Here is a 140,406-nt window from a genome sequence, read left to right as displayed (position 1 = left end):
AGGACTGCATGGGGGATTCAGGAGTGTGCGTAAGCACAAATCTCAAACGGGCCCATTTACTGACTCCAACTACTGACATGGGGAAAACGCTCATTGCCCTGTGAGGTCCAACCCCTCGCCTTGCCCCGTCACGAGCAGGGAACAATGTTGTCCTCTTAGGAACGGTGCTCAGAGCTGACCTGTTGTCACAGGAGCAGCCTGCTGAAAGATGCCCAACAGGAATGTGCTTCATTAAAGCACATGTTCTAGAAATAGAAAGCCCCCATCTTTGTCCAAAGGAGGCTCTGGGTGAGGACAGATTGGCCATCGCTCATCGGCATCGTTGCCCGCTTGAATTGACAGGAATTAACCCAAAGCCTCCCTGAAAACGGTGCCAGAATACATAGCTGTGCCCTTGGACACACCTCCTGCCTTCTTCCTAGTACTTTTATGGTCTGTATAATGTTGTGGAAAATCTGCTCTGCAGCCCTGCTTCTAAAAGATTACAAGACGCTGGTCTGGCAGCAGAAATCTGGTAGGAATAACAGATCTGAGGAGTAAACGTAAACAGCTGCTGCCAGGCACACCGTCTTCCATATGGACAAGTTAAATCACGTCCAAACATTCAGGCCATTTTCTTTGGTGTTAGCATTCCAGTGAAATGCAATAAAAAACCAAGACAAATGTTGGCCGTTGAAACCCAAAGACGTTTGACAAGGCAACTGCCACCATCCTGGCACAGGGCAGGCACCTGCTTGGGCAAGCCATCCATGGCTCACCAGCAATGTCTTGGGAACTTACCGGAAACAAGACGTGGATTAGATAGCAAACACGACTGACTTGGTCGCAAGAGACCCGCTCATGTCCTCAACCAGCTTCCACCATTCTTGACTCTCAGGAACCAAGAAAAGCCTACTTGTCCCTTTTACCTAGGGCTCAACATTTCGCTGCATTTCCAGGTAGTTTCGTAGACGGTACGTGTTTTATTCTACTTCATCGTAAACTAGGAGTCCAGTCCTCTTGTTTGACAATTCTATGGTTTTCGGTTCTGCACAGACACCCTAAAGACATACGGCCCAGTCGCGCAAACCACTGGCCTCCTAAAATCAGCATCATTTAGACAGGATGTTAAGTGGTCACAACGCCAGAGAGAAGATCTCTCCCATCTTGACCTCTCCTATCCTTGCCCTAATTTCTCTGGATTAGTAATGCCCACCATCTGTGGGCACTCTCCTTCCCAGCCAGGTCCTGTGTTTATCCTCAGGGTCCCCATGCCTCTCGTGTACCATTGCTGGCCCTCAAATGGAGTTGGAATTGTTTGTGTTAGTCTGTGTCCACGTTAGATGGCGACCTCTATGGGGACAAGCTGTGGTCGGTGCCCAGCACACACTGACCTTCCAAAGAGCATTGCCGATTGAATGAGTGAGTGGACAAATGGGGCCTTCACCTGTCAGTCCCCATCCTTCCCAAGGATGTTGCATACAGGTAGGTCTTAGATGCAGGACTTAGCAGCTATAACGTGCTCACTGCTGTTGAATTTGAAGATATGACGTCCCTCAGCTCCCTCGTTCCTACTTCCAGTGACTGAACTTGGTAAAGGACGGATCGCCGCCATGTTGAAAACGCCAACTGGCATCTGTCTCTCTCCTCGGGTCATCCTGGGGCGGCGGGAACCTTTCAGCCGCTGGTGAGGTGTGCCTCCCGTCAGCCTCACGGAGGCTGGTGGCATCTTCCACATCCCAGACACTGGTGACATGATTCGTTCATTCTTCAAAAAAGAAACACTGAGTTCCTGTCAGGAGTCTGATGCCACGCCGGATGCCACGGAGATTTCTGAGATGGGTAAGATGTAGTCTGGCGCTGGAGGCATGTGCAGTGCACTAAGGGGGTAAAATGTGATCGGAGTCGGGGACACCGGCAGAGACAAGTCCAGAGGCTACAAAGCCACTCCGTCGGTACCACTGAGTCACGATAATTTCAGCTCAGCTCGCTGTGATTCGGGGCCATGTCGCCTTCACTTCCAGCCCAAGCCATGCTTGCAAGAGTGGGGGTCTTAAAAATACTGATTATTCTGTTTCAATTAAGCTTCTGTCATCTGCATTTCCATTTTGGGACAAGCTGCCACTCACTGCTTCCCTGAAATGCATGGGGATGCGCTCAGGCTAATTTAGGGGCGGCTGGATAATGAGTCACGTTGGAGAGGAGCTATTTGAGAGCTGTCTGCTTTGAGATGCTCCCGAGAAGGGATTGGCCCAGTTAGTGTTTGTCAACTTTACAACCTCCCTGCAGGGCAATCACCCAACCTTCCATGTGGTTGGTCTTCAGCCCGGATAATCCTATGCCCTGGGTTTCAGCATCCACCCAGGGTGAGCCTTTTGCAAGACAGATTCCCGGGCCCGCCCTCTGAGATTCTGGGTCCTTTGGTCTAGAGTGCGGCCCAGGCATCAGCATTTTAAAATACTCCCCAGTAGATATCCACGGGCACCCAGAGTTGAGAATCATCGCTCTTCCGGAAGACCCTACGCTGGGGACCCTGAGCCCTAACAAATTGTCTTCTCCTGGACTCAGCTTACACCCAGGTCTGGAGCACATGTCTCAAAACATCTTCGCTTGAATTAAAATATTGACTTCTTCGGAAATTCTTTTATTTTTTTAATGTTTATTTATTTTGTGAGACAGAGAGAGCAGGGAAAGGGCAGAGAGAGAGGGAGAGAGAGAGATTCCCAAGCAGGCTCTGTGCTGTCAGCACAGAGCCCTACACAGGGCTCGAACTCACGAACCGTGAGATCATGCCCTGAGTCGAAATCAAGAGTCGGAAGCTTAACCCACTGAGTCCCCCAGATGCCCCTCTTTCAAACTTCTCGAACTAATTTAGCTTATTTCCCTTGAGAAGCTATTACTTCTTTCCGGAAACAATATAGTGAAATGGCTGTTTCTCATATCGACAAACATATAAGGTGAAATTTTGTATAAAACAGATACCCGTACCACACATGAGATTAACCAAGGCCTTTGGCACCTAGTGATGTTTTCAACGTCTGCAGAACAAGGAACCTGAAACCTCTCTCTCCCACAGAGCGGGCTGCACAATAAGGAGATGTAGGAGTTGTGCCCCATGGCACCCTATCAAACCTCGTCCCGAGACCAGCCCAGCCTCAGCCACAGAGCACAGAAACCACTACGCCTTTGATGGCCAAAGCCTTCCAAACACACACGATGGGAGACCTTGAAGTGAAAAGTGGAGTTGGAAGGTCTGGATGTGGAGTCAGACTGTGGATTCCATTTGGAACGTCACTGATGTCCCCACCTTGGCCATTTTTGGTGCTAAGACTGCAGTGTGCCTTTCTGTCCCAGCATGGCTTCTCCACACCCTGAATTGATTGTTTCCATTTTTTCTTGTTTTCGCTGATGACAATCATGAATAACTGGCCGTCCTTTGTGACGAGTGTGGCCCTGGGCACAGGCTGACCCAGAGGGAGAGGAAGCCTGAGCCGCGTGGTGTCTAACAGGGTCCCCAGCACAGACACCCTGGTGTTACCCCATTTCCCAAGGTCACCCCCACCTCCCTTGTCATTAGCCTCCCCGTACAGAACACGACCTCAAAGGAAGAGAATTGATGGGGCCTTTTGATCCTGAAACAAATATCCCTCCCCTAGGTTGGCTGTCATCCTGGCATCGGGCACCAGCCCCCACTGGCTCCTGTCCCCTGGGGCCCTCAGAGAATTGTTGCCCGCTGATAGCCCCACGTGCTCCCAGATTTGATGTCTGGTTAGGGTGCCTCTGACACATGCCCTGCAGGGTGCTGGCATCCTGGTCTCTTCTGGTCACTGTTAGCGCTTTGTCTGTACCTCAACTGTCACCTGGTGCGGGAGGCCAGCCCCTAACTCCTCCTTCTTCAGGGAGCACCTATTAAGCTCCGATTTCCTACAAGTATGCACTACGAAATGCCACCTTCCTCCCCTGCTCCCGCTCTGCCATGGCAATACAGCCAGGCCTACTGCATAGACCCAGCTAGGTTGTGCCTCAAACAAGGGTGCTGACCAAATGGGCAAGGAGGGTCCTACAGACAAGCAGCTCATCTCATAGCACTGTCACCAAATCTGTGAATGGGCACCCGTTGGTCCCCATAGGGAAGGGACACCTTTTGGTCTCCACAGGGAAAGGGTACCCATTGGTCCCCATAGGGAAGGGGCACCCTTCAGTCTCCATTGGGAAGGGGCACCTTTTGGTCTCCATAGGGAAGGGGCACCCATTGGTCCCCGTAGGGAAGGGGCACACTTTAGTCTCCACAGGGAAAGGGTACCCATTGGTCCCCATAGGGAAGAGGCACCCTTCAGACTCCATTGGGAAGGGGCACCTTTTGGTCTCCATAGGGAAGGGGCACCCATTGGTCTCCATAGGGAAAAGGTACCTATTTGTCCCCATAGGGAAGGGGCACCCTTCAGTCTCCATTGGGAAGGGGCACCCATTGGTCTCCATAGGGAAGGGGCACTTTTTGGTCTCCATAGGGAAAGGGTACCCACTGGTCCCCAGAGGGAAGGGGCACCCTTTAGTCTCCATTAGGAAGGGGCACCTTTTGGTCTCCATTGGGAAGGGGCACCCATCGGTCTCCATAGGGAAAAGGTACCCATTGGTCCCCATAGGGAAGGGGCACACTTTAGTCTCCATTAGGAAGGGGCACCTTTTGGTCTCCATTGGGAAGGGGCACCCATCGGTCTCCATAGGGAAAGGGTACCCACTGGTCCCCATAGGGAAGGGGCACACTTTAGTCTCCATTGGGAAGGGGCACATTTTGGTCTCCATTGGGAAGGGGCACCCATTGGTCTCCATAGGGAAAGGGTACCCACTGGTCCCCGTAGGGAAGGGGTACCCTTTAGTCTCCATTGGGAAGGGGCACCTTTTGTTCTCCATCGGGAAGGGGCACCCATTGGTCTCCATAGGGAAGGGGCACCTTTTGGTCTCCATTGCTGAGACTAGGAACCTGAGCCTAAGTGATGTTAAATGACTCCCTGGTGCATATCTGCGTGCTGGTTCATGTCGCAGCAACATCCGGGCAAGCATGTGAACACAATCGTGAATTGACACACACACGTTTCAAGAAACAAGGGGTCCACCACACCATCTTCTCCCAATCCCGTGGGTCAGCTGGGAGGACCAGGCCCCTTCCCTTACAGCCCCACTGCCCGAGTGCAGGACGCAGGTGCCAGCTTCTTAACAGTACGGAGTGGATGGATCCTGGGCTCAGGCCCAGTGAGCAGGAAGGGCCTCTCCCGCCGGCTTCAAGGCCACTGTCAGGGCGAATGCTGTGCGTCCACTGCCGCGGGCCAGGGGGGTCTCGGAGGTATTTGGTTCAACATGGTTCTGGGTGTGTCTGCAAAGGTGTTTCTGGATGAGATATGCATTCGAACTGGTGAACTGAGTAAAGCAGGGGGACCCCTCCCCAGCGTTGGGGGGCCCGTCCAGCCTGTTGGAGCCTGAACGGAGAGCAAAGGGCGGAGAGGGCAGACTTGCCGTCTGCTTGGCTGTTGAAGCAGAGACATCGGACTTCCTGGTTTTGTACTGGGTCTCACACCACCTGGACCTCAGGCCTTTGGACTCAAACTGGATCTCACCGCCGGCCTCCTGTGTCTCCAGGCTGCAGACACAGGTTCAGGGACTTCTCATCCTCGTGATCACGTGCACGGATCCCTTATCTCAAACACATATCATCTGTCCCTCTGGAGAGCCCTGACGAATCCGCCCGCCTGCCCGGACTCCGTTCTATGTGCCTTTGACCCAGACCTGCCCCGCACCCTGTGGGGTGGGCCCCACGCAGGGCGGTGTTGGAGAAGCCTGTCTGCCTCTCTTACTCCACGAGGAAGAACACAAGAGAGCTCCCCGGGAAGCAAGTGTCAAACCGGCTTCTGCTCATGAATGTAAGAGGATTGCCAGGCCCCGGAGCGGCGGGAGCGGCTCCCTTCTCCCATCTGGTGCTCGTGTCACATTCACAGAACAAGCCAACCGCGGATGGAAATGCCCGGCAGGAGAACTGCCCATCTCGGGGGCCATCAGGACAGGAACCCCGGGGCACACGAGTGCCCCGAATTTGCATCTCTGTCACGGTTGAGGCACTTACCTCTCTGAACCGCGGGGGTTATCACGGCTGATGGAGGTCGTGGCGGCCAGAGTGTGGTTGGACAGGAGACATCCAAGGTTGGATGGGAGACAGCCCTGGGCAGTGAGGCCCTCACTGCCCTGTCCAGAAGGAACGGGTCCCCTTTTAATTTTTCCCCCTTTTGGTATGTGGGTCTTTGGGCAGTGAATTATTTTCTGCTGGGTTTTGACCTCTGCATGAAAGACTGAGAAACAGGTTTTTTAATGTCTGTGTATTTTTGTGGGAGAGAGAGAAGCAGAGCGTGAGCAGGGGAGGGGCAGAGAGAGAGGGAGACACAGAATCCGAAGCGGGCTCCGGGCTCCGAGCCGTCAGCACAGAGCCCCACGCGGGGCTCGAACCCACGAACCGTGAGATCACGGCCTGAGCCGAAGTCGGACGCTCAAGCGACTGAGCCACCCAGGCGCCCCACAACAGGTTTTTTAAATGCTGAGTTGGAGTTGGTTGGTTGGGTTTGAAGATACGGCCCTGTGTTGAGGAGGGAGATCTGTGCCAAGTGGCTCGGCCTGCTTGGGGAATGCTTTGTCTTAAACCCACCCTCCCCCTCCAGCCTGTGCTCGGATCACCTTGCTTTTCCAAGGACTTGAACGGCTGTGGTGTTCTCCCTTAACAAACGGGGCGAGGGCCCAGTTTCTGTGGATTCCAGGCACTTGCGCTCCCCTCTCTCTGAGACAGGGAACCTTGTAGACGCTTCCGTCGGGCCCCCGACAAACGTCCCCTTCCCTCTGGCACTCTGACGGCACCCCAACACGGCCACGTAACTAAAGAAGGGTCGACAACAGCACCTGACACCCTCCTAGCCCCTCACAAAGACCTTTGCACCTGCTCAGACCGTGAGATTTCCCCCGGCAGCTGGATGTTTCTACGCAACGATTGCTGCCTGATCCGGTCTCAGGCTTCTCTCCGGGTCTCTCTGGGTGAGACCTGGCCCTCTCACAGATCCTGCGGGTGTACCCTTCAAACAGCCCACCCTGAACCCGCCTGCCCTTGTGCCCTGGCGTGCCCAGAGCACCCGCAAACTCATACCTCTGCCCCCAGCCATGTCCCCTTCCAGCGCTCGTTGCCTTGGCCATCTTACAGAGCCAGGCTCCGGTAGGATCACCCAGGGGTCAGATCTCACTTCCCACATGGGAGCTGTATACCTTTGGGCAGTTCTTTAACCACCTTGGCCTCAGTTTCCCTTATTGTGAAAGAAGAGTAGGTAAGGATGATGTTTTAAAAGGTACACGACTGAGAACAAACTGAGGGTTGATGGGGGGTGGGAGGGAGGGGAGGGTGGGGGATGGGTAGTGAGGAGGGCACCTTTTGGGATGAGCACTGGGTGTTGTATGGAAACCAATTTGACAATAAACTTCATATATTGAAAAAAAATTTAAAAAAAAAAAAAAAAAAAAGGTACACGAAACCCCTAAAACTTCCAGGTATACAATAGGTACTCGATAAATGTCTTTCTTCTCCACGACCTCCCCTCTCTGCTGTGCCCGTGAATCTTCCTAAACTACCACCCGGCTGTGAACTGAATTCTGTCCCCCCAGCCCCCCACCAAACTCATAGGTTAAAGTCTTAACCGCACGGTGGGCGCATTTGGAGAAAGGAAGCAATAAGGTTAAATGGGGTCCTAAGCGTGGGGCCCTGATCCCGCAGGACTAGCGTCCTTGTGAGAGTCCAGCAGAGCGAGCTCGGTCCCTCCCCCGCCCCTACCGCAGTGCACGTGCTGAGGAAAGGCCACGTGCGGACATCTGCAAGCGGAGAGTGAGCTCTCGCCAAGAACCAACTTGCCGGCACGTTAACCTTGGACGTCCGGCCTCCGGAACAGTGAGGAAATAAACTTCTACTGTTTACGTCGCCCCATCTGTGGGACTTTGTTGTGCCTCCCCGAGCAGACTGAGACACCCCGACCACATTGGTCTCTTCCTGCCGATGGTTTCTCCCAAGTGGTGAAGTCAGGCCCTGGGCCGGCAGTGAAGGCCTTGCCTGGAGGCTGACCGAGCCCCTGTCCCCCCAGAACCTAGAATCCGACGGTGGATGTTACGGAAGAAATGCAGGAGGAGGGCGAGCCGTGAAGGACAAGCTTCAGCAAGAGGTCTTTCGGTCTCCCTTTGTTTATCAAAAGCAAGCCTGGGGTGTTGACTTTACCTTTATACAGACGGCGGCCCTGTATCATCGGGCCAGCCTGTGTCCTCTTACAGGTGGTTTCTGAAAAGCTGTCAACCCTCTCCCTGTATTTAAAAGGTCCCTGCAAGCAGTGCGACCTTTACGGTCACAGTATAGAGGCAGCTGCTACTGGGAATCTATGAAGCCCAAGCATCGTTCAGAAAGGGAGATGCATGGGGGCGCCTGGGTGGCTCAGTCGCTTGAGTGTCTGACTTCGGCTCGGGTCATGGTCTCACAGACCATGAGTTCGAGCCCCGCGCCGGGTTCTGTGCTGACAGCTCAGAGCCTGGAGCCTGTTTCGGATTCTGTGCCTCCCTCTCTCTCTGCCCCTCCCCCACTCACACTCTGTCTCTCTCTCCTTCAAAAATAAGTAAACATTAAAAAATAAATAAAATTGGGGCGCCTGGGTGGCTCAGTCGGTTGAGCGTCCGACTTCGGCTCAGGTCATGATCTCGCGGTTTGTGAGTTCGAGCCCCACGTCAGGCTCTGTGCTGACAGCTGGGAGCCTAGAGACTGCTTTGGATTCTGTGTCTCCTCCTCTCTCTGCCCCTCCCCTGCTCATGCTCTGTCTCTCTGTCCCTCAATAATAAATAAACTTAAAAAAAAATTTTTTTAATAAAAATAAAAAAATAAAAAATAAAATAAAATAAAATAAAATAAAATAAAATAAGGGATCTTTTTTACGACACCACCCCTCCTATAGACTACAAGCTCAATATGTCCAAATGCAGTGAGCATCCTTATCATCATGGAGACATGACCTTCTGTCCTCAAAGTGGTTTGGGAATATGCCACTGCTTCCTTGGTGGCCTTCTAGGGGTTCACCTCTTAGGACTTTTCACAGCTGAAATGTTTGGAGTCATGTACAGGAATTTTAAGAAACTCAAACTCATAGTCCATATGTTCACGTTAAAGAATTTACGGATATTTGGGGTTTGCTGTGTTCATAACTGCAATACAAGGGCTGCCTGGCTTATTTTGTTCAGTTAAAATAGAAGTGACTGATTTCAAGACTGGGGATGTTAGGCAGAAATTTTACTAAATTTATTCCAGCATGGGAACATTCAAGAGAACTTGAGAATCTCCGCGTCTACAAGGTTAATTTCTTACCTAATTAGATCAGTAGGGAAGTTTGGTTTGCTTGTTAATCAAATAGCTGAAGCAAGAAAAGCCACTTTGCTAAACTGACACGTGCATTCAGAGGTGTTTGACGTTAGTTCATATTAAACAAGGGCCTAGTTAAAGGAATTGCTTCCCAACCTATCAGCTGAACTTAGATATAAGGATATAAGCTAGTTATTTAAATTCCGAAAGATAGAAGCTAGTTATTCAAATTCTCCACTTTGATAAGATGAAGATTTTTTTTTCAACGAAAGCCAGTTTCTGAATTATGTTTTCTGTATAAAAGCCAGCCTCGGGAGTGCCAAGTCCCTCACATTTAACACAAGATGGAAAATGCAGGAAGGAGCCAGCCACGCACTGAACTGTGAACACGCTCGGACCGGGAGCCCTCGACAAGAGCTGATGCGGACTGGGGGGCCCGGCTGGGGGCTTTTCATCGGGACTCAGTGAGTGCGTCTGCCACCAGCCCAGCTCCCCGGGCCTCCTCAGCCCCTCCCGCTCATGGGCCCTTTCCTGGCACCCGGCCTGCCACCCACCTGCGCCCCCCCCCAGCTTGAGCACCCCCGTCTCCCCATCCTGCTGCCCCGCCCCACGCTGTACCTCTCCCCTGCCCGTGCTTGGGAATCGCACACTTTTCCTCCAGTCCTCACTGTGGTCAAACACAGAATCCGAGGCTGAGCAGGAGGAGGCCACCCATCTTCCCTGTCCACCAGGTGGCCGAGGCAAGACAGGGGAGGGGAGGGGGGTCTGAGCTGGGATCTTGCACCACGGGACATCTGCTGCACCTGCTGGAGAAGCACCGGAGGGCCCCCCACCCCCTGGGGAAAGCAGGGTCACCAGTTGCCGTCCAGGGTCCAGGCTGAGACCCGAGGGAGGGAGGCCCGAGTCAGCCAGGCCCAGGGGCCCGCAAGCAGCACTCCTCCCCCTCCTCCTCCTCCCCCTCCTCCCTCTCCTCACCCTCCTCCTTCCCCCCCTCCTCCTTCCCCCCTACTCCCCCTCCCTCTCCTCTCCTCACTCTTCCACCTCCCCCTCCCTCCTCCCCCTCTTCCTCCTTCCCCTCTTCCTTCTCCCCTCCTCCTCCTCCTCATCCTCCTCCTCTCCCTCCTCCCTCGCCTTCCTGGTGGCAGTATCGGGAACCTGAGTTCAAGCTCCAGCCACACCCAGCTCCCCGCACGCCCCCACCCATCCCCAGTTTCATGTCCTCTCTTCTTTTAACTCCTTCTTGAAGTATAACCTGCATAAAGCTAATGCACGACTCCGAAGAATCTAGTTTTATGAACTCGCCCCATGAACGCACCTGTCAACCCCGCCGCCCGCGGTGCCACGGGCTCGGTCCCTAATGCTGCGGGTCACGGGTGCCTTGGCAGCTCCCCGCTCGGGGCGAAGATGAACGTGGCCCTGTGAACGGTGTCCACGTCTTCGGCTCCCACGCGAGCGCAGCTTCCGTGGGTTTATAAGGTATCGGGGGGAGGGACGGCTGAGTCCTAGGGGCTCCCGGGCTCGCTGCGTGCCGTTGGCCCGTGTTCCAGAGCCACGTGGCAGCTTACGCGCCCCCCACCAGCCGTGCGGGAAGGTTCTGGTTGCTCCCTGCCCTCATATCCACCCTGAGGGCGCCTTCCAGACCTAGGCTGGGCGCCTCTGCTGACTAATGAAGGTGGGCATCTAGAGAATCCGGTGTGGTCCTCCCCACCAGTGACCCCGGCGCGGGGATCCCCGCTCCCAGACGTCGGGTCACCGTGGCGCTCAGCGGGGGCTTGGAGGCCCCACCCCTTCCCGAGGTCTTGGGGGCCAGAGGGACTTCCGGCTTCCGGTTTAGCGGTCCAGAAAGCAGGGGAAGCGGGAAACAACTGGATGTGTCGAAGGAGACCGCAGGCAGGGCACCAGCACGGTGTGGCGGGTGGCGCGTCCTCAGGGAGCGGCGGCTGCTGTTTCCCGCGGATCGGCCAGGCTCTGGACTCCAGCCGACCCTGGCCGAGCTGATCAGAAAAGGGGGTGTTGAAGGGATGTCGGGGGACATGCTCCGTCTGCAGGAAGGCGGCAGAACCAGGCAAGGGTCCGGCATAGAGCCGGAGCCCCACACGTGGTCGCTGCAGCGGACGCCCCCACGGGCCTGGACACGGCCCCCCAAGCTCCTGCCTCCTCCTCCAGGAAGGCTTCCCCTCGTCCCTGCTTCTGGCCTGCACTGGGCACCCAAGGTCTAGGTGAGGGCCCCTTCGCGGCCGACCTGCCGTCACGTGGCCCCAGCTTCCCTGCGAGGAAAGGGGCTCCGGGGCTGATCTTCCCGGAGGCAATAGGAGTTCCACCACCCCAACACGCGTGGAGCCCTCAGGCTTTTGCGAAATCTTTTTGCCAAAGCAGGCAACGGAACAGAACGCTACACGCAACTTTTAAAGGTGCAGTTGGCGATAACTGAAACGGGAAAGAAGCGAAGCCTTAGCTCTGTGTGTGTAATACTCCGCGGCCGGAAAAGCAGGGGCCGGACCGGCAGGTGGGGGCAGTGGGAGAGGAAGCCCTCACACCCGGCCTGCCTCTAACGGGCTTTGCCAAAAGCAGCGGGACCCGTGGTCCCGCGAACACCTCCTCAGTGCCCAGCACTCGGGGTTACGGCTCAGCCCCACCCAACGACGGTCGCCCACCCGGCCCCGCACCCCACGCACGCCCAGGCTGGGTTGTTGGGTTTTCTGTGGTTTTTTGGGGTTTTTTTTTAGTTTATTTATTTAAGAGACAGAGAGAACCAGCAGGGGAGGGGCAGAGAGAGAAGGAGAGAGAGAATCCCAAGCAGACCTGACACGGGACTCGATCCCACGAACTGGGAGATCGTGACCCCAGCCGACACCAAGAGTCATACGCTCAACTGAGGGAGCCACCCAGGTGCCCCTTCTGCTCTGTCTTCATGTGACATTCTCCCTGTGTGTCTGTGTCCCCTCCTTAGAATGACACCTGTCATGGGATTTGAGGCCCACCCTAAATCCAGGATGATCCCATGGCGAGATCTCTAACCGAATGACATCTGCAAAGACGCTTTTGCAAATAGGGTCATTGGGGTTCACGCAGAAGCTTGGCTTCCACCAGAGTCAGGGAGCCTCAGAACAGGTCACCACAGCGGGATCCCCAGGCCCACCTACGATACTTCGCTTTCTAGGATCTTTTCCTGCTGACGCCTGGAGCCCAGTTTGTGAAATCAGAAAGGAGGCATTTGCCCGCTCTTCACAAATCTGGCAGAGAAGCAGCTCAAAGTCGAAAGCTGTTCAGATTATATTCTCTCAGCGCGTTTTCATGTAAAATGGCGTATGTGTTCCTGCCCCACCGAGGACCGTGAAGTGACACGCGGTCTGTCCCAGGCGCCCTCATCTATGTGATGCTCTGAGGGAAAGACATCACTGGTCGCCCAGGAAGCCAGGCCAAAAGGATGCTTTGGGGGAAGAGCCCACACTCGGGGGCTTGGCTCTTGCCTGTCTGGGCCACCGTCAGGGCCTCGGCCGTGGTGATTTGATGTGGAACCCACCCAGCCCCACATGGGAATCAGATGGGCAGCTGGGCTGGTTTCCCACGGCCTCTGAGGCCCCTGACCGTGGTGAGATCCTGATTCCTGCCAAGCTGGGAAGCCTTCACGAGATGTGCCCGCCATGGTAAAGACACCAAAACCGGGAGAGAACCCCGAACTATGAACGGCAGCGGCCGAAGGTCTAATCCGAATGATACCTCAGTGCCGGCCCATCCCCCTTTGCCTTCATCCCTTGGGGGCCACCAGCCCGGCCACTGGCCGCCCCCCACCTGCTTTTGATACCTGAGCAGTGCTGTGCCAACCTGGAGTAGACCTGGGACAAAAGGAAGCATATGGACCCCATACGCATGTTTTTTGGAGTTGTAGCTGGTTGTTTTTCCCCAGAGTGCTAAAGCAGTCGAAAAATAATGAAAAGCTGAAAAGTAGGTGTATTAAAAATCACAACCCGACTGGTGTATTTCGATTGAAACAGAATTTGGGGCGTCTGGGGCGCCTCGGCTCAGGTCATGATCTCACAGTTTGTGAGTTCAAGCCCCGCATCGGGCTCTGTGCTGACGGCTCAGAGCCTGGAGCCTGCTTTCGATTCTGTGTCTCCCTCTCTCTCTGCCCCTCCCCCACTCATGCTTTGTCTCTCTCTGTCTCAGAAATAAGTAAACATTAAAAAAATTTTAGATTGAAACAGAATTTATTATAAGTCTATTTCAAATCAAGTTAATTAAAAATGATTTAAGATTACCGCTTAGCTAAGAGAAATCGTCAAACTGGGAAATTCTCTCCATTAAACATCAGATTAGCAAACAAGTCCACTTTGGATATATTATTGATGCGTTTGCTTCGGGAAAGCCAAGTGCAGTGCACTGAATGGTGGTCCCACCCCCCGAAAAGATAGGTCTACCTGAAGCCTATGAATATGACCTTATTTGGAAAAAGGGTCTGCGGGGGGGGGGGGGGGGGGGGGGTGGTGGTGATTAAATTACAGGTCTGGAAATGAGAGCATCCTGCATCAGGCTGGGCCCTAAATCCAAAACAAGTGTCTTAGAAGAGAAGAGAAGGGGTGGGACGCGCAGGGGGGACAGTGACGTGGAGAAGGAGGCATACATGGGAGTGACACAGCCACAAGCTGAGGGCCACCAGGAACTGCCAGCACCCAGCCAGCAGCTGGGACAGAGGTTGGAGCAGACTGTCCCTCAGAGCCCGGAGCGGGACCCAGCCCTGCTGACACCTTGATTTCGGACTCTCCCTCCAGAGCCTGGAGAGAATATATTTATCTTGTTTTAAGCCACCTAGCTTGTCACAGAAGCCCCAGGAGAGTAATACACCAGGGGTTCCGTTTTATCCCCCTCCCTCGGCTCCAATATGGTATGCTGGTACACCAGGTTTTATTTAAAACTTCAATACTTTGTTTATTATGGATTTTTGTGCATTTTAATTTTTAAAATGTCTTGGGGCACCTGGGTGGCTCGGTCGGTGAAGCGTCCAACTCTTGATTTTGGCTCAGGTCATGATCTCACGGTTCATGAGATCTGTCCCTCTCTCTCTCACCCTCTCTGACTCTCTCTCTCTCTCTCTCTCTCTCAAAATAAATAAATAAACAAACAGTTAAAAGTAAGTAAGTAAAATACATTGCCTCTTTTACATGGATCCAATGAGGAAGCACGAGGCTGGTTGAAGAAGGAGATTAAATTAGCTGATATCCATAAGATGGGTCACCCATGAGCCCTGAATATTGGGATGCCCCCACATCCCCCAGTGGATACTTATGTCGGATACAAATATCTTCACACTCTGCCCTTTCTGCAAGGTCCACACATATCTCCCCAGGACGCACTTCGTCATCAGGTTTCTATTTGTGTTCTTTCCACATCTCTGGAAGACTGGCCAACTTTTTGCTACTCCCCGTGAGCCAACAGAGACCTGTCACCTTCAGTGAGCTCTACATCTCATGAAGTAGACAACTAAATGTGTTTCATGTGTTTTGTGGTGTTGCATCCACCAGGAAGATTTCCATCATCATTGTCTTTTTTTTTTAATTTAAATGCAACTTAGTTTACATATAACATGATAATTTCAGAAATAGAATTTAGTGATTCATCACTTACCTCCAACACCCTGTGCTCATCCCAACAAGTGCCTTCCTTAAGGCCCATCATCTATTTAGCCCACCCCACCACCCAACACCCCTCCAGTAACCCTGTTTCTTCTCTGTATTTAAGAGTCTCTTATGCTTTGTCTCCCTCTCTGTTTTCATATTATTTTTGCTTCCGTACCCTTATGTTCATCTGTTTTGTATCTTAAAGTCTGAGTGAAGTCATAGGATATTTGCCTTTCTCTGACTAATTTTGCTTAGCATAATGCCCTCCAGTTCCATCCACGTAGTTGCAAATGGCAAGATTTCATTCTTTTTCAACATTGAGTGATATTCCATTCCACTGTGTGTGTGTGTGTGTGTGTGTGTGTGTGTACATATGTCCCATCTTTGATGGACATTTGATCTCTCTCCCATACTTTGGCTATTGTCAATGGTGCTGCTATTAACATTGGGGTGCATGTGCCCCTTCGAATCAGCACACCTGTATCCCTTGCATAAATACCTAGTAGTGCTATTACAGGGTTGTAGGGTAATTCTATTTTAATGTTTTGAGGAACCTCCATACTATTTTCCAGAGTGACTGCACCACTTTGTATTCCCACCAGCAGTGCAAAAGAGTTCCCCATTCTCCACCCCCTTGCCAACATCTGTTGTTGCCTGAGTGGTTTATTTTAGCCATTCTGACAGGTGTGAGGTGGTATCTCATTGTGGTTTTGATTTGTATTTTCCGGATGATGAGTGATGTGGAGCATTTTTTCATGTATCTGTTAGCCATCTGGATATCTTCTTTGGAGAAGTGTCTATTCATGTCTTTTGCCCATTTCTTCACTGGATTATTTGTTTTTTGGGTGTTGTGTTTGATAAGTTCTTTATAGATTTTGGATACTAGCCCTTTATCTGATATGTCATTTGCAAATATCTTCTCCCATTCTGGCAGTTGCCTTATAGTTTTGCTGATGGTTTCCTTCGCTGTGCAGAAGCTGTTTATCTTGAGGTCCCAATAGTTCATGTTGGCTTTTGTTTACCTTGCCTGCAGAGACATATCAAGTAAGAAGTTTCAGAGGTTGTTGCCTGTTTTCTCCTCTAGAATTTTGATGGCTTCCTATCCTATGTTTAGGTATTCCATCCATTTTGAGTTTATTTTTGTGCATGGTTTACAGAAGTGGTCCAAGCTCATTCTTCTGCACCTTCATCATTGTCTTTTAAGGCTGTGCCTTGGTTGCACCACATTGCCACTATTCCCAGCTGGTGCCAGCACCACTTGAAGACCCTCCCTTGGCCAGGCCCTTGCTGCTCCTTCTCCACTGACTGGCCATAAGAAACACCCCTGGTGGCCACAGGTGTGGGCCAAGGGAAAGGTGATGAAGGGACTCATGGATCCCATAGAGTCCGAGCTCTCTGCCATGCAGTTTCTATATGCCTTGTGGTCTACTCATGCCCAGGGTCTCCCATGAAAACTTCCATTTTGTAATGGAATTCTGTTGTGTGTATCCAATTTCACGGTTGGGCCACATGACCAGCTGGTGATCTTCTCTTTCAGGGGCAGCAGCACTTGCTGGCCACGAAATATGTTGCCGTTGGAAGCGATGTAGTACGAGTGGGTGGCTGGGACTTCCTGCAGAACAAGACTGGTAATGCTCAGAAGCACTGGGGGCGGGGCTTGGTGTAACCGGCCAGCCACCAGGTAGTCAGCTTGTCCCAGTGGGGAAAATGGGGGACACCACACTGGTCTCAGGTCAGCACTCAGCAGGTGGTAGGAACCAGGTCAGCTTTGGGGAGAGGAGAACCATGTGGCTGAGCCCCCGTGTGTGTCCCCCAATCTGCCATGTAAATGGAGACTGTTAACGATTCTCATTACTGATCAGAACACAAAAGAAGACATTTTCCAGGCAACAGAGACAAGTCTGGTGCCAGTAGCTATGCTGATTCTTCCAGTAAAGATACCTCTGAACCGTGGTCATCATCACCTCTAATCAAGTTTGTGAAAACCTACTATCATGCTCTAGGATCCATCTAACTTGTGTACCAGCTAAGCGGGTATATTAAATGGGCTCGTGGTACGAATCTTCACCCTGGAATCTCCCAAGTCTGCTGGTGCCCCAACTTTTCAGGTTCTCAGGGATACAGTTTTGGGTTTGAGTCATTATTTCCCAGGGGTATGGTGTAGAGGGTATGGTGCCCCTTCTACCAACACGGACATTTGGCCAGTTGTTAAATACTTGGACCGAATGTCTGTGCCCCACCCCCGCCACCCCAAATTCATATGTTGAAGTCCTAAGCCCCCAGTGCAATGGCATTTGGGGGTGGGGCCTTTAAGAAATAATTAGGTTTAGATGAGGACATGAAGGTGGGCCCTCATGGTGGGGCTGGTGTCTTTATAAGAGGAAGAGACACCAGAACTGTTTCTCTCTCTGCCATGTGAGGACACAGTGAGAAGGCAGCCATCTCTGCAGGCCAAGGAGAGAGGCCTCACCAGACTGAATCTGTAGGCACCCGGATCTCAGACTTCCAGCCTCCAGAACTGCGGGAAATAAATGTCCATTGTTTACGCCACCCAGTCTGTAGTATTTATTAGGGCAGCCCAAGCTAAGACATTAAGCATATTTATCCCCACTATATATTCTGGGTCTGGGGAAATAATCAGGAATGGATCTGTAAGTCCACTGGACTCCACGTGAGGTGAACTTGGACCGAGACTCCATGATCGCCGTGCCAAAATCTTCCACTTTTATTAGTGGGTCACAGCGTCCCTTGGGGATCCGTGTATGCTCCATATCAATATCTAATTACACCCAGAGGGTTGGCCGATGCCCTAGCCCCAGGACATGGGCACTGCTAGGGAAGGCTTGAGGAAAGGGCCACAATACACACCTGTGCCTCATTGCAACACACCTTCTTCAAAGGAAGACAGCCTCTCCATCAGTGCAGGCACCCGGATCTGTGAACTGGCTTTAGGTCCAGATTGGGTAATGGGTCATGCATCCCTACTCTGGTCATTTAAGTTGGATCTCTGCCAGTCAATTTAGAACTTGAATTTTCCATAAACAAATTGAGATAGATAGATAGATGATATAGATGATAGATTAGACAGACAGATAGAAAATAGATAGATGATACATATGATAGACTAGATGATAGATAATATAGATAATAGATAGATAGATAAATGATAGATAGATAGATAGATAGATAGATAATAGATAGAAGATAGAATTTCCCTCCTTAAACACATACCTCTTGAGAGAGGCTGTTCACCTGTTCCATTTCTAGTAATTCCATGATCAGTTAGCCACTGCTGCACATCCTACTTGTCCAAACACTCTAATGACTACCCTTCCTATTTGGATATGGAAGTGGAGCCCACTTGTATCTGATGGGTAAACACTTGGCCTCTGCCCCTCCAGGACCCTTCTCAGAAATGCAGAGTCACAGGCTCACCCGGCCCTTCTGTTGGCCATCACTGAGTCCAGGCTCTGATGAGCAATCCAGTAGAGCACTCGTGAAGACAATACATTTAACCACATGTAACCAGTGGTTCCAGCCCTGGCTGCCCATTAGATTCTCCTGGGGAATGTTTACAACTCCTAATGCCCTACCACTCCAGATCATTACATCAGAGGCTCTAGAGGTGGCACTCAGGCTCTGCAGATGATTGCGGCCTGCCCCTGCCCCAGATCAGTGGGTTGGGTAAGCCTTTGTAAACTCATATCCCCACTGGAGCTTACACCATCAGAGTCCCCTCACACCTGCTCCCCTGGTTCCTGCTGATCATTTGTCACAGTCCTGAACCCATTCCGTGGGTAGGCTGCCTCTTCCCTCCCCAACAGTACTGTGTTGAGCTTGCCTCTCTGCTGCTCAACCCGCTGTCCGGAGCCCAGTGGTAGCACCAGGAGCTTGTTAGGACCCGCCTCCCAGGCCCCGACCTGGACCCACTGAGTTGAATCTGCATTTGAACATGACCCCCTGAGGATTCACACACACGTTGAAGCATGAGACGGGAGAGCTGACCCCACTTTCATTTGCACCTGGTGGGAATGGAGGTGTTTGGAGTGGGGAGAAGGAACAAGGAGACTCAGCATCAGCTCAGGGGGCACCTGGCCCAGTCTAGTCCTTGAAAGGTTTTGGAGCAGAGCAGGGCTGGTGTCCTCGGACAAGGGAGGGGATTGCCTCAAGGGGGAAATGGGGTTCAGGGAACCTGGAAGTTCAACATTTTCAGCTCTTACATGTCTTCATCCCATGGGTCGGGGTCCCTCTCTTTGCCCACCAGGGCCCTTATCTCATGCGTGTCCAGTAATCTAAGTTTTTCCTTTCTCTAGGGAGGTAGGACGAAGCCAGGAGATTAAACTCTCCTCAGTCATCACTGTTGCCCTAACAGGGGCTTCTGTCCCAGTGCTTTGCCCTCCCCACGTCCTCCAGTCCATGCTGACACCAGTGATTATCAGAATCACCGAGATGCCACTGTGCCTGTGTTTACCTATGTCGTTTCCCTTGGCAAGGGGGCTGCTCCTGGGTCCCTCGAATATATGACCAACCCATTCCCAGATCCCACTTTGAGGATCTGTTTTCCAGGCCCCTTCTTGTACTAACTATATTAGCAGTCAAGATCCCAACAGGAACCAACTCCAGAATCAAGGTAATCTGTGGATTATTTGGAAAAGGACTATTTATAAAGGTGTGGGCAGGCCAGGGGGGTAACCTGGAGCTGTTACCACCCTGTCCCAAAGGGTCATAAGGAGGGGGAAAGCATTTAGCAGGAGCCTGAAAGAAGACAGCCATGTGTAGTAGGACACCTTGAGCCGAGTAGTGACCTTCAGTCATGGGAAACAGCAGCCTGATGAGAGCAATGTCACACAGACCAAGGCCCTGACTTCTTCCTCCAACTCTGAGCTTCTGGAAGGACTCCCTGTTGGCTGAACCCCACCAGAAGCCAGAAGAGAAAGGGGCCTGGTGTGTTCACATGGGTCAGCCCCAGGACAGGTGAAGAAAAGGGACAGAGAGTGGACTCAGAGGGCATTGCCCTGTAGCACCATGCTGCAGACTTGCAGGCCTTTGTGACACTCAGTATCCTCACCAGGCTGTTGTCTCCAGATTGTTACCATAGTTCTTCTCCCCGCTGGAAAGCTCTGGCTCCTGCCTGCTCCAGGCCAGCTCCATCTTCACTTGGGCTCAAGCCAGCTGCCATCTCCTCAGATGGTCTCTTGACCCTCTACAAACCACAGTGGTCCCCACTCTCTAAAAGGTAAGCCTCCTACTGGCACTGTGTCTCCCACAAAGTAAGTACTCCATGATATGTGTCCACCTATCTACAGAACTTCTGTGATTGAATGTGCTGACATTTGCCCAACCCAAACCAAACATCTGTATTTATTAATTCATCCACCCATACATCTGTGATCCATGATTCATGCATCCATGCATCCACCCATAGATATAACCAAGTACCCATCCATCCATCCATGCATTCATCCAAGGACCCATCCACATATCTAAGTGCCCATGATCTATCCGTTATCCATCCAACCATCCAAGCATCCATCCATCCATTCATCCAAGCATCCATACAGCTATCCATCCATCTCACCATCCATCCACCCATCCACCTATCCACCTATCCACCCACCCATCCATCCATCTATCCATCCATCCACTTAACCATTCACTCATCCATCCATCCATCCATTCACCTATCCACCCACCCACCCACCCATCCGCCCACCCACCCATCCATCCACCCACCTACCCATCCATCCATCGATCCATCCACCCATCCATTCATCCATCCATCCATCCATCCATCCATCCATCCACCCATCCATTCATCCATCCATCCATCCAACCATCCATTCATCCATCTATCCATCCACCCACCTAACCATTCACTCATCCATCCATCCATTCACCCATCCACCTACCCACCCACCCACCTATCCATCCATCCATCCACCCATCCACCCATGCACCCATGCACCCATCTACCCATCCAGCCACCCATCCATTCATCCATCCTTCCATCCATCCATCCATCCATCCATCCACCCACCCATTCATCCATCCACCCATCTACTCATTTAAGATATATTCTCTTATCCCTTTCAGCACCACCATCACTTTACCAGGTGCCTGTGGCTAATGACATGAACCTCATCTTTAACTTTTCTGACTTCTTTTCTCGGAGGTTGTGTGAAGAAACACACAAAGTGACACTGAGATGCAGATACCCTGGAGAAAGTTTTGCCTCTTAGGTCACCATAACCCATCTCCACACTAAGGCAAAGTAGCTCTCTCTCTGACCAAGGGTCCAGGATGAACACTTTCACACCCACCATGGGATGGGCAGGCAAGGAAGCCCTAACTGGTTGTGGCAGTTTTTCTTATTCTCCTCCCCCAGTTAAAGCAAAGAATAGAAGGCAGAGAGCTCTGGGGCATATCGTCTGGGTTTCATTTGTTCACTTAAAGATAGCTTTTTTTTTCCCTGTCTCCATGAGGCAGCTAAGTAGATTTAACAATGATTCATTAAAGTTCTGTCTACAGAACATCAAATCAGTCAGTGGAAAGGTTTACATTGTCAAATTACTAGATATTTATTCCACAGAGTAACTAACTTTTCCACTGAAGCAATGGTTTTCTTGTTCTGTAATACTCATACCTTAATAATGTGCTATTACATAACATGTTAATAACATTCTGCAAACACCATAACTCAGTTAAGGAGCATTTCTAAATAAGCCTTGCATGACTTCCCAAAGATGTTTGCCTTTTCTAGTTAGATGGCATTTCATGCACCATTTTCTTTCTCAAAGCTGGAAAATGAGCGGAAAGCCAGTATATAAGCCACCTTATGGAACAGGGCAAATGACGTCATTTGTTGGTAACGTGGGATGTGCATTATTATTACCATGCGCATTATTACATCAAACTCATGTGCCTAATAACGGCATCCCTTAAAGGAATCAATCTGGGTTACAAAACGATAAAAATGAATGTTTCCAGACTCCTGAAGGACTGTGTGTTTTCTTAAGCCACCGTTAAGAGGTTTTCATGGAGTAGGTCATGGAGGGTGTATGTGTTTTCTAGGCGGGGTGAGATTAATCAGCATGCACCAGAAGGCAGATACGTGTCGACTCCCCATTGGTGCTAAATGGGCTTGGGAATAGGATCTTCCGGTACATGCACACACGTACACACACACACACACACACACACACACACACATAGGAAAGCTGCCTCTAATGGCCCACGTCTCCTTCCCAGAACCATCCATCTCTGAGCTCTGTGATCTCACTTGCAAATTCTGTTAAGAAGCAATGTCTCATCCTCATGATGGGGAAAGGAGCTTGTGACAACAAGGGGATGCCATATTTCAGCTCTGTAACAGAGAGGTGTAGGGGAACGCAGAGGACAGCTTGCTTCACTGGGCAATCTGCAAATGACAGCTTGGGTGTCAACAGAAAACCAATACTGAGGGTTAATTTCTACAAGGATGTCCCATATGCCCTGAAGGTTAGTGTTGGGCTATTTTGGGGGGGAGGGGGAGAGAGAGAATCCCAGACAGGCTCTGCACTGTCAGCACAGAGCCCGACGTGGGGCTCGAACACATGGACTGTGAGATCATGACCTAAACTGAAATCAAGAGTCGGATGCTCAACTAAGACCCCCAGGTGTCCTGTTGGGCTATTTCTGAGCAAAGTCCTGAAGCTGGCGCTGCTGACCTACAAAGCACAGAGACTGCCTCCTGGCCGCAGCTGCCCCCCACAGAGGGCCGACCACAGCCCGCAGGGTAGCCTCCTCCAAGCTCACGGCCCAGTGGGTCCCAGGAGAACAAAGTGACAGCAAGGGCTTTAGCACCGGCCTGCGGGAGACCCGCCCCATGAGCAGACCCCGCCCCACATACTTGTATAAAGCCATCGGTTTCACCAAGTGGGCTCCAAAGGGCCCCCCTTAGGCTAGCTGGGTCTGGCCTGGGGACGCAGGAGGGGCAGGTCACTTTGGATGAAGGGCAAGGCGAAGGCTACCTTTCAACAGTGAGCTCTGACGTTGCCATTTCAACCTTGGGCCTCCCACCAAGAGGTTCGCTGCTTCGTTCGAAATCAGTGCGCGTTCCTTCTCGGCCAGCATCGTCTTCATTTTTATACGTGCCTGGGTGTGAGGCCTTCCTTGGCTGGTCTGGCAGGTCCCTTCCCAACGTGTCTATTTATTCCCTGACTAGCCTTTGATGGGAGCCACTTGCCGCCCGCACAGGAAGCTCTCACGAGAACATCCTTCCTACTGTCTCGGTCTTTCCACAGACTCCGAGTCCTGCCCTAGCTGGGGTAGGAGAAGAGCACCCATCCAGGCCCTGCATCGCACATGGTGCAGACAAAGAGCTGCACGGCCCCTGAGCTCCACAGCAGAAGGCTAACTCCCCAGACACTGCTGGGCAGGGAGCCTGGGGTGGTCCCGGAGCCGGGCAGCTCACACCATGTGCTGGGTCACCCTGGCAGCCTGCCCAGCTGGACTCTGCAGGATCAGATGTCCCCCTCCTCACCTCTGCATCCGGGTGGCCCGGCCCTGAGATCCCACCCACCCCAACAGCAGGACCCGTGGATCCCGGACTTGAACAATTAAGCAAAAGATGAAGGGCGGCGGGAGCCAGATTTCCCACCATGGCCGGTGGGGAGGGGACAGAAGCAAAAGGAGGGGCCGGAAAGATCCCTTTGTGTGGTAATGGGTTAAAGTTGAAGATGCCAGTATGGTCGCATCTGATGCAATATAGATACAGAGGCTGTGAGTCTGTGCCTACACACAGGTCAGTATATACACATATATTTTCTTGCTCTGTCGGTTGAGGCAGCCCAGAAGCAGTGAGCACACCCAGCCCAGGTGTTGGTCTCACACACCATCCTCCAGTCTGAGGCCCCAGGGTTCCTGTGGAAATGGCTGATCCAGGACTAGGGTAGGAATTATACAAGATAAGCCGAGTATCTTGCAGCTGTAGAAAGTAAGGAATTAGGAAGGAAGGAAGGAGGGAGGGAGGGGAGGGAAGGAAGGAAGGAAGGAAGGAAGGAAGGAAGGAGAGAAAGAGGGAGAAAGAAAGAAAGAAAGAAAGAAAGAGGAAGGAGGGAAGGAAGAAAGGAAGGAAGGAAGAAAAGAAGGAAGGAAGGAAGGAGAGGAAGGGAGGGAGGGGGGAAGGGAGGGAGGGAGGAAGAGCCCACATACAGGCATGTCAAAGGGACCCAGGAGCCTATTGAAGGAGCTCCCAGTGACCAAGACTGGGACAGTTGGAGAAAGAAAATAAACAGTGGGTTATAACCCAGAGAAGAAACTGAATATCCAAGAGCCCGTACAGAGAAAATAAATGGTTGAATAAACAAATACGTAGGGGGAGAGCAGACCAATTTCCCACGCAGAAGAATTCAGAACCACTTCTGTGAATGGACGGGGGCCACGCCTCACTCTCCTCCCGAGCAGACTGGGCTCAGTGACCTCCCCCCAAAGAGGACACTGTGGGAGGGCACGGTGGGTTGGCTTTGCAGGGAAGCTGCCTGACAGGCACGTCCCAGCCCGGGGATCGGGCTCGGTGCCGACAGTGACGGGGCGTGTTGACAGCGTGCGCCCCGGTCACGACACGGTCGAAATGGCTCTTAACCTCTGTGGCCTTCCTCCCCCCGCCCACACCCCAGTCTCATCATGAGAAAAACACCAGCCAGATCTCAGCGGAGGGGCGGCACAGCTGACGAGGGCTTCTTAAAACTGGCAAGGTCGTCGACAGCCGGGAAGGTCTGAGACACCGTCACAGCCAAGAGGTGCCTCAGGAGACCTGATGACCGAATGTAAGGGGACTTCCTGGGTTGGATCCCGGAACAGACCAAGGATATTAGGGAAGCAAAATAAAAGAAGACAAAAACGAAACAAGAAACCCTGACCAAGGCTTGGACTTGCCATAAGAATACAGTTATCAAGGGGGTGCCTGGCGGGGGGCTCAGTCGGTTGAGCGACCGACTTCGGCTCAGGTCAGGATCTCACGGTTCATGGGATCCAGCCCCACGCTGGGCTCTGTGCTGACAGCTCGGAGCCTGCTTGGTATTCTCTCTCTCGTCTCTCTCCAGCCCTCCCGCAGTCGTCATATCTCTCCCTCAAAATAAATAAACTTAAAAAAAAATTTTTAAAGAATACGGCATCCATAGCCGCTCACTGTGACAAGTGTAGCTCACGAAGAGAGGGCACTCCCAACGGGGACACCGGGCAGGGTATACGAGAGCTTTCTGTAGGACCTTTGCAAGTTTTCTGTAAGCCTCGAGCAGTTCCACCATAAAACCTTGGTTTTATAAACCGTCATGAACTGTTCAGCCTGTGACTCACGGGTCGTATTGCCTCGGCAGTGACCCAGTCACCTCGGCCCCTGCTGAAGTGACTCACGCTGGGCGCCGTGTGGCCCTCCGGGTTCCCTCCGGGACGCTGGTCACCCAGCACCCAGGAAGTACCCTCTGCTCGGGTCACAGGGCCGACAGGACGGGGGCTCCGGGCCGCCAGCCAGCCCTGGCACGGGCCTCAGGGGGAAGGGGCGTTGGGCGGAGGGGAGACAGACGGATAGACAGACAGACTGAGACCCGGATCAGAGCGTTCGTTGCCTTTGCTTTCGGTGGCTTGCAAATCCAAGCGTCCTGATACCCCTGGATGTAAGGAAGCCCTGCTCTGCGCCTCGGATATGACGTTTTACCCTGCGTGCCGTCCTGTGCTTTAGAACAGGGAGAAATTTGGAAAGCCGTGTCTCGCATTGTCAAAAAATTGGAATTTTTATGGGGCACGTCCAGAGGAGAAGCTCAGACTGTCTGCCGAAGCACCGAGCTTTCGTCTACACGGTGGCTGGACCCCCTTGAGTCCCCCTGCCGTATTATGCGGCTGAGGACTGGCCGGCCCTCGGAGGGCACCGCAGGGTTTGCTGCTCTGTGCGCGAGGGAAAGGAGGGGCAGTAAGTAGATTCATGTGCAGACGACGTCCACGACACCCCAGGCGTGTCCTGTGACCACAGCTACAGAACTCCTCCTGTTCAAATGCCACCGAAATGCGGACGGCTGGTCGCCAGGGAGATGGCCTTTGGGAAGGGTGGCTCTGTGCACACAGGCGTCCCAGCGGGGCTCTGGCTGATGCGTCAGCGGGATGGGCTCCTTTCCTGGAAGGCGGAAGGCGTGGGGGGGATGGGAAACCCGCGCCGGGCCCCAGGTGATTCTCATTAAGGACGGAAGTGACCCAGGGGCGGAGGGGCCACCCTCCCAGCAGCCACACATCGCTGGGCGTTAGAAATTTTCTGTCGTGTTCAACTTGCTCTCAAGGGGCCTCTTTAGCAACCCTTAAACCTCCGCTGCCCCGAGGGGGACAAAATCACCACTGCCATGGCAACCGTGATCCCGTGCACAGGGCTTCCACACAGTGGTGTCAATTCTATCCACATACATTAGAAAGCACGGGGCGCCTGGCATCCGACCTCGGCTCAGGTCACGATCTCGCGGTTCGTGGGTTCGAGCCCCGCGTCGGGCTCTGTGCTGCCAGCTCAGCCTGGAGCCCGCTTCGGATTCTGTGTCTCCCTCTCTCTCTCTCTCTCTCTCTGCCCCTCCCCTGCTTGTGCTCTTTCTCTCTTTCCCTCTCTCTCAAAAATAAATAAACACTAAAAAAATATTTGAGAGAAAAAGAAAGAAAGAAAGGAGGGAAAGAAGGAAGGAAGGAGAGGAGGAGGGAAGGAGGGAGGGAGGGAGGGAAGGAAGGAGGGAAGGAAGGAGAGAAGGAGGGAAGGAGGGAGGGAGGGAGGGAAGGAGAGAAGGAGGGAAGGAAGGAAGGAGGGGAAAAAAGGAGGGAGGGAGGGAAGGAAGGAGAGAAGGAGGGAAGGAGGGAGGGAGGGAGAGAGGGAGGGAGGGAGGGAGGGAAGGAGGGAAGGAGGGAGGGAGAAAGGAAGGAGGGAAAAAAGGAGGGAGGGAGGGAGGGAAGGAAGGAGAGAAGGAGGGAAGGAGGGAGGGAGGAGGGAAGGAGGGAGGGAGGGAGGGAGGAAGGGAAGAAGAGAATGAGGGAAGGAAGGAGGGAAGGAAGGAGGGAAAGAAGGAGGGAGGGAGGGAGGGAGGGAAGGAAGGAGGGAGGGAAGGAGAGAAGGAGGGAAGGAGGAGGAAAAGAGGGAGGGAGGGAAGGAAGCATAAAGAGTCAGGACGGGGAAGAAGAAAGGCACGGATAGTCGTGCCAGGTGCTGTATACACCTCTACCATTTAATCCTTGCAAAGGCCCCGTGGGCCCATTTTACAGAGCGGAAAACTGAGGCTTAGCAATTCAGCCAGTGGTGCCCAGCAAGGAAGAGCTGGACTCCTGGTCCCAGGACCCGCGGCCCTGGTCAGCCCGGCCTCCTCGCACACGCCGCTTGCATCCGTGTCAGTCAGCTCTCGCCGCAGCTTTTGATCCTCCGGTGGCTTTCGTCACACCTAGAATGGAGCCCCAAATCCTGCCAAGCCGGCCTCTCTGACCCCTGCCCCCTCCTCTGCCTCCCCCACCGACCCGTCTCCCCACCCCAGCGCTGGCTGCGTCTGGCTTCTCCTCGCTGCTGCTCCCTCCGTGTGCACAGCTCTCCTTTCCGACAAGTCTCCTTCACTTGACTCAGTGTCTGCTCAAATGTCACCTCCTCCGTGACGACTTCCCTGACCACAGTATCTACAATGTCAGCCTAAGAAACTCTCTATCCTCTTTCTCTGCTTTATTTGTCACGTTACGGGTCTTATCTCTGTCCTGGTGTTGTACATTTATTTATACAACGTATTGTATGGTGTTTCCTCCATTGCCTATCTCCCCGCCAGAATACAAGTCCTGGGGCAGGGGGGTGTTTGTGGTCGGTTTCCCCACCAGAATATAAGTCTCAAGTTGGTAGAACTGTGCGTGCCTTATTTACTGATAGAGCTTTCCTCCAGCCGCCCCAGAGAGAGGGGCTTACACTGTGCGTGTGTGCGGGGCGGGGCGGGGGGGGGGCGGCAACGGTGTGTCTGCTTTTGTTTTATATCCTCCTCTCTGCCTCCGAGCTCATCAGAGAGCAGAACCAGCCCCACAAATCTTTGCCCCAAGCCTGCTCCAGGCTCCCAGCTCCCTGCCCTTGGCCCCGTGCTTCACCCCGACTGATGCTCGGTGAGCTTTATTTGCTGTCGTCTGAACCGGGCTGGACCCAGAGGTCGGTAGGCCTGATGGATCCCGTCAGTTCACCTGCTTCACGCTTGGCCTTCGTGAGGTTCCGGTCAGAAACAGGCCACGAGAGACTCCGGTAAACCCTTTTGTTTCCGCCCCAGTCTCCCACCTGGCCTAATTTCGTAGTGGAAGCTTCTTGGAAAATCTCCAGGGTTATCTGGTCCACTGATCAAGGAAAATGCTCTCCTTCACTTAAGGGTGTCATGATGGTGGTAAGAATAAGCCAGGCCCAGCAGCCAGGGGCCCTCGGCCAGGGGGAGGAAGGAAGGAAGGTAAAGGAAATCCACGGGTGTGGCGGGGGGTGGGGAGGGTGGAGGGGGGCGGGAGGGCAATTTAAGGGAGCTGTAGAACAAAGCAGGGGTGGGGGGTGTCCAGGGGGTGATAAAGCTGTCCTCTGGCAGCCGTAACCCAGCCCAGCTGCAGTCTGGAGAGACAGACTGGAGGCACCTTTCTGAGGGGGGGGCGGCCCAAGGCGCACGAGCCGACGCCGGGAACTTCACCCAGTCCCGGGCTCTCAGACCCAAATGATTTAAATGAACAAATACCAGTAACAGCTCAGTTGCTAAGAAAGAAAACAAAAAAAAGGAACGGGCTTTTCCTACTGTTAAGATCTCTCTTTGCCATCACGCTACCGTTTGCAAACTCTAGTCTGGCACCTGTTGGCGGAGGGGCGCCTTGGGTTTCTGCGCTTGCGTTTGGCGGAAGCTCGAGAAGACACCGGCAGGAAGGAGCCGTGTCCCCCACCTGCTGGGAGGATTCAGAGGCCCCTCCCGTTGGCCTCATACACCTCTGGTTTGGGTCCCGTGGGAGAGAGAGGGCGGCTCTCAGGTCAGGGGACAGGGAACCTCCAGCTCCTGTGGACAGGCGGGCACTTAGGAAATTAACCACAAATGTACAAGGGGCGTGGCCAGGGCGGAACTTGGAGTTCACGGAAGAGGTTCCTGCACTGAAATGCGTACCGGCTCTGACCCCTTAGAACTCACATTGGGCGGATTTTTAAGGTACCCCGAGGCGTTGTGGAAGCCATCCAAAATCACAAGCCTCGCGCTCAAGGACCACCCAGGAGGAATCCCGTTGAGCCGGAGTGCTAGGCTCTGCAGACACACACTGTCGGTAAATAACCAAGGACAGGTCTGCATCACAATGACTCTGGGCCCTATTTCTGGAAATGACGTCATCAGCCTGCCGTGGATCCCACGCACAGCCACCGGGTCAGCCTGGGCCGGGAGGTCATTTGGGTTCTCGGACCAGCCTGGATCCTGACGTAAAATTCTGCAGCTGCCCCGCACGGTCACCGAGGGCGCTGCTGCACGCAGGGGGCGCGAAGGACCCACTCGGTGGCCCAGCACGGTCTCCAGCACCTGCCCAGGGGCCCGGATAGAAAGAAGCCAGCGTGCCGGGCGGGTGTCTGGGGCAGCCATGTCCCCACTTGCCAAAGAACCTGGGGGTGACGGGGACAGAAATGAGGGCGGGGTGGGTTGGCAAGCTGGGACCCCCCCGGGTGACCCAGGCCGGCATGTGCAAGCCCCCCACTCGGCCCACCTTCACACGCCTGGAACCTCCTCTCGTTTTCAACGACGAGCCCGGTCTGTGCCCTTCTGGCAGTTAACACAGCTCTGGGAACCAGAACGCGCTCTCCGCTCTGCCCCCGACCCGATACAGGGAACACGGTCCAGAGAGACTGGGGGTTGCCGCACAGGCCGGCAGCCCCCGACCCAGGGCACATGTCAGTCAGTTGCACTCACCTCTGACCTCGGAGCTCCTCGCAGAGAACCGGCCTGAGACACCAGCCAAGGTCCCTCGAGAGGGTTTGCAAGTCGAAAACGCACAGCGGTCCAAAAGGTGGGTGGCGGCCGCGGTCAGCACTGGTCTGTGCCACAGGTCAGGGAGCACGAACCCTCGGTGGAAAGTTGGGGGGGTCTGCCCGGCAGACGTGAGCAGGGACAGGTGAGGGTGCCCCAGAGAGCCCACTGTCAGCTGTCAGCTGACCAGGCCCCGGGGCTGCAGCGCGCGACTCCTGAGCTCCCGGTGTGCACCTGTCCAGCTCCGCGGGGCAGACGGGAACCAAGTTCACGCCGAGGCTGGAGGGCAAAAGACGCCCTTGCAGGGTCAGCACAAGGCAGCCTTTCCGTCCTCGGAAACGTCACCGTAGCCAAGGCGTCAAGGATGCACGGTTGGCTCCCAGGACCCTCTTAATGTCCATTAAGGGCAAGGCCAAAAATTCAGCACAGGCCACGTGAAGAAGGAAGGCTGGCCGCTGAATCACACACGGCCACTCGTTCCTTAACGGGGCGTGGTTTGTCCACTCAGCCCCAGGGGGAGGGCCGGCCCCCATCGGGAAGACCCCCCACAACTCGGTCTTCCCTCCTGACGTCATAATTCAGCGGAGAAGACGGTGGTAGTCACCGCGCCCAGCACAGCGCGGCTTATTCCTGACACGACAACCACACGGCCCCGTGCTCCTACTGCGCGCCAGGCCCTGGGCCGGCGGACTCCCACGCATCAGCCGGTGCTCCCGACTGGTCTCCAGAGGGCTCCGGGCCGGGTCGTCCTCCCCATTTGATCGGTGAGGACCCCGAGGCACAGGGAGGGCATGTAAATTGTCCGGGGCCACATGTGGGATCGCAGAGGTGTGCTGGGTCTCAGGGGCCCAGGGCAGGAGCTCCTTGCCTGGCTCCCGAGGTCAGGGGGTTCGGGGAAGTTGGCACCGTGTAGGTGACACCTTAATGGAACTTGAAAAAGAGGTGATCAAGGGGAGGAGACAGGGAGGGACGTTCTTCTCGATGAAATGAGGCGCAACGTCACAGATGCGACAGTGAGTTTCTGGTGTCTCCTTGGTGTGGACGGACGAGGACAGGGCAGACAGATGCCAGGGACGATACCACACTGGGAGGTGAGGAAACGTCCCCAAAGAGGCCAGTCAGGGAAGTGACAGGCCCAGACTGGCCCAGTAGGAAGGTCCTGGGGACACGTGCTCCAGAAGGATGACAGGGGCTGGGGAAGCAGGATCCCCGGGAGGAAGCCGCTAAAACGGACCAAGAGAGGGGCACCTGGGTGGCTCAGTCGGTTAAGTGTCTGACTGGATTTCGGCTCAGGCGATGATCTCAAGGTGCGTTAGATCGAGCCCCGGGTCCAGCTTTGTGCTGACAGCACAGAGCCTGCTTGGAATCCTCTGTCTCTCTCTGTCTCTGCCCCTCCTGCTCTCTCTCTCTCTCTCAAAATAAATAAACTTTTTTTAAAAAGAAGGAAAATGGACCGAGAGAGAGAAAGAAAGAGGGCCCGGGCCAGCCAGCTTCCCACGGAGGCCATCACTGTCCACAAGGAGCGGGGGAGGAGGGAGGCCCGCTGAGGGCCCAGGGAAGCAGGCTATCTCCACACCGCATGGTAAACCAAGGGTCCCACGGCCCAACTTTTGTAAATGGGATGCGTCCTCTCCTATCCAGCCACTGCTAAGACGGCGGGAGGGGACCCGTCAGTCCCGCTCAACACAGTCACCTGATGCTCCCCCTTTGCCCAATTTTATGGCAAAAATAACACCACAGAATGTAAAAGTGTTTTGAAAAAGGCAATGCCCAGGGGCACCTGGGTGGCTCAGTCGGTTAAGCATCCGGCTTCGACTCATGTCCCTGATCTCACAGTTCAGGAGTTCGAGCCCCACGGCGAATCGTCTCTCTCTCCCTCTCTCTCTGCCCCTCCCCCACTCACGATGTCTCTCTCCAAATAAATAAATAAACTTTAAAAGGAGAGAGAGAGAGAGAAAGAAAAGGAAAGAAAATGCCTAGAATCCTACCCCCTGAACACACAAGCATTTCTTACTCCCTTTCCAAACCAGTTCAGCTCTGTGGCGGTTTTCGCAGAGCAACCCCGGTGTGCCAACTGTGCAGCCCGGGATGGTCCTGTCCCCGGCAGGTGTCCAGCTTCAGCGTGTGGCTCGCGCCCCACGGACGGATGGTATGCGGGAACGAGCAGCCTGCGTGTAAACGCCTCTGAGGATCCTGCCGCGTCGCTGAAGGTTCCGCACGTGACCTTTCCCTGGGTCTCCACACGCTCGTCGTGATTTACCCTGTTGGATTCCCCTCGGCAAATGTGCCACAATTAATTAACCCATGCCAATCTTTGGAAATGCAGGTCATTTCTTTCTTTCTTCTTTTTTAAATTTTTTTATTATAAATAGTACTTCCTTTCCAAGCTGGCAGGAAACCCAGAAGTTTAGTCCCCCTGAAGACTAAGAAGGGCCTTGATTCCTTACACACATAAGAGGCACATTATAAAGACACCATGAATAAAGCTGAGAGATAAGCCAGCAACTTGGAGGAAATATTTGTAAAATACACGATGGTCGATGAGCTGCTATCCTTTGCACACAAGGAGCTGGTTAAAAAAAAAAATCAATAATAAGGGGCACCTGGGTGGCTCAATCGGTTACGCGTCTGACTTCGGCTCAGGTCATGATCTTGCAGTTCATGGGTTCGAGCCCCCCCACCGTCGGGCTCCGTGCTGACAGCTCAGAGCCTGGAGCCTGCTTCGGATTCTGTGCCTCCCTCTCTCCGCCCCTCCCCTGCTGGCGCTCTGTCTCTCTCTCTCTCTCTCAAAAATGAATAACATTAAAAAGAATGTATTTTAATCAATAATAAAAAGATTTTTTTAATAAAACAAAGGGCAAAGCAAATGGATTTGCCACAGAAACACAAACGGCCCACAGTCAGGAGAGACGTCTCCCCTCGCTCGTAAACACAGACATGCAAGTCGAAACAAGACGTCTCTTCCCTCTTCAGACTGGAAAACAAACAGGATTAAGTCGACCTTATTTTGCGGAGAGTGCGGCGGCACGGCACCCCCGCTTTCTGACGGCGGGCACGTACGTCAGCCGCACCGTCACAGACGGCAATCAAGCAAAATAAAAAACCGAGCCGTGCACACACTCCCACCCAGAAGTCTTACTTCCAAGAATCAGTCGCACAGAATAACAGCACAACTACCCAGGGATACACACGCGGGTTCGTTTTGCACCACGGGCAACCACGATGTGCTGGGAAGATCTCCAGGCCCGTCCCGTGGGGAACCGACGAACGAGGGAAGAGAAACGAACGTACGCGTGTCAGGGACCTGTGGGGCGCGGGTTCGGAAGAGGGGACGTCCCCACCTCCGGATCCGGATGGGACTTTGCCTCTTCCACTGCACCGTTTGAAGCATTTACAACCGGTCATAATTCTGCAATTACCAAAGCCATAAAAAGAAACAAGCTGATGTGGGTATAAATCAAACGCCGGGAACGCTGGCACCCGGATGGCTGCTGCCTGCACGTTTCTCCTCCCTTTGCCCCGGAGCTCGGGGCAGGCCGGTTCTCAAACTCTTGGCGCATCCTGCCGAACGGCTTTCCGCGAAGGTTAGAGCAGTTTGTGGGGTATTCGGTTCGTTATGTATGTGTGAAGCAGGCGGGTCCCTCCAAGAGGCTGGCGGTGCGGCTGTCAGAGTGTGACGTGCCTGATCTCTGGGCAGTTCATCCGTTTCCCTGCCCCACGGTGCTCCCAGAGTCCAGGGTGCCCCAATCCCCCTTCATAAGGCCTCTCAGTGCCTGGTGTGTGGGGGGCACTAATACACTCTGCTTGTTCAACGCGCTCATTCGGCGACCCCCACCCCCCGCCGGGGTTCGGAAAAAGAGTTGGCAGAGGAGGCGGTTGGATCCTTTCAGAATGGTTATTACCAACACCAAGTAGACCCAAGAAAGGACAGGCAGGCGGTGTCCTCAGGGCACAGCAGCCCGCTGACCCATTTCCCCGTCCCCCCCCCACCAGTCCCGGTCCAGGGGCCCCGCCAAGAGCCAGCGCTGGGCGCTGCCGGCCACAGGGGAAGACGCCGTGCCTGGCCTGGCCACTCCGGACACGTGTCTCCCTCTGCGGTTGGATACATCCTCTAGACTTTTCCCGAGTGCCCGAACCCCCTTCCTCATCTCTGCATCCTTGCCGGAGACTGCCCACCCTGAAGGGACAGGGCAGACCCTCTCTCCTCCCCGTGTGGCTTCGTCTCCTTGAGCCGGAGATGAACAGCCGCGGGACCCGGGGACCGGGGCCCGGCCCCTCCAGCCCCGGTCTCGGCTCAGTCCCCGACATCTTCATTTTGGCCCTGATGCCTGACTCTGGCGTCTCCTTCGGCACGGTCCTTGTGGCAGATTAAAAGAGTAGGTTCTGCGCACAGGAACGAGCTTGAGTGTGTGGTACCAGAAGAAATGTGGTCGACGTGCGGGCCAGAGACGGAGGCTGGACCCAGCCCTGGCTCTCAGATGCCGGGGGACTTCGCGCCTCCGGGGGCTCCTTCTCCTCCCCCTTCCCTGTGAGACTCGGGCAGGATCTGGCTCTCGGACCTCCCAGACAATCATAAGCTTCCTTCCCTGGGACTCCCCCTGGGACTATGCGAACGCAGCGGCCAAGTTCCTATAACGCTCTTGGGGCTCCTGCCCCCCGCCCCCAGCCCACCTGGCAGAGGCAGGCGGTTTCTTTCGTTTTTGTCTTGATTCTGGGAACTTACGTTGGCTGCATTCCTGGTGGCCAAGCCAGGGTCAGGAACACAGGTCAAGGACACCGGGGAGACGCTTGGGCTGATTTGGTGCACAGAGGGGAGAGCTGGCCCCTCCGAGCCTACCCTAGGGGCCATCCAGGATGAAGAAGTATGAATTTAGGCAGGGCCACATTATATAAAAGGGAAGGAGGGCAAAAAGCAGAAATAATGTCAACCTAAGCAATGAGCAGAAAGGAAAGATCTGAGCAACCTCCCCAGTGGTTACAGGTTCCAGCCACTTCTCACGGCCCTGGTCCAACCACCAGTGTTCTTAACAAACGTTACCGTAGGGGTGTGTTCTCGGCTCTCCCTGCCACAGCCCTGCTGGCCAGCAGCGGGATGATCCTGTCCAAACACCAACACTAGAGTAGACCACATCCCGTGGGGCTGGCCAAGGAGAGTGCCACCGGGTCACCTGCACGGTCCACATGGGGGCCTGCCGCCCCCTCGTCTCTGGGACCTCACTTCCCACTCCAGGCCCCCCCCTCCACTCCCTCCCGCCCACCGGCCGCACTGGCGTGGAGCCTCTCCACCCTTCGCTAGAAGGTTCTTTGCTCCTGGCTCCCCGACGCCTGTGTGCTGTCTATGTCAGCTCCCCACGTGCCCCAGTTTGTATCTCCTTCCCCCGTGACTTCTCTCCTTCGCACTCCTCATGACCCCACAGGCCACAGGTCACGTTTGTCTGTCCCGTCTCGTCTGTGTCCCAGAGAAACGCCAGCTCCTCCAGGCCCAAGACCGTGTTTCTTCCCTCCTGACCGCCAGCTCCTAGAGACGCAGCGACGCACAGTGAGGACAGTGCTGGCTAGATCCGCCGGCCCGCTCGGGAATAAGGTGACGGCGGGTAATCCTCTTGGGCCCCCAACGGCTGCGGGCTCCCTGAACGAGAATGTGTGCGCAGGGCCGGTCCAGGAAACACTCAGGAGAGTGATTATTATTCTGAATCCAGACCCAGCCAGCCAGTGTGAGGACGCCACCCCCCCCCCCCGCCCGGGACGCCGGGAGCAGTCACAGAGCCCCACGCTCCGATCTGGGACCCAGAGCTCCGCGGAGAGCCGCACACGGCCTTTCCGGGGCGCCAGAGGGAGATGATTGGAGAGGGTCAGACCAGATGACTGTAAGACACAGGGAATAAACAAGCACCGGGCTAATGAGCCATCTGCTGGGTGGTGAGATTCCCACACCACACGGCGCACCAGCCCCACGGACCCATCGCTGGCTCAGCCCAAACAGCATCAGAACATTCGACAACAGAACTGAACCATGACAACAGTGCTTGCTCCAATTTTCTGGGGGCACGTGATCACAACTGTGAGTCAGGTGACCGACGACAGCCACCCAAACGAGGCCACCCCCGCACCAAAGTTCCCTTGCTGCCCTCTATCTCCCCCTAGTCACTTCCGAATCAAGTCTCGTGTGCCCAGGCTCCGACGTGGCCCCTTCGCTGGGCTGGAGGCCAGGGCAACGCTACGGGGACATGAAGCCACACGTGCCCGACTGTCCAAAGGCTGAGTGAGGAAGACCACTTCGCCTAAAGACGATGAGCCCCACCTTCCCCGGGGCTCCAGCCTGGCCAGTGCTCCGTGTGGCTGGGCGGGGGGGGGGGGGGGGGGGCGGGGAGACTCTGGAAAGCCTGGGCACCAGGTGAAAACCGGGTGGCCAGAGAAGGCAAAGGCGATGACCGTTGGCAGTGGTCAGGCTGGCTCGGGCCGGCGTGGAGGGCGGGAGGAGCCTGTGTGCACCGGGCCCTCTCTCAAAAAGCAACACCCGGTTTTCACCAGCCCTCCCCCCATCGGGTTCCCACTGGGAGATCCCAGAGAACTGGGAGCCACAAAGGAGCCCCCACTGTGGTCTGCAGATCACTCGCTGCCTGAAATCCCTTCTCTTTCCCTCCTGCCTTTCCCACACTCCCTGTAGCCACGAACCAGGTGTGGGGAGGGTGGGCAGAACAGCGCGGAAACCAGCACAGAGCCGGTGGCTGGGTAATCCTCACTCTGGCTCCAGTAAGGACAGAAATAAAATTGCCATTTCAGCTCTGGGTGCAGCTGGGAGAGGCTGTCAGTCCCGAGGATGTACGGAAAACTTAGGCGAGGGACGTGCATGAATGAGAAGCAACTTTTCTCATTTCCTCGTCAAATTAGGCGAGGATAGCAATCGCAGCAGGGGGAGGCTGAACCCGGGGGAGGTGCCCGATGTGAAAGGGGGCGGGGGTTGGCTAATGACTGCAGGTAGCCTGGGGGGGGGGGTGCCCCCAGTCCCTGATGTGTTTGATTAGCCACCTGGGGCAAAGGAGTCACTATGGGCAACTGTCCGTGTGGGGAGGTGACCAGCCTGCAGCCAGAGGGGGTCGCTATGGGATTTTCTGGCCGGCAGAGGGGTGACCAGCCGGCAGCTAGAGGGGGTTACTGTGGGAATCTGGTCACATGGGGAGGTGACCAGCCTGCAGCCAGAGGGGTCACTCGCTATGGGCACCTGTCCAGAGGTCACTTGGAGATAGGCTTCTCTCTTGGCCTGGTCCCCAAGGAGGCTGGAGTCAAGCGGAAGAAGAGGGGGTGTGCCCTAATGTGGGAAGGGAGGGAAGAGGGAGGAGGGAAGAGGTGGGAGGAGGAGGGAGGGAAGGGGAGGAATCGGGAGGGAGGGGGAGGGGGAGGAGGGAGAGAGGAGGTGGGAGGGAAACGGGGGAAGGAGGAGGGGGCGGAGGGAGGAGGGGGGAGGCCGAGGCCGGAGGCGGAGCACGAGCCTAGACGCGCGCGCCAGAGGCGGCGGCAGAGCCCGCACCGGTGCGGCGCGGCGCTCTGGTTGGCTGGTCTCCTCCTCCCTCCCGCCGCCGCCCCCTCCTCCCTCCCACTCCCCGCCCTCCCCGCGGCGGCTGGCGTCGAGAAAGTACAGTAAAAAGTCCAAGTGCAGCCGCTCGGCGCACAAGATGGGGTCCGGCTCCTCCAGCTACCGGCCCAAGGCCATCTACTTGGACATCGATGGGCGCATTCAGAAGGTAGCCTCCTCCCCGCCCTTGCAGCCCCCGCTGGGTGCCCCCACCCCTGTGCTCCGTCCGCGCCCCCCACCCCCCTCCCCCCGTCAGCGCCGTGGCCCTGTGATCCCGGGCCGTGGCCCCTCCCCGGGTGAAGGGCGACGCGCGCGGGGGGGGGTCGCCGCGGCGGGTGGGGGACCGTCGTCTGTGCGTCCGCGCGTGGTGGGTCCGGGCTGCAGCCTCTGACAACTTGGGCTGGGGGACGGCGGGGCCCTGCGGAGCTGGCATCCCCACGCCTCGGCCCCGTGGAAAGGGGACGACCCACGCGGGGGTATTTTTTCCGCCTCATGGGCAGAGCTTTCTCTGTAACAGATCTCATCCGGTTGAGTTTGCATGTTCAGAGGGCTGGTACGTTAAGCCTTTCATTTCGCTCCAAACGACCCCGAAGCGGACACCGCCGAGCCAGTGGGCAGCGATGGGCAGCCCTGGGGGATGTGTCCCCGCGCAGGGATGGTGACCGTGGCACTGAGGGTGACCGAGTGTGCCGCCACCCCCCCACCCCCGGCCAGTAGCAGTGCCTCCTGCCCAGTGGGGAGCAGGTGCAGAGGGGGGATGGGGGTCTTAGAGAGAAGGGACTCTCGTACCTGCCCCCACTCCCTCCGTGTCCCCTCCCAGGCAGGCGGTCAGCTCTGACCGCAAAGGGGGCTCCCTGAGGCTGCTGATCCCCTCCCCCCCACAAAGCGACAGGCTCTGTGGTCCCTCTGCCCTTCTCTGGAGACATGAAGCCCTCCAGATGTCCAGTGACCCTAACCAACTTGAGTCTCATAGGAGAGGCTTCTGGGACAGACCCCCCCCCCTCTTTGTCCCGGGCCCCTCCCTTTCTAAACCCCTGGCCTGAGCCCAGAGAGTCCTGGACCCGTGCCTCTGATTGGCAGAGAGGGACAATAAGAAAGCTGGCTTGGAGGGGGGATTTTCAGCTCTTCCTGAAGGCCCCGGGGGAGGGGGGGAAGCCACCGTGAGGCAATGACTTCCATTCTTCAGCTGCACATTTCACAGAAGCCCCCGTAGCTGCCGTCTCTCCCCTTCTCTTCTCCAGGACCCCCCACCCCCACCCCTGCCAGGAAGCCAGGGGAGGGTGCCCCCGCCAGTCACGGAGTAGGCAGGGGGCAGGAGAGGGTCTCTCCGAGAGATCCGGAGTGCCTCTGCCAGCTTGCCAACAAGCCACCCTCACTGCCACTGTCCCCATGTCCGTCCCGGGGACGTGAGGACCCACCCTTCCCCCACCCCAGCCCGCCCTGGTCGAATCAGAGAGCAGGGAACAGGAAGCATCTGCAAGGGCAGGCTGGCAACCCTCTCGTTTCATGAGCGCTGGGCAGGTGGTCAGGACGGACCTCCGGCCCCCCGACTTCCAGGACTAGGCGTTTGCCGGACCGCTCAGGAGCCTCAACGGCCTCCTCAGAGGAAGAAACGGCCCCACTTCAGGCGCACGCACACGCAGCCCCACACACGCACTTACACGCGTGCACGCGTGGTTCCACGCACAACGTGCGCGCGAAACCATGCGTGCACACAGCACACACGCGCACAAACACAAACCCGCACACCCGCCTGCACACACACGAGCACACGCTCTCCCGCCCTGCCGGATGAGACTTCTCTGAGGCCGGCCCCCTCGATCTTTCGAAAGAGGTGAGATGAGACCCTGCCGCCGGGTCAGCACTGACAGCTTCTCCCCCAGAGTTTCCCAAAGGTCTCTCCCGAGAAGCTGGACCGGAAGCGGGTGAAAAGCGGAAGGCAGGTGTCGGAGGGTGCGAGGGGAGGGCTGAGTCTGGGGGCTCCGCCGGCGGTGCGGGCAGGCTGGCGTACAGGAGCCGACGCACCTGGGGTGGGGGCGACTTCCAGAAGGCAGCCCTTGAAGGCACACCCGCCCTCGGGAGCGGGGAGGCCGCGGCCTCCTAGGGGCCCAATCTGCTGCCCGGGGCGGCTCCACCCCTTCCCGTGGTTCTGAGCAAGTCCCCCCGCGGCGGAGCTGGCCTCCGCATCCGAAAAGTGGGACAATCGCATCTGCTTTAGAGACTGGCCTGGGAAGCAGCAAGAGCGGGCGGCCAGAGCGCCTGGGGCTGCGGGACCAGGGTGGGCATCAGGCGCCCACCCCCGGCTCCGGCCACGAACGGCCTCTGGCCGCGGCGCGCAGGGGAGGGGAAGTGCGGGCAGGCGTCTGCAGCCCCTGTTACTGTTCCTCGACCTTGCTCGGAGCGCTCTGCCTTTGCCCTTGACGCTGTCGGAGGCTCGGCTGGACTTGCAGCCCTGGGCAGAGCCGACGCATTTGGGGTTTCCAGGCACGTGCCGGAAAATGACAACGGGCCACTCACCGCACGCCCAGCAGCACCGTGGGGACGTCAGACGTCTCTGCCGAGAGCATTTCCAGCGGTGTTTTCTGTGGCTGCGCCCTCCTTCCTTAAGGTCACAGGCGCCCGGTTGATTCTGAAAGGTCCCCGCGTGCTGGCCGCGCTCTGTCTCCCTTTAACCCAGCAGAGCTCTTCTCCCCCACCGAAGGCCGTGGACACAGACCCCACGTTGCTTCCAAGGGGAAAGCGTGATGGGGGGACGGGGGAGGGTTGAGGCGCGTGTCTTCTGGCGTTTGCGCTGCTTTGCCCCCCTGGTCATCAGTCCTGGGCTCCGCCTTATTTCTGCCCTGTGCTCCGCGACTCACCCGGCTCTTGGTCACTGCACGCTCCCCCCAGAGAGGGCACAGATGCAGGGGAAGAACGCCCCCAGCAGTGACCCCCACAGATAGAACCGGGTCCAACAGAGCTTAGGGGGATGGTCCGGAGTTGTCCGAAGGGAGGCCGCCTTCCCTGTCCTGGGGTGATGAGGCTGGGGCGTCTCAGGTGCCCGGTGACACCGTTGCAGCCATCGGATAGTTGGTTCAGTGCTTTTTGACATGAAGGCAACTCCAGACGCGCCCATCACATACAGTCCCCGGGGCATACAGTGTGACAACAGCAGTGGGAACTGGGGGGATCCTCGGACCGCCTTGGGGAATCGATCTTTCGCCTGCGAGCTTCCCTTCAGAGGCTGTGCACAGTGGGCTCGGAGGGCACAGGTGCCTTCTGCTTGGGGCCCGCGCCCCTCCTGCCCCCCCCCCCCCCACACACACACACACAAAGGCAGCACACAGAGCCAGGCCGACCGCGGGCCACACTCTCAGAGCCTCACCCCTCCGTCCACATGGCCTGGGCGCGGTCCTTAACCTCTTCGTAAGGTGCACGAACCTCCAGTGCCGCTTGACGTAGAATCAACGGGACAAGGCGAGTCACTTAGCCCGCTGTCCCGACGAGCTGTTGAACAGCTACCGTGTGCTGAGCGCTGGGTCCGGTGTGACCGTGACACCCACGATGCCGTTCCCCCCAGTGATGACCTCACAAATAGGCAACCACAGCTGCCGCAGGGCGCCCCGGGACGGACAGAAGGACACGGGGGCGGAGCAGGACGTGGGGGGCTTAATGGGTACGTTCCCTTCCCCCACTCCGAGCCATTGCATTCTTGTCCCAGCCTCACCGCAGCTGGGACCCCAGCCTCACTCTGAACCTGGAGCCCAGGTCCCCAGAAGCAAACGGCCGCTTGACTTGGTGAAGCTGTGTCTGCTCTAAAACGAGGGAACAAATGAGAAAACCCGAAAGCGGAGAGCGGTGTTGGAAAGTTGTTCTAGTATCTGTGAGAGACTGTGCTGGGTTCACCGATTGCGGTCGCCCCACCCGCTGACTGCGGTCCCTCCGCCCCAGTGCACCCGGCTGTCGTCCCTTCTCACCAGGAGCCGTGGTCCCCAGAGCCTGGGCCTGCAGTGCCTGGGTCCCGTTGAGTCCCTGCGGTTTCCTCTGCGGCCAGGCCTCCAACAGCCCTGCCCGCCGTCCCTCTCCCCGCCGCCTGCCTCCCTGTGCCCGCCACCCGCCCTGCTCCAGCCCTGCACCCTCCAAGGGACTCCAGGCTCCTCTGCCTTCCTTTCTTGCCTTGGGCACAAACAGCTACTACACTTCTTTAGGGAAACCCCACCTTCTCTTTTGCGAAACGTGGAGCTGCCCCCTGGCCCCCCCCCCCCCCCGCATGTGGTCAACACAGCCAGGCCCGGAGACCCCCTTTGGGGTATCTCCCCCCTTCCTGGAAAATATGTCTGTCTTGCCACCTGGCAGAGCCTGGTGAAATTGTCCTTTGGAATCCGAGATGTGTGCCCTGCCCACGTGCAGAGCCGACGACGGAGGGGCCTCCGCTCCATTTTGCAGGACCACGTCCACTGGCCGCGCGACCCGTCGCGAGTTCTCGGGGCCTGGGCGCCGCTGTTACCCCTGCACGACCGCCAGGTGACGGCGACTCCCCGTGGCCATCCTCCAGCGCAGTCTGCTTCTCTTCCTTTAAGTGTTTGTAACTTAACGATATTTAAGTGGATACTTGAAATGGTAACATAAGCTAATCGCCAAGTTCGGAGACGCCCAGGTTCGGAGAGGGTCTCCAGCTGGAGATGGTCTGGTAGTGATGGGGGAGGAGGCGTGTTGCCTCCAGGTCTGTCCCCCTGGGCTTGCGATGACCCCTCTGTCTCCAGCTGGGTGGGAGCTGGGAGGGGGGGATGTAACAAGAACGGGGGTGTCCGGTCTCTTACTGGACAAGTAGATCGACCGGACACCTCTCGGAGAGGAGGCCTGTCCAATCCTGTCTAGCCCGAGGGCACCGACGAGTCAGGGAACCACTGGTCTCCCTCCCCCTTCCCGTTCGCCGTGGCCCGAAGGTCTCTTAAACAGAAGGACCCGGAGATCTCTCAGACGGCCTGCAGCTCACCCTGTCTTGGAGGGGTGACCGCACAGAGTGGCGAGGACCACGGGCCCCGCAGACCCGGCTCTGTCGCTTGACCGCCAGGAAGCCCGAGGGAAGTCGCCTTCTCCTTGGTACGGCGGGCACGGCAGAGGCGCCCCCATGGGGTGACCACGGATGGCACCAAGTGACAGGCAGAGTGCCCAGGGAGGAGGTGGCCCCGCAGGGAGGCTCACGTCCTGTCCTGATAGCAGCCCCCGGCCCGACACCCACCCCCCCCCCGCCACCCCCTGCCCCTCCCTCTCCCCTGGGAGACCGCGGCAGGAGCCGAAGCAGCACTCTTGTCACTTGTCCGCATCTCTGTGAGGCCACCGCGAGCCCGAACTCAGCCCCCAGGACCCCGGATGCCTGCTGGAAACACGACCCCTGGAGCCCCGAGCGGCCTGGGCCAGCGGCTTCCCCGGGGCCGCCGTGGCCTCAAAGACGTGCGGAGCACAGCTCTGGTCTTCAGGGAAGGAAAGCAAGGGCAGAGGAAGGGCTTGGTGTCCCCTCAGACAGCTCACATGACTTGCAAATGAAAGACGAATCAGGGACACGGCCAAGCCGCCGATGTCAGTGCCGTTGATGAAGAGCCCAGGGCCCGGCCCGGCGGTGGGACGGCAGGGACCGGGGGGGGGGGGGGGGGGGGGGGGGCACAGGCAGCCGTGGCTCCCTGGAGGCTGGGTCCCCACACCCTGGCTTTGCCTCCTGGGAGTGGTGGGCACGTCCCCAAGGCCCTTCCCCCAGCAAAAGGGGATAAGAGAGTCCCCAGAAGACGCGGAGGGCCCCCCAAGTATCCACCTCGACAGCAACCCGCCAGCTGATCTTGCCCCTAGGAAGGATGTCCCTGCACGTCCTAACTCCCCCCTCGGGCATGCGGACAACGAGCTGAGAGGCGGCCGCCCCGAGGCACATCCAGGTCCAACATTCCCATCCTCCGCGGAGGCACGAGCTCCAGGCCGCGGGACCGCTCGAAGCCGGCGTGGTTTGCAAGTTAGCGACCCCGGCCCCGAACTGGAGCTGGACCCACAGCCTCTTACTCGGCTCCCGGGGCCGTCTCCTCCCGCTTGGTGGTCGAGTGTCTGCGTTCCCAGGGTTCCGGATCTTTCTGAGCAAAAAATATCCTAAGCGCGCACGTCAAGAGCCACCTGCGGGAGCGCGAGGAGCACGCGGCGTCTCTCCCCGGGTGTGTTGGGCACGCGGCCACGTGGCGGGAGATGGCCCCAGACGGTTGCAACCTCAAAAAAACAAATGTCTGTAGTTGACGGTGTGGTTCGTTTGCCTTGAGCGCACCCTCCCTGTCCTCCTGTCCCCCCTCGCCCCCACCGCGGTACCACGCCTGCTCCCCGAATCCCCAAGCTAATTGCCCGAGGGGAACGTTTGCCTGAACAGAAGCAGTACCCCTAAAAACACGGTCTAGAGCGTTAAAGTAGAGCCAGAAAGTCTCATCGAGTTAGCTTTAGGTGCCCTGCGTGACTTTTTTTTTAAATTATAGCAAAATACATATAAAATTGGGAGCGCCTGGGTGGCTCAGTCGGTTAAGCGTCCGACGCTTGATCTCGGCTCAGGTCACGATCCCAGCGTTTGTGGGATCGAGCCCTGCATCAGGCTCTGCGCTCACAGCACAGAGCCTGCTTGGGACTCTCTCACACGTGCGCGCCCTCTCAAAATAAATAAGTCAACTTAAGAAAATATGTATAAAAGTTATGATCTTAACCACTCCTGGCTGTGGAGCTCTGGGGCATGAAACAGAGTCACAGTCAGGTCACCAGCATCCCCACCGACCATCCTCCCCGACCGAAACTGTGTCCCCAGTACATGCCGCTTCCCCAGCCCCCGGCGCCCACCCTCTGCTCCGTCTCCGTGGACCTGACTCTCCGGGCCCCTCGGACGAATGGAATCAGTCCTCGTCCTTCTGTGCCTGGCGCGTTTCCCTGAGCACGATGTCCTTGGGGTCCGTCCACGTTGTGGCATGGGTCCGCTTCCTGACTTCTTAAGACTGAATAACATCCCCCCGCGTGTATGGCCCACGTTCTGTCTCTCCGTTCCACTCTCGGTGAACCTGCCTGACGGTCTTTCAACCTCTGTCGTTTCCCTTCTTTCCTCAGCGTGCAAAGCGCGGGCCGTGCTGTGGTGGCACTCTTATTGTCTTTTCTGAAAAGCGGTGTCCTCCCCAAAGCCCTCCGCCGTTTCCTGGCCACAGTTGCGTTAATCGAGGACGTGGTGTGTGCTGTGGCCGTGAAGGGTGACATGTTACAGGCGGGGACGGTAAACAGTTCGGGGAGGGTGGGCGCTTCTCAGATTCAGTGACGCTCTGTCCACGTACCGACATTATGATGTCCCAGTCCAGAGCCCGGATTCTGGGGCACGCAGGCAAGTTCCTTACGTGCCTCGGTGGCTCCATCCGTGAAGGGGGGTGGAGGGAGCGTCTCCCTCGGGGGTCGTTCGGATGAGACACAGGACTGTGTGTCCAGGGCCGAAGCGGGGCCAGTCTGTGGTGAGTGCCGCATAGAGCCCTCGCCGCTTGTATTGATTTGTTGAGAGTTTATCTATTCACGCTGCGGACGGAAGGCAGTCAGATGCCCGTGTCTTGTTGGGAGGGCCTCGCCGAGACCCCCGGCTTCCCGCTGCGGGGCGGCAGGTGGCTCCCGGGCAGCTGGCCGTCAGTCCCCGCGCCCGGCCCGTGTCCAGGCGCGCTCTGTGACATGCAGAGATGCTTCCCGCCCAGGGACACCGTGCTTCCCGGGGCAGCCCTACATCCACCCTCCTGCCCCCCAGCCTTCTCACCGAAGAGAGGAGCCACACTTGCCTTTCCTTTCTCTTCTCGCCGGTCCAGAGGTGGGGCCCCGGGATTGCGGAGAGGAGGGAGGGCGGGCGGGGTGGCCGCTGACCCTGCCACGCCTGCTGCGCAGGATGAACGGGGACAGCCTGCCCACCCCCCACCGGCCGCATTAGGGCTCCAGGCTCCAGCTTCATTGATTTGCCGGAAGGGGTGTGGATGCCACAAGCACTCAACAGTAATTGTGCTGTTGAAGCGAGCAGGGCTTGGGCTCACGGTGTGTGGCTGGTCTGGCTGGTCGCTGCCCGGGCTGCCTGTGGGGGGCTGCTGGCCACACCTCCCCCCACGGGCCCCTGGCCCCCCATGTGCAGCCCGGGGGAGCACCTCAGCCCTGGGAGAGATGGGAGGTGCTTCGGGGAAACGAAGTCAGAGCCTACCCGTACAGTGGCGGGAGTTAGCGGGACCTGGTACGTTCCCCGCTCCGTTTAGCCCAGAACACGGCCGTGAGGAAAAGCTGCCACCCTGTCCTGCGATCGGCACCACCAAAGGGATGGTCAGGGTAACGGCATGGTGTCCAGATGGAGTCTGGTCACCCTGGAGGCCAGTCGCCCACTGGGCCGATTTGTTTTGTAAGCAGAACGGTTAACGGAGCCTGGAGCCCGGTGATTCAGGCTCTTTATCCTCCCAGCTTCTGCCTTCCGGGTGTTTTTTTTTTTAAACTTTTATAGTCTTACAAATGCCAGAGAGAGAGGCAGCACCCAGTACCGCTGACATTATCCTCTAGAATCTTCAATAACATTAAATTTACATTCGCAAGAGCGGCTAACCCCCTGGGTGCTTATGGAAAGGCTGGCTGTCCACCGAAGCCGCTGGGGGCTGGGCGTGGCTGGGGAGCCTGAGCCATTTCCAAAGTGCTGGGGGGAGGCCCCCAAAATGATGTCTTCGCCCAGAGTCGCGTTATATAAACTTCACACAGAGAACAGTTAAGATGTGAGCAGTGCTTAAAGGTTCGTACATCCCCTCAGATCTCTAGAAGCTTCTGAAGCCTAAGACGTCCTACCGGCCCTGCGGAGAACAGAAAATCCGGAGCTCAGAACAGACACCAGAAGGGCTGGGAAACAGGACTCCAGAGATGGCCGTGGCCTGCGGAGCCCTTAGGACTTCAGACTCCGCCCTTGAGCCGCCAGGGTGCAGGGCTGTGGTCCCATCCCGGCGTGAATTTGATCCCATTTTGTGGGTGTTGTTTGGAAGGCTGAGCCCTAAGCAGCAGAGGAGGGAGATGGCCTCTGTGCCCCCCCACCTGGCAAAGCCAGCCCAGAAAATTCCAAGGAGCCGGGGTCCAGAGAGGAGCTTCCCCTAGCAGAGGAGTGAGTAGGGAAGTGTAGGAGCAGTGAATTCCCCGCCCCCGCAAATATTTCTGGAAGCGGTGCCGGGTGGCCCGGGGCTGAGCAGGTGAAGGAGGTGGGGCATCAGCCTCGGGGCGCTGCGTGGACACGTGGGCAGGTGGGCAGGTAGTATGAAGGTCGGCGGGAGGTAGGGGGAGGCGCTGAGAAGCGACAGGTGGGTGGGGAGAGGGCTTTCTTGGAGTCAGAATCAGACCTGCCCCCCAGGTGCTGCCTGTGTTAGAGCCCTAATCAGTGTCGCCAGTGCTAACGCCGTGGCCCTGAACGAGCCTGGAGGGCTGTGGCTGGGCGCGCCGGCTCCCACGGGCTCCTGTTCTGAAGGTATAGACGCGTCACAGGCCACCCCACACCCTGCGCCCCACCTCTTGCCCGGAGCACCCTGTTTCTTCCAGCTAGCTTCCTGGCCTGCAGCTTCCCCCCGAGGGCTTCCCCTGAAGCCCGGGACCTCCCCAGGGATGGGGACCCTGGGTCTCCTGGGTGTTGGTGCGGGAGCAGCCGAGGCCGCAGGCTGGATGCAGAGCCCCTGACACCCCAGTGTGGGTTTCTGATTCGGCCTCAGCCCCTGCAGTGAGCCCTTGTGCGTCCTCCAGAGGGATCCAGGAGCAGGCAGCTTGAGAGGACGCCCTGGAGCGAGGCGGGTCCAGGCAGCAAACGGACCCCTCCTAAGGGCCAGGCTCTCCTTCTGGAAGAAAGAGTCGGGGAGCTGGCGGCTTTCACGCAGCTGCTGTGAGCCCCAGGCATCAAACTAAACGGTGAGCCGCGTGCGGGCCTTTGGCTCAGCGGGACTGCGGAGACACGGCCCCCGGCTGAGGTTCCATCGCGGTGACAGGCCACCCCCAGAGTCCCATGGCGTTGAGCAGAAACCCTGACCTTTGCAGGGACGTGTGGCAGCCACCCAGGAGGCACGGGGCGTTTCAGCCTGGCGGGTGGAGGACAAGAAGCAGGGCCGGGGGGCCACTCCAGCCACCTCGGCGGCAGGAACGCAGCCCGCTGGGACCAGCGCGAGGCCCCTGCCGCCCACACCCAGAGACACTTGTTTTCTGGCAGGAAAACCATCCTCGATTTTTCTAGTGAAATCTCAAGGTCATGAAAAGGAAAGGGAAAAGAGGAGACCCCGGACGCAGGAAGGAGGGACTCCTCCCCCGTGCAGATGAGGGCTTCTGGATGTCTCCACTCCGGTGGCCACCCAGCTGCCCACTTTCTCCCACGTCTCCGATTTCCACGCCTTGGCCTCGGCTCACCAGGGTGGCTGGGTGAGGGCGTCTGGCCCCGCCTGCCCGCGCCGTCCCCTCCCTGTGCCGCTGCCCGCGTCGTCCTCAGCTCGTGACTGATGCCGGATGAGCTGTCCCCATCCTAACCTCCAGTCCTTCTGGGAGTATTACAGTTATTTCAAAGAGGATTTAAAGTTATATTTGGAGGAGCGTCATGAAAAAGAACTTTGAATAAAAACATGCCCCTGCCTCCGTTTGCCTGCCTTCCGCGCCGGCAACAGAGTGGCCTTGTAGAGGGAGCGGTGTGGCGCAGGACGGTCCCCGTGGCGTCACTAGCGGGAGGGAGCAGGGTTTGCCCGAGGCCGGCCCCCCGGAAGGTGGACGGGAGGACAGAAAAATGTGACCCGCTTCTCCGGGTCGTCCTGGGCTGTCTCTGCTCACGGAAGCTGGGGGTTCCAGGTTCCGTGTGAGTTCGGGCCATCGTGTGTCTCGAGGCGGCCAGAGGTGGTGAGTGATTTCTGGGGTTCCGTGAAAATACTTGGATAAGGAGAGAATGATGGTGCGCGGATTCCTCTCGAGAGAAGCCGCGGTCCCCTGTGTGATGCCCGGGAAGGAGGCTGGAGCAGGAAGGGGCGTGAGCCTCCCGCCTTGACGGGTTCTCCTCAAAGGGCTGCAGGACCCGGATCCCCAGGGTTTGCGCCCCGCTCCTGACCTCAGAGCCAACACCTGCCATTCGGCCAAGGCCTCTGGGACACCGTGCAGGACCCGCTTCCCGCGAACAGCCCCTCCGCCCGCGCACTTCTGCCTCCCCCCTCCCCCGCCCCGATTTCATTCCTGCCGGGAGAGACAATGGAAGTGATGCCACTCGCTTTCCAAGGTGCCAGAGCTCGGGGTCTCCCTGGGGAGGGTTTTCCTGACTCCCAGGCTAGGTCTGGTTGCCACAGGGCTTCCTCACGTCTTTTCACCCTGCCCTGCCACCCCCTCGCCCCTCCCGGATGCGGCTGCGGGCTGCAGGCTGGGGGTCTCCCGTGGGTGGCCCTCCTCGCGGCCCCTCCCCCCAGGCACGAAGAAGCCTGGGGCCTAGGACGGTCTCGCTGGCCGCACTCAGCCTCCTGATACAGCCGAGCCCAACAGAGCCCTGGGGGACAAGGGTGCAGGTCGGGCCGGAGAGCCAGGCAGGGGCCCAGTGAGGGGACACGGGACGGTCGGGCACCCTTGAATGGGACCCCAGAAGTGAAGCAGTTGTCCACCGGAGAGACACCTTCAGAAATGTCCCCACACAAAACAGTCCTTGGAGGGGGACTCCACCCCCACACATTTCTTACCCGTTCGGCTGTCTGCTCTTTGCATTTTCCGTCCCCTGTGGTCCGTTATTTATCACGGCGGAGACTGGCCTCAGACACCAGAAGTAGAAAACAAAACAGAGCAAGCTGGAGAGTGACACGAGGGGTGAATGGATCGGCCATGACAAATGGGTTCAGCGCGGAGGGGGCCGCGGGCCCTCGCAGACACAGGCGCAGGGAGAGGGGCCCTGAAATCCTGCCGAGCCCAGGCCCGGACCCCGAGCTGGAGGGCTGTTTAGAGGGTCTGGGCGGCCGTGTCCTGCTGATGAGCATTGTCAACCAGGACAGGAGTTCCCGTGGATCCCCAGGCTGCTCTTGTCCGGCCTCCCCGCCCAGGCCCCCATCGGCCCCTCCGGGAGGGGAGGGGTGGGGGGACAAGGTGATGGGTCCCCTCTCTGGAATCCGGCCCCCCCCGGCCCCTCCTGGGGTGCGCCCCCAGTCATATCCGCACTCCGTGCCTCACACAGCCTCAAGGATTCCTATTCTCTGCAAAGAGAGTCCAGTCTTAGGATGGAGGCCAAGGACACAACGGCTCCTGGGCCGACACCAGCGCATTCCCGCTGTCAGCGTCACTGAAAACAGCACCAGTTTATCCTCTCGCGGTTCTGGAGGCCAGAGTCCAGGATCAGCACCACGGGACCTCCCTCAAGATGCTGGCAGAGCTCCCCCCCCCCCGCCCCCGGAGGCTCTAGAGGGAAGCGTTCTTGGCTGCTTCCTACTTCGGGGGGCTGTCAGCACCCTTTGGCTCGTGGCCACACACTTCAGCACCTCCCGAACTCTCTGTCTTCACACCACTCCTCCTCCTGTGTCACCTGTCCCTCTCTGCGGCCTCGCCATTCGGGGGTTTCCCGTACGGCCCATCCAGAGAATCCGGGCTCATCTCTTCCCAGGATCCCCAATCTTACCGCGTCTGCTGAGGCTTTGCCTCGGAGGGCGGAGAAGGACGCCACAGGGCTCTTAGCCGCCCAGTTGTACGTGTTTCCGGCCTCGGATTAAACCACAGGCCCTTGTCTCCAAGGCTCCTCACATAACGGCTGTTCCCCGAAGCCGGCGGGATCATCGGTCTGGAGCGCGGACGGGGCGCAGTGGGGCGGTCGCGCCTTCCCTGCACCTGCGGCCCGGTGCCTCGTGCTCCTTGTGGCCTCCTGTCCCTCAAGGCCGGCCCTCCTTCACAGATGGGTCACATCTGCCTTTATTTGTGCGTGTGATGACGTCACTGCCTCCCCTGCCTGCCGGCTGCCCGCACACTCCAAGCAGGGTCCTACATTTCTGTCTACTCTACTCCCACACCAAATTTTGCTGTTCATTTTGACGGAGTTAACTCATGCCGTGCTGAGCAAACGTGCCTCCAAACCCGTTCGCTTAACAGACGAGACGGCCCCCCGTGCGTGCACGGGAGCCGAGAGGAGATGCCTGGTGGGCCGTTGGCCGTGCGCCCGCCCCCCAGCCCCCTCCGCCACCGTGGCCCCGCTTGCTTATCCGGCAGCCCTGGGATCAGCAGACTGCAGTTTGCATCTGGCACAGACACGCGTGTAGCTGTGGGATCCTGACCCTCGGATTCCACACCTGCACCACGGGGATAGTCCCTGCCTAGCACACATTCGTCTCGCGCCCACAACGTAGCAGGGATTTGCAAGTATGTTACAAGGGTGACCAGTGTCTCGTCTTCCCCGTGTTGCAGATGAGGACAGCGTGCCCACCAACCCCAGGGCGCGTCAGAGGCAGAGCTGGGGCTGAACCAGGAAGGCTGGCTTCGGGTGCCGCGCGCCACAGCACAGACTTCAGGGAAAGGTCTACCCATGGGGTGCGAGGGTCACTCCAGCCCTCGGGCTCGGTGCGGCGACCGCCCCGTGGGGGCCTCCCGGCACCTCGAGGCACGTGGAGCTGTATTACCCCCACTGTGAGGATGAGAGGGCCCTGCAGGGGCAGGGAGGGTGGTATTTGGGGGACTCCCCTTGTGTTTGCTCCCAGCTAGCCCTCCCACCATTCCGGGAGACTTTGTGCCGCGTCCGAGGGCGGTCGTCAGTATTTCCGGGTGTCCTTCGTCACCCTGAGCCGTCGCGTCCTCACCCCTCCCCGCCGACCATCGCCCCCTGCCGGACACTCACGCACACCCTTCCCCTCCATCGCCGCTCCCTCGCTGTGTGACTCTGGAAAAGTTCCTGACGCTCTCTGAGCCTTCCTATCTACAAAACGGGAAGAAGGATACCCACCCTCAAGGGTACTTTAAGGACCAAAGGTTATGAGCTTTCTTCACCAAATCGCGCAGGGAAAGGAAAGGGGACTGTGTCTCACACACATGTTTGTTTTCAATTCGGGATCCAAACCTGGCCCACACATTGTATTTATTTGCGGTCTCCCTAAGTCTCTTCCTATCCGCGTATTTCGTGCCCTTTACGTTCCTTGCCATTTATTTGGAGATGAACGCTTGCTACTTCTGATCCTTAAAGACACAGACACGGATACAGGCCCGGATACAGACCCAGATATAGAAATACAGATGCACCTGTAGCTATGACGCCCCGAAGGATGATAAGGGAGATTGTTGTTAGTTTTCCTTCCATGTGAATATCGCCCCGTGGCTGTCTTGAACCGTAAGAAAGGATCCCGTAGGTTAGGGATCCAGGCTGAAGTCCATACAGATGAAGCCATATGTCTACCCTGGGTTTTCAGTCACCCCGCGGGGGAGATGTCGGGGTGCAGATGACTCGGGCTGGGCCTGTGCTGGTGGCCGTGGGGGTAGGGGGCCGCGGTGGGGCTCCGCTGTCGTGCACGCTCGAACGTTTCCAGAGTACAAAACTTCTCTTCTGTAGAGGAATGTATGTAATGAGTCTGGTGCATACTTATAAATGGTAGTTTCCGCTGTTATTTTATATTCTTTTCAAACGCAGTGACCAGAAAAATACCTCCTAACTTGGAAAGGGAAATGAGGCCTGATAGAGAGTTTATTTTAGCGGATTGCCTGACAGTTAACTGTAATCCACTCTGCGGCATCATCCTTAAGGGTTCGAAAACAAGGGGCAAAACATTGTGCTCACATTTATATGACTGTAAAATTTGTAATTAGAGGTGAATCGCAGACAGATTGCAGACATAGATAGATGGAGAGAGAGGTAGACGGCCCACATGCTTCCTTGGCGACACGTGTTTATTTCTTGAGTATTTAAAAACATAAAATGTGGGATTTTGGTCTTGGTCTCTTTTTAGCCTGTTCTCTATATTAAACACTTGTAATTCTTGGGCACTAAAAAGCCGGTGGAAATTCGTCTTTTAATTCCCTCAAAGATAGAAAAGTTGTGAGTCCAGGGATGGGCCGTGATTTGGCCGCTTTATGGGCGGTGCGGGTTGAGCTCTAACTCCTGAAGCTGGGGCATGGGATCCAGGAGTCAGACCGAAATACCCTGGTGTGCTTTGAAGGCAGACAAAGCCTTACGAAAGCTTCTAGAAGCAGATGTAAACCTGAATAGGTTCTAGGAACTACAGAAAATAAGTCACAGTTTGATAGACGAAAGATAAGGAATTTGAATTGGTTTATTTTCCTCTGGGAGAGGAGCCTAAGTCAATATGTCATCAGAAGTACCGATAATTGAAAACAAGGCAAACGGAGGACGGATACGCCATTACGGGCAAGTGACAGTGGCAGAGGCCAAGAGACCACTCCTGCTTCCCGTGCAGACCGCCCCTAGAGGTCTCCGTTCAGGAACAGCACGCGGCACTGGGTTCAGAGCCAGGCGGGTCCAAGTTTGCATTTGGGACCGCGCTGGCCAGGCCAGCTTCTTCTCTCTCTGTGGCTCGGAGCCCTCATCTGTGACAGGGGTGATGATGATGTCCCAGGGTCACTGGGCTCAGACTCTGGCTCAAGAATAGTCGTGATCCTGTCAGGTCGTGGTGATGGTGGTGGTGGTGAAGATGTGATGACAGAGGTCAAGGTGGAGGTGATGGCAGAGGTGACAGTCGAGGTGACGATGGTGGCTCTGGCATCATCAGGGGTGTGACACAAACCAGCGGATGCAAATTTCAGCCCCAGCTCGTTTGCACAGGCCAACCCTTGGGCGCCAGTGCTCCCGGATCTGATGGGCAGATCCTGTGCTCCGTGGGAGGCAAAGAACCGCCCACAATTCTGCCCTCGGGGACCTCATCTTCCGAAGACTTTCTTCTTGTTTAACGAAGACAAAACGAACCCGGACCAGAGTGAGGTCACGCTGATCCCTGAGCCCAGCAAAGTTTTCTCAACTCCTGCTTGGTGATTCGATGAACTAATCAATACACGTCTGCGTCGATCTGACCCCAGTTTTCATTGCACTGTGGATGTAGTTGAATGTGGTTGATGAGCAGTACAAGGATACCAGAGCGATGGAACCTGCTCTGTGACAGCTTTCCCGAGATAACACGTCCTTTCGTGCCACACTCTGCTGAAACACCCAGGAACGCCGACATGTCGAGGCCGAAGCTGTGTGCCCTTGCTGCCTCTTGCTTGTGAAAATGGCCTTTGAGGGGTCAAGGAGGAGCCTCCCCAGCCCCATCCCCAGGGAAGGGTTTCAAAGGGCCCCTCCTGTAATCACAGCGGCCACATAACTTAGCACTTGGTGCACACCAAGCTCTCTGTGTGTCATGATGAACCTTCCTGACATCCCAGAGGCGCAGGAAAACTACTTTCCTCACTCTGCCGGAGAGTCAGAGCCTCAGAGGGGTTAAGAAATCTGCCCTGGGTTGAGCCGGTAAGAGGAGAGGCTGGAAGTGAACTCACGTCTGTGGCTCCTCCCTGCTCACCCCTCTGCCCTGCATGTGCCTGGAGCAGTGCACAACACCAGCGTCCCGCCAGGGGTAATCCTAGGGATGTGAGACAGCTAAAATGGCCCACGCTCCAGGCAAACCAAGACCGGCCGGTTCAGACCAAGCCAGCTGAGAGCAGCCGCTCGCCCAGCTGACTTACTCGTGGCCAGACCCACTTACTCTGCCCTGATGGCCAAAGAGTTAGTGCTGTGATTTGCACAGTGCTAGCAACCCAACTGCTTCCCCCTCCACACACACAAAATTTTACGTGCAATCCTAATATGTGAAGCTTATATAAAGTTAAGTGACATGTGTTAGTACCCATTTGTCCTGTAAGTTCACATCTATAGCACGCAGTAAAGAACGAATGGGAACAGAGGGGGTCCCTGCGTGAGCACTGGGGTTAGAATCGGGAGCTCGGGGCGGCATCCACCGGCTAACGGCCTCAGCGTCAGTTAACGTCACTGGCCCCAGATTTACTGGCCCCCAAGACGCTCCCTGAGGAGCGCACCCTGGCCCACACTGTCCTGCGGACGTGAGCAGGGCTGTGTGGCCCCATGACTTGGGGGCCAGGACTCAGCCTTAGGACAGCGGTCAGGGGCAGCCTCGTGGGGGCCAACCCAGTGGACCTGACCCCAAAGACAATGTGTCCCCCCCTCAGATCATTGATACTTAGGTTATTACAGCCGAGGGTTTGCTTTGTAATTACATCTAAAGGAGTTTGAGGCGATCTACTGGAAGGAAGGAAATCTGAATCAGGGGCTGCCAGGACCCCGTCCTGCGCCCCTGTGCCCCAGGGCGGCTCTGGTCAACCAGAATGCGCCCTTCAGAAGTCAGCCGCTTCCCCGCCTGAGCCGGTCTCAGCCCATCTGCTGGTCTGGACTCTGCAGGGCCCCTGAGCCTGCTCATTGCAGCTTCCTCAGCAGGAGGTCCCGGGCCTCCACACCCTTCCTGGTCCCTGGTCAGCAGGGCCCTGAAGATGCATGGGTCTGAGGGGCGTTCCAGTAAGGTCTGGAGCCTAGGAATTCTTTAACAGGGAGTCCCGGCCCGTGGGGGAGCACCTGGCTGCGTCTCCAGCACTCAGAGCACCTGCTGGGGACGGGAGCGCCCCCCGGCCTCCCCCTTCCGTTTCCCCGACTCGGGTTTCCTCGGGTCCCAGTGCCCCGTGGGGTCCCTCCAGGCCCCAGTTTTCTCTCTCACCTCATTCTGCCCCAGGAGGCACCTGGCCTCGTTCTCTGCCCTGGATTCTTGCTCTGCCCTCCCCCCAACGCCTTCTCTGGGTCCCCCCACCCCCTGCCGGCTCTGCACCCTGCCCCCCATGTTCCCCTGGTGCCTCCCTCTCACGCTGGTTCCCACACTCCTTGCTGAGCGCTATTTAAATTCTGGGTTTTGTCCTCTGGTTAATTTCCTCATCTGCTTGGCGTAATGCCAAAGAATATTCTTTCCGAATAAAAAATGGTAAAGGCCGTTATTTGTCTCCTAAGAATTCTCTGTAAATGCAGCACAGCACGTGCTCTGGGGGGGGGGGGGGGGGGGGATGTTCATAAAGCTACTTCTGTTATCAGTTACTAACCTCAGCTTCCAGATCTAGATAACTCTTGCTTCTAAAAGCCCTGCAGAGTCACTGTAGAGTATTTGGGAAACGCAGAGCATATAAAAAGAAAAGAACCCATTGTGCCACCAGACATTTCGGGACCTCTCCCGAGGCTGTGTTCTCGTGTGTGTGTGCGTGTGTGGCTCTCTTTTATTTACATAATTCTTTACCCTGATCATTTCACTCAGCATTACGTCAGCCGTACTTTCCGATAGAACGTGAAGTCGTCTTCAGAAACATGATTTTAGTGCCAACATAACGTTCCGTCCTGGAGACTAGCTCAAATGGAGTCATTTCGTCGTTTATGTGATATTTCTCCTAATCCCGTTTCTCTGCAATACGTAACAGGAGAGGAGCCTCCCTGGCCGTGGCTCTTTGCTTGCAAAGCAGCCGCGCAGGTCAGGGGTTTGGCTCGCCGTAGGCGTGAGCTCACTCGTGAAAAGGGCCCGAACGGTGTTAGAAGGGCACTTTATAAATGCTCTTATTATTACGCTCCCTGTTATTGTTTCCCTAAGAGCGGTTCCTGGAAACGGCTTCCTGGGTCAGAGGGCACGCGTTTGCCAAACCACTTTCCGCCAGGGCCGTGTGGGTGCACATTCCGGACAGGGCGCCCCCTCGCGACCCCCGGCCAGAGCTACCGCACAAAACCCCTCGATAGGTAGACACACAGTTGTAGCAGAGAATACAGAGAGGGGCGCCTGGGTGGCTCAGCCCTTGGAGCATCTGACCCTTGGCTTTGGCTCAGGTCATGATCTCACGGTTCGTGGGTTCGAGCCCCGCACCGGGCTCTGTGCTGACGGTGCGGTGCCTGCTCGAGATTCTCTCTCTCCCTCTCTCTCTCTCTCTGCCGCTCCCCTGCTCCCTCTCTCTCTCTCTTTCTCAAAATAAAGAAATAAACTTAAAAAAAAACAGAGGGAAACCCAGTTTCCCTCGTGGCAACTTCTTGCAAAATTATAGGAGTGTCACAGCCAGGACGTGGACGCTGAGTTGACCCAACACCTCACTCGGGTTTCGCCCGCTTTATCGTGCTTGTTCGCGTGTGCGTATTGCGTTGTATACATGTTTGTCAAACGCACAGATTCTCATTGCCACCCCCCGATCACCCCTTTTGAGACCCCACCCCCCACTCATCCTCCCCTCTCCTGCCGCCACCCACCCAGTCCCCAGCTCCTGGCTGACGCTAATCCGTTCTCCGTGTCTAAAGTTTTGTCATCTCAGGGGTGTCATCTGAATGGAATCACACAGTATGGAACCTTCGGGGATTGGCTTTTATTCACTTGGCACGAATCCCTCCGGATTCATCCGGTCGTTGTGTGGACCGGTAATTTATTTCTGTTTCCTGCTAAGCGGTGTTCCGTGGTGTGGACGGACCCCAGCGTGCTGGCGTTCACCCGTCGAAGGGTGCGTTCGTCGCTTCCAGATTTTGGCCGTCTATCACTCTTTCGCCATCGTCAATTTGGTTATTCCCTTCTATTTTCTTGGAGGCCAATATGGCTATTTTTAGAAGTCCGTACCGTTGTTTTGGTGGAGTACAGATTTTTCATGTCAGCGGGACATTTATAATTAATGAACATCATCATCAATTACAAGAGTAAATACAAGTTAACACTGAGATTTAAAATGCCCCGGGGGGCTGAGATCAACAGCCGGTGTGAACAGAGCGAGGGGGGTTGGGGGGGCCAGAAGCGAGCGTCCCGGAAGCATCCATCCAGTTCTGATTAACCAGAGGAGGCCACACGGAACATTCCCTGTGTGGAGAAGCAGAGCTCACCCGTTGCTCCGCGGGAAGGGGGACTTGGTGGAAGAGGAAAGCGTCTTCCCTCCCTGTGCTAGGACCCCAGCAGTGTGGTGTCCGTGACTCAGTATCCTCAGCGGAAGCCCGTAACATCCCTTGGGGGGCAACACTGCAGGAGAATCATAATGAGGACAATTTTGCCTGAGATTCGTTACCCCCAGGTTCTAAGCAGCTCTGTGAAAACTGTTGCTAAGGCAATTGAGTAAAAAATTTCACAGGCGCCATACACGGGAACAGCAAGTCAATGAACGTGATTGCATGTTTTACAACAGCCAACCCCGAAAGCACGACATGTCTGACACCGAGAGGTTTTTAATGATTTTCAGGGGTTCCGGGGACGTTTTCCGTGACTTTGGAAGGTGACTAACGCCGTCTGGTTTGCCAGCTTCGTGAGACTGCGCGCGCCCCGATCAGGATGGTGGCCGGCCTCGCGGAGGAGATCCCCGGGGACGCTCAGCTCCCTCGGGAGGCCACCCCCGCCACCCCCACCCTGCCCGGCCCCTAGTCCCCTCCCGACATCCGCAGACTGAACTTTTCTTCTGCGATGGTGGCGGTCGTCGTCTTTCCCAGGCTGCAAAACTCAGCCCAAACCCACACAGCCACTTGGTTATCTTACTTGTCCGGATGGGGAGCATTTCATAATGCAAAACCACAGATATCTGCGCAGGAAACCCAGCTTCTAGTGGTCACTGACTTCGTGCCAGTCCACCCGAGAATGTGACAAGCCCAGCAAGAGTCGTTCTCAGCAGCTGCGGGGAAGCGCCTCGGCCGGGCCCCCGCCTCCCCGAGCGGGTGTGGGAGACCCGGGAGGACAGGGTGCAGGAGATCTGGAAGGACAGGGTGCAGGGCCTGGGGGGGCGCTGGGGTGCGGGAAACCCGGAAGGGCGCAGCGCGGGGCCTGGGGGGGCACCCACAGGCCTGAGCCCTCGGCGGCTCTCCTACTCCTGCCCAAGAGCCCGACGGCTCCCAAGAGGGGGTCATTTCCTCGGAGACGGTGCCAGCCACAGCTGGCAGAGCAAGGCCCGCGGGCAGGAAGCCGCAAGTCATGTGTGTGAAGGCCATGAAGACGCCGTCAGCCCGCTTCTGTGCACCTGCCCCCTCCGGAACACAAGCGCCCACCCGCCCTGCGGCCCTCCCCGGGCAGCCCGGCTGGTTCTGTGCACCGGGACCGCGGGGCCCAGCCCGGGGCTGTGCACCCCCCACGCTTTGTCATCGTCCTTCCCCGAGGGGAAAGTGGAAACAAAAGGAGAGCAGACGGTGGACATTAAGACCAGCTTTCCTCAAACATTGCTTTGTCTGTGAATCGCACGTGAATGTGTCATGAGGCATAATACATCCTTCAACGGTCCCCGGTATCTGGCCAACGTGGGATGCAGCCCCCCCCGCCCCCGCCACAGGCATCCGGCATTTCCTGAGCGTCCGCCACCCGCTGGACCCGCGCCAGGCTCTGGGCACGGCAGAGCGAGACACGGACGGTGTGGCGGCCACGGCCACCTGTGGTCAGGGCTGGGGTGGACGTGGAAGCAGGGGCCGGGCCTGCCTTGACACGGCCAGATGCGGAGCAGGGCTGGGAGCCCGGGGAGGGGTGCGGACGTGCGGGGACCGGGGCGCACACCAGCCACCGCCTTCCTCCGCTGGAGTAGGAGCTTCGTCAAGCCTGTGAGTCACAGCCTGGCTGCTGCCCGCGCCATGCACACTGCTGCCAAGTTGAAGAATTGGCCACCAAAGGTGTCTCGCCAGGCCAGTCCCTCCGTACTGTTGGGCGTAACACCACACCTCGCAGGTTCACGGAGCCAGGTGTGGTGACGCAGGAGTGGTCCGGGTGAGAGGTGACAGCCGGAAACGGGAGGGTAACACAAAGGAGCCCTGGCAGCTTGCCACTGGCCGAGGATGAGGAAGCCCAAACTCCCAGGCCCTCTGAGTAGGGGGAAGAACCTTCTGGAAAAGGTCCGGGCTGCCCCCATCTGTGGGTGAATGCCTCATCACCTCTGCTGGTCTCGCCGAAGCCTGGAGCCCCCCCCCCCGCCGTACCCCATCCCCGTGTCACTGCTGGCCCGCGTCCTGTTTCCCAGTCAGTGCACCCATCGAAATCCTGTTTCTGCTCTGGAACATCCCAGGCGGCTCATCACTGTCACTGGGGTCTCCTCTCCTCGTGGGATGCCCGCCCACATCCACACCGCGCGCTTCCTGCCGGATACACAGCTTCATCGCTCCGTGGAAGGTCCTGGTTGAATGCTCCCGGAGGGGACTTGGGAGCAGCGCTGTCCTGCGCGTGGGTTTGCAGGAAGACCACACACAGAGTGCCCTCCGGGAGCCGCGGTTCAGCCACAATCAAATCTTCACCCGCCTAGCGTTGTAGCGGGGAACTCGTTTGCCTGGAGCTGGCGCTGCGGCCCGGAGACCCCGTCCACCCCCCTGCCTTTGGCAGGCAAGCAGCACAGTGTGGCTGGAAGCCGGGACCTCGGGGGGCCCTCCCCGCACGCTCCCTCCACGAGCCTCTGAAAGAGGAGTCCGGGGAGAGCGGGGAAAACACAGACCAGGGCCCTCTGTGAACAGAATCACATTCCGGGAAGAGGCCTCTGGACCCAGAATCAGAGAGAAGCCACACCCCGTCCTCTAGAACCGGCCCATCCTGTGTCTGTAACCCGCAGACCACCCGGTCGCGGGTTTGGCGGCCGATGGCCGCCCTCTGCAGCCACCAGCCCTGCTCCTCTAAGTACGTCGGTCGAGGTCCTTTTGATACTTGGAAACAGAAGTGGGGTTATGTCAGTTCAAGAGGCTCAGGGTTCGCGGTGGACGGATGTGAGGAGGTGCGTACGGGCGCGTCCCGATCTGGGGCTGCGGGAAATGTGCTGGACAGCTAGCGGGTGGAGATGCCCTGCGCTCTGACGGGTGTGCATTGGCCACTGCCATCCCTGCGCCTTGAACCTGAGTCCCCACCTGTAAGGACAGGCCCGGAGGACGCCTGTCAGGAAGGAGCCCCGCTCAGCCAACCTGGCCAGAGCCCCGGGTCTCAGCCCTGGGCGGCCCGATAGGAATGGGTCAAGGCTGGTCCCAACTGTGAGCTGAGCCAGAAAGTCCAGTCAACCTGGGCTCCAGCGACACCTGCCTCTCTTCCTCGTCCTGACCGACTGTTGATCGGTGCCACAAAGCAGCAGGACCGTCCTGCTGTGAGCTTGGGGATCCCCCTCCCAACCCCTGCTTCCGTCTTTGCCTTTCTGGAGTCAAGCATTGCTCCCTCCCCGAGAAACAGTGAAGCAGAGAACTGGGTTAGATGTTCCTTCTTCAAGCCCTGGAAATCCCACAGGCTGTAAATTTGAAGTCCTACGAAAACAAAACTGGGTGCCGAACAAAATGGAGCGGGAGGTCATCCGGTGCGTTTGGCAACCCAGAGCCCCCGGGAGACTGGCACCCAGAAGCGCGGGATTCCAGAGCCAGCGGGAACCGTGAGGTCCGTGCGCAGTGGAGACGGCTGGCGTTGGGGTTGTGTGGAAACACGGTGTCTGAATGATGCCTTCAGCCACCCGCCCTCCCATGTCGCTCCTCACGGACCTGGGAGCAGGTCGCCTGATGCGATCGGTGCCATCTGCAGAATGGCAAACCGAGGCTCCAAGGTTCCCGTCTTCCCAGTGAGGGGTGGGGAGGGCAAGAGAGGAGCCGGTGGGCAGAGGGAGTAGCCGGTGGGGACAAGCCCTGCCCTGCCCTGCCCTGTCGCTGGAAGGAGGCTGGTGTGAGTGCAGGCACGGAATGACACCCACGACCTGGGAGTCTAGGTGCTGCGGCCAGGCGTGTGCACAGGGCGGGGCGGCCCTGGACGCGTTCCGACCGCCACTGGCTGGCGGGGCCTGAGGGGGCCTCTTTGGCTTTGATCCCGGCATGGGGCTGGGCTTGTGGCCCCCGTGCCCCTCATCGGTTATGCGGCAACAGGAAGGTTCTAGACACGGAAGCTCCCGCTGGCATCACGGGCCCCAGCCGAACAAGAAGATTAGCATCCAGCAGGCAAGAGATGGGTCCTCGTGTGTTTCTCGTGTCTTGCTCTAATATCACGGTGCTGCCAGTCAAACCGCGCGAAAGGGTCTAGGGGGACCCACGTCGCTTACTTACGAGCGTCGGGCACTGCCTCGAGCCGGATGGAAATACGAAATCTGTGTTTTTCTGCGGGCTTGCTCCCCGTATGTCTCCCGTTTACATTTCCTGTTTCCAGCACTCTTTCTTGGCTGCACAAAAGGGAAAGGATTTGCAGAATGATTCGGTGCGGGAACCAAAAGCCACGGGGCCCCCTGGCAAGGCTGCCCGGGGTGGGGGGTGGGGGTCTCCCGAGCCGAAAAAGCATCTCCCACAGCCAGGAGCACCTGACCTCAGCTGGGGAGCCTCTCCTGCCACCAGCGAAGAACCCCCGTCCCAGCCCTGCCACCATCAGGCACGCCCGTCGCTGTGCCCCAGCCTCTCACCTGCTCGCGGTGTATTCGGTCAGGGGAAAGCCTGGCTCTCACACACACGTAAGACGGCCCCACGTCCAAGACGTCATTAGCTGAAGGTGGGGGGGGGGGGGAACTAGGAAGATGTCACAACCAGCACAAAAGGGAAATCCAAGGACCATACGCCTGCGTGCGGTGATCTTTTTTTTTTAATGTTTGTTTATTTTTGAGGGAAGGACAGAGCGTGAGTTGGGGAGGGGCAGAGAGAGGGAGACCCAGAATCGGAAGCAGGCTCCAGGCTCTGAGCTGTCAGCACAGAGCCCGATGCGGGGCTCAAACTCACGAACCGTGAGATCACGGACTGAGCCGGAGTGGGACGCTTAGCCCACTGAGGCGCCCAGGCGCCCCTTGCGTGCGGTAATCTTGAAGCAGAATCACAAGGGGACGCGGCGTGACCTTCCAGTGGAGACACCCAGCGTCATCTGTTTTGTTTACCCCGGATTTCCTTCCGGCCTCCTGGTCTGTTGTCAAAAATCACCTCGACGGGGGGTTATTCTGGGTCTGGAGCGAGGCTGGCGTCGCTCGGTGTGGCTGGGTAGCTTCCACGGGGCAGCAGGCGGGCCGGGGCGCCCCGTGAGCCTGCCTGACCTCGTCTCAGCGGGAGACCCCATACGTGCATTTTTTCAAGCTTCTGTGATTAGCTGTCCTGAGGCTGGGCGGGCGAGCAGGACAGTGTCTCTCTTCCAGCGGCCACAGGCGGCACTTAGATGCCGGTGAAGCCTCTGCGGACAAGCACAGGACACGCCCCCCTGGACCGCGTTCCCGTCCACCGATTGCGGGCTGAGTGAGCCCATGAAGCTGTCTGTGTTCCAGCTAAAAAGAGTCACGGTCTGAACGCTGTCTGAGCGAGGCCGTCAGAAGCCCGTCCCCGGGAGTCTGCCCCTTGGCGTGGAGGTAGTTTTCGTCCCGTTCTCTGGGGCTCCGAGGTGGCCCTTCCGGGCGGAATCACAGCCTGGCCTCTGGCTGATGCAGAGACACGGCATAGACGTGACTCTGCCCAGTTCTGCCCGTTCCCACAGAAGAGAAATTTGAAGTGCAGAGAAGCTTGCCCGGGGTCGGAGGGGTCAGAGGCAGCGCGTCAGCGTCCCCCAGGCGCCCCGGTTCCCACGCTGTCACCCCAACCGCTGCAACAGGAAATCCCCGCCCGCGGGCCGGCTGCGCTGGGCAGAGTCAGAGGAGCCCTCCCCGTCTCAACGGGCTGCGTTCATGCATCTTCGGGGACGCTGCTGTCCACGCCCCTCCTCAGTCCAGCCTCCAGGAGCCCACGGCGGAAGCTGGCTTTCCAGAAGAAGCTGGAGAGAAAGAATCTCGGAGACCGCCCCTGCCTGTGAACGCTGCAGGCTGGCACAGGGCCCCGACCCGCCGTGGGGAGCCTCTGTGCACATGAGCCGCGTGGGCGGCAACCTCTATGAAGGTGTCGCGTCTGCCCTGACGACGACACGGGTGCCCCTTCTCCTGGTCTGAGGCAGCCCACCCAGCCCACCCAGGCCCCGGGAGGGACCTTGCTGTGGTCAGTCAGGGAGGGAGGAGCGCGGGGCTCACGGCAGCCAGGAGACCCCCGGCTCCTAACCCGAAGTTCCCGGGGCCCAGCCCACACCCTCTGCCCCAGAATCCTCGTGCCGGGGCCCAGACATCGGCATTCTTCCACCGAATACACCCTTGGAGGAACATCTCGTCAGCAGGGCCAGGGGGAGAAGTGACTCTCTGTTCCCCTCTGCGAACGCCCTCGCCTGCCTCCTTTGTGCACCCCTGCCCTTCACCGGGGCCTGGAAGAAAGCCCCCAGTCAACCTCACAGAGGTTCAGGACGAGAACGTCAGAAGTGGTGCTGTGCCGGTGGGCGAATCGCCAGGACCCCAGACCCAGCCCTGCCGGCCCTGCCCGCTCACGGCGCGGCCAGAAAAGCCGAGGCATAGACTGTGGCGCTCGGGCCTGCGCTGGGGTCACTGGGGATGCGCCGTCGTGAAAATGCAGGCCTGGCATAAAGGCGAGGCTCCTCTCCAGGGGGCGGGGAGGCTTCGTAATGCAGCCAGCAGTGGGGGGAGGGGCATTCAGAAAGCAGGGGTGGCGCCGATCGGAGGGCCCGGGGAGGGGCACCACGGCCTGGAGCGAAGCGGGGGCGGCCCCCGGCGAGGCCCCAGGCCGGAACCCCCCCCCCGCAGCCAGCTAGGACGCGGCCACACGGGCAGCCACAGTCCCTGCTGCACAGGAGAGTGGCACGGCCATGTCCGAGTCCCAAGGCTGGGAGCTGGGGCAGGACCAGGAGCGGGGACAGTGCAGGGGCCACTGCAGGTCGCCAGGCTGAGCCAGGGCGGCGGCCACCAGCGCGGGGTGGGCCACCAGCGCCGTGACTGCGGGTGCAGATAGGCCGGCGGGGAGAGGGCGCGCTGGCTGGGCCTCAGCGTGGCCAGGCCAGCAGCGCACGGCGGGTGGCATTGGTCTCAGAAAGGCGAGGTGCACGGGGGAGAGTATTCACTGCGTCCTGTAAAGAGAGACCCAGAGGGTCTTAGAAGAGAAAGTAGTGCTCTAGGCACCGGAAGATGCCCACCCATCACAGGGCTGCTTCTCGCCACGCAGGGACGAGGGGAGGGGCGGTCAGCCAGGGACGATGTGGAAGGAAAACGTCCAGTGGGTGGAGACGGGGGCTTTGCCGTGGACTGTCCACACCCCGTCAGCCACGGAGATCGGCCGCTGCCGGGGAGGGATTCAGAGCAGAGACTCACAGTCGGGACCCCTTGGACAGAAGACGCTGATGCAAACGTGTTTCTCCCCCGTTCCCGGGGCGGGACCCCCCGGGCGCTGTGCACCTGCCCGCCTTCTACGTGTTTTGCTGTGGAGACCGCTGGTTGGCCGGTTCGCTTTGGCTTTTCCCGTGGTGATGCCCCCTTGGATTTAGTCCTACAGCCTCAGCCCCCCGAAGTCCACAAGGGCAACCTTTTTTTTATTTAAGTTAATCACCTTTAACAAACTCTTTTCCATAACGGTCTCCAGGAGTCATTGGAGACTCCCCGCAATGCCGTGTCACGAAACCGAGGGGGTCAGCCTGCGCGTCAGACGTCACCGATGGTGACCGTCCCCCGCAGGTGTGCGCCACGGGTGAGAGCTTTACCTCTCGCGACATTTTCCCAGACACAGAAGAAAAACTGAAGTTTTCACAGTCCGCGTGGATGGGCTGAATGAAAACACATTCTTCCAGCATTCTCGTGCCCACAGTTCTATGGTCTCTTTTTACGGTGAACCTGCAGGCTGGGCGGGAGGCAGGGCTGGAGGCGCCTGGCGTCGCCATGGAAACCGGCATGCCGCCCCGCCCGCCCGTCACCTCCCTGTTGCTTGTGTCTTACAGGTGGTTTTCAGCAAATACTGCAACTCCAGTGACATCATGGATCTGTTCTGCGTTGCCACCGGCCTGCCTCGGTGAGTGACCCGGGCGCCCCGCTGCCGGCCAGGCCTCGCCAGGCCAGTGCTCCTTGAGCGGAAGGCGCCTGGGAAGGAAGGGCGAGCCGCCAAGGCTGAGGACGACAGGCGCACCAGGGCCCGGTGGGCTCGGTTCACACGTGGGAGCCCTTTCGGATCCGTGAATGAGACCCCGCGGGCCTGGGCCACGGCCTGTGTTCGTGGAGGAAACCGCTGGGCAGAATTAGGCAGAAATCACCGTCTTCCGAGGGGTCTTTCTCCTTCCGTTTATTTGCTTTCGAAGAAAGGCCAAAGGAGGGTGGTTGTGTTTTGGCTTTAACACAGGTGAGATTTTTCCATCTCGGGACGGGGTCTGGTGGCCACGGGGCAACGTTTGGGAAGACGGGTCGAGAGTAGTTGAAAAGGCCAGTGACCCCCTCCCAGAATCATCACAATTCCAGAAGAGCTATTTCCCCCAATCAACAGCCTGTTTGAGTGCAGTCTTTCTCCTGACTTTTTTTAATATTTATTTATTTTGGGGGAGAGCGCAAGCAGGAGAAGGGCAGAGAGAGGTGGACACAGGATCCGAGGCGGGCTTTGCTCTGACGGTCTGACAGCAACAAGCCCAACGTGGGGCTCGGGCTCACGAACGGTGAGACCGTGACCTGAGCCGAAGTCGGACGCTCATCCGGCTGAGCCACCCAGGCGCCCCTCTCTCCTAACTTTCTGATTGTAAAGAGTGGTCAGGAGTGGCCGTGGCATGGCATCTCACTCCAGAGCTGTGGCCCCGGTCAAGGGCCGGGACGGGACACCAGGAGCGTCTCACAGGCAGAGGAGGAAACTACGTGCCTGGAACAGCAACGAATGGCAGTTTGTAGCTGCAAAACTGGCCCACAGTCCCGGGCATCTTTCCCTGACCATTGTGCTGAACAATACATGTGTATAATTCTTGAGGACAACCCGGGATCTGGGTATCACCCCCCACAACCCCGTGCACGCCACAGAAGGGCAGAGAAGCTTAAATAACATGGTCAAGGCCACACGGCTTAGGCAAGACCCCAGGGGCGAGAGGTCGGGGGAAGATTCAGCTCACCCACTCGAAACTGCTTCATAGGAGAGCGTGCCCCGCTTACACGGGCCCCCACAGTGCGGTCGGGGAGCAAACCGAACTCGTCGTTGGCCAACATAAACGCTCCTTGCTGTCTCGCTGCCGTCTCCTTGATCTCCCGACTCCGTAACTTAGACTTCCTCCGATTCCCATTTTAAATTACTTAAAAATGGGGGCACCTGGGTGGCTCAGTCAGTTAAGCAGCTGACTCTTGATTTTGGCTCAGGTCACGATCTCACGGTTTGTGCGACGGAGCCCCGTGTTGGGCTCTGCGCAGACAGTGCGGAGCCTGCTTGGGATTCTCTCTGTTCCTCCCCACCTTGTGCTCACTCTCTCTCTCTCTCTCAAAATAAAATAAACTTTAACAAAAATTATTTTAAGTTACTTAAAAAAGGACAAGGTAAACCCCCCTTGGAATTACGCACGGCCGCTCGTGTGTTACAAATGCAAGTGTCGTGTCTGGGAGCCAGGCTGGCCCCGGGACCCCTGTTGCCCTTTTGCGCGTGGGGACACTGACACGGTGTATCTTCCAGGAACACAACCATCTCTCTGCTGACCGCGGATGACGCCATGGTGTCCATCGACCCCACCATGCCTGCCAATTCAGAACGGTAAGCGGCAGCCAGCCGGCCTCGGCAGCTCGGGGTTCTTGGGGCGTCTCTGACGCTTCTCTACACGCGCGGGAGGGGCTCTAGGTTGTCCTTGCGATTTGCTGCTGTAGGAAAATCCGAATTTAAGCCAAAGATGGGGTAGGGGCGGGGGGGGGGGGGGTCGAGGGAGGCTTGTTCCTTTGCAGACCAGTCTCTCCCCAAGACAGTCACATTTGCAACAGTGCTCAGGAGGGCTCGCTCTCAACGAGAGTCCTCTGAGGAGCCACGGATGGGGAAACTGAGGCACAGAGGGCAGGCGAGGAGCAGTGAAGCCAGGTCCCGGGGCCCTGCACTGACGGCCCCACTGTCTGCCTCCAGAAGGTTCCCTGACCACAGCCCCGGGGGTGTTGCGTTCACACTGGAGCAAGATCTGGTGGTGGCCTGGTGGTGGCCCGGTGCTGCCTGCCCAGACCAGTGTGCACAGGAGGCGGGGCGGGGGGGGGAGGGTGGCCTGGGGGCCTGAGGAGCGGTTGCGGGAGACCTGGAAAGGGAAAGGGACATTTGCGAACGTGAACATTCATAAAATCGGCCAAGCCTGCAGTATGGCGGGAAGAAGGACAGGGCCTCTGGGCAGGGGGCCCTCCCCTCTCTGAGCAGCCCCCTGGCCCAGCCACCTACCGAGTCCCCGGGGCCTCTGCTCTGTGTCTGCACCTGGGCAAGGTGGGCGAGCAGGGGCCACGGGGTATGCCCCTCAAGACCCCCTCCCCCCAGCCCCTCTCCCGCTCCTGCTTCCCACTGAACATCTGCTCCGAGGGACATTTGTCACTCCGGCCATTGGGCTGTCCCACCTGATGACTGAGCCCTGCCGGCCATTCCAAACCTGAAGGAGAAAGCATGCCCAGGCGGGCCCCACTCGTGCCCCAGCAGCTGGAGGGCCCACGGTGCTTAGTGACAGTTGGAAACATTTGGGCTCCATGTGGTGGGGTGGTCTGAGACCCTCACTGGAGGCCCCCAGAAGGATCCCCCCACCCAAGGTGTGTGCACACCTGAGCACCCAGAGGTGGGCACCTGCTCTCCGTCCTGCGCCCAGAAGCCAGCCTGTCAGCCATCCGCCCCGGGCTGGGTGCCGGGTCCCCCAGGCCCTGCCCAGGGCGCAGACCCTCCCCCGCACAGCTTAAGGCTTCAGTGCAAGGAGCCGCACGAAGCCGGTGGGAGGCACAAAGTCCTCGACCGTCCTCGTAGCCACACCGTCTCTCAGGCTCGGCGAGCCGTGGTGGGCACTGTCCTTCTCCACGCACCCAGTTGCCTCCGCCAGGCCTCCCCTCCACTGTGCCCATCGGTCTTCCCAAATTCCGCCCGTCGGGAGCTTCTGCCCCACACCCTCGGGCTCCGATTGCCAGCCTCGGGCTCCCCGGAAAGAGCGGCGCGAACCTGCTCCCCAAAGACTCCAGCGTGAGTCCCGTAAATCACGGCACACGCTCGGCCAGATCGCGCTTCAGGAGCTGAGTCTTGAGCGACCTGTCACCCCCGACGTCCACAGACTAAACTGACCTTGGGGTGGGGGGGTGGGGGGGTGGGGGGGAGGCGTTCCACTCAAACCAGCACAAGCTGGTCTCTGAGCGAAACGGCATTTCTCCTCAACAGCGGTTTGTCCGTAGCTTGTCTGTCTGTACTTTGTGGCTTCCGAATGTCTGCTTTGTACTTTATTCTGCGCCAGTGGCTCTCGGCAGGGGAGGCGTTGTTCCCCTGGGGACACTGGGCAGTGTCTGGAGACACTGTGGCTGTCACAACTGGGGCGGTGGGCCGAGAGTGGGGCTGCTGCTACCCATCCCATTGTGTGCAGGATGGCCCTACCATGCTCAGGATGGTCCCACTGTGCATGGGACAGTCCCACTGTGTGGATGGTCCCACTGCACGCAGGATGGTCCCACTGTGCACAGGATGGTCCTACTATGCACAGGACAGACCTACTGTGCGCAGGATGGTCCTACTATGCGCAGGGTGGCTTCCATGCAGAGACCCACTGCCTGAAACACCAGGGGAGCCGAACTTAAGAAGCCCGGGTTTCTGTGCTCTCTGGCATTTTCTTTCCAGAGCTACCCGTTCTGCTCACAGGTCACCAGCCCCCCACCCAGCTGCACAGGAGACTTCCCGTCCTCCCTCCCCTCCCTGCCCACCCCTCAGGTCCTCACGCTCTGGATCTGGGCTGGGGCCCCAGAATTTGCTGTTCTCTGGACTCCCAGGTGGTGGTGGCAATGCTGGGTGGATGCCACTTCCCAGGTCCCGTCCCAGCGGCCCCCAGACCCCGCCTGCCCCAGGTCTCTCCAGGCCACTTCTCTAGTTGCCTGGGGGTCCAATGCCGCTAACCCAGTGACTTGCAGCCCTCCCGCCGATCAAAACCACCAGAGAGCATCACAAAGGCCCTGAGGTCCAGACCCCGCTAAGACCCACCCATTAAATGTGAATTTTTGAGGGATTTTTTCAGTCTCACCAGGTGACTCCAGTATACAGCCCTGGGGGAGAGCCACCGGTATAGAGTGTGGAAAACGTAAGAAACTGCCCTTGACCCCAGGTCGGTGCTCACCAGAAAGCCGTGTCCACCAGACACAGGGCTTTCCCCTCTGGGAAAGTGCTGGAATCTTGTTTCTTCCCAGCAAACAGTGGCCAAGTAGGCCGTGCATGTGGTCAGGCTGTCTCTCCAGCGTCTTCCACTTCTGAAGACATGTGCAGCCGCTCGTCGCCTGCTTGCTTCCCCAGCCTCAGACTCAGGAGCCATCTCACGGGACAGGGCTGGTGCTGGTGCTCCTGTGACTGTCAGCTTTCCAGGGTCTCTTCTCCAGATTCCGAGGGCTCGTGACTGGCCACCTGGCTACTGATGAGAAGCGGGGTCCCGGTGGCCCTCAGGCCGATACTTTTGGGCTCATTTCAAAGCAAATATAATCGTCTGAGTCTTCCTTCAAAATACGTTTCCCCTTAATGCCTTCTTCAGATGCTCCCAGCCAGCCTTTGCTTTGGACTGTCCTACCCCTCATCCGGGCTTTGCGATGCACAGACGCCTGGTCTCTGCCTCCAGGTGCCCCTCAGCCGAGCCCCGTGCACCTTCCAGGAGACTCGGCCCCAAACACAGCTTCATCGCAGTGCTCCCGGCACGGCCTGCTTCGGGGCCTGTTGGCCACAGGACATTGTCCAGACGCCTCCAGTGCATCCTCAGCCGCCTGTTGACTGGGGCCAGAGAATTTCTAGAGCTTAGCCATTCAAGCAGTGCAGGAACACCTGGCCCTCTAATGCATATTTGAACGCGGAACGTTACCTCCGTGAGGACAGGAGCATTTTTGTCTTTGTCACCTGTACCTGACCTGTGAGCCCTCCGAGAACAATTTATTGAATAATGACCTGAACACAGGACACGGGACGATATCCCCACGGGCTAGTAAGGTTTCATCCGGTACGTTTGTTCCTAAATTCTTGCGCTGAGTCAAGGTCATGTGATGGCCTGTCAAGATCAAGGATCACGCGTGGGCCTGTTAACCGGTCTTGCCAGGACTCCTTCCCCAAGGCTGTGACCATCCATACTCCCCCAGTGATGCTTTTGCACCTGCTTCCCTGTGTCCTTGCAGCCTGCCAGTCACAGGTTTTGCAATTTTGCTTAAAAAACCAAAAAACAAAACACAAAACCAAAAACCCAAACAGCCTCTCTCTTGAGGTTCCTCTTTAAAAAACTATTACGACCTATTGCCTATTCTTTGGAACTATTTTCTGTTGGCTCAGTCGTCTTTCCCTCCCCCCGCCCCTTGCTGTAAGTCCTGGTGTGTCAGGGGCAAACCTTCTGTGTCCATCCCCTCGGGGCCTCGTGATGACTGGGGATGGCGTCACCGAGATGCCCGTGCGTGTTCAGCCGGGCGGCTGACACCACCCGCTCTCGTGCACTTGGGAGATGTGGCCGTCAGGAGCTCGGACCGGGCCAGGGGCAGAGCGCCTTCCCTGTGCGAGTCAGGTGTTGGCACGGACGTGGGCACAGGAGCCCTTCCCGGCGGGATCCCGCACCCGAGCGTCAGTGGTCCCGATCACCAAATTTGTTGAATTCACCACATGTGAACATCAGAGAGGAAGTTCATCATTTAAATGATACGTTTAAAGTATTTGGAATTCTTCCGAACGAGGAAGCTCAGAACAGCCAGAGAAACTAATTTCAGAAAAAAACCCTAATCCGCTGAATTCCAATTTCTCCCGAGCGCTTATCTCCCGTAGCAGGCGTGCTGGGAGCACCTCGGACGGCATCTCACAGAGAACTGTCTTCTGTCTTGCAGCACCCCGTACAAAGTGAGACCGGTGGCCATCAAGCAGCTGTCTGGTAAGGCCCTGCTATCATTTTTAAAATTAAGAGAAAAAAAAGAAGGCTCCAGGCTGCCCCTGTGATTGAATATATATTAGGTAAGCATTTGAACGTAAACCCTGTGCTGTTACAGAATCTGAAGCCCTGTCTTACGCTCCACCCTTGACGACCCCTCGGGGCCTCCCTCCCAGGCCGTCCCCACGGACTTAGCAGACCCTGGGTGACAGTCCGCCCTTGTCTTCCTGGGCGCGGAGTCTGGCCTGCGCGCTCAGACCCATGAGCCGCCAAGTCCGCACGTCAGAGCGTGGGCCGTCCGCGGCCCCCAGCCCCCAGCCCCCGGGACGCCGGGTGCGGTCAGTGGTGTTACGGTGGTAAAATCCCATTTCCTTCTGGATCTTTTCTCTCTCCTGCTTATGTATGATTCATGCAGAATACAATGCTCCCATTTAAGTGTATATTTTGATGAGCTTTGAAAAATGCATACCCCCTTGTAACCGTTCCCAAAACCAAGACGCGGAACATTTACGTCACCCGAAAAGGTTCCCTTGTGTCCCTTCCCAGTTAACCGCCCCCCCACCCCCGCCCATGACCCCTGGCCTCTTGTCAGCAACCCACCTGCTTTCTGACCCCGTAAATTTAGCTTTTCGAGAGCTTTGTATAAAAGAGATTACATAGGATGCCTCCTGCTTTTTGACTCGGCCTAACGGCTTTGGGACGTGTGTGTGTGTCAGCTGCCCCAGTGGTTCATTCCTTTGTATCGCTGGGTAGTGTTCCCTGGTGTGGCTGGACCCCAGTGTGGTTCCCCATCCATCTGTTGAAGGACAGCGGGTTACTCCCAGTCTGGGGGCTTTTAGGGTAAGGCCGCCATGAGCATTCAGGTGGATGCCTTCGTGGGGACGGACGTTTTCATTTCTCTCGGATCGAACGGGACCGCTAGGTCGTAGCGTTAAGTAATTCGCCGAAGAGCCTGCCCATCGGTGTTTCCAAAGTGGCGGCACCGCCTGACCCTCCCACCCACCGGGGGTGAGCAGTCCCCGGCTGCGCTCGGAGTTGTCAGTTAATCATTCTAATGGGTGTGGTGTGATATTGCGTGTGGTTGGACTTTATGCTTCCCCAGTGACTAATGATGGCGAATGTATTTACTAACCGGTCATAAATCTTCTCTCATGATCCGTCGTGGTAGGTGACTGCTTTTCCTTATTATTGAACAGTGAGTGTCCCTGATTTATTGGAGGCACACACCCTTAGGCAGACCCGTATCATAAATATTTTCTCCCAGCCTGGAACTCGCTCCTTCGTTTTCTTAGCCGTATCTTTCAATGAGGAGAAGTGTTCCATCCTGATTCGGCCCGGATTATCAATTTTGATCTTTTTATGGTTTGTGCTTTTCGGTACCCTACCCGAGAAGTCCTAGTTCGTCCCCTACCTGTGAGGTTTTCTGCCGTTCTCTCTTCCGAAGGTTTTGTATTTTTAGTTTGTCCCTTTAGAGCTGTGATCCCTTGCAAGGTGACTTTTGTGTATGGCCTGAGACAGAAGTCGAGGTTTATTTTCCTTTTTAAAGTGTAAAGTTAATTTAATTTTGATTTTTATAAGCTTGATGGCCACAGAATAGAATTTTGAAGCCACCCATCCCATGCAGGCCGGGATGAGGCACTTATGGGTCTGCACCTTGTCTCATCTTTAAGGTGACAGTTGTCAGGGCACCTGGGTGCTGGGCAGCTCAGTTGGTTAAGCATCCGGCTTCAGCTCAGGTCAGGATTTCACAGTTTGTGGGTTCGAGCCCCGCGTCGGGCTCTGTGCTGACAGCTCGGAGCCTGGAGCCTGCTTCGGATTCTGTGTCTCCCTCTCTTTCTCTCTGCCCCTCCCCGGGTCATGCTCTGTCTCTCAAAAATAAAAAATGTTCAAAAAAAATTTTTAAGTGACAGCGTTTACATGTGGGCACTGATTGCTTTAAATTTGTTTAATGCTTGGGGCATCTGGGTGGTTCAGTCCGTTAAGCGTCTGACTCTTGGTTTCGGCTCAGGTCATGATCTCTCAGTTCATGAGTTCAAGCCCCACTCTGGGCTCTGTGCTGATAATGCCGAGCCTGCTTGGGATTCGCTGTCTCCTTCGCTCTCTGCCCCTCCCCCACTTGCACTCTTTCTCTCAAAATAAATAAATAAACTTAAAATAAAATAAAGTAAATGTTTTTAATGCTTCAGTAGCTCTTTGAAAACTCTTAATTCAATTCTCTTGATAGTAGATGTTAGAATAAAATAGGTCTAACTTTTTCTAGAAGGAAAATTCCTTTTTTAAAACAAAAAGCGATCGAGCCCTTGACTTGATAATGAACGTGACTTTTTTTATTAACTAAGCCCCACACTTTATTCGGATTTCACCAGTTTTTCTCTGGATGTCCGTCTTCTGTCCAGCATCCAAGCCACGGTCCCGTCTGTGTCACACTGGCCCTTGGGTCTTCTCCTTTGGCCCCGTCTGAGAGGGCCGTCTGACTCAGACACTTTGGAGAGTCTATAGAATGTCCCCCAGGCTGGGTTTGTCTGAGGTTTTCTTCAAGATCAGCCTAAGGGTATGGATCTGGGGAAAGAATGAGGGGCCTACGATATCCCTTTGAATCCCTGGCTTCCCCACTGCCGAGTTGCTGTTTTCCCCTTCCTTACTCTGCTCTTTGGAAGAATGTTGCTCAGTCTAGCCCACCTTCATGCGGGGCGGGAAAGGACTGAGATTCATTCTCTCTGCATGGATATCCATTTGTTCCAGAATGTTTGAGGAAAAGACAGTCCTTTCCCCCCATCGAGCTATCACAACATCTTTTGTTGTTCCGGGTTCCTTGTATTTTCAAATAAATTTTAGTATCAGTCTGTCAGTTGCTACGAAAAAAAAATTTTTTTCAGTGGGACTTTGAAATTGTACTAAATACACAGAACAATTTGAAAAGAATTACTGTCTATATTGCTGAGTCTTCTGATTCATGAATGTGGTATCTCTCGATTTATTTGGGTTTCTTTTAATGTTTCACAATAACATAGTTGTCAATGTAAAGTTCTTGAATCTGTGTTAATAAATTTATCACTAAGTATTTAATATTTTAATGTTACTGTCAATGGGTTTTTATTTCAATTCCCAGCAGTTTTTTGTTTACAAAAAATATAATTGGGAGCGCCTGGGTGGCTCAGTCGGTTGAGCGGTTCGTGATCTCGCGGTTCGTGAGTTCGAGCCCCGCGTCGGGCTCCGCGCTGACAGCTCAGAGCCTGGAGCCTGCTTTGGATTCTGTGTCTCCTTCTCTCTGCTCCTCCCCTGCTCACATGCTGTCTCCCTCTCAAAAATATATAAAGATTAAAAAAAAACAATTAAAAAAATATATATAATTAGTTTTGTGTATTGATTTAGGTAAGCTCATTCAGTAGATCTAGTACCTTCTTGTCGATTTCCTATGATTGTCTACATCTGCAGATAGAGAATTGCTTCTTCCTTTCAGACCTGGATGTCTTTTGTCTCTCTTACTTCTCTTTCTTGCCTTGCTGCTCCTGCTGGGATATCTAATATGAGAGAAGCACATGGTGTGAGAATGCATATTCTTGCTCTGTTCTCATCTTGGAGACAAAGTGAAGCTTTTCACCATCGGTTATGATGTCAGCTGTAGGGTTTTTCTGTAGACGCCCTTTCTCGGGTTGAGGTTTTTTTCCCCCCTTTAATTCCTAATTGGTTGAGAGTTTTGATCATAAATTAGTGTTGGATTTTGTCAAATACTTTTTCTGCCTCTATTGAGATGATCGTGTTTTTTACTCCTCTGTTCTGTTACTGGTGGACGTACTGATTGATTGTAAAACTTTAACCTTGAATTCCTAGTGTAAACTCCATTTGGCCACGGTCTACTATCTTTTTGCTTTGGATTCAATTTAAATACGTTTTGTGAAAGGTTTTTGTTATCTGTATCAGCAAGGATTCCATAGTTTTACTTTCGTACAGTATGTTCATCTGGTTTTCGCATTAGGGTGATGCCGGCCTCGTGGGAAGTGGGGAGGTGCTCCGCCCTCCTGCTTTCTGGAAGTTTGTACAGGGATGGCACTATTTCTGCCTTAAATGTGTCCTAGAATTCACCAGGGAATCCTCTGTGCTTCGAGTTTCTTTGTTGGAAGGTTTTAAATTATGAATCCGGTGTCTTTAAGAGACAAGTATGTCCAGGTTTTCTGTGTACTTGGAATGAACTTCAGGAAGTGGTACCCATTCGAGCAAAGATTTCATCTAAGAATTTGTTGGCAGGATGGAGTCTGGGAAGTGCTGGTCATCCCCTTTATGTCCATGGCGTTGGCGTGAACTCTGCTTTTCCATCCGAGATACCTGGAAGGTAGACCTTCTCTGTTCTCGAGTCAGTCTGATTTATACATTTTCTTGATTTCTTTTTTCTAAGAGCCAGCTTTGAGCTTCATTGGTTTTCTCCATTATTTGGTTCCTCTTTCATTGATTTCTCCTCTCATCCTTTTGATTTCCTTCCTTTCCTTCCTACCCGCTCCACATCTAGTTTCCTCCTCTTTTTCCAGCTTCTGAAGGCGGAAGCTTAGATCATTAATTTTAGATCTTTCTCTTTTTTCTATAATAATTCGAAGCTAACGATAGCCCTCTAAATATAATTTAGTGGTATCTCATAGATGTCGATGCGTTGTGTTTTCATTTTTATTCAGCTCACAATATTTTCTAATTTACCTTGTGGTTCCTGCTTGGATCTATTTGTTATTTAGAAGCGTATTGTTTAATTTGCAGATGGTTGTGTATTTTCCAGTTACCTTTCTGTTATTGATGTCTCAGTTCATTCCACTGCGGTTAAAAGTGGACCCTTGGGGCGCCTGGGTGGCTCAGTCAGTTAAGTGTCCGACCTCGGCTCAGGTCATGATCTCACAGCTTGTGAGTTCGAGTCCCGCGTTGGGCTCTGTGCTGACAGCTCAGAGCCTGGAGCCTCTTCAGATTCTGTGTCTTTCTCTCTCTCTCTGCCCCTGCCCCACTCACACTCTGTCTCTCAAAAATAAATAAACATTAAAAAAAAATTTTTTCAAGTGGACCCTAGATGGCTTCTGTCTTTTCTAATGTATTGGAATGCATGGTGTGGCTTGGGGATTGTTCCGTATACACCTGAGGAGCATGTGAACCCTGCTGTTGCTGAGCAGAATATGCCACCAGTATCAGTTAGGTCGAGTGAGTTGATAGGGTAGTTCAAGTTTCCTCCGCCTTCATTTTCTGTCTGCTTGTTCCATCAATTGCTGAAAGAAGGGCGTTGAAATATACAAATGCCTTGTAGATGTATCCATTGCTTTTCTCCGTCTGTCAGGTTTGCTTCATGCATTTCCCCTCCTGTTATTGGGTGCATACTTGTTTAGGATTATTCTATACTCTTGATGGATCGATCCCTTTATCCTTCCAAAAATGTGGCCTTTGTCCTTGGTACTATTCTTTGAATGTCTTCCTTGTCTCATATTAATGCAGCCACCCCAGCTTCCTTAAGCTTTAGTGCTCACATATTATACCCTTTCCATCTTTTTATTTTACTGTGTCTCTGCCTCTGTATTTGAAGCAGGTTTCTTATTGGCAACATTTATCAATCTTGGCAATTTCCGCCTTTCAACTGGAGCCATGAAACCATTTACATTAAAAGTAGTCATAGATACAGCAGAGTTATCTTGCTGCTACCTTGCCACTCATTTTGGCTTGTCTCGTTCATTATTTTTTTAATTTTTTCTCTCTTTTCCTGTCTTCTGGATACTGACCATCTTTTCTCCACTCTTGGTCTCTAAACTGTACTTCTTCTTTGTTTCTTCTTGGCTGCCCTTGGTTTCACAATCGGTATCACCGACGTATCACAGTCTTCCTTTAAATTGTGTCCTGCCACTTCTTGAAGGAGTGGGGTCTCAGAGCCGTGTGCTTGTGTGTGCCCCCACCCTGTGCTCTATGTCATACATTTTACTTGTGTGGTACATATGTTTTTAGGCCCATAATCCACTGTTACTCATTTTTTGCTTTCAACAGTCAATTATATTTCTTTGTATAAATCCACATTCGCTTTTTTTTTTTTTTTTTTTTTGCTATATTGTTGATCATCTGCATTTTGTTTTCTCCCATTAAAGAGTGTGGGTTCTGTCCTGGCAGGCAGTTCAGTTACTTACAATTCAGTTTGATGCCTTTGAGACCTGCCTTTAGGCTTTGCCAGGATGGTTGTAGTGGACCAGGATCCAGGGATAGTTTAGTCGTACTGCTAAGGCATGAGGCCTCCAGGGTGTCCCTTGAACTCCTGGAGATAAGGTTGGGGGTGTCAGGGGCTCATCATGTGTGACTTTGAAGGCCCATCAGGAAGCTGTAATTCCCATAGGCAGAGAGGAGCATGGAAGCAGCGGGGGTGGTGAGGAGTGGCCAGATTCCGGTATGTTCTCCTTTTTTTACTATTAGTGTTTATTTTTGAGAGAGAGAAAGAGAGTTGTGAGCAAGGGAGGGGCAGAGAGAGAGGGAGACACAGAATCCGAAGCAGGCTCCCGGCTGCGAGCCGTCAGCACAGAGCCCGACGGGGGGCTTGAAGTCACGGACCGCGAGATCGTGAACTGAACCGACGTCAGACGCTTAACCGACTGAGCCCCCCAGGCGCCCCCAGATTCTGGTGTGTTCTGAGGGAAGAGCCCTGCTTATTTCCTGAGTGGACATGGGACATCAAAGAGGAGTCAGAGGAGCCCACAGAGTCGCTGAGGGGACGGAACGGCAGCCCCCACGTGGGAACAGGCTGAGGGCGTCTGGCACACGGGAGGAGAAGGCGGCTCACGTTGGGACATCTCCGCGCGGTGTGGCTGTGGGCACCGGTGTTGAGTAGATGTGACTAGAGCCTGTGGCTCCCCCGTCCCCCAGCCCTCACTGGGGATGTGCCGTGGCCCTGCCAGTGATGGTGCTGGCAGTGTTTGCAGCCCGGGCTCCCTGAGCTCACCAGGGAGGCAGGGAGCTAGCAGGAGGGACCCAGGATGGGGCCCCGGGATGCCACACTCGGGCACAGGATTCCATCGGAAGAAGGACGCTGGCCTTGTCACCATCCAGAGTGGAGGGGCCAGAATAATGAAGCCTTTGAGGAATAACGAAGCAAAAAACAGGCCGAGCGCGCGGCCGCCCGGACAGGAATGAGCTTCGGGAAGGAAGCCTGGGGGGCGTGGCAGGCGTGCCCAGGTGTTTACAAGATTGTCGCTGGAGGAAGAATAAGGAGGGATTTTTGTGTAACTTCGGGGCCCAACTTGGACCCGTGGAGGTGGGTCTGTGCTCCTTAAGGGAAAGCACTTGGCAAAAGCTGGAGCGCACCTGACCGTGTGGGGACTCACTCAGCCTCCCGCGGGAGCTGGCACAAAGGCATGTGTTCTCTGCAGTGACGGCGAGCGGGTGTCCTCCAAACGTGCGCATCCCCCAGCACCGTGAACACCCGCGCGGGGCGGTCCGCGCTCGCCGTCTGCACACGGATGGGCGGGCTCACACCCTGGTCCACGAGGACCCCTTGTCTACAAATGCACAGTATCCCGGGGTTTTCCTCTGGGGACAGAGTTGGTATCAGGTAGACCCCCGTGGTCCGAGCCTTCCTGAGACAGGTCAGGGAACGGCGCTGTGTCTTTCCATCTGGAGCTTTTTCTGCAAATGGGAACTCTCGGCTCTCGGCAGGAAATGCCCCTCCTTCGCCCACGCATCGGCGCCCAGCCCGGCCTCGCTTCCAGAGCCTCTCAGCCTCTCCCAGGGTCAGTCGTCAGCCCCGGCCTTCCCGCCCTGAGTGTGGCGGGAAGGAGCCCCAGCTGCCCGTGAATCAACAGGCCACAGTCACAATGGCAGGAAAAAGGTCAGGAAAGGAAGTAGGAGCCTGGGGTCCAGACTTCCATGCAGCTGCTGAGGCCCCTGGCCTGGCCTTTCCTGGGGGTCGCCGTCCTTCCCGCTGGCCCCACATTTCGGTCAACGCTCCTACCTGGTCCTGGGGGAGCCCTGGTCTCTCAGGGCGGCGGCAGCTACGTGTTGAGAGCCACGCTTCTCCAGGGGAGCGTCTTCAACTTTAGGACTGACAGCTGGTCCCTCGTTCCCTGCCCATCCCTAGGACCAGGACACATCGCACCGCCCGGCTGCACCTCTGCTGGCCCCTCATCTGGGGGGCTGGTGGGGGGGGAGGGCCCGTGGGGGCTGCCCCTGAGGCTGGCTTTCATTTCTGTCCTCCTGGGCAGAGATCAGGGGTGACTCCAGGCCTGGCTTCCAAGAGCTTCCTTGTCCTTGTTCCCAAGGACAGACAGAGAAAGTGAGCCGTGAAGACACATCAGAAGCACCCCCACGGAGCCTGCCTGTGGTTTTGCAAGTCACAGGTGACAGGTCGCTGGGGGGAGTGACAGGTGCTGGCCGTGCCTTGAACGTTGCCCAGAATTCCAGCAGGCCACACGCAGCGCTGTCCACGGGGCGTTCTCCTGCCCTTTTCCCTCCCCAGTTTAGTGCGAGATTCAGGGAGTCCCTGCCAGAAGGGCCCGTCTGGATGTCCCCACGTGTGCTTGCCTGCTCGGGTCTCTCCAAGAAACCCAGCGCCCCAAACTTGCTTGCCACCGCTTAGGAAGCAGGAGTCACAGTGCCCGGGACTCACCCTGGCTGAGTGGTGGCTTGCTGAAATCCCAACACCGCAGAGCACTGCGGTGACGGACCCCGGAGCTGTTCTTCCAGGAGGGGACCGAGTGTATGCAAGGTCACCGCGGTCCAAATGCGGAACTCACACTGGATTCCGAAGACTCCGTACGGATAAAGGAACGTGCAACACCTCGCCACTCGTTCTCTGATTGCACGTTTTCCTTGTGAGATAGAAATCACCGACGTGGAATGCGCCGTTTTCACGTGACAGAGTCCATGGTTTCTAGTACATTCATTTTTTTGTTTTGTGCAACCACCACCACTGTCTAGATCCAGAACATTTCCGTCACCCCGCAAAAAACTCCCGTACCTATCGGCAGTTACGCCCGTTGACTTCATCCCACCCCCGCCTCCGCCCGGTCCCTGGCAACCACCGTTGCTATGGAGATGCCTGTTCAGGATGCCTCCTGCGATGCAGTACGCGGCCTTGTGCGTCTGGCGTCTTCCCCTGAGCAGCGTCGTCGGGCTCCTCGGTGTCATACTCCGCTCCAGTTCCCGGAGGAGCCACGTCCTCGCGAGACGTGGGGCCGCGTTTTTTCATCAGCTGACGGCATCGGGGCGGGTTCCACTTAGGGCTGTTGCGAGTGATGCTGCCCGGAACGTGGGTGTGCACGTTTTCGTGGGATGCTCGTTGAGATGAGATATGTTGGGTCAAATAAAATACTAACATTTTTTTCAAAGTCCAGCCGGTGCCCAGCAGCGCAGAGCGGAGGCCGCTGGTGCCACGGGCGCCCACGGCGTCCTCCCACCCGAGCTCCCGGCCTGCCTGTGGACCTCCCGTGCGCAGGGCCCACCAGAAGTGGGGAGGGCTTGCCGCCCCGGGAGCAGTCGCCGCCTCGAGAGGAGGCCAAGGGACAAATGCACCTGGGCGCCCTTGCCGGTGCCGGGAGGCCCTCTGAGGTGGCCGTCACGGTTGCCCAGGGGACCCCATGACAGGCCGGTGCTGACTTGCCCTCCACGCACTCTCTTCCGTCCCTCGCCTCGGTCCCACATGCCCTCCAGGGCTTGCTGGGGTCCCTCCTGCACCCATCTCCCGGTCTGTGGGTCGGCTTCCAGGCGCCAACCTGAGAGCTGTCCCCAGTCCCTTGTCAGTCGGGTGAAATGGCCTCAGGACGGTTTCCTACCACACGGCGCCTCAGTTTCCCTGCAGAACAGGGAACCCACCCCGTGGGTTCTTGGGAGGACAGATGACAGAATTCATGCACAGTGTTTAGCCCGGCGCCTGGCATGTGGTAGGTGCTCAGTAAACGGTAGCTGTCGTCGGTAACGACCCAGGGGCTGCAGTCACGCCTCTCTGGCACTGCTGACGTTTCCTAGGACAGGAAGGGCCCTGGGGTCGAAAACGGCACGTGCCGCTGGCCGCTGTCCCTTGCGAGTCCGGTGCATGCCTGGAGATAAGCACAGCGTTGCTGATGAGACAATAACGCTCTTCGTAGTGTTTTCCATCCTTAGTTCCGCTTCCGCCTGAAGAGCCTCCCGATCACGGCCTCGGTCACCCTGACGTGCGCCACTCCTGAGACACAAAAGATAACCAGCCCTGCTGCCCTGCCGCCTCCAAGGGGCTTACCCCACTCCCGCGGGGTCCTCACGGGATCGCACGACCCGGTCCCACCAGCAAAGGCAGTGGCGCCTAGCACGTCGCTGCCAGACGCGCGGGCATCACACAGTCATTCGGGGCCTTGGGGACCTGTGTCCTGCCCCCAGAATTTGGTGATGCAGAAATGGCGGGGTCCGAACGTTACCTTGCGGACCCCAGGGAGGCCGCCGCTCCGAGCGCTGTCTGCCTCTGGGCATGCGTGAGGACCTGGCAGAGCCACATACGCCTGCATCCCGTGCGGCTGAGACAACATGCGCACGCCCGAAGCGCACAGTTTGATGAGCTCGATGACAGCACCCACGCGTGTAACCCCCATCCCACCGAGATGAAGAGCAGTTGTGTCACCCTGAAAAGTCCCCCGTGCCTGCTTTCAAGTCAGTGCCCACTTAGGAGACCAGTGTTCAGACTTCCATCAGCACAGGCCACGTGGTCCTGGTCCGGAGTTTCGCGGGAGCGCAGTCATCCCGTAGATGCTGTTCCGTATGGGGGACTCTGTCGGCGTCATGTTTGTAAGACGCATGCGTGTAGTTTATTAACTTCCATGTTGCGGAGTAGTGTTCCACTGTGAGTTCCCCGCCGCTGGCTCTCCTGTTGAGGGACGCTGGGTGATTTCAGCATGCGCCGCTGTAAAAATCGTACAGATCTTACCGTGGGCATCTCTGTCCGTTATCTTGGGCCGTAACCCATGAGCGATGTCGCTGGTTCATATGGTGAATGGATGCTTGGCTTTATAAGAAACTGGCCAACTGATTGCCCCAGTGGTCGTGCCGCATTACATCCCACCAGCCGTGTGTAGGTGAGCTGGGAGCTCCACGTACGACCCAACGCAACGTCTCAGCTTTTAATTTTTTAGACATCAAGTAGGTATAAAATCATATTTCATCATGGTCTTTTTGGTTTTAATTTTTTTAATGTTTATTTATTTTTGAGAGAGAGAGTCAGGAAGGGGCAGAGAGAGAGGAGGACACAGAATCCAAAACAGGCTCCAGGCTCTGAGCGGTCAGCACAGAGCCCGACGCGGAGCTCAAACCCACGAACCTCAAGATCTAGATCTGAGCCAAAGTCGGACATTTGACTGAGCCACCCAGGCGCCTTTCATCATGGTCTTAATTCACATTTCTCAGATGACTTAATGATTGTTGAGCATGTTTTTTCATGCTTATTGGCTGTTTGAACATCTTACTTTGTGAAGTGTCTGTTCTATGTGTTTGCTCATTTTGTAAACAAGTGTGTGTCTTTTTGTTTTTGTTTTTTTTTATCACTGGTTTGTAGGAAACTCTCTATATTCTGGATATAATTCATCTGTCAGATATATGTATGGCAAATATTTTTTCCCACTTCATGACTTGCCTTTTTAATTTTCTTAATGAGGGCATTTGATGAGCAGAAATTTTTAACCTGATAAAGTCTAATTTAACAAGTTTTTCTTGTATATATTGTATTTTTTGTGTCTTCCCTACGAAACTTTCTCCTACCCCCAGGTAGAAGAGATAAGATTAATTTTTAGGAGATTTGAGAGTGATAGCTATTATATTTTGGTCTATGATCCATTAAAATTTTTTTTAATGTTTATTTATTTTAGAGACAGAGAGACAGAGCACAAGCAGGGGAGGGGCAGAGAGAGCTGGAGACAGAATCTGAAGCCAGTTGCAGGCTCTGAGCTGTCAGCACAGAGCCCGACGCGGGGCTCGAACCCACGAACCGTGAGATCATGACCTGAGCCAAGGTCAGACACTTAACCGACTGAGCCACTCAGGAGCCCCAATCTATGATCCAATTTAAATTAATTTTGTGTGTGGTGTGAGGTAGGGATCGACCTTTTTTTTTTTTCCCTGTATGTATATTCAGTCATCATAGCACCACTTGTTAAAAAGACTTCCCTTTTTCCATTGAATCACTTAGACACTTTTCTAGAAAATTATTTGTCTCCATGCATGGGCCTCTTTGTAGTCTTTCTGCTCTGTTTCATCCACCTGTGTGTCTATCTAGACACCAATAACACACTGGCTTAACTGCTAGGGCTTGAAACCAGGGAGCCTTCCACATTTGTGTTTCTTTTACAGTTATTTTGGTTATATGGGCCTTTTTCTTTTCCCTACAAATTTCAGAATTAAGAATCAACATGTCAGTTTCTTTTTTAAAAAGCAATCTATGACTTTGATTGGGATTGCTTTCAATACAGAGGTTAGTTTGGGAAAGCTAACATCTTACCAATACTGAGTCTTCTAACCCATGAACATGGTACACCCTCCACTTACTCAGGTTTTCCTTAACTTGCCTCAGCAAAGATTTTTAGCTTTCAAGATGAAAGTCCTACATATCTTTTGTTAAACCTATTCCATGGCATTTTCTGTTTTCCAGTGTAATTGCCAAGGGGACCTGAATTTAATTTTCCATTTGTTTTCTGCTCATTATTCTAAAAATAGAGCAGATTTTCATATATTGACCTAGCATCTTCTGACGTTGCTTAATTCATTTCTTAGCTCGGGTAGTTATTTTCTAGATTCCTAGGATTTTCCATAAAAACAATCATATCTTCTGATAATAAAAACACTTTGACCTCTGTTTGTTTTCTATCTCTTTCACTTGTCTTGTGGCCCTGGTTGAAACTCCGATACAATTAAGTAAAAATGAGGGCAGGCACCCTTCCTTTATCCCAGCCTTAGGAGAAATGTCTTCACTCTCTCCACCAAGTGTGACATGAGCCACAGGTGTGTTGTAAATGCCTCTTATGGGGTTGAACATGTCTTCTTCCCCTAGGTGCTAATAAACATTTTCCATCAAATATTCTTTGACAAAATTCTTGGTAAACTGCATCAGGTGTTATATTTGCATCTGTTGAGATGGGTTGCGGCAATCTTTTTATTCCTGGGTTTCTAATGTTTTTTTTTTTATCATAAACAGGTATTAGATTTTGTCACATACTCTTTCTTCATCTAGTGGATGATCATATGATTTTTCTCCTTTATTCTGTTCAGATAGTGAATTATGTTGACTGATTTTTAAACGTTAAAACAACTTTGTTTTTCCATGATTGCTGCACTTGTATTCCTTGAAAAATACTTAGGAATGAGTTTTTTAAAAGGTATACAGGATCTCTACCCTGATGTAACATGTATTCTCTTTTACATATTGCTAAATTTGATTTCCTAATAATATTAATAATTGTTAAGGATTTTTGTGTTAACATTCAAATGGGATATAGGTTTGTAACTTTTTTCTTGTAATGCCTTTGTTATGTTTATATATGGTTATAATGGCCTTATAAAACATGTTGAGAAGGACACCTGGGTGGCTCAGTCAGTTAAGCGTCTGACTTGAGCTCAGGTCATGATCTCACAGCTCATGAGTTCAAGTCCCATGTCAGGCTCTGTGCTGACAGCTCAGAGCCTGGAGCCTGCTTCAGATTCTGTGTCTCCCTCTCTCTCTGCCCCTGCCCCGCTTACACTCTGTCTCTCTCTTTCTCTCTGTCTCTCAAAAATAAGTAAACATTAAAAAAAAATTGGGGTGGGGACACCATGTGGCTCAATCGGTTAAGCGTCCGACTTCATCTCAGGTCACGATCTCGTGGTTTGTGAGTTTGAGCCCCGCGTCGGGCTCTGTGCTGACAGCTCAGAGCCTGGAGCCTGTTTCGGATTCTAGGTCTCCCTCTCTTTCTGCCCCTCCCCCACTCACACTCTGTCTCTCTTTCAAAAATAAAATAACGTAAAGAATTGCACGCTCTTCTAACTGAGCCAGCCAGTCGCCCCTAAAAATAATTTTTTATGGTTACCTACATGTATGTCATTTCGGGTGCTTGCATTTACCCCTGTAGATTCCAACTTCTGACTGGTGTTTTAGGCCTTCAGCCTGAAGAATTTCTTTTTTCTTTTAACATTTCTTGCAGTGCAGAACTGCTAGTGACTGACTCTGTCAGCTTTTACTTATCCAAACATATTTCTGTTTTGCCTTCCTGTTGAAAGATGGTTTCTCAGGGTATAAATTCTGCATGCGTGGTTTGGTTTTGGTCTTGTATTTTGAGGGAAGTTTAAAGATGTTGGATCCTTTTTTTCTGCCTTCGTCGTTTCTGACGAGAAATCAGCTTTTCCTTTATCGTTATTCCCCTGCAAAGAATGTGTCCTTTTTTTTTGGCTACTTTCAAGATGTTTTTCCTTCATCTTTGGATTGCGGCAGTTTGATTATGATGCACCCGGCCCTGGTATTTTTGTTTGTTTGTTTGTCCTACCTGGTATTTATTGAGTATCCATGGTCTGTAAACTCGGGTTTTCTCCAGATTTGTGAAATGTTCAGTTTTATTTCTTGGAATGCATTCTACGTGGCATTCTATCTCACCTTTCCTTCGGAGATTCTAACTGCACGTATGTTAGAAATTTGCTATTATCCCTCAAGTGGTTGGCTCTGGGTGTTTTTTTAAATGTCTTTTCTTTGCTGATCTTGAGGTTGCATAATTTCTGTTCATCAGTCCTCAAGTTTCCTGACTCTTCTGTTCACTCAAACTGCTGTAAGCCCATCCGTGAATATTTGGAGATCTACTTTTAAGTTCTACAGTTTTCATAGGATTCCTCGTCATAGATTTCTGTCTTGAGAGTCTCCATCCGGTACTATCCACTAACATCCTTTTCTCACAGTCCTTGGACATGACTATAATTTTGCTTCATTAAAAGTTTGGTCTGCTAATTTCAACATACGCATCATCTTGGGCTTCTGGGGGGTGATTTTTCTTCTTGACTGCATATCACATTTTCCTGTCTCTTTGCATGTCTCTTTTTTAGTGTAGGCTTACACTACGAATAATACATTGCAGAGACTCTGGCTTTTGTTATCTTCCTCTGAAGAGTGTTTGTTTTTTTCGAGCTGGCAGCTAAATTGTTGAGTGATCACTTTGCTTTGGGGGGAGTTGTTTTGGTTTTTTTAAGTTTATCTATTTTGAGAGAGAGAGAGAGAGAGAGAGAGAGAGAGAGAAGCCTGGACTCAGACTCCAAGCTTTGTCTCCCATGTGGGACCACTGATATAGACATATTAGTGCTAAGCTCTCTCACCCTACTAGGCACATAAATGTGTAATTCAGAGATGGATTAGGGAAGGAACAAGGGAGTTCTTACAGAACTGGTCACTCCCAGCCACAGACTTCCTTCTTTGAGAGTTATCCCTTTCATTTCCACTTTCTCTCTGACAATCCCAGGCTCTGCCCTCTGAACCCTCAACCCCGTGAACCTGCAGCTTTCTGCTTACATTCTAGCCACCCCACACTGCAAGCTCACTCCACAAAAGAACTTAGGAACCATCTTCCTTTCTTCTCTAGCAGCCCAGCCATGGGGATGTACCATAGTTTATCCAGCTAGTCCCCCACCATGGATATTTATGTCACTTCCCATCTTGGGCTGTTACAAACAGTAAGTTAGCCATTTTCCGTTCCTCTTGCTACAGCCCCTACAACTGTGTGCGACGTGTTCGAGTCCATAGATGGAGCGCAACCTTTAGTCTGTCAGTCTTTATAATCTTTAATAGATTTTTGCAAAAGCCTTATCTTTTCTACCATAACCAATTCGTTTATTGGGTCAGAGTTTCTCCTGCAGAATTCTCCCCAAAATTAATCTTGTGACATTGTTTTGATATGTGCAGGTTATCATACGGTGGACGGAGTCCCAGCAACATGTACAGTCCACTGCTCGTTGCCAACTTCAAATCCCTCTGGGGCATCCTCACTAGAATATCATACCCACACCCTTCTACCTCAGAAGCACAGCGCACCTCATCAACCATGGGGGAGGGCGTTTCTGAGAGAGGAGGAGTGTGTGCGGAGTATATTTCCCGCATGGGTGAGCGCCATCCCGCCCCGTCTTCGCAGCCCTAAATGGAAACATGACCCGGGTAGGGCAGGATGAGTTTGGCCACGTCATGACTCACGCTGCTCGCTTTTATCACCCAGCCACATCGGGTTACCCAGAGGATTAAATGACCGATCTGTGCAAACCACGTAGGACAGTGCCTGGGCCATAAGAAGAGCTCAGTACAGATTGTTGTGGTTGCTGCAATCTATAAAACAATAAAGGAAAATTGCACTGCTGGCTGACCCAGAGGGAACTCCCCTCACGGGTAAGTTGTCTTGCAAACTAAGCCTAAGGAAGAGAGAAGGGCAGAGAGAGAAATCGTGTCCAGACATCTGGGATCAAATTAAACTATGCAGAACACGAAGTCCCCCTCTCCAAAACCGAAAGGGGAAAAGCTGCACCCTACTCCTGCCCCTGAGGTGCCATGGGTCCCTAACGACCCTGCACGTAGCCCAGGCAAGACGGTAACAAGATACGCTCCAGAGTTTCAGATGTGGTCATCAGAGTCCTTTGGGCCCCCTTGCTTTCTGTTACATCTGACGGCTAACAGGAGACAAAGGAATCACTCAAGGTCACCACCAGTCACAGGGAAGTGTCCCTTTGGCTGCTGATAAACATGAGTGATTTCTCTGTCGGACAGACCCTGGAAAGGGCACCTGTGCCTTTAAGAAGCAAGGTGAGTTCACTGTTAATCATATATCTTTACTGTGCTCCTGGGTTATTAGGGAAACATCCTCATTCTGCATGTCTGTTTTATGATGTCCATAAACACTGAATTGCCGACGGCTGTGCCCTGGGCCAGAATGTCCTCTACCGGCTAGAAGGGCTGGGGGAGGGAAACCAGAGCAGGGGTGAGTTCACCCCTCTGCTTCCCTGGAGAAGGGTGGTGACACTCCGAGAAGGAGGGACGGGGCAGGGGATGGGCAGGGGCGGGCGGGGACTCCCCTTCCCTGTCCCCTGAGGCGGAGCCCTGGACAAGAGGGACAGAAATGTGCACCTTCACTTCAGGGCTTTGGGGGCGTCTCTTTGGTGCCCACTAATGGGCATCGTTTTCCCCAGTGCGAAGTACGATACCCCTTTCTGAAGGGATAGCAAGCAGAGTCTTGTTTTGTAAGTGCTCTGGGAGAATGTCTCCAGTCCGTGTTTCTGGAAGGATGCTCAGCGTCTCACCCCACTGCTCCCGGGTAAGACTGACGAGGGGAAGCACCGCTCCCGCGTCACAGGAGCCACTGGAGCGCGGCAGTGGCATCGTGCGACGCCGGCCCACGCATCCGAGAGATGGTTCTGGCCTGAACTCGCAAGCACCCCACACGTGCCGGGGGTCAGTGGCGGGGCCGAGGTCCCCACGCCGCCTGCCCTCGGATTGCGGGTTTGGGGGCCGGCGTCCTAGGGCGCTGTTTGCGGTCACTTGCCCAGGGGAGAAAGGCACAGGTGCAGACCGGCTGAGGTGTGTGAAGGAGGACGAAAGCCCGGCCGTCACCGTTCTTCTGTTCAGGACAAGATGGAGAAGCGCCCCGGCCAGCTCGCTGCCGATCGGGTTAGCGCATCGTGTAAACCACCCCTTAGAGGAGGAATTATCGCTTGGGCTGTGCTGTCGATCAGTTAAACCAGATTTCCATGTCGTTCCGTGGAGGGGGGGGGAGACTCGGGATTTATCTGAAACAAGTAAACAATTCCTGGAAGGGCCGGGAGAGGCGGAGGCGGGTTCCGAGAACCGTGTGCAGCGGCCGAGGCGTCGTCGGGCAGCGGCGGACTCTGCCCTGGTCACTCGCGGGAGCCGCTGGGTAAACGACGTGGGGGAGGGTGCCCGGCCTGCCCCCGGGCCCCGGGCGTCCCCTTGGCTCTGTCCCGGGGGCCGGGTCCTGGGGCCACTCGAGCGCAGATCGGGGCCTGAGGCTGCGCTGATCCGGCAGCGTCCTGGCAGCCGGACGCGGCCTCCGCCGACCTCCGGGGCTGCCCCGGAACCAAACCAGAGTCTGCCGTGAGAGACAGTCTGCCAGCCACGGCATGTCCCCGCCGGCGCCTGTCGCCTGGGAAGCCCCCGGACACGCGCCCACAACGTCCTGAAGTCGGCGCCCAGGCCTGGCGAGGCGACGGGGAGCCTGCCGAAGCCTGTGTCCCGAGCGCTGGTCGTCGGGGCAGCCAGATCCGGAGCCACGGTGAGCGGGCTGCCCGCGACTCTCAGCTGGCTCTCCCCAGCCCCCGTCGCGTGCGGTGGCGGTGGTTCATCGGGGCCTCCCGTCCCCTCGGAGCCTCCTTCCCACACCCCCCATTTTCCAGCCCCGAAGTGCCCGGCCGTCCGCGTCGCTGCTGCTGGTTCTCAAAGCGATTCAGAAATTCTCAAAGCTGGGGCCCCTGGGTGGCTCCGTGGGTCGAGCACCCGGCTTTTGACTTCGGCTCAGGCCATGATCCCGTGGTTCGTGGGATCGCGCCCCGCGTCAGGCTCTGTGCTGTCAGTGGGGAACCTCCTTCTCTCCCTCTCTCTCTGCCCCTCCCCTACTCATATGCTCACTCTCTCTCTCTCTCTCTCTCTCAAAATAAGTAAATAAACTTTAAAAGAAAAGAAAAGATGGAGCGCCTGGGTGGCTCAGTCCGTTAAGTGACCGACTTCAGCTCAGGTCATGATCTCACGGTTCGTGGGTTGAAGCCCCGCATCGGGCTCTGTGCTGACAGCTCGGAACCTGGAGCCTGCTTCCGATTCTGTGTCTCCCTCTCTCTCTGCCCTCCCCCGCTCATCCTCTGTCTCCCTCTCTCTCTCAAAAATAAATAAACGTTAAGAAAAGTTTTTTTCAAAAAAAGAATTTCTCAAAGCGAAACACCTAAATATGCTTTAATTTTTAAAATTCAGTATGTGCCATGCCACATTTAGGAGAAAGAGGTGAGTTTCCTACATAATGTCAGATTTTTCTGAGTCCCAACCGGGAAGGTTGGGAATAACTGACATTTGTGATTGAAAACTGCTTGCTGCTCCCCCTGATCCGGGGGTTTAGAGCCATCAGAGGGTTCCAGAGTTGCCAACAGAATGCAGGCAGGATGTGCCCCCCACCCGGAGCTCAGCCTGTCCCCCAGGGGCTCACCAGGACAGGCACTGAAAGGAGGGAAGGGTGTCCAGGAGGGCTCGTGGCTGTCAAGGACCCGCAGTGATTTAATGACGACGGCCTCCGATGGCTCCTGCGGGCAGCGCTTACCGTGGGCCCGGCGCTGGCCTGAGGACTTCCCACACACGAAATCACAGTTCATTTTCAGTTCTGAAATCCACCGGGAGGAAACGCTGGCCCGCTGTAGGAGTCCCAGCGAGCCTGGTGGGGAGGGGAGGCATCCACTTCCTGATCAGGGCTGTTTGTGGATGTGCGGGTGTGGTTGGCCTTTGCGCACATAGGCATTTTTGCCTCTTTCCCCTCGCAAAGAATGCAGGCCGTGCGAGTATCTAAAGCACGCGGGAGCCACGGTGCCGTGGCGGGTGATGGTGCCCGGGGGCTGTAATCACCCGGAGTTCGGCCTCCTCTCGGGCCCCCTCTGAGAACAGCGGACGTAGAGGCCTGAGTTGGGCTGACACATAGCTGTTCACAGAGACCAGAACACCCGTGTCCCCCCCGGGACTGAACCAGAGATGGGAAGGTACAGGATGAGGGGACAAACATCTTTACTAGTGCTTTGGGGCTGGAAATTCGATTTAGGCATTAAAATCCAGAAACGCTCAAAGGATACGATGTCGAGAGTCCAAAGGAAAAAGGAAAATTGCTCCTTAACTTTTCTATTCCATTCTATCATATTTTTTTATCAAGCTTTTTATTTTTATTTTTTTGAGAGAGAGTGTGTGTGGGTGTGTGCATTTGATCAAGGGAGGGACAAAGGAAGAGAGAGAGAGAGAGAGAGAGAGAGAGAGAGAGAGAATCTTAAGCAGACTCCACGCTCAGTGCAGGGCTCAGTCTCAAACCTTGAGCTCATGACCTGAGCCGAAATTGAGAGTCAGATGCTTAACCGACCCCTTAGCTTTTTATTTTATTTTAATTTTTTTTAATGTTTATTTATTTTGAGACCATGCGAGAGACAGAGCACAAGCGGGGGAGGGGCAGACAGAGGGAGACACAGAATCCGAAGCAGGCTCCAGGCTCTGAGCCATTAGCACAGAGCCCGATGCGGGGCTCGAATTCACAAACCGTGAGATCATGACCTGAGCTGAAGCCAGACGCTCAACCGACTGAGCCACCCAGGCACCCCAGCTTTTTATTTTTAAATAATTATAGAATAGTACACAGTTGTAAGGGAAGGTACAAGAGAGCCCACGTACCTCTTACGCGTTTTCCCCTGCGGTAATATTTTTGAAAACACAGTAAGATGTCACAGCCGCGCCCCGTCGATACAGTCCAGATGCACAACATTTCATCCCCACCAAGATTCTTCCTCCTTAACCCCTGACAGTCACGGTGTTCTCCATGTCCGTGGTGTTGCCATTTCAAGAGCGTTCTATAAATGTAGTCATTCGATAGGTACCTCTGGGGATTGGCTTCTTTTACTCAACGTAATTCTCTGGAGATCCATCCGGGTTGTTGTGCGGATCACTAGTGTGTTCAGTTGTTTTTCATAACCCAGTTTGGGGCTGTTACAAACAAAACTGCCGGGACCGTTGTGTGCAGGTTTTCGTGTGACCGTAAATTTTCATTTCTCTGCCCCGGGAGCAATTGCTCAATTGTATGGTGCATGCATATTTAGTTTTCTCAGGAAGCTGCCAAACCATTTTCCAGAGCGGTTGCACCGTTTTGCATTCCCTTCAGCAAGGTGTGAGTAATCCATTTCTCCCCATCGTTACCAACACTTGGGGTTGTCATCGTTTTTTTTTTTTTTTAGCCTTTTTGACAAGTACGCCGTGACATTTCACTGTGGTTCTAATTTGCGTCTCCTAATGGCTAACGATGCCTACGCTTGTGCTCCCTCTGTGTTTGCTTCAGGAAAACGTCTGCTAGTGTCTCCTGCCCGTTTCAGATTGGGCTGTTCTGTTTTTGACCGTTAAGGGGTTTTGAGGGGAAGGGGTTTTGAGGGGAAGGGGTTGTCTGCAAAGTTTATCTCACAGGGCTTACGTGGAGTTTTGATGGCTCTTTTCACGTTCTGCATTCAGGTCTCTGTCGAGTGGACTTTGCGAAGTGTTTCCCGCTCATGGCCAGAGCTTTACTTCTTTTTTTTTACCTATTTTATTTTATTTTATTTTATTTACTTTTAGTGTGTATTTATTTTTGAGACAGAGAGGCAGAGTGTGTGTGGGGAAGGGGCAGAGACAGAGGGAGACACAGAATCCAAAGCAGACTCCAGGCTCTGAGCTGTCAGCCCGACACGGGGCTTGAACTCACACACCGCGAGATCGTGACCTGAGCCAAAGTCAGACGCTTAACTGACCGAGCCACCCAGGCGCCCCGAAGAGCTTTACTTCTGATGAAGATCACTTTGTCCATTTTCCCTTTTATGGATCGTATTTGAAGCGTCAAGTCCGAGAACTCTGCCTCCCTCAGGAACCTGGAAATTTTCTCTATTTTTTTTCTAACAGCTTTATAGTTTTGTATGTTCCATCCACGGTCCGTTTCACATTAATTTTTACATAAACTGTGAGGTTTAGATCGAGTCTCATTTCCCTGCCTGTGAGTGTTCAACTGCTCAAGCACCATTTGTTGAAAAGACGGTCTTTCCCGCGTTGGATTGCTTTTACACGCTGGTCAGAATCAGCTGGGCATATTTGTGTGGGTATAACTCTGGGTTCTCTGCTCTGTTGCACCGATATCTGTCTACCCCTCCGCTCGTATCACACGGCCGTGATTAGTGTCACCGTACATGGAGCATACCTCGTTTTCTTGTGCTCCATTTCATTGTGCTTTGCAGATATTCTTTTTTTTTTTTTTTTACAAATTGAAGGTTTGCATCAAGCAAGTCTGGTGGCACTACTTTTCCAACAGCCTTTGCTCACTGCATGTCTCTGTCACGTTTCCGTCATTCTTGGAATAGCTCAGGCTCTTCCATTTTTATTATATTTGAACGGCTGCCATCTCATGACAAAATTGTAACGGATGAGGAGTTGCTTGTTAGGGATGAGCAAAGAAAGTGGTTTCCCGAGGTGACATCTACTCTTGGTGAAGATGCCGTGAAGATTGTTGTCAACAAAGGATTCAGAATAGTACCTAAAATTCATTGAAAAAGTAGCAGCAAGGTGTAAGAGGACTAACTCCAGTTTTGAAAGGAGTCCTACTGTGGGCAAAATGCTTTCAGACTGCATTGCCTATCAAGAGAAACCTTCGCGAAACAAAGACCCACAGCCTGATCAGTCAGCGATCGTCCATATTGACGCAGGACCCTCCACCAGCAAAAGGATTGGGACTCACTGAAAGCTTAGACGATAGTTAGCATTTTTTAACAAAAAAGTACTTTTGGAATTGAGGTATGTACATTTTTTGGACATAATGCTATTACACACCTAACACACTGCAGTGCAATATAAACATAACTTATACACACTAGAAAACCAAACAGTTCATTCTGACTCAGTTTATCGTGATGTTCAAGTTCGTTGAACCCAAACCTACGATATCTCTGAGGTCTGCCTGTCATAGGTCTTAAACTCAGATAGACTGATTCAGTACACTTTATCTTCTTTTTAAAAACAGTTTTAACTCTTCTAATTCCTTCGCATTTTCACATAAAAGTCGGAATAGGGGCGCCCGGGTGGCTCATTCAGTTAAGCGTCTGACTCTTGATTTCGGCTCAGGTCATGATCTCACAGTTCCTGGGATCAAGCCCCGCATCGGGTTCTGTGTTGGCATCGAGGAACCTGCTTGGGATTCTCTCTCTCTCTGTCTCTCTCTCTCTCTCAAAATAAATAAATAAATTTTTAAAAAGAATAATTGTGTCTATTTCTACAAAAATCTTGCTGGAGTTTTGACAAGAATTATGTTAAACCCATTTATGAGTTTGGGGAAAATTGACATCTTTACTATATGGAACCTTCCGAACCATGAACATGGTATGTCTCTCCCTTTATTTAGATCTTTTTTTATTTCTTTCATCAGTGTTTTGTAGTTTTCATCATACAACTTCTGCATATGTTCTGTTATATTTATACACAAGTTTTGGGGGTTTTTTTCTATAGTGTTTATACAGTGGTATGGTGATTCTAATTTTGGTGTCTACATCGTCATTGCTATGTATGTAAATACAATTTTGTATATTTATCTCCTATCCTGTGACCTTGCTGAACTCATTTATTAGTTCTAAGAGAGTTTTTTGTAAATGCCTTGGAATTTCTGCTGTAGACAATCATGTCATTGGCAAATGGGGACAGCTTCGTTTCTTCATTTCTGATCTGCTTTGCTTTTTCTTGCCTTGTTGCACTGGCTAGAACTTTTAGCACTGTGTTTAATGACAATAGTGAGAGTAGACATCCCTGCCGTGTCACAGTTTAAGCAAGAAGCAGTCAGTCTTTCACCATTAAGTGTAATGTCAGCTGTAGGTTTTTGGTAGATGTTCTTTACCAACTTAAAGTTCTCCTCTATCCCTGCTTTTCTGAGTTTTTTTTAATGTTTATGTATTTTTGAGAGAGAGAAAGGGAAAGAAGGAGAGGGCCCAAAAGAGAGGGAGACACATAATCAGAAGCAGGCTCCAGGCTCTGAGCTGTCAGCACAGAGCCCGATGCAGGGCTGGAATCCACAAACTGTCAGATCATGACCTGAGCCAAAGTCGGACGCTTTACCGACTGGGCCACCCAGGTGCCCCTTATGAGAGTTTTATCAAAGAAACAGATGTTAAATAGTTTTTCAAATTTTTTTTATGAATTGATAGATCATGTGTTTTTTTTCTTTAGCTGTTAATAAAGTAGATTGCTTTCATTGATTTTCAAATATCAAAGCAGCCTTGCATCCCTGGAATCAACCCCATTTCTTAATGTATAATCCTTTCTATATTTTGTTGAATTCTAATTGCTAATACTGTGTTAAGGGTTTTTGCATCTATATTCATGAGGAATATTGGTCTGTAGTTTTCTTTTGTTCGGTTGTCTTTTTCTGGATTTGGTATCAGGTTCATACTGGCTTCATAAAATGAATTGGGAAATGTTCCCTCCTCTTCTATTTTCTGGAAGAAATTGTTTAGAAATGTGTTAATTCCAGGGCACCTGGGTGGCTCAGTTGGTTAAGCGTCCAACTTCAGCTCAGGTCATGATCTCATGGTTCGTGGGTTCGAACCCAGCATCAGGCTCTGTGTTGACAGCTCAGAGCCTGGAGCCTGCTTCCGATTCTGTGTCTCCCTCTTTCTCTGCCCCTCCCCTGCTCCCTCTCTCTCTCTCTCTCTCTCTCTCAAAAATAATAAATATTAAAAAAAAATTAGAAATGTGTTAATTCTTCTTCAAATGTTTGGTAGAATTCTCCAGTGAAACCATCTGCCCCTGGAAATTTCTTTGGGTAGAGTTTTAAAAGTAGAAATTCACTTTCCTTAATAGTTATAGGCTGTTCAAATTACCTGTTTTATATTGGGGTGAGTATAGTCATTCATGCTTGTTAAAGAGTTGCTTCATTTTCCTCTAAGATTTCAAATTTGTGTGTGTCAAGTCCCTTATCCTTCAGGATTTGTAGCCGTATCCCCTCCTCTTCCTAATATTGCAAATCTGCGTCTTTCTGTGTGTTATTTTTGTCAATCTTGCTAGAGATTTGGCAACTTGTTGATACTTTTAAATAACCAGCGCTTGGCTTCATTGATTTTCTGCCTTGTTTTACTAGTTGTTTTTTTTTTCTCCATTGATTTCTTTTATTACTTCCTTTCTTCTGCTATTGTGGTGGGTTTATTTTGCCCTTCTTTTTCTGGGCCGTTGGATTAGAGTCGAGTCTTTCCTGTCTTCTAAATTTTTTTTTTTTTCAACGTTTTTTATTTATTTTTGGGACAGAGAGAGACAGAGCATGAACGGGGGAGGGGCAGAGAGAGAGGGAGACACAGAATCGGAAACAGGCTCCAGGCTCCGAGCCATCAGCCCAGAGCCTGACGCGGGGCTCGAACTCACGGACCGCGAGATCGTGACCTGGTTGAAGTCGGACGCTTAACCGACTGCGCCACCCAGGCGCCCCAAGTCTTTCCTGTCTTCTAATGTAAGCATTTAGTGCTATAAATGTCCCTCTCAACACTGCATTAGCTATGTCTCACAGCTAAACTTGGATATATATTGCATTTTCATTTTCATTCAGTTCAAGGTCTCTTTTGTTTCCTTTGAGACTTCCTCGTTGACCCCTGAATCACTTAGGAGCGTATTGTTTCATTTCCAAGTGTTTGAAGATTCTCCTATGATTTCTGTTACCGATGTCTGGCTGGATTCTCTTATGGTCAGAGACCATACTCTACATGGTTTCAATTCTTTTAAATATTTTGAGGTTTCTGTGTGGTCTGTCTTAGTCTGTGCTTCCTAGGCATCTGAAAAAAATACGTGTTCTGCTGTTGTTAGGCAGTGTGGTCTATAAATATCGATTGGTTGATAGGCTTCTAAATTTATCTCAAGACCTCGAGATCATGAACTCTCGAAGGCTCTGTGCTACACCATTTTCGCCAAAGATTTCGGAGTAAGTGATTTAAAATCCCGCTGAGTCCACCAAGGATGCCTGTGAAGCTTTCTCACCGGTGGCTCTTGCTGGTAGAGTCGCTGTGTCTCTCCCCTGGGGTAGGAGTAGGCTCCCTGAAGGACAGGGCCCCGGATCAGCCAGCAGCTCCACCAAGGGCTCTTTTAAAGTTTCCCGGATGACGTTTTCACTCCTCTTACAGTTTCTTTCTTTCTTTTTTTTTCTTTTTCTTTTTCTTTTTTTTTTTTTTTTTTTTTTTTTTTGAGACAGAGACAGAGCATGACCAGGGGAGGGGCAGAGAGAGAGGGAGACAGAGAATCCGAAGCAGGCTCCAGGCTCTGAGCCATCACCACAGAGCCCGATGCGGGGCTCAAACTCACAAACCATGAGATCATGACCTGAGCAGAAGTCGGACACTCCACCGACTGAGTCACCCAGGCGCCCCATACAGTTTCAAAAGATTTAACAAAACATCGTTTTTCTTCTTCTCATCGGGTCTCAGAATGCTAATGCCACAGAGAACCTTGGTCCATCACCCTTGCATTTGGCAGGTGAAGGGGTGAGAGGTCTCAAGAGGCTAATCTAGATTGTTTTTTAAATGCTTTTCGTGAAATTAACGTGCGTTCATTATAGAAATAGATTAGATCTAGAGAAACAAAAGGAAGAAAAAAGTGCACATATAATCTCACAACCAACGTGTCTCCTCCCAATGTCTTCAAAAATGAGAGCCCACGTTGGCATTACTGGTTTGCAATGTCTCTCTCTCTTTTTCTTTAACACAGACGTGAACGTTTTCCAAAATATTATTTCTGATAGGAGACTTTATTTCCACAGGACAGATGGGCCATCATTTACTTAATGTCCATTTGATGTGCACTTGGGCTTTTAGAATCCCCGCTAAGTTCAGTAGCGCTGTGATGAACGCCTTCTGTGTACATGCGTATGTTCCTTCCTAAAAATGGAGACCGCAGATCAGAACGTGGGAACGGGAGCTTTTTTTTTTCTTTTTTTTTTTTTTTTTTTGTGGCTCTAGCGCCCCACTGCCAAACCAGATAATTGAGATTTCGTGTTTGTCTGGGCAGGTTCGGTTTGCTTTTCATTCGTTTTGGTTTTAGGCATAGAGCCAGCAGAGATTACGTGGCTCAGGAGTAAGTCCTGTGCGGGTTCTTGGTGTTTTAGGGCGTGGACGAACGGCCACCTGAGGCCAAGGCGAGCGAGCCGTCCCCCTTCCCAGGAGAGAGAGTGCTGGAAAGAACAGTGCCGTGAGCGTCTGTGCCTTCCTATGAGGCATCTGGCGCTGAGCCCAGTCAGGAAACAGGAAAACTGGCAGGTTATATTCAGCCCGGGACCGGGACCTTGTAAAACCATCACGCGGCCCAGGTTTACGTGCAGGAACAAACTCGCTCACCCTGGCCCACTTCCTCTCGCCAGGACCCGCCATGAGAACGCCGTGTTTTATGTTTGGAGCATGCCTTGAACTTGCTTTGTCCTAGTAATTGCCCCCATAAAATGGAGCAGGGCACTAAGTGAAAACTTCCCGTATTTAGAGACCAGTCCTGCCTGCTCTTTATGACTCGTGCTGACTCCGGCAGGACCAGCTCTGCCGAGAGGCCACTTACACGCAGGTTGGCGGGAGCAGGACAGGAGGGAAGAGCCTCTGAAGGTGGACGGGAAGACCCCAGGCCCTGGGGAGGCCCCGCGTGCTGACCGTGGGCCGGAGCGTCCCCCCAGGTAGCCCAGGCCGCTCCCTGCCCCGGTGTCACTGTCACCCACCACGACATCCCAATTAAGGCCACAGCGATCCACGGACTTCTCCCTTTCTCCATCTGCCTTTCTCTTTTGGTCTGCAGAGAAAGAAGAATTAATCCAGAGCATGCTGACCCAGGTCGTAGAGCAGTTCTCAAGGTACAGAATCTTCTAGACACATAGTCTCTGCAGAGGTATGCTTTTCTGCTCACGGCAATGGTGGGGCCTCGCTTGGAGGCCGTGCTGGCCGGCAAGGCTCTGGCACGTCGCTCACCCGGAGAGGCGGCCTTCCAGGGGGAGTCCTTGCATGACCCCCTGTAGCTGAGCCAGCGCGGGTGGGACCCAGGAAGCACCCTCCTTATACCGAAGAGCAGGGCCGCTGGGCGCTGGGAGTGTGAGAGCTCACGCTGCTGACAGGTCTCTCCACCGGCTCTCCTGGGCTTCAGAGGTCAACCTACAAGAACTGACACCATTTTTGTTTTATTCGCTTATTTTTAATTTTTTTTTTAATGTTTATTTTTGAGGGAGAGAGAGACGGAGTGTGAGTGGGGGGTGGGGGGGGAGGGGGCAGAGAGAGGGAGACACAGAACCCGAGGCAGGCTCCAGGCTCCGTGCTGTGAGCACAGAGCCCGACGCGGGGCTCGAACCCACGAACTGCGAGATCACGACCTGAGCCTAAGTTGGACGCTTAACCGACCGAGCCACCCCGGCGCCCCTTATTTATTTATTTTTAAATGTTTTACTTATTTTGAGAGAGCACAGGGAAGGGGCAGAGAGAGGGGGAGAAAGAGAATCCCAAGCAGGGTCCACGCTGCCAGCACAGAGCCTGACGTGGGGCTCGAGCCCACGAACCGCGAGATCGTGACCTGAGCCGAAATCCGGCGTCGGGCGCTTGACCAACTGAGCCACTCGGACACGCTGAATTGACACCACTTTGAAAATGGGCCTGAAAACAAGCATTGCCACGGAGACCCTGTGTAGACGTGGGCTTCCTTCCGCTCTGAGTTGTCTTGCCCGTCCCGAAGTGATGCTTTCCGCCCTTGGTTATTTCGAGGTGGCATCTTGCCGTCCGGGGGCATATGGGTGACACACCCTCGAAGCCCAGGCATTGCTGCGCCGAACGGGCTGGGCCCAGAAGGGACGCGGCGGGTTTGCGAAGGGGTCTGTGCCCGGCCAAGCAGGGTGCAGGGCGAGGGCCGTCCCCGCCCAGGTGTGGGGACGTGAACACACCCAGCAGCCTGGCACTGCTGTGCCTTCAGTCACGGAAGGACGTCAGCCGAGGGCGTCTTCCCCCCTCTGCCCGACCCTCAGACACCTTGAGCTCCTGGAAAGCAGCCCCTCGCCCCCCTGTGCCCCCTACAGGGGTGAGCCTACCCGCGGGAGGGGTTCGGCAGGTGACCGCCAGGCCCATCGTAATTTTGAAGAGTTTAAGAGTTATGTGTTGACTCGTTTTCATTCCTAGAGCGTTTAAGATCAACGAACTCAAAGCCGAAGTCGCGAATCACCTGGCCGTGCTCGAGAAGCGCATCGAACGTGAGTGAGCTCCCTGCTTCTCTCTCCTTGTCCTTTAACCTCTGCTTAAATTAGCCGCCTAACGGCCGGTGGTGAGCGGCGAGGGGAGTGAGGCGAGGCTGGAGGTAAGCGCCCGTGTCTTTGGTGCCTGGGCGAGAACAGTGAGCACTTCCTGTCGGAACATGTGACACGGTCCGTGTGCCCAGCGGCTCGGGCCACGGTACGTGTCCAGCAGCGGTGCCTGGCAGCGTGTCTGGGTCTGAAAGGGGCAGAACGAAACCGCGGAGTCCCCCAGACCAGCCCCCCGGAGACGAACTTGTGCTGAACATCTTTGTGCCTCTCTTTACGCAAACGAGGCCTGCCGACGCCCTCCCTGACGTCACGATTGGTTCTGGACCACGTGTACCAAATCATCACCTCCTGCTCCCCAGTCACCACCAAGGCAGCAGAAAAACTACCAGGAAGCACAGGAGAGTGGGTTCGGGGCTTGACTCAGGGGCCAGGGTGCCCAGGCCTGCACCAGACCCTGCACACCGGGAGAGCCGACCCCGTGGCACAAGGTTTATTAATGCCAGGTCGTGCCAACGACCCGGAAGGCTCGAAGCTTAAAAACCCAGGCTTTTCTCCGTGCCACTCGGGATGTGTGCTTTATGCACATTCCGTACCAAAACCGTTGGGGGGAAACGTTGAAATGTAGCTCCAGCCATATGTGTCTTTAAGGAACTTTCGTTAGCTCTGGAGCCGAAGGAGGGCCCTGCCTCCCCGCCCTGTGCTGTTGCCTCTGCCCCGTGAGACCCCTTCCCCCCCATGCCGGCACCCCTCCTAGAAAATCGTCCCCAGAGGCTCTCCTTCGAGGCGCCCTGTGACTCACAGAGGTGCCCTGGGGCTCCTGGAGGGGGTGGCCAGGCTTGCAGGGGGTGCTAACCACGAGTCAGGCAGCTGTGACCAGTCGGGGCCCAAAGCCGCTCCTCGTGGGTGGACTCCAGCATCCTTTCGTGCTCTAGCTTGGGGTTCCGCTCTGTGCCCACCTATTGAAAGTGTGAAGGCGGACACCCAGCCTCACTCGAGAGCCGTTGCCGGAGTGCGTGCGGGACTTTTAAGGGGTCCTGCACCGGGCCCTCTCCCTCCTGTGCAATGGGGGCAAAGTGAAGCTGGGACAGGCCAACCAGGGGAGCAGTGGAAGGTTCCAGAGGCAGCCCGGAAAGGACAGGGGCAGCAGACACGGGCGTGCTAATGCTGAGGGCCAGGCCCCCTCCTCCCGTGTTCTGCCTTTAATCCCACGACCTGTTCTCCTCCCATTGATTAATGCACAACTTTGCCGTCTTGTCACTCACTCTCCATTTCCTTGGCAACCAGGCTCTTCATAAACGTAATCGCCATAAATTCTGAATCTCTGGGGCTCAGATTAGTGATATTGTACTGTCTCGCCCAAAAGGCTTCGTTTGAGCATCACTCCCAGTAAATGGCCCGGAAACCTGATCCACGTGAACCAATAGCCAATAATCGAACATTACGCCCCCACTGAGAGCTGCTAACGCGGGGCACGCCTTTAACTTACAACGGTAAATAAGCAAGTGAGAGAAAACAGAACAAGCCGTATGATCCCAATTTTGTCTCTTTAAAACTCCGGATGGACGGATAGCTGTGTCGATGCACGGGGCTGAGAGAGAAACACCTGGAAAGGCACACGTCAATAGATATTAAGTGGGTTGTTCTCGGGCCCGTAGGACCGTAGATAAATTTTAAAACATTCTTTGAGATGCTCCGTATTTCCCCCATTTTCTACAACAATCAGATGTAACTGTATCGAGAACATAGTAAGGGGAACCCGGGACTGTAAGTGGCAGGGCACCCCACTGCATGGCTGTTCACTTTGGGGATCAAAGTCTGTGCAGCACGCAGGGACTCTTCTCCACATCTGTTCCCTTTCGGGAATTTTCTGCCACACGTTGCCGGGACGTGGCTTCCCTGAGGCTGAGCCTCCCGCGGCGCTCTGGGAGGTCCAGATGCAAACCGGAAGGGGTGCGCGCTGGCCTGCTTTGCCCAGAGGAGGACCCGCGGCTTCCGTCCACTTGCCAGTAGGGTCCCTGATGCGAGAAAGCGCTAAGAACGCCCCACTCCCAAAGGAGGGCGTGGGCTCTCGGTGAGAGAGTGGACCGTCCTCCGGCTCAGACTCCCTGCATCTCCCCATCTGGCTGCTGCCACCCAGCCCCTTGCACTGACGGCCCCGGGCTTCGGTCCCGCGTCCCCGGGCCTCAGTCCTGCATCTCTGGGCCTCGGTCCCGTGTCCCCAGGCCTTGGTCCCGTGTCCTCAGGCTTCGGTCCCGCGTCCCCGGGCCTCAGTCCTGCATCTCTGGGCCTCGGTCCCGTGTCCCCAGGCCTTGGTCCTGTGTCCTCAGGCTTGGGTCCCGCGTCCCCGGACCTCAGTCCTACATCTCTGGGCCTCGGTCCCTTGTCCTCGGGCTTCGGTCCCATGTCCCCCGGCTTCGGTCCCATATCGTCTCTGTGGAGCTTCGCACAGCATCCCCCAAGTGGCACAAGTCGCCGGAACCAGACCCGAATATCAGATCCTCCAGATTCCCACCACTCTGGGCAGAAAGAAGCCGTACTTTCACGTAGCCTTGCCCCTGCGTGGCTCCCGGCCCCGGAAGCGTCTAGAAAACTGCCCGGGGATGCTCAGGGCTCCGGCAGGCTCTCTCGCCACACTTGCTTCAGAACGGCTCCGGAGGCCAGGGGACAGAATTGTCTCTCCCCGTCGTGTGCTTAGGCGCTCAGACCACGTTTGAGGAAGAGGGGAATAGAGTAGCATCGTGGGCCCCGTCTTTTGGCAGAGAAACCGAGGTACGATTACAGAGTAACAAGGCCAATCTTTTCCGTTGCTCTCGAACGGATCTGATCTGAACGGCTTTCGGAAGGGAAGCCGCCTGCTTCGTGGCAGCCTTTCTGGGCTAAAGGTGCACCTGCCAGAGCAAACGTCTCAAAGGTGAACGCTCCCTGGGAGGCACGAGCTCCAGTTCTTTCCGGATCTTTCTCTGGTGCCCCGTGGTGTCCGGACGTGGCAGGCACTCCTGTGTGGCGGGGCTGCGGGAATGTGACCCGGCCCGGCTCTGCTAACCCACGACCTGTCCTGTTTGCCTGCCCCCAGCCCCCGCCCCCGCACGTCCACACCCCTTCCTGGCTAACGGCTCCGGGGGGACCTGAGAACTCGGAGGTTTTCTGCTCATACGAGCTCATCCTTGCCGGGAAGGCTGTGGTTTTGCCTGCTGAGCCTCTTGCTGTGTTTTAATGCGCGGCGGCCACATTTCCTCCCCTTGTCTTTTTAGGACAAGAGATTTCTTTGTCCCCGGTCCTCAGCTGGGGAGGGGAGAGAAAGTGGGAGGGGGGGGGAGTGGGTGCAGGAAAACTCAGGACTTGGGGGAGGGGAGCAGCGGTCGCCGTGGCCGAGCTGCACCGCCGCGGGCCGCAGCGGGGACCAGTGCAGGAGCCCGAGCCAGCCGTCCTCGCCGCGCAGGGCCAGCCCCGGTTACAGCCTTGCGAGGTCCTCCACGTGTCTCCATGGTAACCCCCTGTGTCTCCTTGTCCCAGTGGAAGGCCTGAAAGTGGTGGAGATTGAGAAATGCAAGAGCGACATCAAGAAGATGCGGGACGAGCTGGCGGCCCGAAGCAGCAGGTGAGGTCAGGCCTGGGAAGGGCTGCCCTGGCCGGGCCCCCCGAGGGGGCTCCGGGCTTCGCTCTCCCGCAGAGCCCGGCGGCGGGGCCCGACCCAGCGCCGGCTGCGGCGGGCGCGGTTTGGCTGGGGAGTGCTTGTCAGTTGCGCGGCCTCCTTGTCGTAGAAGAGGGTCCACGTCCAAGGCGGGTGGAGGCGACGACACTTCATGGAAAGGAGGAAGAATCCGCCCGCAGATCAAAGCCTCAGGATTAACTTACCCAGCTCGAGAGAAGCTGGAGAGAGGTTGGCATCGGTTTTTGAAGCAAGGGCCCGGTAAGAGGAAGGGGCGTGAGGCTCACAGGGGAGGGCGTCCTGGTGCCCGGAGGCCGTGCTCCTGGGTGGACGTCCCCCGTCCCCCCCCCCCCCCGGCACAGAGCAGGGAGAAAGGCCACAAGGCCTCGGGCCGTTCTGGACACAGAAATCACTCTCCCCCGGGGAGCCGAAATTCGTGGGAAAAAACACCCCGGACTTCATGCCGCCCCCTCGAAAGCAGGTTTTTGTCCAGCAGGACCCTCTCCCGAAGCTGTGAGCACAACAAGTGTTTGAACTGGCGGCAGAGATGATGAGGAGGGGGGGTGGGCACCTCGAGCACTTGCTGTGTGGGGACCTCACACCTGCCGGCCCTGCGAGATGGACCCCAGCCCCCCTGCCCCCCCACGGCCACTCCCGGGAGGGGACTCCCAGGAGGGGGCACAGCCAGGCCTCAGCGGGGCTGAGGGGGAGACAGGGAACCTAAGAATCGCCCCGCACACACACCGGGTTGTCTTACGACGACTCATCTGCCACTTTGAAGATCGTTTCCTGATTTTAAAACACTGAGGGCGACCGGCTCAGCGAGGGAGGCCGGCTGTGCAGAAAGGTCTCTGAGGGCAGGAGGTAAAGGGGAAGGAGATGGTCCTGGCGAGGTTCCGTGCGATGCAGAGGGGCCGGCCGGCCTCGGGGGGGGGGGGCTCGGGGAACAGTCTGATGGGCTCAAAGCCACGTTAGTGTGGTCCTCAAGGGACCAGGCCCCGTCCGTATCACACCCACGTGACGCCTGATTTGGATCTGGGGATGTCTCAGCCCATTTGATTTGGGGACGTCAGGGCGAAGGCGTTTGTGAAAATGCACAGAAAATTGGGAGGCAATGATTCATCTTCAACATCCCCTCGGTGAGAGGCTAGCACCCTCGTGGGACCGGGTCAGGGCCCTGGACTGGGCCGGGGACGGGGCTGGGAAGGATGCTCGGACCCACCCCGGCTGTGGTCACGGAGTCGCCCTCGGGCTCAGGATCCACACGGCCCGGCTCAGCCCCGGGGCCGCCCTCGTGTGCCCCAGCCGCCCTCCGCCTTGGGGACAGGTGCGGGCGGGCTGATCTGCCGGGGACAGTTACCCAGCGTTACCAGCCTCATCCGGCAGCTGCCAGGAAAGGGAACTAAGACTGGAGCTTGGCTTCGGTCTGAAACGAAAGAATCTGAACTGGCCTCCTGGCTTCAGCGGCTCGTCTGTACCGCGGGCCGAGGAACATCACCACCTGGGTGGGAATGATGCCCCGAGGTCCCTTCCCGCCTCTGTGGGCACCACGTCACTCACTAACGTGCCCACGGAGCCCGCGGAACACCCACGGGACACATTTCTGAGGCAGCCTCTTGTCCCTTCTCAAATGACCACATCCTACCATCTGCCCGAAGCAGCCGGGGTGAGTCTCGAGCCCCACCCTTGCTGGTCCCGTCCCTGCCATGTCCCAGGCACCCCCCCCGGCCCCCACCTCCTCCCATCCCGTGGAAGCGAGGCGTGTGCCAGCCTGGCGGGGCTGTGGCCCTGGTCCCGCAGGTCAGGCTGCAAGGGGACACTAACGTGGCCCAAGTGGCATCGCACGCTAGAAATCTGTTCTCTCAAAGTTCTGATGGCAGACGTCAGAGAGGGAGGTGTCGATGAGGCCATGCTCCCTCTGACGGCTCCAGGGAGGGTCTATTCCAGGCCCCTCTCGGAAGCTTCTGGAGGTCGTCGGCAGTGCTTGGGGCTCCTCGGCTTGTAGCTGCATCATGCAGTCTGTGGTCTTCACTCGGCCTTCTTCCTGTATGTCTCTGGGTCCAGATGTCCCTCTTTACAAGGACACCGGCCGCATCTTAACTAATCACACCTGCAGTGACCCTGTTTCCAAAGGAAGTCCCGCTCGCGGGTGCTGGGGCGTTAGGACTTCAAATGATCACTTTGGGGACGTGATCCAACCACAACGTGGCACATGGGGACGATACGCCCGATTTCAGAGCCCACGGGAAGAAGCCCACCCGGGAGCCGAGAGGCAAAACGTCACCCACAGGCACCCATCTGGCCAAGTGGGCTAAGCTGAGGCGTGGTGGGTGCCTGGGCTCATCCCCGGAACGGAGCTCTCTTCCTCACCGCCCAAAAAGTCCATTTTTAGAGCTCCCAATGCCATGATCCAAAGAGAAGCCTTCCCGGTGCCCTAACTGCTTCGAGAGGCGATATTCTCAGCAGACGGTTTTCACAGCATCCCACGTAGGTGAGAGACGGGTAAATGTGACTCTTCAGTCACAAACAGAGGGGGGTAAAAATCTCCAACATCGCTGACACATTTAGAAAAAAGAACCCCGGGGGCCTGGGCTCGGGCCTCACCCGCAGCCACGCCGCCCACCCCGGACCCTGGTCCGGGAGCCCGGCAGCCCCTTCCGTGCCACACGCTAACGGCCCTCTTGCCCTTGCTTCGCGGAGAAGGGAAGCTGGGAAACAGTCAGCCCCTCGCACTGCCCCTTCTGTCTCTGTTGGCTGCAAGGTTCCGTTGTAATGGTGCAAGGACGTCACGCAGCATTTAGCGTCCCTGGGACCAGGCTCCCCGACACCTAGCTTCGCCTCACTGCGGGGAGAGAAGGGCGCCCCGGACAGCTCTTTCCAGTGATACCCACCCGCGAGGTGGCGACCGAGCCTCTCCGGAAGGCGGAGGGGACATAGGCGGCGGGCAGGGGTGAGCCCAGCCCCGTACCCGCAGGGATGACTAATGACCCACATTCGCCAGCACATGAGCCCAGCCCAGCGGGGCCTCGGCACCAGGGGCCCCGCTCTGGGAGCAGGGGTGGGGTAGCGCCGTGGGCAGGCTCCCAGATGCCCCCGGAACAGGCCGCACGCCTCCCAGACCCACGCCCTGGGCTTCTCCTGGTCCAGGTTCCTGCTCACATTCAGGGCAGGGCCAGGCCTAGCTGAGCACAGAGAGGAGTGTGCTGCTTCGCCCCGGGGCCGGGGAAGGGCTGCGAGGGCCTGGGGTGGCATCTGAGGGCTCCGGGGTCCGCGGCCCCCACTTCCATCAGAAACAAAGGGCCTCGTCCGCCGGATGAGCCACAGGGGAGGGGAGGCCGGGGGGCCCTGGAAATGAAAGCAAAAATAAGCCCCAAATAGAATGAAAAGAAAAGGCAGCGTGCCAGCTGCTCCGTGGCTGGAGGAGGCTGGTTCCCATGGCAACGGGCACAGAGGGGAGGGCCCAGGTGGGGAGGCCCCGGGAGAGTCGCCAGGCGCCCAGCACACGCACCGGGAGGGTCAAGGAAGTTTGCCTCGTGCGACCACCCCCCTGGGACACGCACAAGGCCTACCTAGCTGGTTTAGTTTAAGAGAGAGAGAGAGAAAGAATGAGCAGGGGAGGGGCAGAGACAGAGGGAGGGAGAGAGAATCCAAAGTGGACTCCACGCTGTCGGTGCAGAGCCCGACACGGGACTCGAAACTCACGAGCTGTGAGACCATGACCTGAGCCGAAATCAGGAGGCAGAAGCTCGACCGACCGAGCCACCCGGGTGCCCCAGTGTCGTCTCCTTTCTCAAGTGCACAGACCACGCTTGTCACTTCTCAGAAACGTGTAGGCTGCAATTTCTCGTTCGCGGGCGACCACGGGAATCATCCGGTCGGTGTCTTCTGTGGGGTCGTCGGTGACTCTTTGGCTAAATCTGTGTGAAAACCCCCTCCCCACACGGAGTCGGGTGGGTTTTGTGAGCATCCGGGGGAAGGAAAGAGCACGACACCATTTCATTCTGAAGGCGCCTGTTCCAGAAGGAAAACAGGCTTGTTACTCTGAGCACAGCCCCCAGGTAAAAGCTCCAGACTGAACGGATGAGGGGGCGAATCCCCAGCAATGACCACGGCTGGCGAGGCCCCCGCCTAAAATCTGGATGCCGGGCCGCCCAGATCCTCTAGGTATAAGTACCTCCTCTCGAAAAGAAATACTGTGTTGTAATCTTTTTTCACTTACAACACCGTGAGCAATAACTAGATCGAATTTTAACCAACGGGCACCTGGGGGGCTCGGTCGGCTGAGCGTCCGACTTCGGCCCAGGTCATGATCTCACGGTCCGGGAGTTCGAGCCCCGCGTGGGGCTCCGTGGAGCCTGCTTTGGACTCTGTGTCTCCCTCTCTCTCTCAAAAATAAATAAACATTAAAAAAAAATTTTTTTTTAATTTCTTTAACCAACTTCATCCAGCTCATCCATTTGTCCAGGAGGCCACAGTCCCCTCATTGTCCACAAACGTGGTCTTTTGCCCTCGTACCTCGGTGGATTCTTTTTGCGTTAACTTTCAGTGCATACCGAATGCAACCTTTCTTTTTCCGCTCTCCCCTAAACTCTCCTTACTTCACAGAATACTCATAATTACCTAAAGAACACGTAATCGTCCGTCGTGGTTTAAGCTATTTCCCACATTTCGGTGGCTTCCGGTTTGGGGTTGTGTTTTCGTAACGACAGATAACGTTGCAGTGAATACCTTTGTGCACAGGGATGGCTGCTTGCATCCAATTCGTTTCTGAAGATAAATTCCCCAGGGTAGACACACGGGCTTCATGGACATGAATTTCTCTGTGGCTCTTACTACGTGGTACTAAACTGCTCTCCCAGAAGGTGGACTTTATTTACAGACAAAGTTTGCCAAGTCCGAGGATAGAGAGCGTGTTCACGTCCGAGAAGGTGGGGAGGGGGCCACGTGCAGCCCCCCCCCCCCGGGGTACGGCCAGGTCCGCACTCTCTGCCCTGACGGTGGGAGGAGGCTTTCCCTGCAGAGCACCCCCCGTTTGGTGTGTTCTGTCCCCGTGGAGAATATACCTCGATACTGAGGGACGAAGGAAGGCAGATAGCAAATGCATCTCCCGACGGTAGGCGCTGGGGAAAACCGGAAACGTCCTGCACGGCCGTGCCGGGAGACTGGTAACACAGCCACATCCAGAAGCACTGGGCAAGGATCTGCCTTGTCCCGAAGCCCCGCTCTGTGGGGCGCCGTGCAGTGAGCGTGGGATATATGAGGTGAAAAAAAAAAAACAAGTTGCAAAAGAGGAAGTTCGGTACAATTCCATTTGGGTTTTAAAAAAAAAGAAAAATATAAGGCGCTATCCCTGTGTGTCCATGCCTAGGAAAATTCTGGAAGGATACGCCAAACTTAAATGAAGGCATTTCCAGGGTGTGAGGTTTAGGGGAAAGAAATAGGTAAAGTGGGGGCGGGGGGGGGGGGGGGCAGGGGGCCTTGCTTTTTTTTTTTTTACACTTTACCTGCTTCCTTGTTTGAATTTTGTAGAATCCAAGGGTTTTACCTGCGTCATTAAAAGATATTTAGGAACCCGTTTAAAATGAAGCTGATGTGTTTTCTGAGAGCCCCAATATCATCTCAGGAGGTCCAGGCAGGGTCCCTGGGGGTTAGCAATGAGATGTCGCCAGATTTAGGATTTACTGTCCCGCAGCAAGTAAGGCCCAGGGGTCTGTGGGGTTGGGGTGGGGGTTGGGGTTGGGGTTGCTCCGAGGAGGTGCCCCAGTGGACACCCCGCTGAATGGCAATGCCAGAGCTAACCCCGACTTTTCCCCTTTAGGACCAGCTGTCCCTGTAAGTACAATTTTGTGGACACCAACAAGAAGATGACGCCCCGGCGTGATGTCCCCACTTACCCCAAGGTGAGAGGAGGTTCTGGCTCTGACGAGACCGCAGCTGTGCGTCCACGGCCAGGGCACCGGGTCCCGAGCCCTCAGCCACCCCGACCTGCTGGCCAGGCCCCCTCTGGCTGCGCCTTCGCAAACCCAGCTCCCATGCGGCGCTGGGCTGTGGGACGCTCCTGCTGTCCTCGGGCAGGGTAGTGTTTTGTCTGCCGTGTGTCTGCCACAGGAGCCCCGGGCCCGGCCTCCTGTGCCAGCAGGTGAGGGACAGCCCCCGCCCCATCCGCCCCTCGCCGGCAAGGTGAACGTGTCCTCACTCTCGTGTTACTGCAAGGAGCTTTAATTTTTTAATTTTTTTTTAAATGTGTATTTATTTTTGAGAGAGGGAGAGACAGAGCACGAGCAGGGGAGGGGCAGAGAAAGAAGGAGGCACAGAATCCAAAGCAAGGTCCAGGCATCGAGCTGTCAGCCCAGAGCCCGACGCGGGGCTCGAACCTGGAACCTTGAGATGATGACCCGAGCCGAAGCCGGATGCTTAACTGACTGAGCTGCCCAGGGGCCCCTGGAGCTTTAATTTTTAACTAAATTATCTCAGATCTGCCTGGTTGGATCTCCCGTCCCCGAATAATACGTAGTGATTACGAGAAGTTTCTCTCTCTAGTCTCAGATCTCTCAGTTACAGGAACCCAGGCCCTGGTGACAGGAGCAGCGCCCTGGGAGTTGAGGGGGGTCTTCAAACACCACAGAGAAGGGTCCTGTGGCGTCAGTCGCCATCTCAACAGTACCTTCAGCTGAGTTGGCAAAACCCTGGCCCGACTGACCACACGCTCTCGCGCTAAGATTCAGGCTTCCGCATGCTGGCGCTGAGACCCGTGTCCCGGGGCCCCAGGGAGCCATGAGACCCAGCCGGTGCCCAAACTGAAAGGTGTCTTTCCTCTAGCAACTCCCTTTAAAAAAAAGAACAAACCAGGGGCGCCCGGGTGGCTCAGTCGGTTGAGCGTCCGACTTCCGCTCAGGTCACGCAGTCACAGTGCGTGGGTTCGAGCCCCGTGTCGGGCTCTGTGCTGACAGCTCGGAGCCTGGAGCCTGCTTCCAATTCTGTGTCTCCCTCTCTCTCTGCCCCACAACCTCCCCACTCACACTCTGTCTCTCTCTCTCTCTCTCTCAAAAATAAATAAACATTAAAAAAAATAAAAAAGACCTAGGGCAAGGTTATAGCTAATCCCGGAACCCTGTCATCACGGGGTTCCTCCCTCTACGATCACAGCCTCAATCTCCTACGACAGTTTGACCCGAGCTCTGGTTTCCCCTCTGCCCACACCCCTCAGCGAGCTGTGCTGCATCAGCGTATGGCCAAAGCAGGGACAGGTTCCCTCAAAAAAGAAACTCCGAATAGCTTCTTAGCCAGGATTTGAATGTATGCCACGTTCCCTGGACTTCACTTTAGTGTATTTTTTTCAAGTCCGGTGTATTGAGAGGTAACTGACACGTAGCGAAGTTTCCCTCCTGTGGGTGCAGAGTACTGCGAGTTTGGAAAACCTCAGGTGACCTCCAGCAGTACCAAGGGGCGGCACATCTCTGTCGCCCCACGACCTTCCTCGTGCCCTCCCCCTGCCCCCGGCAGCCACCGATGGGGTTTCTGCCCCTGGAGGTTGGCGCTCCCCAGAATTCTGGTAGAATGTGGCCCTGGAGCCTGTGCACGGGTGTCCTTGAAAGGGGACAGGAGGAAGTGGAGGAAACATCCCCCAGCCCGCGTGCGGCCGGTGGCCTTTGTCTCAGCCCAGAGGCTGACGGTCCTCTGTGCTTCCTAGTACCTGCTCTCTCCAGAGACCATCGAAGCGCTCCGGAAGCCCACCTTTGACGTCTGGCTCTGGGAGCCCAACGAGGTGAGTGAGGGGCCCCCGTGCCAGCGTCACGGGCACCCAGATCTCTTCCTCCTCTCTGCTCTTTGTTTTTTAACTCGATTCTCCAGGTTTTACTCCAAACTGACTCTGGGCAGGCCCAGGAGGGCCCCAGAGACAGGACTCAGCGAGGGGGGTGTCGGAGCAGAGGCGTGGGCGGTCAAGGGCAGGAGGGCTGGGCCGTGGCGCCGCTGGCTCCCCACCCCCCAAGCACCCTCCCGGGCGGCTGCCGTGCCCACCAAGGAGAAGCCCGGGAGGCGTCCCCCACAGCCAGCGGAGGGGGACGCAGGACGCGGAGTCCCTTTGCGCAGCGAGAAGGAGCTTCACATTGTCCCTTTTGCTGAGAAAACACTAAGATGGAGACTCCCTGTTTGTTTGTTTAGTCTAATAATATCAGTTGTACCCCTCCCTTTGTGAACCCCAAGAAAACAAAAGCCGTTCATCATGGACACCGGGCCCAGCAGCTCTACGGACAAATTGTCCAGCTTTCGGGCAACACAGACGTGTAGACAAGCTGCCCCGGGCAAGCCCACCGCCTGGACAGCGGGTCCGCTGACGCGGGAACGGAGGGCTTTGCGCCCTGAGCGGGCGCCGTCCGTGTCTCCAGGGCCTGGGCTCTCGTGCTGTCGTCCTTGCCGACACAGGAGAGGCCTCCGCCCCGCCGCGTGCTGACCCGGGTCCCAGGGGTCGTCCCATAGCCAACACTGAGCCAGACGACACGCGGCCACCGAAGAACGTGCAGACCGGAGCGTGCGTTTGGAGGGGCAGGAGGCTGGCCTTGCCCGCGAGGTCCGTGCGTGACCGGCAGTGGCCGGGAGGGTGGGAGGTGGCGTGGCCAGCAAACAGCAGTTGGGTCTTGAGGACGAGCGTCGGGACTAAGGTCTGAATGGGGGCCCAGGCTGGGCCGGGCCCGCCGGGTGGCGAGTGGACTCAGCGGGGTGGCTCTACGTGCACAGATTCCCGCTTCCCGCGGGTGGGCAGGAGCCCTGCCACAGCACTTCTAGAAGAGCCGACCCTCCCGGAAGTCATTCTGGCCCCGGCCCACCGGGAGCGAGAGCAAAGCCGGGGCCCCCGGTGGCAAAGCGCCCACGTGCACACGGGCACTCGCCGCCCGTCTCTTACGGAATCTCACCGAGCGCAGGGCTCCCTGTGGCCACGGAGGCCACGCCGCCTCATGGGGAGATTGAAGGATTCACGCATCCACGGTGGGAAGGCCGCCCGCCCGCCCTCCCACAGGCAGACCCGTCAGGGGCCCCGGACCCCTGCCGCTCTCCAGTTTCCAAAACCCGGCGCCCTGGACGTTATCCTATCTGCATCCATCCTGTCCCCTCCGGGAAGACCGGTGTGTGGTCAGCCTCCAGGACGTTCCAGGACGTTGCCGGCTCTCCCAGGACCGCGTAGCCGGGAAGATGGCTTTGGGGTGGCGTGCTCTGTGTTAGCTCGGGCAGCCACGACTCAAACCGCATCCTGGAGGCCGCAGGTCCGAGATCCAGGCGTGGGCAGGGCTGGTGTCTCCCACGTCCCCACGCGGTCGTCCCCCCGTGCATGTCTGTGTCCTGACCTCCTCTCCTCGCGGGGACACAGGTCCTGGTGGATCAGAGCCACCTCAGTGACCTCATTTAACCTGGATGACCTCTCTGAAGGCCTGCTCTCTGCACAGTCACGTAGGGGGTTAGAGCTTCCATTCACTGATTTGGGGGCCACGGTTCAGTCCATAACACGCCCGTTTGGGAGGAGGTGGTCACACTGTGACCACAGACAGCCGGGGAGCGTGGCCGTGCAGGCCCCAGGAGGCTGGCCGATGGCATGGCGGCAGGGCACAATGTCACGCCCCGGGCCGCCAGGCGATGCCTAGAGATCCCTGCCTTGCGCGTCTCCAGTCACCCTGAGAGACCTGCCTCCCAGAAATCAGAGCCCGTTTTATCAGACTCCCACTTTGTAAAAATCACTTAATCTTTCTTCCCTGGTTTAATGAGCTCCAGAGCTCGGAGCTGTATTTAAATAGATCGCCACCATGACAGCACATCCTCTTTGGGACTGAAAACAAATCTACTTCAGCCTGAGATTTCTACAGAAGACAGCTCAGTGAAGTGAAGTGAATTCGGGGCGGGAAGCTCACCTTCCAGACCCTGTAATTAACGCATTAAAATGTGTGTGGGGTCCCAGCGGGCCCCCGAAGGGCAAAATGGAGCATGTGTGGGATGCAGGCCGTCAAGGCTCAGCCTCTGTGTCTGCACACGCACCTGCTCTGGGGTCTGCGTCCGGGGGATCTGTGCCCCGGCCTGTGATGCCCTTCGGGAGACGGTTTCTCGTGTGCCGAAGTTCACCGCGTCGCCGCTGACACGGTCATCTGGGGGTGCTCCCTCTCACCCGATCGCTGTCCTTCTAGGGGTCCTGAGACAACAGCCCCCCACCCGGCCCCGGTCAACACGGCTCCTCCCTCCGGGCCTCCCGGGAGGGGAGAGCTCATCCTGTAGGGACAGGCCCCGGCCCTGCGCGCGTCCCCCAGGGCTCCGGAGGGGCCGTGCCGGGCTGGCTCGCCTGTGCCGCTGACCGCCTGCTTCCCCTGTGCCTCCAGATGCTGAGCTGCCTAGAGCACATGTACCACGACCTGGGCCTGGTCCGAGACTTCTCCATCCACCCCGTCACGCTCAGGAGATGGCTGGTGAGTGCGGGCCCCTCACGTCCCTCTTGAACAACACAGTGCCTTCCGGTTACTCGGGAACAGACCGGCCAGGCACCTTCCTGGACGGACGGAGGCGACGTTCCCAGGAGAGTTTTGTGAGAACAGGTGGCCAGTGTCCGTCTGTCTCCTGCCAGAATACTCAGTCCCCCTAAACCCCTGCTCTGGCGGCGAGAGTGAGAACCAGGGAGGGGCCGGTGAAGCGGCCTGGGAGGGTGAGTGTGCAGGTGTGTGTGTGTGAGTGCGTGTGCAGAGAGCAGAGTGCGTGTACGCGTATGAGCGTGTGAATGTGTGTTTCACAATAGATTTTCTTTTTTAATAAAAGATTGCTCGGAACCAAGTAGGAAAAGCTTAAATGTCAAATATGAAAATATGAAAACGGGTGATGGTGACTAGGACCCAGAGCCCCTCCCGTAACCCCCAGCCCTTCCCCCGGCTTCACATCCCCACGTGGCCCCTCAGAGCCCCTCGGGGGGCACCTCAGTCCGTGAGCCCCGGTGGAAGCCTGTTCCCCACCTGCCCTCTGAGGCCACAGGGAGGCCAGTGGGCGTCCTCGGGCCCCCGGGCCACTCGTCCTTACCTCCAGCAAGCACAGGAACACAGCCGGCCTCTGGGTCGGCCGAGGATTTCACAGAGCGCATCCGAAACGCCAGCCAGCTGGCGAAATCGGGGGAAAGGTGTGCAGGGCGGGGAGGGTGGGCAGCTGCGTGCCAGCAGCCGGGGCCTCTGTCTCTCCAGCTCTGCGTGCACGACAACTACAGAAACAACCCTTTCCACAATTTCCGGCATTGCTTCTGCGTGACCCAGATGATGTACAGCATGATCTGGCTCTGCCGGCTCCAGGTGCGTCTCTGGGGGCCTCCTGCTGGGGGCGGGGGCACCTCGCTCGCGGACGCCGCCCCCTCCCAGGGCACGGGCTCCCCCACCCTCCCAGGGAAGCCACCTCGCCCCTCGCTGTCCTCAGGTGAGCCGGCGAGCAGGGGCGGGGCACCGGGCAGGTGCGGGCCCGCCCTCCCGGCCCCGCCCCAGAGAGCGGGCCGGTCCTCCCCACAGGCCAGCTGCTAGGGGACTTCGTCCTACCCGCGTCCCGCCTCTCCCACCCCATTCCAGCCCCCTCCTCACCCCCTCCCGCCCTCTCTCTAATCCAGGAGAAATTTTCCCAAATGGATATCTTGATTCTAATGACGGCAGCCATCTGTCACGATTTGGATCACCCAGGGTACAACAACACGTACGTGCACCATTTTTCTCTCTCTCGTTTCTTCCTTCTCAAGGGCTCTCTGGTTGTCAGAGGTGACCTCTTCAGCTTCACGCACAGACCAGTTCTGAGGTGGGGCTGCGGCAAAGGCCTCCCCAGCACCCCCGGCTCAGATGCTTAGGACACGGCTCCCACTTTGGGACTTTGTCCAGGGCCTCGGGCCCCCCCGGGGCAGACCCTTCCAGGTCGCCAAACCCCGAGGGGCCGCCGCCCTCCTTTGCGGTCCTGCTCCGGACCCTGCGTGTCCCTCTGCACAGGCAGAGCCGTGGTGGTGCCCAAACTCCCCTCTGCCCGAAGCCGGGGGCAGTACCCGCACAGGATGCCCATTCCCCGGATCTCACTCCCCAGCCTGTGTCCAGCAGCAACGGGGCAGAGACTAGGACTGAGGGAGAGAAGGAGTGCAGGCCAGCAGGGGGCGGGGAGGCGCCGTGGGGGGCCAGGAGGACAGGCCAAGCTTGGCCGAATCGGTGATCCGCTCCCACCCCGGGGGTGGGGGGCAGAGGCACAGAGTCCACCCCGTGTAGCCATCAGGTCCGGGCCGCGTGGCGCCCGTTCGCATCCCTAGTGAGGCACCTGTCCTTCCGGTCAGATGCGTCTGTGCGGTGACATCACATCTGGCCGGGAACTCGCCGGCGGCTTTCACGGCAGGCCTCCGTCAGGACGGGAGTGGGTTCCACGGTGTGGACGTCCGTGTTCCTCAGAGGAGGCCGGCACCATGAGCGCCCATTCCCGCATTTCACACTCAAGATGATGTGCACAGCACAGGCCTTAACCGCAGCCTCTGACCTCAGAACACATCTTGGTTCTTCTCCCAAACGTCTGCCTTTTGCATATGCCGATGTTTGCAAGGGGCCCGAACACATTCCCTTCGGGCGGCATGACTGGGAGAAGTCGAGGTGTGTTGGTGGTGTCTACTCGGCGGGATTCTAAGACCTCGAGGGTGTCTCGTTAAAGGGGCGGCAGAGTCAGAGGGCCCAGGGGAGCAAGTCCCCGGCACCTGCAGGGCACGCCCGGCTTGCCTTCCAGCCTCTTCGGGCACCGCCGCGTCCGAGCGCAGGTGCCCGAGGCTCCGTTTGCTCTCTCCCGCGATGCCAGGTACCAGATCAACGCCCGCACGGAGCTGGCCGTCCGTTACAATGACATCTCGCCCCTGGAGAACCACCACTGTGCCGTGGCCTTTCAGATCCTCGCCCAGCCCGAGTGCAACATCTTCACCAACGTGCAGCCGGACGGGTTCAAGCAGATCAGACAGGTGCGTGCAGGGGCCCTCTGACCGCAGAGTGGGAGGTGGTGAGCACAACCACGGAGTAGAGCCCCTCCCGCCAGCGGCCGAGGCCCCAGAAGCCCCTGGTCCCACCAGGGATCCTGGGGAACCCATCCCCCCCCCTCGCCCACCAAGGCCAGTGGCATTCTGGGGAGAGGCGCGCCCTCGGCATAAACACACGGGACCCCACTGACCTGCATTTCACATCCAGTGTTTCACCCGAAGCCTTTGAGATCCGTCCTTTCTCCAGCTTGCAGCCCGGGAGAGTGGGGGTTACAGAGGTGAGGGGCACCGTGGGGATGTGCGGGCCCTGGTGCACCTGCTGAGTCCAACCTAGCCGACTGTTTCCCCTGCCCCCCAGCTGCCTCCCCCTGCCCCACCCTGACCCGGTCGGCCCCACCGCCCACTTCACATAAGAGACCCTGGGGAGGCCTCTGTCGCCCTCCTGTCCTGAGACAGACGTCCACCTCGCTGGAGGTAATGCCCCCTCCCACGCAGGAGGTCCCACGCTGAGCACAGCTCTGTGCACCACCCTCTGATGTTTTCAGGGGAGGGAAGATACCAGAATGATCTCTCGGAAGAGTGTATGGGTTGAATGGTAGCCAAAAAAAAATTGTATGTTCACTTCCTAACCCCCAGAACCTTTTGTATGTGACTTTATTTGGAAAAGAGTCTTTGCAGTGGTGATTAAGTTAGGATCTCTGCGTGAGATTAGCTGGTGCTACCCAGGTGGGCCTAAAGCCAGTGACAGGTGTCCTTAGAAGAGACAGAGGAAGAGACAGATACATGGAAGAGAAATTGGCCTAAAGACGGAGGCAGAGGCCGGAGTGACCCGGGGCCACAGGAGCAGGAAAAGTCAGGAAGGACGTTTTCCCGGCACCTTCAGACTTCTGGCCTCCGGACTGGGAGAGAATGCCCCGCTGTGGTTCCCCGTCACCTGGCACGCGGCACTCATGTGGCAGCCCCAGGACACGCGCACAGGGAGCCACCCTCACGGTGAGGCACCCTACTCTGCTGTCCCACGGATGACAGCCTCACCCACTGGGTGCCCGGGGCCTCGCTTCAAGGTGCACCTGTTAAAGACGCTGGCACCCGGGCTGTCCCTCCTGGAGGTCTGCCGGGCTGCACTTCATCAGAGAACACCGTCCCTCCATCTGCCGTGGAAGCTCAGAGCCGATGCCAGTGCCGAAGGACAGTCCCCATCGAGTCGCCGATTTCCGGCCCAACCATGTCCCCTTTATCTATGGGCTTTCTGGCCTCTCTTCCATGTTCTGGAGCCGCCGGCCGGGGACACCGCGAGCTGTTGGGATGAGCCCTGACGTGTCTTCCTCTCCAGCGTGGGAAGGGGCGAGCCGTAGAGAGTCCCCGAGGGCTGCCGGTGAGGAGCTCCTGTGGGGAGCGACCTGGAGAAGCGAAGCAGCCGGGTCCCCTTGGTGTGTGCCCTGCCCTCCTACCCCGGGAGCGGTCAGAGCAGCGTCCCCAAGCAGGGGACCCGCCTTCCTCACGCCGCCCGCCATGGGGACGCACGAGGCTTGTCAAATGTCAGACATGACACTTTCCTGACCGTGAAATCATTCAGCCTAATTTTTAATAATATTTTGTCATCGAGTACCTTGCTTACCAAGGTAGTAAGGTATTTGTAGTTAGAGAATCATCGCATTCTCGCTTACGAATGTGTTAGTAGAACGACGCTGTCAAATCCAAGCGGGCTTTGACCACCCCCACGCAGTGTGCGCGCAGAGTCACGTACAGATGAGACGCGACAGGGGAAAGAGACTTCTGGAAGATCGGCGATTGACCTCCGGCAACGGGACGTGAAAGGAACGGCCGTGGATCTGGATTCCTGAATTGAGGGGAAGTATCCGTGCTCAGTCGAAACCGACCGTTATCACCAGGAAGCCCAGCGCCGAGCCCGCCATCTGCAAGCCGATGGGCCTGCCCCCTCCTGGACTCGGCCCTCGGGGCCCATTTGCAGCGCACGGGTGGGCTTGAACCCCCAGCCTCCACTCGCCAGCTGCGGCCCCGGGAGGCGGCCTCTCATCTTACAAATGAGGACGGTGTTGTGCAGACGCACACGTAGAGTTGGCCCCAGACCCAGGGAAGGGCCATGTGCCCAGCCGGCGCTCACTGGGTCCTTGCCGGGATTCCACCCGGGGCTAACGCTTTGCTCTCACTTTCCAGGGGATGATCACTCTGATTCTAGCCACTGACATGGCAAGACATGCAGAAATTATGGATTCTTTCAAAGAAAAAATGGAGAATTTTGACTACAGCAACGAACAGCATGTGACCCTCGTAAGTAGATCGCTACACCCGTTTTGGGGGCCCTGGTGCACGCGTCCTACGCTCCGGCCCAGACTGGACACCGAGACCCCAAAACCCTGAACCTTGCCCTGCAGCGTCCAGCTCTCCCCGGGCAGCCCCCAGCGGGCCTGTCTTCCGGTTGAAGGCAGCTTTTGTGCTTCCTGTGCCGCCTTCTGATTTGAAGGTGGTACGTGGGGAAAAGCAATCCATCCCGCTCAGTCCCGAGAATAAAGTTGGCTCTCCCACGAAGGCGGTGCCCCAGAAAACACTCCAATTACCAGCTTCCGGGCGGGCACCCCAATTACCAGCTTCTGGACGCAGCACCCCTCCCGGCCCGGCCCTCCAAGAGCAGGGCCAGCTGTGCAGAGAAGGGCAGGGAGCCTCACCGTGAGGAGGGCCCGCCTGGGTCTGCACCCCACCTGCCCTTCGTAAGAGAAACACGTGGAAACACCCTTCCCCGTCTTCGGAGAAAGGGGTTCTGCTGAGCCTTGTCTGGGCGTTAGGCCTGCTTTCCGGCCTTCTCTCTCTCTCTCTGGCTCTCTCTTTTTTAAAACCGATGGTCACTTTCTGTCCCTGGAAGCTGATGAACAAGGAAGCCCTCTGAGATCTGGCCGCCCGTCTGACGTCACGTCCCCAAAACTGATTCGTAGCTAATACACAAGGTGTGCGGGGAAGGACCTCGCGTTCTGCAGAAGTCACACGGCAGGAGAAAATGTCCCCAGGGGCCAGGGCCTCCCGAGGCATCGCTTCTTGGGGACGGGGCGCAGAGAGATGCAGTCATGTGGGAGCCGTGTCCCTGCTCCCGAAAACCAGCAGATGTGGGAGGGGCCGCCTGGCCCTACGGCAGGGTGAGGGCAGTGCGTCTGGAGACAGAGGGACGAGTAGACGTGCCCCCTTTGCCTCCGTTTTCCCTCTGAAACGTAAGGAAAGACCCTGGAGGGCAGAGGCCACACGTCTGCTGCCAGTGTTGAGACCATGAGCCGCACAGAGTGACCATCACCCCTGTACTCCCTCCCTTCAACCGTCCAAGCAGGGGGCCGTGGGGAAGAGGCCCCGGGTCCCCGGGGTTCCATCCACCCCCACACCGGGCGAGGGGTGGCGGCCCGCAGCACAGACCAGGGGGTCGTGCCCTGGCCGGGGAGCCCCCAGATCTCCACTTCTTCGTGCACAAGGGCTGGGGGAGGTAGAGGGGAGGAGGCCCGAACGCTGACGAGCTCCGCGCGGCCGGGCCTGGGGGCCTGGAAGCTTCCCGCAGCCCGGCAGCACCCAGCCTGTGCCCCGGGCCCGGCGTCGGACCGCTGCCCCGAGAGGCCTGCCGGGCAGAGCCCTGTGATGGCCTGTGTTCTGGAGTCACCTGAGCGGAGACAAGGAAGGCCGGGATCGACTCCCGGGGACTGACAAGGGGACAGGGACAGGGGCAGCCGAGTCAGCCCAGGTTCAGCTGAGGCCGTGCCAGGGTTTGAGCCGAGCAGAGCCTTGCCGAGTCGCCTGGCCCAGCTGCGCCTGCCGGGAGGCCGGGGCCCGCAGCCCCGAGCTGATGTGCCCGGGAGCACCTCCTGCTGAGTCAGCGTCACACCCTGAGCGCCGGCCCACACGTTGGCCCAGGACATCGGTGACTCCCGGGGACGGTCGTGTGCCGGCTCCGAAGGCACCCGCCTTCGGGCTCAGGGGCAAACGCCCTGGCCCGACCGGTCTCCTGAAGTGCCCACTGGGCGCGCAAACCTCACCAGACTCGGAGGGCTGGTCTCCGGGGAGGACGAAGTCCAGACCCAAACGGCAGCAGGGGGACGTGCTCCGGGCCCCGCTGCCTGATCCCCCCTCTGTCTTCCAGCTGAAGATGATTCTGATAAAATGCTGTGATATCTCCAACGAGGTGCGTCCGGTGGCAGTTGCAGAACCTTGGGTGGACTGCTTGTTGGAAGAGTATTTCATGCAGGTGAGAGCGTCCCGGTGCCACCAAACCCCCTGCGGGGGCCCCGTGTTGGAAAGGGGGATGGGCGTGCCCAGGGGGCGAGTGGACGGGAGCGGACGGTCTCCGGCCCCCAGAAAGCCTCACGGCAGGTGCACATCCGAGAGGAAAGACGGCCACAGCCTCCAAAGTAGCGTCGACAGCTGCCACCGGGGACCACGAAAGAGCAGTGAATGGGGGCGGCAGCGTCGGGCAAGCGGCCTGAAAGGGAAGAGGCAGAGGCAGGAGGGGAGGCTCCCCCGGGGCGGGCGACACCAAGCAGGTCGGCCTACGCTTTGAGGCCCGGGGAGGCCCTCAGACAGAAGACCAACCAGCCCACGCGGGAGGTGCCGGAAGGGCCAGTAAGGCGCTCGCAACGGCAGCGCGGTGGACCCCGGGTTCAGAGCCGAGAGCCGAGAGCCGCCCGGCGACTCACCCCCCACCCTCCACCCTGTCCCTCCGCCCTGTCGTCACGGCGCGGCCCTGCCTGCCCAGCTCCCGCCATCCGTCCTGGTGACTGTGAACATCCCCACGACAGAGCGGGCTGGCTGGCGGTGGCACGTTAACCTGCCTTCTGCCCTCTGAGGCCGGTGACCCTCGGGTCCCCCCAGATTCCGCGCTTTCCAACGTTTCGGGCTGTTGCCTCCCTGCAGAGCGACCGCGAGAAGTCGGAAGGCCTTCCCGTGGCCCCTTTCATGGACCGGGACAAAGTGACCAAAGCCACGGCCCAAATTGGGTTCATCAAGTTTGTCCTGATCCCCATGTTCGAAACGGTGACCAAGGTGAGTGACCGTCACCGCATGCTGAATGACGTCGCGCTGAGAAGCACACACGTGCACACACGCACCATCGTGCTGTAGCTGCCTGCTCAGTGCCCCCCTCCAGCACGCCCAGAACACCCTCTCGTCCCCCCCGTCTTGTCCCTCCCGGTCTTCCGGCCTCCCTGCCCCCTGGGGCCCCCCTCTGCCCTCCACTCCCAGGGCACCTCTGCTGACCTGCCCCATCCACGGGCACACGGCCATCCCCAAGCAGATTTCAGCAAGGAGACTATCTCTGCCTCTTTCCCGAACCTTCCATGGCTCCCCACTGCCCACGATGCAGGGAAAACTGCCCGCCTCGTTACACACAGTCCCCCACCCTCCCTAGCACTCCGGTCGTGCAGGATGGCCCCCAGTTCCTGGTCCTCCCCTTTCTTCAGACCACCTCTGACTGTGTCCCTTCAGCTGGCCTTGGCCCCGTCCCACCCGCCAGCCTTCCAGAACCGCCTCAGCACACCCTTCCCTAAACCCCATTCACTCCTGCTTCTCTGGGGCCTTGGCCTTCCTGCACATTCCTTCACGGACTTCTGGGCCTTCGCCACGGCCAGCGGGGACAGGGGCACAGCGCTGCCACATCGGGCCTGCCCCCCTCCGGCAGCAGGATCGGGATGTGACTGGGGAGGCACGGAAGGCATCCCGGGGCCCAGAGCTACGTGCGCAGGGCTCCGTGGGGCCGGGATGGCAGGATGGCCCGCGTGAAGGCGGACGGCCAAGGCCCTGCCGCGGGAATGGCCTGTCTCCTCCGGCCACTGCGGCTGTGCAGAGACCAGAGGCGAGGCTGGCGTGTGGAAGATGGACGCTGGGGGACGGGCAGGTGGAGGGCAGGTCCGTGCGAAGGGACAGGGCAGAAACAGAGCAGGACCCGGAGGTGGGTGGGCCGGGGCAGGTGGGAGGGTCTCCAGGAGGGTCTGCAGGGGCCACTGACCCGACGGCCTCAGAACCCGGGTCAGCGTGGACCCTGCTGCAGGCGGGACCCCAGAGCTCCACAGGGTGCAGGGGACTGACTCACTGCCTGAGCCACTGAGCCACGCAGGACCCGACACCTGGCCTCCCGGACGCCGCGGCCGCGTGGAAAGACAGACTGAACACATCTTCTTGTCCCTCCCAGCTCTTCCCTGTGGTCGAGGAACTCATGCTGCGGCCCCTTTGGGAATCCAGAGACCGTTACGAGGAACTGAAACAAAGAGATGACTCCGTGAAAGAGGTAAAGCGAGCCGGGCAGGAAACGCGGTCCTCCCCGGGGACGGGCTGAGCCGGGCACCCCTGCAGGGGCCGCTGTGGACTCATTTCCACCACCACCCCCCGAAGTCCAGACCCAGGCAAACCGGGGAGCGTCTACTCTCAGCGAAACCAAACGGCCCCCGATGGCCCGCGCCCCTCGGAGGGGCCACGTCGTCCCCAAAAGCTGTGCTGCAATCGGGTGGGCCAGGGCGTCGTGGCATCTCAGACCCCCTCGGAGCCGCGCCCTGGCCCCTTGCGGGTCCCCGTCCTCCAGCCCTGGGGCTGGCCTTGCTGAGCGAGAGGGTGGTGGAAGGAGGCGCTCCTCGCGGCACAGGGAAAGCACCCTGGAGCTCTCACACACGGCGGCTCGGCCCCCTCGGGGTCGGGGAGATGGGGCCTGGCCCCAGGTCGCTGTCAGGACGGGACCGTTCGCAGGGAAGGTCCAGCTCACGTGGGCAGAACCGGCGCAGACGCTTCCTGCAAAGCGTGCGAGTGGGCTGACCGCCCCAGGGCCTCCGCATGCGCACGTCTCTGCTTCGGGGACCCCCGCGGGCCTCCCCTGCGTGACGTCCAGCCACCAGGGTGTGCCTCCCCTCAGCCCCCTGCCGCCTCCTCTCCGGTGTCCCTGCTGCCTCTCGCTTTGTCCTGGTCTGGCCTCCACCAGCGTCACGCACCCCGTCCCGTTCCCCGCTCACTTCAGTCGGGGCTCCCTGGTCATGGCGTCCCCCCACCTTGCCGCCGGGAACCCCCGAGCCCCACTGAGCGCAGAGCGGTTTCCCAGGCGCCCCGTGTTGCCCTCGCCACCCCCCGAACTGCTCTGTGTGTGACGCTGGGCATGTGTCAGTGCTCAGGAGGTGCCTACTGGTCGATGGGCGTCCCACGACTGGCCTTTCTAGAGGGATCCCTCCACTACAAGGTCCCCGAGAGGTCCTGAGACTCCAGAGGCTAAGAGCAAATGGTACAGACAGCGATGTCAGAGCAGGTGTGCCCGGCAGGGCCCCGGCAGGATCGCTAAAGCACACTCCAGCCGTCGCTATGAAGGTCCCAGGCCCTGTCGCCCAGTGGGGGCCCCCGGGACCTCCAGGATGCTTCCCTACCCCCAGAAAGGACAGGACCCCCCCCCCCAGAAGAGAAAGGGTGGACGGGCTCCGTGCTCCCTTCCGCCAGGCCACCGGGCTGGGCAGACACCGTGAGTGCATTGTCCAAGCTCCGGACGCTGGCCGAGAAGGGGAGGCCTCCCACAGCTAGGAAGGTGGCTCGCTCGCAGAGCCGTGTCTGCAACGTGCAGCTGCGTGTGTTTCGGCACACCGCAGCCGAGGACCTCGGCCTCAGTTACACGCCTTAGCGTCTCAGTCAACAGGAAGCACCTTAGCAGACAGTCAGGTCCTCACGGTCTCCTGGGACCTGATCGTCGCCTTCTGTATACCTGTCCCGGTTACAGAGGGAGACGGAGAGCTTGACGGCGGGGGGCACCGACACGTCGTCGTCGTCGAGAGAGAAAAGCAGAGATGTGAGAAACAGAGAAGAGGGTGCTATTCTGAACTGACGTCTCGATGCACATGGTAACTCAGAGCCTAAAACGGGGCGGCACTGAAAATCTCTGGGAGGGGGGAAGGAAAGAAGGTGGGGGCAGAAATCTGAAAGACAGATGGGTTTTTTAAAGTTTTTGGAACGTTTTTTATTTATTTTGAAAGTGAGAGAGGGCGTGCGCACAAGCAGGGGTGGGACAGAGAGAGAGGGAGACAGAGACTCCCAAGCAGGCTCAACGCTGCCAGCACGGAGCCCGATGCAGGGCTCGAACTCACGAACCGTGAGATCACGACATGAGCCGAAATCAACAGTCGGACACTTAACCGACTGAGCCACCCGGGCGCCCCTGAAAGACGGATGGTTTTTCAGTAAAGTGAGACTTTTATTCCTGGCCTATAATTCTTAGAATTAGGCTCTGAAAGAAGGGGGGGTCACGCTTGGGTTGATAGCCAAAGATCAGTAATTAGCCTATGTGCCGCTTATAAGGAAAAGCACGTTTTAAAATCTTTCCAAACATAAAGCATTTGCGTCTGTCGCCGTGAGCGTTTTCCTGTGCCCCTGACGCAAGCTGTTCGTTTAGTCCGTGTCAAAGGGAAACCAAGCTCATTCGGCCTCCGCGTGGTAAGGTCGTTGGCACACGCTCGTCTGAAGGACCCCTGGAGAGATTCTCGGGACAAAGCTTTCCAGGCGCGAGGTGTGGGAACCTGCGTCTTGTTTGGTGCAGAGGGGTAGTGGCCAGCTCTGGCGTCCGAGAAACTGAGCGCAGCCAAGTACAAGCTGAGAGACCCACACAGGCGTCTCAGCCTCTCTGAGCCTCAGAGCCCTCATCTCCGGCCTCGAGATAATCACACGGTCATTACCCCTTCCATGAGCAACATGCCGGTCCATCAGAAGCGCTCCAGAAACACTGGCTTTGCGTGTTTCGGTCACACCCTATTTTTTAGTGGTTCAGGAGAAGGATCAAAATCGTTTCATTTGGCCGAAATGTGCTCAGCCGTGTGTCCAGTCCTTAAACATCCCGTGCGTCCTCCCGTGACGATGTTGATTGTGCCCGCACGTTTTCAGCCCCCACGAAAACAAACCAGTAGGTCTTTTCCCTCTTCCGAGCAGACGGAGCCTGGAGGAGGCAGGACGATGCGGGCCGTGGTTCTGGACCAGGCTGGCCGAGCCTCGCGAGCCGTCCGCGCGGGCGAGAAGTTCATTCCGAGCGCCTGACTCCACGAGACCACGTTTTCTAAGAACTGTTTTGTTCACTGATACAAAAAAAAAAAAAAAAAAAAAAGGAAAGCGGAATTCATGATGCTGTACAGAATTTTTATTTTTAAACTGTCTTTTAAATAATATATTCTTATACAGAAACGGGTACTGTACTTTTTCTTTGTAGTGTTGTGCATCTGGGGGCTGCGTCTGGCAGTCCCCAGAGCCCCCGAGCTCTCACGGGGGGACAGGAACTGTGCTTTCCTCGCAGATGTGTCTGCGCGGTGTGATGTGACGCTCCCTCCCGTGTAAATTCAGAATTAAATGCCAGGCGGTGCCCGGAGCACAAGGACGTGCGCGTGTCCTGTTTGTGAGCAGCGAGGGGGCGTTGGTGGCTGCGTGTGGGGAGGTGGGAACGTGCCACTTCAGTCAGCAGACTGTGCACTGCACGTCTCAGGGGAGGACAGCTGTCCTTTCTTCCTGCCTTTGCTTTTGGGACCAGCACTGGGAACAATCCGGGGAGCCCCGTGCCCATAAAGGGAGACCCGACCCTGCTGGCGGGCGGTCACGCTCTCCCTCGGCCCCGCTGCGTGTGTTTAGACCCCGCGACGCTTCCCAGGGCCACTGGCTCCTTCCCTGCGCCCCCTCGGGACAGAAGAGGCTCCTCTCGGATGAACTGACCTGTCAGGCCGCCCGCCTAATCTGAGCTCTGCGGACATTTCACCCGCTGCCGTGGAGTCTCCTCGGAGCACGCCTTGGTGAATTCCAGAATACTGCTCTCCACCTCTGAATAATTCATCTGTGGGCTGTGACGTTTTCCGTCACTTCTTGAATCCAGTTCCGTATGAACGGCGACCCCGGTTCTATTGCCCTTCGCGGTTCTGTTTTTCATTTTAATCCCGCTAAAGCCCGTGCACATGGCCACGACACGCGCAAACCCAGCAGGTGTCCCCGATGCAGGTCTCCCCCATGCCTGCGTGGCGCCCTGCACTGAAGTCCGTGACCCGCTCCCCCCAGCGAGCCAGCCTCTGACAAGTGCCCCCCACCTGCCCGCCCTGAGCCCGCCTTCTGGCCAGTTCCCTCCACGCCCCCACCCCCGTGAGCCAGGCTCTACCCGGTTCCCTCCACCTGCTCCCCCAGCGGGGCAGCCTTCTGGCCACCTGCTAACTTGTGCTCCACACCCACTTGCCACACTCTGCCCCCTTGTCAAAGTTCACACAGCCACCTCTGCGTTCAACACTTGGGCACACACACACACACACACACACACACAGGTCCACACGCGTCTGCATGAGCATACCCATGCCCACATACACAGAAGCACATCCACACACGCTCACACTTGCATGAACAGGTGCACAGGGCTGCACACGTGTGCTTGCCCACCGGGTTGTACGTAGACACGTGCCGATGCACGCACACGCACGCAAATACACAACACGCTCACGTGCACGTATCCACATAATCACACGGACGGCTGCAGACACACACACGTATACACACTCCCGCACGCTTTGTCTGCATCACGGGGTTGCGGTCCCACCAAGTCCTGGAACGAGGAAATCCGCAACTAGGAGGGGCCTGTAAGGAGAGGACGTCTGTGACAGTCCCCCTCCTTGTGGGACAGCCTGGTTTCCTAGCGGAAAGCTTAGACACGGGGACAAGAGCATCAGCATCAGAGTGAAGGAGAAAACGTTCAGAGCCGCACTGCCCATCAGAGACACGCGGCGCCCGGCGCGGTCCAAACGTGACACGGGCGGCCGCCCCACGGCCCCACACACGGCACACGGCAGCAAGACACCGGCACCTTCCTGCAAACCCCCTACGCCCCCATCACCCTGTGTTCACACGAGGGGACAAGAACACGCTGTTTTGCATTGTCTTCCTCTCCCAACTTTGTAGCGATTCAGGGAATGATGTGTGGGGTCAAACCCCGGCTCCGACGGACCCCCCCCAAACCCCACTCCCAAATGTCCTGCCCGAGCCGGGCCCTGACGAGGCGCTGGGCAGGCGGCTCCCGGCGCACCCCTTCTCCCCCTGCTGAGGACACAGCAGCCTCTTGTGGCCCCCGCGCTGACCCCGGGGGGAAGGAGACAGGAAAGGAGGAGCGTCCGTCACTCCCACCCGGGATGGTGACCCCGGGCCCGACGCCCCCACACCGCCTGTCTCTCTGCCTGTCACGTGTCGGACCACGGGTACCGTCTGAGGCTTCCTCTGCTTGTACTGTCCGAGGCCAGCGGGACAGTCCTCGCGTGCTGGCACCTTTAGCCAAATCACATCGTGAAACCAGTTCCACTGGTGGAACGGATGGACGTTAAACGAATGAACATTAAACACGCAAAAGACCTCATCTTGGCCGAACAGCCGTGGGCGGGAACCGCTGGCTTCTGGTTGCCTCTGCCCCACGTGGCCAGCCGGGTGCCACAAGGCCACCCGCCACGTCCCCCGCAGGAGACGCCCTATCCGGCTCGGGCTCCAAGGGCAGCTGCGGTGCCAGGCCCCGCCGCCCCCACCCCGGGAAGGGCCGAAGAGGGACAGTGAGTCGGGCACGTGTTCCAGACGAGAGGCTTTGCTCTGGCTCCCCGCTCTCCCAGCATCACCACTGGGGAGTTTGTAAAGTTCAAATCAAAAGAATTCAACTGTGATTTCTCTAAGGGGCGGGTAAACCTGTCGCTCTGGATTTTGGGGGGGGGGCTGTTCTCTGTCAGGAGCCCAGAGGAGCTGCATGAGGCTGCTGGGGACTCACAGTGAATCCACGCAGGGTCCCCACATTTCCCCAGGCTCACCCGTCAGCCTGTGTCCAGCCGGGCGATCGACGCAGTGAGCCCGGCAAAGATCGGACAGTGCGCCAGAGGCCCCGCAGCGAGGACAGGAGGCGGGCTTGTGAGCTTGGGGTGTGCGGCGAGGGCCGCCAGGTGGACGGCGAGCCTGGGGCAAGGCGGGGCCTCCTGGAGTGTGGCTGTGCAGAAGGGCCACACAGGGAGGCCGGCGGCCGGTGAGGGAGATACCCCGCGCCATCCAGGAAGAGAGGGAGGTGGGGTCTGAGGGGCCGCGCAGGCCCTAGGCCCAGCTGGACTTGGTGAGAACAAGGGGGGCGATGCCCACCCGGGGTCCCCACCGAGTGGGCTTGACCAGCCGGTGACTGGGCCCATCTGGGCCCCGGCCCTTCCCTGGCTCGGATGCCCGGCTCCCGGTTCAGGTGACTGGAATGGTTGAGAAAGGCAGACACCGACACAAAATGATCTCCCAGGACCCCACCCGCGTTGGGGGCAGCCCTGGTGATGTACACGTCACGAACTCAGACATCTGCCAACTGATGAGCGAGTCTGCGTTCGTTTGTGGTCGCTGACCGAGAAATCGCGTAAGGGGAAAAAACAGCAAAATGTGTGTGTGTGTGTGTGTGTGTGTGTGTGTGTGTGTGTGTGTGTGCGAGCGGTGGGGTCACAGATACTCAGGCAGGTCCCAGGGGTATAGGCACATAACCCCTCCTGGCACATAGGCCCCGCTCCCGGCTGGAGAGGGAAGCTGGAAAGATGGGAAGATGGGGGCACCGAGTCCAGGCCTGACAAACAAGGAACGTGTGCGCTTTGTTCAGAGGGAAAGGGACAGGTGTGGCTGCGTCACCCCAATCTCTGCTGCCACGTGGCCCTCCTCCCTGTGTGTCTGTGTCCAGATGTGCTTCTGCTATGGGGACATCAGTCACTGGATCAGAGCCCCGCCCACCTCAGGGTGACCTCATCCTAACTTACTATTCTGCAAAGACCCTATTTCCAGAGAAATTCACGTTCACAGGTGCAAGGGGTTACGCTCTTTCCCAGGGGGCGGGGGGGGCACGGTTCAACCCCCTACGCGCTCAGTCTTAGCTTTCCCGTCCGTCCATCTCTGCCTGTCCAGTGGCCGTGAGTGCCGAGCCGTCAGCATGAGGTCTGGCTCTCAGCTCTCCATCGACAGCAGGCCCCTCGGGAGCCCGCCTCTCTCTCTGAGGGTTGAGGCGTCACTGCTGAGGCCCCGGGCAGGGCGGGGGCTCAGCTCTTTGGGGATCCGAGGAAGGCAGAGGGCAGGTACCCGTGAGGCGGGAGAACGTCAGACTCAGAGTCCAGTGCAGACACAGGAAGGGACAGCAGGGTCTCTGCGGGAGGACCGGGGCACTGGGCGCAGGGGGACTCACAGGGGACGGCTGACAGCAAGGGGTTAGGAGGAGAGGTTGACAGGAAGGTACAGACCCAGGAGGACAAAGTGTGACCATCTGCCCGGGGAAAGCTCTAACCTCTGGCTACAAACGGGAAGCGTATCAGTCAGCTCTTGCTGCGTAACAAACCGCCCTGAAACTTAGGGACTGGAAACCACATCGCTTTTCACTCCTTGTGGCTCTGGGGGTTGAGGGGCAGGATTTGTGGTCTGGCCTTGCTCAGCTGGAGCCGGTGGGTCTAAAGGGCCTTGGCCACATGTCTGTGGAGCTGTTTGGTACCAGCCAGAGTTCCAGCCCCGGGCTGTGTCGCTGTGCAGCAGGCCAACGTGGTTCACCCTCAGGGTGGCAAAGTGATCCCAGTGGCAAGAGCGCCTAAGCCCCAGTGCCCGGGGAACTTTTCACGCCTTGCCACACACACAGCTGTTACGTTACGTCCGTCTGGCCACAGCAAGTCACGCGGTCAAGCTTGGGTGCAAGGGGGGCAGGGACAGACTCCACTTCACGACAGAGGGACACGCGGATTGCCATCTACCAGAGTGAGGAGGCCCGTGGTCTAAACACACAACTGGCACCCATGCCCCAGTTTTAGCCTCTTCTGGAGTGACGGCTCCCCACGGACCCCGTGTCACTGAAAAGTTACCTTGGCATCCCGATGCTGCGATCGTTGGACTCCCACTGAAAGGGTGTGGCTTAGAAGCTCTTGAACGCTTCTGTGTGGTCCTCGGAGGGCTTCCCAGACGTCCCGTGTGGTCTCCACTCGGCTTTCCCACCAGCTCTGGCCGCCGTCTGTTCCGACCGCGAAGTCGGGGACAGCATCACGCCCCACTTTCAGGGCCACGTGCCGCAGCCCAAAGGGGGTTTTCCTGCCCCTGGCGTTGTTTCGTTTCACCAGATTCTCTGCACGGGACTCACTGCACCAAGCCATCAGAGGTACCTAATAAAACCCAAAGAATTTTTAACCATTAACCTTGCAGCAAAAGCATCTAATGAAGGGACTCTAACAACGAGTGCAACCTTTTACTCTGAGCCCCCAAGAGCTCACGGAAGGTGTCACGTTTGGTCTCTCAAGTGATGGGAGAGCAGGAACACTCAATTTTCTGAGACATTCAGAGGAGGCTGGGGTTTCCAGGCAACTCTGAGGAAGGTGGGACCAGCGTCTCACGAGTGGAGGAGACTGCAGATAGGCCAGGGCACGCCCACAGGGTGCCACCAGCTGAGGCCACAGCCAACGACTGTGTGCTTCGAGGACACTTCACGTCGTTGAAAAATGCTCATTAGGTGATGCCAGACTGGGCAAAGTGGATGCCAAATGGTTTGTACGGTCTGATCCCGATTTTGCTGAAGAAAAGTGTTAACAACGGCTATATTACAGTAGGTTGTTTCCGCGTAAAATGAAAACCAATGTTTTTCCAGCTTATTCTCCTCATCTTCTACAAAGAAAAACGTATCATTTTTCAATCAGAAGATACAACCGCGAGCAATACTATATTTGGATGGGGTAGCTTGGCCAGTGGCCTGAGGCTCAGAGGTTGGACCAGGTCGCAGCCCAGAGGATGCAAATGCTAGAGCCCAGCGCCTGTGCGCGGAGCCCGGTCCAGGCGAAGAGGACGCGTCTCCGCGCCTCCAATCAGGTGGTAAGATTTTCCTTTCTGCTTATTGTCCGAGAAACGCCACCCGCGGAACGGTAAAGGCAGCCCCGGCGAGGGGCGCTCAGCCCAGCCCCACCCCGGGACCCCAGGCCCTCTGAAGTCCTAATGTTCCACGCTGGGGCCGAGGACACCCGGGAACAAGAAGCCAGGCATGGGGGCACCTGGGGGGCTCACTCGGTTAAGCATCCGACTCTTGATTTCAGCTCAGGTCATGATCTCAGGGTCGTTCAGCTCTGCGCTGACAGCACGGAGCCTGCTTGGGACTCTCTGCCTCTCTCTCTGCCCTTCCCCTGCTCGTTCTCTCTCTGTCTCTCTCTCTCTCTCAAAATAAATAAACATTAGAAAGAAAGAAAGAAAGAAAGAAAGAAAGAAAGAAAGAAAGAAAGAAAGAAAAGAAAGAAAGAAAGAAAGAAAGAAAGAAAGAAAGAAAGAAAGAAAGAGCGAGCAGCAGCCAAGGCATGCCACGGCCCCCACACACTAGACCAGCCACCTCTGGTAGGATTTCACAAAACCCCTCGGGGAAAAGCACGCCGTGTTATCTTGATCCACTTGATCCGTGTTATCTTGGGCCACTGTCCACCATTTCCACTAAGCAGGTGCTGAATGTATTTGTCTTTAGGAAAATAACGCCTGTTCCTGTTCAGGAATGAAAGGGTATAAGGAGGGAGGCCACGGGAGGGTGTCAGCACCACTGCGGAAGGGAAAGGGGGTTCTTTTCTCCTGGTCTTTAAGGGTCATTTAAGGGGCAAAAGGAGGCAGTTCTGTCAGCGGTGGAGAAACCGAGCCAGGGATGATGGCAGGGGACAGAGGCTTGCCTGGGTCAGCGCCAGGTGGGGCCTCCTGCCTCCCCCCGCGGCCTGATGAGCGAGGGGCTGGTGGGGCCACGCAGCGCCCTGGGGCAGGTGCGCGGTGACACAAGCCCACGAGGTCCCTGCATCTTCGACGATTGGCGGTGGCCTCCTTGCTGACGGAAGCCTGGTCTCCTGGTCGGTGAGTCACCATTACCGCCCGCTGTGCTCACAAGGACAGCAATGAGGGACCCCGGCCCCCAGGGCAACTCATCGCTTCCAGCAGGCTTCTTGGGAGCTAGAGAGAGCCCCCCACTCCAGGTGGGTCTGTCCCTCCCGGGCCATTTCTCGCTGTGACTCAGGGCACGGCACCGTAGCCTCTAGGGGCATCCGTGGCGGTAGGCCAGGCCTCCACGATCCCCTCCAGTGGGATCCTCCGTGGTTCTTGTAAATTCCCCACAGGAGGGTCCATGCAGGAGACCCTCCTCAGCAAGGCTGGGGGCTGGGCGACCAATATGTGTGCAGACTGCGTCCCTCACACCCTGTATCCCCTCAGCTCACAGGCTGCCCCCCCAGGACACCCCCACCCCACAGGCGGCCCCCGCCCCAGACCCCCTACCCCACTCACAGGCTGCCCTCCCGGGACACCCCCAGCTCACAAACTGCCCTTCCCAGGACACCCCACTCCCCGGCTCACAGGCTGCCCCCACCATCCCCAAATCTTGGGAAGCACCATTCAAAGTCAACAAGTGAACTGTGTTCTCTGCAGTGACCCTGTCAGGCTCCCATTCCCACGGCCAAGTCTGACTCCGGCCTGAATTGCTGAGGGCAGGACTGGATCAGCAGGTGGCCAGAAAGGCAAAAGGGATTCAGGAGTGGTTTGTGAGAGTCCTCCCCGCACGGGGATGTCCGGGAAACGTGGGAAAGTCTAATAGTCTAATACATTCACTTCTCTTCAACATGCTTCATGTTATAACCAAGAAAGTGACCATTTTTAGGTTAAACTCTTAATTTTGAGACAACTGTAGATTCCTGCGCAGTCGCCAAGAAAGACTGGAGAGCGAGCCCGCGTGCCCTTTACCCAGATCCCCAGTGGTGACACCTTGCAGAACTCCAGTGCGCGGTCACGTCCGGGATGGTGATGCTGGGGTCACGATGCTGGTGTTACAGTGTGGTCACCGGGCGCTCCGTCCCGCGGGGGTCCCCCTGCCGCCCCCTTCCAGCCCACCCACTGTCCTTCCACCGGCCCCCGCAGTCCCTAACCTCTTCTCCATCTCTGTAATTTTGTGATTTGCTGAATGTGACATGAATGGGGTCACGCAGTGCCATTCTGTGGAGGTTCATCCAGGTTGTTGTATCAGGAATGCATTCCTTTTTCCTGCCGAGTAGTGTTCTGCAGTGTGGACGGATCGCCGTTTGCTGAATCATTTACCGGCTGAAGGATGCAGGCTGATTCCAGCTCGGTGCTGTGACGAATAAAGCTGTACACACTCGCCCACAGGCTGTGTGTAACTGTGACTTCCCATCTCTCTGGGCTGGGTGCCAGGAAGGTGATACTGGGCCACAGGGCAGTTGGGTGCTTCTTCTCTCAAGAAACGGCCAAGCCATTTTCCAGAACGGCCCTACCCCTTTCCGGTCCCACCAGCAATGCACGAGTGAGCCAATTCTTCCACGTTTTCATTAGCATGTGGCACTGTCTCTGTCTCATTTTAGCCATTCTGACAGGTGCATGCCAAAACCCAGCAGGGCTTTGATTTGTGTTTCCTCCACGGCTAAGATGCTGAACCTCCGGGAAGGTGAACGCTAGTATCCTCGGTAAAATGTGTGTTCCTGTCTTTCACCCACTTTCAAATCTAGGGGGTGTTGGGAGGGTTTTTTTTTTTTTACTCTTTTCACCGTTGACTTTGAGAGCGCTTTGTATATTCTGGACACCACTCCTCTGTCAGACGTGCGGTTTGTGACGCTTTTCTCCCGGCTGTGACTTGTGTTTTTTATCTTCTTTACAGCGGTTTTCACAGAGCAAATATGTTTTACAAATCAGACAGAGTCTGATTCTTGAACGTTGCCTCTTACCCATCTGCCTTTTGGTGTCAAGTCTAAGAACTCTCTGCCTAGTCCTGGACCCTGAAGATCTTGTGGGTTTTTTTTTTCCCAAAAGTCTCATAGTTTTACGTTTTTTGTTTTTTTAATTTTTTTTTTAACGTTTATTTATTTTTGAGACAGAGAGAGACAGAGCATGAACGGGGGAGGGTCAGAGAGAGAGAGGGAGACACAGAATCTGAAACAGGCTCCAGGCTCTGAGCTGTCGGCACAGAGCCCGATGCGGGGCTCGAACTCACGGACCGTGAGATCGTGACTTGAGCCGAAGTCGGACGCTTAACCGACTGAGCCACCCAGGCGCCCCTCATAGTTTTACGTTTTAATCCACGATCCAACTTTTTGCATGAAGAGGTCTGTGTTTTCGCCTCGCGATGTCCGGGGCTCCGGCACCCTCTGTGGACAGGACCGTCCCTGGTCCACTGACCTGTGTTTGCACCATTGTCCACAAACTGCTGGCCGTGTTTGTGTGGGCTTCTGTCTGGGTTCCCGTTCCGTCCCGCGGATCTCTGTGTGTGTCCCTCCGCCAACACCACGCCGTCTTAATTGCTGTAACTGCATAATATGTAGCATAATACATAATATGTATCTGAAATCAGATACGCTGATTCCTGTCATTTATCTTCAGGTTCAGAAGTGTTCAGCTACTCAGTTTCTTTACCTTTCTGTAAGTGTCACAATCATTTTATCCGCACCCTGGGATTCGGACAGGCACGCCATTAAACACGTTATTGCACACAGGGAAGAACCAACATCCCTACTATGTAGATTCTTCCCGTCCATCACCGTGGTGTGCCCTTCCTTTTTTTAGATCTTCGTGTACTCCCTTCAGCCGTGCTTTGTGATTTTGAGGATACACATTCGGTTTGGTGAGATTACGCCTGCGTATTTCTTTTTTGTTTTGGGTGACTATGAATGTTACTGTATTTTTAACTTCAGTGTCCAAATGTTGTTAATCTATAAAAATGCAATTGCTTTTAATATCATTTCTTGTCAAACTGGCTAACATACAGCGTGTACAATGCGCTCTTGGTTTTGGGGGTAGATTCCTGTGGGTCAACACCCAGTGCTCATCCCAACAGGTGCCCTCCTCGATGCCCATCTCCCATTTTCCCCTCTCCCCCGCCCCACCCCCCAACAACCCTCAGTCTGTCCTCTGTATTTAAGAGTCTCTTATGGTTTGCCTCCCTCTCTGTATCTATTTTTTCCCCTTCTGGTCTTTCCCCTCATGGTCTTCTGTTAAGTTTCTCAACTTCCACATATGAGTGAAAACATACGATATCTGTCTTTCTCTGACTGACTTATCTCACTTAGCGTAATATCCTCCAGTTCCATCCATGTTGCTGCAAATGGCCAGATTTCATTCTTTCTCATGGCCAACAGACACATGAAAAGATGCTCAATGTCACTCATCATCAGAGAAACACAAATCAAAAATCACACTCAGATACCACCTCATGCTAGTCAGAGTGGCTAAAACCACAATTGCTTTTTAGGGGCATCTGGGCAGCTCAGTCGGCTAAACATCTGACTCTTGATTTGGGCTCAGGTCATGATCTCTTGGTTCGTGGGATTGAACCCCGAATTGGGCTCTGTGCTGAGTGTGAACCTGGCTTTTCTCTGGCCCTCTCTCTGCCCCTCCCCACCACTCTCTCTCTGTCTGTCTCTCTCTCTCTCTCTCTCTCTCTAGAAACTAAAAAAATTGCTTTTTATGTATTAATCTTGTATCCTGTGACCTTGACTCATTCATGTACTAGTTCTAGGAGGTTTTTGTAGATGTCTTAGGACTTTCCACGTAGACCATCAAAGTCATCAGCGAACAGGAACATTTGAACAGTTTTTGCTTCCTTTCTGAACGGAATGCCTTTTATTTCCTTTTTTTTTTTTGAGAAACATAGCCTTTGTTGAACATGGTGCTGGGTCTCTTTTCACAGAAGAAGGTATTAACACACAAGCACCCACGCACTGAAGCAATTCTGGCTTTCTTGGATCAGTAAAATCAGGGAAATCGCATGCGGTGACCCTGAGCTGGGATGCTGGTCTTTGTCAGAAGCACAAAGGTAAGTGCAATGCTGAGTAGGAGGGGAGACAGCAGAGTTTCTGTGCTTCTGTCTCAAGGTGGGAGAAGCATGTTGATGCAGCTCGTGGCCGGGCTCCTGCCTCTCCGTGTGTCTCTCTCTCCACACATGCTTTGCAGGGTGGGGGTCTGACTTGTACCGTCAAGTTCTTTGTGTCCCGGCTTCATGCAGAAGAAGAAAATAGTTTTGTTTGTACAAGTGTTCTGTGTACAAGTACTCGTGATGTGGGGGCATGTCGTTGTTAGCTGGCTTTTGTGTGTCAGTTTTATATCAATAATGCAGAAGAGCCAATCTGGTGTGGGAGGGATGGAGGTGCAAATGGTTCCAAGAGGAGACCTCTGCCCCCACCCAACGTGCTCACCTTGGGAAATGAGTCCCCGGAGTTCCCCATGGTGGAGGCTCAGTGCTGGGGACAGAGGGGCAGTACTACGGGTGGCAGGGAGTTCAGGGGTGGGGCCAGGGACTGGGGGGCTAGCATGGCCAGAGTCCTCTGAGGCAAGGTGGCTGTGGAGGGGACAGTAGGGCTCTGGATGCAGGAGGCCCAAGGGCTTGCTGGCCAGGCCCAGGGTCAGGTTCTGGAGGGAGGCTCTTCAGGGTGAGACCACAGGACAGGGCTCATGCCCACCTGCCTCGTGGAAGAAGGCCTCTCTGACTTGGCCCATGAGGGATGGGCACAGCCCCACTCCTGACCCAGTCAGCATCCTAAGGCTTCAGTGGGAGGCAGTGAGGTAGCAGATGCCGGGCGTTGAGGGTGTGCTCACAAGCCCCATGCTGTCAGCACTCCCACTGTTGTCCATGGTCATCTGGCCAGGGGACCTGTCAGATGAAGCACTCGGTGACCAGGCCAGCTCTGCAGGAGGCACCCAGGGGACCCCACACTGTTCCGTCCTTTGTTGTGTCCCAGAAGAGGCTGGCACAGTGCCTGCCACAGGGGCGCATGGTGTGCCACTTGGAAGCGAGACTCTCTCTTTCCTTTTCTTGCCTTATTGCATTGTCAGAATGCCCAAAACCACGTTGAGTAACAGTGGTGAGAAGAGACATCCATGCCTTGTTCCCAATATTAGGGAAAAAGCATTCAGTCTTTCAGTGTTAAGCATAACTTCTGTAGACACTCTTGATCAGCTTCAAGAAGCTCCTCTCCATTCCTGTTTCTCTGACAGCTTTTATCAAGAACGGCTGTTCTATTTTGTCAAACGTTTCTTCTACGTCAATTCGTATGACCTTATGGGTTTTTTCTTCTTTAGTCTGTTAAAGTGGTGGATTACGTTGATCACTTTTTGAATCTTAAACCAGCCTTGCATCCCTGGAATAAACTCCGCTTGGCCATGGTGGTTAATTCTTTTTATATATTGCTGAATTTTATTTGCTAATATGTTAAGAAGTTTTGTAATATCCTAAGGGATATTGGTCTATAGTTTTCCTTTTTTGTACTGTCTGGTTTTTGTCATAAAGGTGGTACTAACTTCATAAGATGTATGGGGAAGAGCTGCCTTCTCTTCTGTTGTCTGCTGGTGACTGTGCAGAATTGGTGTTAATTCTCCTATAAAAGCCTGGAAGAATTCTTCATTGAAAACATCTGGGTCTGGGAATTTCTTTGGGGGGGAAATATTTTAAGTACTGATTCAACTTCCTTAATGGTTACAGAGCTATGCAAAGTATATATTTCATAATGGGTGAGTTTGCTAGTCTGTGCTTTTCAGACAACTGATCTGTTTCATAGAAGTTGTAAACTTTGCGTGTGTAGAGTTGAAGTGTTCTCTTATGATCCTTTTGACGTCTGCAGGGTCTCTAGTGATATCTCCCCTTCTGTTCCTGGTTTGGGTAATCTGTGTCTTTTCTCTGTGTCTTCAGCCTTGCTAGAGGTTTTGTTTCGTTGACCTTCTCTGTTGTCTCTGTTTCCAATTTCATTGATGCCTTCTCTTTATTGTGTCCCTCCTTCTGCTTGTTTTGGGTTTATTTTGCCCTTCTTTTTGAGGGTGGAGCCCGGACTATTGATTTGAGATTTTCCTTCTCTTCTAATGTAAGCATTTAGTGCGATAAATTTCTCTCTTGACCTTGCTCTGATGTGTTATCTTTTCGTTTTCACTCAACCCGATGTATTTTTTATTTCCCTTGAGAGCTTCCTCTGTGATCCATGGATTATTTGTGCCAATTCCAATTGTTTGTGGAGGTGGTCCTGTTGGCTTTCTGTTACTGATCCCTAGTTCGATTGTGCTGTGGTCAAAAAAACACACTCTGTGTGATTTCATCTGTTATTTGTTAAGGTGTGTTTTATGGCTCATGATGCCATCTATCTTGGGATACGTTCCATGAACACTTGAGAAGCGTGTGTTCTGTGCTGTTGTTGGGGGAAGTGGTCTATGAATGCTGAGTAGGTCCTCTTGGTTGGTGGTAGCATCGAGTTCTTCTTGTGGTTTCTGTTGGTGGTGGTGGTGGGTTTCTTAGAGAGTGTGTGTGTGAGCTGGGGAGGAGCAGGGCAGAGGGAGAGAGAGAGAGAATCCCAAGCAGGCTCCAAACATGGGGCTCAATCCCACAACCCCAGGATCGTAACCTGAGGGAAACCAAGAGTTGGATGCCCAACCAGTCATGGCATCCCTTGTTTTATGTGCAGCCACAAACTGGCTGAGCTCTTTCACTGAAGGCCGCAGCTGCTGCCAGCCTTCTGCCATGTGGCCACGCTCTCTGGACCCTAGAAACAGTTTCCTCCCTCACCCTTGCAGACCAGATCCTTTCCAGATGCCGAGCACCATTCTCGTGAGCCCTAGGATACTGGGTTCTCTAACTCTGCCCCACCCCACCGCACTGTCGCTTTCCTCAGTGACCCAGTTTTCTGTGCCGTCTGTTTCCTGCTGTGCCCTCATCACGTGAGACATATCTCAGAGGGCTACTGCTATTACCCCAGACTCCTACGGTGGATATTCCCACCAAAAAATGAGCTCATGGAGTGAAATAGTTAGGTTTGGGCTGCAGTAAAATGCATAAGAGACTTGCATTTCCACTCAGAATGCCAAAAGCTGCAAAGAACATCCCTCCCACGCTACAACGGTGAAAGTCAGATGATGAGTCACAAAGGGACAAAGTAAACTGAATTCCAAAAAGGAATGAGCCCCTTCAAGGAGAGAGAGAGACAGAGAAAGGGCACGAACCGTTTCATCTTTGATGGGACGCGGAGGACGTGACCACCGCACAAAATGGACAAGAAAAACTCAGTTAATTTGAAGAAGTTCTTAAAGGCTAGTGAGTATGACAGCTGGTTAAGAGATGGGGTCCTGTACAGAGAGCTCTCTGGGTGACACAGGTGTGCATGGAGGGACCAGCGGCTCCTTAGGCTCCCCATTCTTCCCAGACTCACACCAGCAAGTGTCTTCAGCTGAGGGAAAGGCATCAAACAGTCACACCCCTGAGGCAGAAGCAGAGACCCAGTGGTCTCGGGAGGCTCCGTGGGGCCGTCCTGCAGGGCCAGCTGAAAGCTGAGGGGGCCAGGAAGCCTGAGAAGGACCCTCCCCTCCAGCACTGCACCCCAGTGTAACTGCAAGGCCACTGCAACCCACAGCCTGAGGGGTTTGAAGTCTGCACCGAGGTAACCATGGCAACAACAAACCCCAACTGGCCGGGCC

At 56.1% G+C, this 140,406-nt stretch overlaps 1 protein-coding gene and 1 long non-coding RNA gene across 4 annotated transcripts; both read left to right on the top strand.

Moving 5' to 3' along the window:
• Positions 1–37,620: 37,620 nt before the first annotated feature.
• Positions 37,621–126,067, top strand: PDE9A (phosphodiesterase 9A). 2 transcript variants are annotated; one of them, XM_042955830.1, is made up of 19 exons: positions 37,621–37,729; positions 65,265–65,335; positions 66,956–67,033; positions 71,320–71,363; positions 98,857–98,911; positions 100,215–100,285; positions 103,850–103,934; positions 109,804–109,885; positions 111,676–111,750; positions 114,344–114,430; positions 115,187–115,291; positions 115,597–115,679; positions 116,802–116,958; positions 119,152–119,265; positions 121,106–121,210; positions 121,876–122,004; positions 123,149–123,244; positions 124,703–124,823; positions 125,902–126,067. In XM_042955830.1, the coding sequence occupies exons 1-18, from the start codon at positions 37,661–37,663 to the stop codon at positions 124,805–124,807; spliced, it is 1,611 nt and encodes a 536-aa protein (XP_042811764.1). In that variant the 5' UTR covers positions 37,621–37,660; the 3' UTR covers positions 124,808–124,823; positions 125,902–126,067. The 2 variants fall into 2 exon arrangements, with proteins under 2 accessions (XP_042811764.1, XP_042811765.1); XM_042955831.1 differs by lacking the exon at positions 37,621–37,729 and adding an exon at positions 44,936–45,044.
• Positions 46,155–48,189, top strand: LOC122230130. Of its 2 annotated transcripts, none has more exons than XR_006207293.1 (4): positions 46,155–46,693; positions 46,937–47,050; positions 47,320–47,481; positions 47,777–48,189. It is a non-coding gene; the product is annotated as an uncharacterized LOC122230130 (long non-coding RNA). The 2 variants fall into 2 exon arrangements; XR_006207294.1 differs by lacking the exon at positions 47,777–48,189 and adding an exon at positions 47,608–47,750.
• Positions 126,068–140,406: the final 14,339 nt, after the last annotated feature.

Source organism: Panthera leo, chromosome C2 (assembly GCF_018350215.1).
Source record: "Panthera leo isolate Ple1 chromosome C2, P.leo_Ple1_pat1.1, whole genome shotgun sequence".
NCBI lineage: Eukaryota > Metazoa > Chordata > Mammalia > Carnivora > Felidae > Panthera > Panthera leo.
Note: the sequence above shows the minus strand (reverse complement) of the source record. Positions and strands in the feature narration are given on the sequence as shown.

What these genes read in the sequence shown, in the direction of transcription:
- PDE9A (XM_042955830.1), top strand. Translation starts at nt 37,661, where the DNA reads ATGGGGTCCGGCTCCTCCAGCTACCGGCCCAAGGCCATCTACTTGGAC. An exon ending in GGCTCTGGGAGCCCAACGAG is followed by an intron (nt 111,751 to 114,343) that starts GTGAGTGAGGGG and finishes CTGTGCCTCCAG; the next exon opens with ATGCTGAGCTGCCTAGAGCA. An exon ending in GGTTCAAGCAGATCAGACAG is followed by an intron (nt 116,959 to 119,151) that starts GTGCGTGCAGGG and finishes CTCACTTTCCAG; the next exon opens with GGGATGATCACTCTGATTCT.